This window comes from Homalodisca vitripennis, chromosome 8, assembly GCF_021130785.1.
Source record: "Homalodisca vitripennis isolate AUS2020 chromosome 8, UT_GWSS_2.1, whole genome shotgun sequence".
NCBI lineage: Eukaryota > Metazoa > Arthropoda > Insecta > Hemiptera > Cicadellidae > Homalodisca > Homalodisca vitripennis.
Genome location: NC_060214.1, coordinates 95,067,795 through 95,197,449, shown reverse-complemented (window position 1 = coordinate 95,197,449; position 129,655 = coordinate 95,067,795). Strand labels below are relative to the sequence as shown.

General features: G+C 33.7%; 1 protein-coding gene across 1 annotated transcript; it reads right to left on the bottom strand.

Moving 5' to 3' along the window:
* Positions 1–47,547: 47,547 nt before the first annotated feature.
* LOC124367771 (paxillin) lies at positions 47,548–125,765 on the bottom strand. Its single transcript, XM_046824873.1, has 8 exons — positions 125,626–125,765; positions 112,135–112,261; positions 111,523–111,610; positions 108,487–108,516; positions 58,458–58,581; positions 49,274–49,651; positions 48,370–48,600; positions 47,548–47,793 (listed from the first exon to the last, which is right to left on the bottom strand). Exons 2-8 carry the CDS (start codon positions 112,217–112,219, stop codon positions 47,695–47,697), a joined length of 1,035 nt encoding a protein of 344 aa, XP_046680829.1. The 5' UTR covers positions 112,220–112,261; positions 125,626–125,765; the 3' UTR covers positions 47,548–47,694.
* Between the last annotated feature and the right edge of the window lie 3,890 nt (positions 125,766–129,655).

Sequence of the window (129,655 nt, the reverse complement as noted above, 5' to 3'; positions counted from 1 at the left end):
TCCTCACACAGGCCATTGGTCTATTAGGATGGACAGAATAGGGCTTGAAAGGGAATTGACCTCTTAATTTAAAAAAAGAATTACACAGACATCTAAAATTGAATGACCTTGTAGAACACCTACTGAGAAAACTAAATTCTGCTTGTTCTGCGCTAACAACAATCAGCTCTGTAACAGATTTTGAAACAGTTATCCGTTTATTATGCATAGTTTACTAACATCTGAGATATAATGTGGCATTCTGAAAGAATTTAGTGAATTCCAAAATTGTTTTTATACTGCAAAACCGCATCATAAGAATTGTGTTTTTACTTAAATATCGACAGTCATGCAAATCAAATTATAAAAACAATAATATTTTGAACCTTACATCTTTTAATATTAAGTTTAAAATAAATCCAATAGTAAGCTTTCCCTTCTAAATCATATAATCCATCTTTTTTAACACAAGAAATAAAACATTACATTATCCTGTGCCATCGGCTAACACTGCATGAGCAAGGAGTGTATTATTTAAAATTAAAGTTGTACAATAAACTACTGGAAGCTAGAAAATGGTTACTCTTTGCCATTGTTTAAGAAGTAACTCAAATGCCACTTTATAAACCAGGCATATTACTTAGTTGAAGAGTATTTAAATGTATGATATGTTTTATATCAGTAAAAAGTTTCAGGTTTTATGTTATTACTTTTAGAGTAATATGAATAGTCTTTCAGCCGTGTTAGTATTGTTTGTAGCGTACCCCAACAGCGTTAAATCACATGTTTAACTTAGTATTGCAATGACATTTCCATATTTTTATGATTTTTAAAAATAAATGATCCAGCATTGGTTGGGAGAACCTGTATCTGTTAGTATTTGAGTGTTATATACGAACGCACATTTCCACAATATATTACAAACAGAACACTGTCATAAATAAACAGAATTGAATATAAAAGGAAATACACATATGGAACAATCAGCACCTATCTAATATATAATTGGTTGTAACCCATTTTATTACAATCTGAAAATGTTTTTATTTTTAGAAAACAGTTACCTATATAACACAATCTAATTTCTATGATACATGTATATTCAGTCTTCATACAATACATTGATAGGTATTTAACATTTTAATCCAACAATATTTTAAAACATACAAAATTATTGGACAATCTATTACTGTCATTAGAAGAAATTATTCTTATTTGAAGTGTAAAGTATTACTTTCAACTAGTTTAATTTATATTTGAAATTTGGAAACATTGTAACAAGAATGTTTGTAATGTTTAAATATAGTAACATTTGATGTTTTGTTTTATAAATTTAATATGACATAGATTCATCAATAATAGCAGGACCCTTAGAAAGAGAGTTGGGTCCATACTTTCATTTTGGAATGGGTTAATATTTCAAATACTTAAAAATCAAATTTTATAATGATGAAATTGTAATTAAAATTCCATAAAGTGTTTGATCTAGTTATTAATATTAAAAAATTCAATGGAGAAATAGAGCATACTCTATTTTAACATTGTTTAAATAGGGTAAGATGGGGGAATTGGGAGGTATGTTTCACAAATTTATCTGGTTTCTCTTCCTTTCTTGTTATTATTGCTAGATGTCTACTTCACTAATTGTATAGTGCAAAAAGCAGCATTTTTACAGGTCTAAAATATTTTTAGTGAGCTTTTTTCATTTATTTTATGGTCTTTTGGGTGGTAGAAAGAGAAAGTACAAGTAACTGTTTAGTGAATTTTATTGCTGACAAAAATTTTTTTTCATCCAAATATTAATGTAACAAAGTAAATATTTGAAACTTTACACATTATCTTAAATCTTCAAACAAATACTGAATCTTATGACCTAGAGACTTTAAATTCATAACACAAAGAGTAAAGTAACACTGTTTAAAAAAATAAAACCTAAACATATTTGTGTAAAGGCAAAATTTTAAATAATGGTCACAAAACATTGTAAATTTAAGAGGGATTTTGGCCCTTTAAATTTCATTTGGCAGCCAAAAATATTTTGAGCTATTCCTTTTATCAAATAAAGCATTAGGCATGTTTTTCAATGTGTTTTTTTTATTTAACTACTTAACAAAAGTAGTTTCACGTTACGGTACTAAAAGTTATAATAATTTTTTTTTAAAGTTTGTTGAAGTCGAGATACCACTTTCAGATTCATGAAATTACAAAGATGTCTAAGACTACTCCCCTCCTTTAAATGTTTAATTCTACAAAGCTGAAATAAAACTGGCACATTCTAGCAGAGTTTAGCTTTCCAATCTTATATTATAGTTAAGATAAAGTTATAAATTTGAGAAATAAAAATAAAAATAAAATAAAATTTGACCACCCAATTACCCCACCTACCCAATTCCCCCCTCTTACCCTAAATCATCTGAAACTGAAACACAAATCATACTATTACTATCTTTGAATATATTTTTTGTATAAAAAGTATTTATGTTCCTCCAACTGGTATTTATCAAGATGGTACCTATAAGACAACACAAATAACGAAGACATAAATGTCTGATTTTTAAACAGTTTTAATTTGTATATTTTTGGTTTTGATGACTGATAGTATAGAATATATAAATAGAAGTCATTTGACAGGTATTTGGTCTTCCGATCATATGTTAGTTTGGTTATTTAAACACATATGTGAAAGAAACGGCCAAATACAAAATAATTGAATCGTAAAAAGTGAGGGCTCTGTGGTGTAATGGTAGCACATTCACCCGGCAAGTGAGAGATCCGGGTTCGAGTCCCGGCGGAGCAAGTACTTTTTGCGATTCAATGTTTATTGAAATAAATTAAATTCGGCTATTGCCATTTATACAAATTTAATTAATGTAAATAGAAGTAATTTGACAGGTATTTGGTCTTCCGATCATATGTTAGTTTGGTTATTTAAACACATATGTGAAAGAAACGGCCAAATACAAAATAATTGAATCGTAAAAAGTGAGGGCTCTGTGGTGTAATGGTAGCACATTCACCCGGCAAGTGAGAGATCCGGGTTCGAGTCCCGGCGGAGCAAGTACTTTTTGCGATTCAATGTTTATTGAAATAAATAATATATATATATATATATATATATATATATATATATATATATATATATTTATATTTATATATAGAAACAGGGATAATTCAGCAGGTTTTTTTGTTATTTCTAAGATTGATGGGACCAGGAAAAATTGTAGCTCGCCCCCATCAGCATAAATGTAAGAAGTTAAATTCATATAGTTATTTAACCTAAGGGATCTATGTCTATTATTTAGAATAGTTATTACACATATTTAAATAACAATTTCATACTATGGCTGTGTGATCATCATGCTTCCTGCTTCAGATAACATGCTGTGGCCTCTCCCTCAGCCTAAGACTGCAATACCCAGGACATCTTGCCCCAGTCACTCCACCCCCTCTTTCAAATTACCCTGCTATTATTGATAAATCTATGTCATATTTATAAATCATCACATCAAATATTACTATATTTAAACATTACAAACATTCTTGTTACAATGTTTTCACATTTTAAATATGAATTAAACTAATTGAAAGTAATACTTCACACTTCAAATAAGAATAATTTTTCTAATAATGGTAGCAGGCTATCCAATAATGTTGTATGTTTTAAAATATTGTTGGATTAAAATTTTAAATTCCTATCAAAGTATTGTTTGAAGATTGAATATACATTTATTATAACATAATTTATTTTGCTTAGGTTGGGATTATAAAAAAATAAATTAGTTTGTGTTGTATAACTGTTTATTTAAAAATAAATACATTTTCTGTTTTTAATAAAATGGGTTACAACCTAATATATAATCTAATTATATATTATATATTTTGGTACTGATTGTTCCATACGTAGATTTCCGTTTATGTTCTATTCTGTTTATTTATGACAGTACTCTGTTTGTAATATATTGTGGAGATGTGCGTATTTATAATACTTTAATATTGACAGATACGGGTTCTCCCATCTAATGCTGGATTATTTATTTTTTTAAATCATCAAAAAAATTAAATGTAATTGTTTATGAAATGTTTACAATTTTATCATTACTATGTTAAACGTGTGAATCGACACTGTTGGGGTAGTATCCTACAAACAATACTAACAAGGCTGAAATACAGTTCATACTAGGTACTCTAAAAGTAACAACATAAAATCTAAATCTATTAACTGATATAAAACATATCATTCATTTAAGCGCTCTTTAACTAAGTAATATGCCTGGTTTATAAAGTGGCATTTGAGGGACTTCTTAAACAATGGCAAAGAGTAATCATTTGACAGCTTACAATAGTTTATTGTACAACTGTAATGCTGAATAATACAATCCTTGCTCATGCAGTGTTAATAGATTGCACAGGATACTGTAAAGCTTTATATCTTGTGTTAAAAGGATGGATTATATGATTTAGATGGGAAAGTTTACTGTTTATTTTATGGATTTATCTATATGGATTTATTATATGGATTTATTTGAAACTTAATATTTTAAAGATATAGATGATGGAAAGTTCAAAATGTTATTGTTTTTATTAATTGGTTTGCATGGCTGTTGATATATTTAAGTATAAACATAATTTTTATGATGCGGTTTTGCAGTACAAAAAACAATTTTGGAATTCTCTGAATTCCCTCAGAATGCCACCCTGTATCTCAGATTTGAGAAAAAATTATGAATAATAAACAGACACTGTTTCAAAATCTGTTAAAGAGCTGATTGTTTTTAGGGCAAATCAAGCTGAATAAAATTTTCTCAATAGGTGTTCTACATGTTCATTCCATTTTATATTTTTGTCTATTTCTCTTTTTTTTAGGGAGAGGCTAATTCCCTTTTAAACCTTATTCTGCCCATCCTAATGGACTACTGGCGTGTGTGAGGAACTTATAAAACTGATTAAGGGGAATAGCCCCCTAAAGTAGCAGGGGGAGAATGAGAGGGAGAGGTTACTGATAAAAAGTTGTGTGGTCATAGACAGGGTTTCAACTTGTGTTATCTCTAGATGTTCAATGTCTTAGACTACTCAATCATTGGCAGTATAACTACACAGGGGAAGTTAAAAAAAACTAATTAACTACCTCAATATCAGGAAAATTTTAATTTTGTAATGGATTGTTTGAACAAGATGAGAATTATATGACTGTTTGAATATTTTTTTATTAAGCATTAGGCCATTACTGCTGAGCTAATGACTAGCATCAGAGAAGGATCTTTTTAAGACAATTGTAAGCTCCGTTATATTCTCACTATGGACAGCTTTTTTTTTTTTTTTTCATTTAAGCCTCAGCGCCAGCTATGCCGGCTTCGAAGTGCACTGGTTTTTTTATTAAAGTACAAAGTACATGATTGGACCTCCCCGGGATTCGAACCCGTGATCTCTCGGTTAGAGAACCGAGACTATAACCATTAGTCTATGGAGGAGGACAAAATGGACAGTTAGTGTGGTGTCATCTGCAAATGATATACCAGATGAAGTTGTGTGAGGTCGTTTACATAAATTAAAAACAACAGCGGGTCCAACTGATTCCCATGATGAAAACCGTGTTTCCACAATACTTTTTGACAATTGGATTAAGTGAGTATATAAATTCAAATGATACATCACTGCCAATATTATAGGTGAATAAAAGTTCTAATGAAAGATTTTCTTTTAAGCTTCGTTGGGAATGATGTGGAAGAATTTTTTACTTGTTCGATTCCACAGGAAACATTTTCAAGGATACCTTATTATATTAACCAAAATATTTGAACTAATCTTAATTCTTAGGCTTATGTGGCCAGTGTAAAAACTAGCATTAACATTTTCCAATTCATTCTGCATCAAAACGAAGTTAACACAATTCAATTCTTGAAATATTTCAATGTCACTGTGAGAGCCATCATTAGTCAACAGATGATAAACCAAAATATTTTAAGATTGTAATTGTGTTAGTATCGCTTTGATACACTGTTAACCAGAATACTTAGAAGATAATAATGTCTGAGCTAATCAAAATCTTTACTTTTAAGGCTTTAAATTAAGGAAGGCTATTCAATCAGAAATACTGCCCATTTAGGATTATGGTACTGTATTGAGGAATCTTGCTTTACTTTGATTTTAAAGTTAGACTTGATTTAGAGTAACCTATACAATTGCCAGTTGGAGGACAGGGTTAGGGTGTATATCCTTACAATCTTAAAATAAACATTTTGTTAATTGAGTTCTGTTGTAATGAGGAAATTGCTGAAGCCCAGTCCATTGAGCTGCCTTAAAATGGTGCTGAAAGTCAAGAAAAGATAATTTAGGCAATAAAACGTGTATATCTTGAACTTGTAAAACAAAATATGTAGTGCTTTCCTTCAAATGGGATGCGGCCACATCCCCCAAACATGGTGTGTCCAGCAAAGAACATATTTGGGGAAAGTATTTTTTGAGACAGAACAATCAGTTCAATACGAGTATATTCTCAAAATAGGATAGAGGTAAAAATATTTGATCACAACAGCTGGTGGTAATGCTGGTTCTGAATGGACAGAAAAACGGTGCAAGAAAAATGTTTGTTTTGTGAAGGTAACTTTGTGTCTGAAATAGGGTGTGCCTTTGATATTATGAGTGCAGAAATTTAATGATATGAAGTTTGTTATTGAGAAAAATCAATAAGAAGCCAACTGAATACAAAATAGAAGTTGTTATTGGAGTGTTATCTTGAATTACTTCTTTTGTAACTGTTACTGACTGTTAATAACTTATTGTACTGGTACTGAAGTATTATAACAAATAAAGCTTTGTCTTTGTCTGTTGGCATGTAAGCTGTAAATCAGCTGACATTAAATAATTTGCATTTATCTTCATTCTGTTGAGTGTCTCCCTGCACATGTGGTTATTTATGTGAGATAATTTTAATTTCATTATGTATGTAATAGTTTAAATACAGTGGCGAATCCAGGCATTGCGGGGCCCTGAGCAATCGCTTTGGTAGGGCCCTACTTACCAGGGAGTCCTCCCCCAGGATTTTTGGAAAAAATTTAGCCCTAAAAATGCGTTTTTTATGGAATTTTTAAAACTAGTTAGGTATGTTTGTCCAACTTATAAAACTGGAGTTATTTGTTTACTATTATAGTAGTTTATAATGTAATAAATTAACAGCCTGAAAATTTGATCAGTTAGCACTATAGGTAGTACTCATTGACTGATTTTTTTTATACAAAATAATGCGTTTTCTGTGTATATTTTCATGATTAACGTGCTGAACCCAAAAGCAAAATGTTGACAAGATTTAACATAAAATATGACAGGTAAAAACTGTAAACTATAGCCAATAGTCAAAAGTGAGGTTGATTTTTTTTAAACACCACATTCTAATTTTAATTAGTCTTGCATTTTAAGCTAGTATGCATACCGTAACAAAGCAAAGTGGTAACTTCTTCACTAATAATTTACAAATAACACAGGACAAAGGACAAAAATAACAACAAAACATTTTTGTTGCAAAACTATAAGGTTTTATTGTACAGAACTAATATAAAGGAAGAAACACAACTGATATTATAACTGAAAAGAAAAATTACAAAACAAAATTAAATAGAACAACATGTAAAAATGTCTACTCTGTAAAGTAAAAAGTTATATGTGTTATTCGATGAAGTAGTGAAGTTACAACAAACAATCAAAGAATGTATTAAAAGATACATAGACAAATCATTTATATGTACATAGATATGTAACCTAATAACAACGATAAATTTAAATGGTTATAAAAGCTGTAATTAATTTAGTTTGTTTTCACATCTGGCCTGTACGTACAAACAATTGAATATTCTTATTCTACTATATACACTTATATTTTTTACAAATAAGCCTGCAATTATTATTTACTAACTTATTTAACGGATAAACATATGTTCACACATATGTTTACTACATAGGCACACAATCAAAACTACACAAGTCCAAATTAATTTAAGGCAATATTTGATTTGAGATCTGTAAAGCAGCCAATATGCATAAAAGTGCGCAAATTTCAAATTAGTAAATTAATTCCACTTCTAGAGTAAATTTTATTTAATCTATTGGTAAAACAGAACATTTTACTCTCTGTTTTAGACATTTTTAAATGTGTTAAAACTTTAACGTACGACTTTTCCTTCGGCTAAACTCTTCAATGACATCTTTAAAATATATTTTGGATAGCAAATCGTTTTATATGGAGAGCAGTGCCAGAGATGATAAGTGGTCCTGGGTCATTGTGTTTCTTTCTGCTGATGCTACTGTGACTGGAATTGTGGTAATTATTCTTAGAACGACATAGATATTTGGATACATGTCCTTTGGATTTTTAAGTATAATATATTTTAGAACGGAAAGTACAATAAGTAGTATGTTTCTTCATCACACACGAGTGTTAACATTATTATTTATTCATAAATGTATAGCGTCAATATCATAGTTGTCTCCATCACTTAGTGTCATTCTTAGGTCTTTACAGTTATTCATCAGTTTTTCATCACTCATACTACAAAGTTCCTTAAGGTGGTACAGGAAACCAAACTGTTTTCATAGGTTTTCAAAGCTAAAAATCTTGGTTTACAGCTTGCTTGAACTGTATCTACGATTGTTATTCTGTAGTTATCTTCAGGGTTTGTTCAGAAACTTTGTCTTCTTGTTCATCATAATCGAACATCCTTTACTTGCATCTCCTTCTTTGAGGCTTGAATGTTCCTGTAATGCCTGCTCCTTCCGTTACTTCACTTGCCGACACTAATGCAGACTAAAAACCTTGATCCCTATACTAATCCAGCCACTTGACAAATGCCTCTGTGTTTAACAGCTACGTCTAGCTACATATTTACACTTTGCCAAACTTTACTCATAGTATGGATTTTTACGAGAATGTCGTATCGTATTACGAGAGATACGACAAATTTGTAGGTTGAAATTTCGTTTTCCATAGACTGGCACTCACTTATCAAACCAAAATCTGTGCTTTTTCACATAGGGTCGAAAATGCATCACAAACATTACTGAACTGGTATCTTACTGCTTTCACAGATTCACTTCAATTTTCCCATCTAGTCTCTGAAAGTAGTCTAAGCGATATGGTTACAAGAGATTTAAAATTGCTCCAACTTTCACTAGAGCAATAATTGCTTACAATCTTTTTGAAAAATACCAAAAACATTTGTGCTTGGGAACAAGAAAAAGCAGGGTCTTCTAAAATGAGGTTTTAACTGTGGCATCCACAAGAAACAAAGAATGCCAGAGGGTTTAAGTTCAGAAGTCTTCACTGTAAGCCACTTTTTTTCCAAACATGTTGGCCCCGTTGTTGTAAACTTCACTTTTGCAGTCAGTAATGGACAGCCCCTTACAATTTGTCGATAATATATTTTGTCAACTTCTCTGCTGTAGTTTTGTCTACCACCACAAATTCTAAAAAGTGCTCCTCGATCTCTGCAGACTCTTGATTTGTTGTCCTCAAAATGATAGACTTTTGTTCAACACTAGACATATATAAAGTGCAATTAAAAGTTATGGAAAATTATTTATTTTTCTTTGTTTTACAACAATTTGATTTATGGCATATATTGCCATTACTTCGATAAGCTCATTTTTAGTTATTTTGTTCAGGTAATGGTTTCTGGATACGAATTTATCCATAACTTAATGCAAGTGTTCTAGAAACGTTGGGCCAAATTGTGCAATCAGCTTCACCATATCTAGGAAGTTTCCACTAGAGTTTTGTGAAACCAAATTCTCTTCATGGCATCGAAACAATAAATTGTGCATAACAAAAACAGCACAATCACCAGCAACCTAATACACAGGCTAACTGCAGTGGTGAACAAGCGGTTATTAAAGTAGTCGACTAGGGTAGTGACACCCCTTGCCAGCTGGAGGGTGGTAAAGTGCCCCCGGCGAAAGCCGTACTGATCACTGCGTATCTGCTGGTGGAAGTCCTCAGGGAACCTGGCCTGTATGAATCGCTCTAAAACTTTAAACAGGGTCGGTAATAGGGAAATCGGCCTGTAATTCTCAGGTTGGATCAGGTCCTTGTAAATACGAGATAGCCAGCTTCCAGGATGTCGGAAATGTCCAAGAGTGAAAGAGGAGTTTATTACCGCAGTGACCCAATGCAACGCCCATTCCGGGAGTCATTTAAGAGCTGCAGTGCCAAGATTATTGGAACCAGAAGGTTTCCGAGGACGCAACCTTAAGATGGAAGCCGCAACTTCAGTATGAGTGACGGGTGGAAGTTCGCCAACATCTTCGTCATCAGAAGCCTCTCGATCAAAAGCCTCCAGCCAGATGTTAACGATATCACTGTGTGCAGGACCTTTAACGCCAGGATTTGGTGAAAATTGCTGTTTCATTGCGTCTACAAAGGCATCAGCTTTGTCATGGGGGAGATAAACCAGACCTTGTCTACCAACAAGAGGGCGGTGTATCGGCATCTCAGGGAGCGCGCCAGACGGAATGGGAACGGCATCCCGGAAGTCCTTCCATTGCACTGCAGAATGTTCCTGTAGAAGACGTTAAACTTTAAGACTGGCGTTGAAATGCAGCCGTGTCCGCAGGAAACCGGAATTGTTGCTGTCAGTTCCTCCCGAGACGACGGTCCATCCGCACTTCTTGAAGGAATTAAGGTAATCACCGAAGATTATCAGGAACAGAGCTACCAGGTGATGTGAAATGAGCAACAGCACCCTGTGGAGAAAACACGCAATGGTCAAGTCAAGGTCGTCAACGGACGCAATGTCTGGAACGGGAAGTGGACGGTCCGCTAAATAATTATGAAACCTAGTCCATTCGTCTTTGGATGCCTGCCAGGGGGTAGACGGTAGTTATCGTGAGATTCCAGGATAAGAATCACCGGTATGTAATCTGAATCTGAAAAAGGTCAACGATGGAATCAACAATTAATGCATACAGAAGATCAGTATGCAGGGCAAAATCAAGAATGTCAGTATTGTGGAAGGGATTTTATAGAAAATTAGTTGGAGTAGCAGGAGCAGCAACAGAGACATGCGGACTCGTCGAAACATAGAAATGCAGAAGAAGACCGGCGGTGTTTGTCAGGTTGCAGCCCCAATCAACATGTTTGCTATTAAAACCGCCAGCTTAGATAGCTGGGCGGCCAGAAGGAAGAAGCTGATCAAGTTCAGCGGGAATGAAGATGCAGCAACCGTAGTGACTTCGCTAGCAAAGTTTAGGTGAACGACGTGGCGGTGCGAAACTCGACGATGAACAAGAATAACAGTGCCAACAGATGGAAAAGCACTAGGTTGAATTGGACTATCAGTACGATAAACAACATAATTTGGAATGGTAAAGGAATTTTTAGGAGAAAAGTGAGTTTCTTGGACAAAGATAATGTCAACGTCATAGTAATGAAGGAAATGAATGCGTTCTTCACCCCTATTTCTGATTGAGATGCAGTTGCACGTAATGAGACGAAACTGTCTAGATATGGTGAATGGGCATGAGAAGGTCGGAGAGATTCTGGAGTAGAAAAATAATTGTTGATAGTTCCTCCAATACTTGCCTGATGAGGTGAGTAACGGTCTGCTGAGCAGAGTCAGAAGCGGTGTCGTGGTCTTTAAAAAGGCACTATTAATCGGCGTCAGTGGTCTTCACCGGGCGAGCCGTAGAATGTCTAGGCAGTAATTCACAAGGTTGGAGCAGCATCGAAAGGTGATCCCGTGGATAACATGAATGAACGCAAAGAGTCACAGGAGAGTCACGGAGAAATCGAGGCGCAGAGTTTTGACGAAGCTGATGATGCCAGGCGGGGATTGTGAGATCATTGTGAGATGCTTCCCTCGATCAGCATCAGACCAAGTCCGGGAAGCAGTACTCCTATTAGCCGGGTTCCGGGTCTGTCGACGGCCACGCCGATTAAGTAAGGTAAGCTCGAATTCTATGAAAGTTTGGGATGCTTGTCATGTTAACAATAAACTCATCCTTCGAACAGCGGGCGGTGAAATCTCCACCAGTCAGACGATGTAGGGCAACAAAATGGATATTCCAGTCTGGAATGTGGTCAATGTAAAGCGGTGGGATCCTAGGTTGGGTAGAAGGCATCGTGTCCATCTCAGCGGACAAGGTAAGGAAGAGGTGGACAAGGAGAAAGATGAGAAAGTTCAGAGAGAGGAGCAGCAGCCTTCCTTTTCTTCGGTGAAGGGACAGATTGAGGATGGTACACAGTATCACCAATGTCCTGAGGTGCACTCATTTTTTGGAGCCAAAAATAATAATAATAATAAAACAATGTTCACGTGCGGCACAACTTAAATGGGCCCCCACGTACTAAGACAACGCGTAATCGGTATAGGGAACATACGAACAAAGAAATATAAACAGTGAATACCTAATATATTGCAAAATAACGAAGGGTATACAAGAAATAAGTAATTTTATTAAATTAATACTTTAAAACCTCAAAACATAGTGACTAATTCACAACAAAACTATCATCTGACACTCTAGTGTCGTGCTTGTTTTTATATAGTTTAGTTTTGCTCAATAAATCCTGGAGTTGCTTTGTAAAGGTTTATTACAATTTATTGAGCACATTTTCATAATTAATCTAAAAATCCAATTCAAACAGAGAAAACAAAATGATATGGTAAATATTGTTCAGTCATTAAACAACACACAAACAAATTTATATATAATGATTTTAAGGTGTGATAAATTTAATTGAAATCCTAATACTCAAAAGGCATAATTTAAATCTAATCACTGGATGAGGACATTTGTAAAATTGTTGTTTTCTGTTGAAATTTTAAATGGTGAAATAAAGCTCAAACTTCTTATAACTTACATAGATCACAATGTAAATGACTTGAAATAATTAGAGATCATATCCTATGAAGAAACTGTCAAACTGCTATGAAAACTGTATGTAAAATCTGAGAATGAATTCCATTCAAGACAAATTGTACTAGCGACCTGCCAACAAAAATCTCGAGAATCTCTTTACCAGTTCTTGCAAAAACTGAAACACTTGAGTAAAGATGGAATTTTCAACATGTCAGTGTAAGAAAATAACAATTATTTCATTCGAGATTCGTTCTTTACAGAATTGTTATCATCACAGATACGCCAAAGATTGCTTGAAACTAGTAGACGCAGTGAATCAGACTGGATATCAGAATCAGCCCAAAATCATTCAGACATTTATTTACAATAAGAACGAAATAGGTTCATCAACAGTATAGTACAATATAAAATTAAGTAACATTCAAATTCAAAAATCCTTTATTCAATAAAATGCACATTGTACAATGAATAGCGTTAACCTACAATAAAATATAATTACTAATAATTAATAATATTGAATAATAGTGAAATAATAACAAAAATTTGCATATAATAATTAAATTAATACGAGCAACAGCTGACATAACTTAAAACAAACTAATATAGTAATTAGCAAAAATTTAAAAACAAATTAAAAATTTAACATTTAACAGGTCACCAAACTGAGAAAAAAAAATAGTTTCCAAGACGTAGTTAGTTTCTAACATAAATTCTTATACAGAAAAAAGGATCTTATATCACAACATTTTCTTAAGTTTATGGCACTAAGTTTATACATAAACTACAACTTAAATAATAGCTTATAAGTAAATAAATAGACAAAGTGTATACACAAATTTTAATTATAGTTTCTTTCCCAAAAACTCTCAATGGAATATGGTGCTATTTTAATCAAAATTATTTTAGTTCTTTTTTAAAATTTAATCAAATTTTCTATCCAACAAAAACTTCCGGGGAAGGTGATTAGAGTATTTTAGTGCCTACAAATTTTATTTTTTTTTAGTATAAAATTTCAAATTATGAGGTTCTACTTGCTGTTTGTACGAGTGATATAATTATGCCTATCTGTTTCTTGGGACAACATTTATATTTACTTTAGCATATGCTACAGTTTCCAGATTGTATAATCCAAAAACAGTTGGAATGCCTTAATTCTACAAAAATATGTTTCACTGATTGGTCCTCTTTTAAAACATTATTCTAAGTGCCCTTTTTTGTTGAAGCAGTATTCTATCAAGATTTCTTTTTGTCGTTAGCGCCATACACACTAATCCCGTAGGCTAGGTGAGAATGACCATAGCATAATAAATTTGTGTTTGAGTTTTTTAAATTACTTATTTTAGACATTTGTCTTAGGGCATACAATCCAGATGACATTTTACTAACAACATAGTCAATATGTTTATCCCATGAAAGATTTTTTATCTATCATTAGGCCAAGAAATTTTGGTATGATCAACTTGTCCCAATAAAAGTGTTGTCCAAAAAAATTATTTGGTTGATCATTTTTCTCTATTTTGTTTTGTATTAAATGATATAAAATAAGTTTTACTTGAATTTATGAGAACATTTTTACTGACAAAAAAGTTTTTTATGGTTGAAAGGCAAATAAAAGATGATTCCTCAATACATTCCATGGTCTTCCTAGAGATTGTTACATTAGAGTCATCGGCATACAAGCAAATATTATTGCCCCTAGGGACCAGCCCAGGCAAAACCTTTTATGTAGCAAAGAAACAATAATGGACCTAAAATGGATCCTTGTGGTACTCCGCGTGGTATTTCTAACCTATAAGAATTAAACTTTCTCAAATATATGTATTTATCATTAAACTTCTGACTCAAGATGTTCAATTTCCACATATTGTTTACGATTAGCTAAATAGGACTTAAACCATTTTAATTATTTACTAGAAATACCCAAAATTAGTTAACGATTTTAACAACTTTTTGTGAGAAACTCTATCAAAAAGCTCTACTGGAGATCTAAGAAAATACCTACTACCTTTTCTCCTCTATCAATTGATTCAATTATTGAACTAATAAAGTCTATTCCAGCTGTTATTGTACGATAGATTTTCCTGATTGAAATCCATGTTGTTCCTTATCTAATAATCTATTCTTATCTAGATAGCTAACTAATTGCGTGTAAACTGTCTTTTCATAGATTTTTTGAGAAAATTGGGAGCAATGAGACAGGGCGGTAACATGAGGGATCATTTTACCTGCCCCTTTTTAAATATTGGTATTACTTTTGAAATTTTAAGTTCATCAGGAAAATAACCAGTAATTAAAGATGAATTAATTAGATGAGTTAAGGGTTTTATAATAGATGGTAGGACCTTTTTAATTATATTTATTGAAATATCATCGTACCCAGTGGACAGTTTATTTTGAAAAGAGTTAACTATTTTTCCTAGATCTTGCTCTGTTATTGAGCTGAATTTAAAATTTTTATTTATAGTATTGATATTACTTTCATTATAATCTTTACTTTTAACAATCTTGGGTAGTACTGATTGGTCAACTACTGAGACAAAGAATTTGTTAAACACATTGTTAACTTCAATAGGACCACTTGTTTCCTCCCCATTACTGTCAATACTTATATTTGAAATTGCATTTGAGGTCTTTTTAACTTGTGATTTTATTATACTCCATGTGACTTTTGAGCAATTTCCAGAGTTTTTAATCTTAATTGTCAAAGAAATATTTTGTCATCCCTATCCATACAAGTTTTTAGATCCTTTTTCAGATTCTTTATAACTGTCTTTAAATTTTGGTCTTTACTTTGCCTAAAACAAATTTCTAATTCAATGAATTTCATTTTTCCTAAATTTTATTTCTTCAGTCACCCAACTGTGATCATCACCTTCCTGCAGTGAGGTAAAAGAGTTTGGGAAAACAAATATTGAAGTGATAAGAAAAAATCCCTAAAAAATATATTATACTTTAGATTTTACTGGGGCTTGATGTACATCCAACCAAGATTCTTTAAACAGGTTTTGTAGAAACATGCATGTGTTATTTTGTGTAAATGTCCTAGAATATTTTTTAGTTATTTTCTTACTGTTATTTTTTATACCAAATATTTCCAAAAGTTGTGCATCATGATCAGAAATGTGTGTTATTAAACCTGTTACTTTACATCCTTTATCTTCAATATTACTTATAATGTTATCAATAGCACTCTCCGACCCTAATTGAACTCTAGTTGGGAAAATTTACTCTGTAAGTTAAGTTGTATAGTTTTAAAATGCTAATAAAATTTATGATAAAGTCTGTCTTTTTTAAACATTAATATTAAAATCTCCAGTTAAAATAATATGCTTATGTTTTTTACTTAAAAATACTACATAAAGCTTCAAATTTTAATAAGGAAACCATCCATTAAACTTGGCATTGGTGACCTGTAAATACTACCTAAAACAAAAGTGAACTTAGATACTGAAATTTCGGACAGACAGCACTCAAATTCTTTTTCAACTAATAGATTTTGTATAGCCGGCATTAGGATTCTTTTACTTGTGATGCTATCTCGTGTGAGGATCATGACACGACCGCCTATAAAAGTAGATCTAGTGTAATAGGAGCTTAAATGATACCCTGGGACGTGCAACAATGTAAGCTCAGATTCTAACATTGTATGCTCTGACAACGTTAACATATATGGATCAATTTCCATTAAGTTAAGTTTTAAAATTTCTAGCTTTGAGCTTAAATGTTGAACATTTTGGTGAAAAATTGAACATTTATTATTTTTAGTGCTATCTGGTTTATGATTAATTTTATTTACAGTGGTGGGAACAGGCTTAGGTTCTCTAAAAAAGATTTGGTTAGTGTCAACTTCAGGTGTCTGGTTAGTTTGTGTGTAGACTGTTGAGGATGAGGAGAGGGTAATAAGACAGTTGGAGTTAATATATGGGTGTGAGAGGAGTTGCTGGATGCAAGTGGTATGGTAGGGTTTGAAGATGGTACTAGGCTACTTACAGGAGATGTGTTTTGTACATGTTGAAAAAGCAATGAGATTGTTCAATTTTTTTACAAAGGAGTTGTGAGACAGTCCATTCCAGAGAGATCTTGCTGAATATTGGTTGTAGGATATGATGTTCACGGTAGCGCCAGTAGCCTCTTAGAATTTTGTCAGATTTGCGATGAGTCGGTCAGGTGCAACCAGGTTCTCTAACGCACCCCATGGCAGAGCAGACCAGCCTCTTCAAACCCTTTTCTTTGAAGTCCTTTGTTAGATGTTGAAATGCCAGGTCGTAGTCTAAGTCCGTTGGCTTCCCATTGTACTCCAAACTTTGTTATAAGACTGTACACGCTTGCCCCACCACAGGTCTTTTGGTAATGCCAGGTGATTACTTATACAGTCAGAGCGCTGTGGTCTACCAAATTCCTCTCTAAATACCACAGCCACACCCGCTGTCATATTTCTTTTGTTACCAAGGTCAGATGAAATTGGTGTGAGAAAAAGCAACAGATCACCTCAAAAGTCCTGGATTGCATTCTTCATGTTCGTCTCAACTACTGATATAGGTTTCTCTCCATTATACTTCTTATTCGGTGGTATGCATGAAGTTGTAGTGTTTGAGCCTTAGTTGTTGTTTTAGAGTGCAGTCTTATTGTGGCGTGTAGGACGATTTGACGTGCAAAGGACGTCTTTACCTTGCTTGTTAAGGTGTAAACCTCTCCTTGTAAAATCGTCTCTAGTAATTAAGTTATTTATGGGTAAAAATGAGGTTTTATGGTGATCAGCAGTTTTATAGATCTTCTTGTTTATCTCGTGGATTGTTGAGTTCAGGTAAGGTTGATCATAACGGTGAGGAATGGTAGTCAGCACAACATTTGTTGTATCACTTATTTTAGTTAGCAGTGTATTTAAGAGTAGTTCAATTTTGTCTTTCTTCTTCTGTATTTTTTATGCTATTTGAGCCACCCACTATCATAACCACATCATTTTTTCGTGTAATTGTTTCTTCAAAACAGCTTCTTCGACTTCTTTGTAAACATAAGATAGGGGTGCTCCTGGATACACATTGCCACTAACATTAGCTTCTTTGTAGCTGAAAAACTTTTTTCTAGATTCTCCACGCAACCTTTCGCATGGCTGTCCCCAAAAATTGTTAATTTTTGGATAAACCAGGCTTTTGGTGCATTTTGTTACTTTCTTTGAGTGTAGCTGATTTAGAAGTTTGTCTAACCTTTGTATTGTTTGTTATTTGTTTATCTTCTTGTGGTTTAAGGTGATTATTTGAACATGTCTCTAAAAGACAGGAAAATCTATTTGTACGCGGTACTACAGTGTGCTCAGTATTTTTTCCCATGGGAATGTTTTCCTTTGACCTCTGTCCAGATTCTTAGTTCAGAGGGGCTATTCTGGCTTACTTGTGCTGTATTGTCCTTGTTTTCTCTAGAAGTAATGAAAAAGTGAGAGTAATTGACTATTTATTCTGCACCTGTTGTTCAAAAATGTAGCTAAACTGGCCCTTTTCTGAATAGCTTCCTTCTTTGTTATGTTCATGAATTGTAAAAAACTCATGTCGGCAATGTCTTTTTCAGTCAGAAAGTTTGATATTGTCAGTTCAATAGCAAAGAGCATGAAAATTCCACAATCATAAGCATTATTTTGTTGAGGCCCTTTTATCTCTGTAACTGACAGATTGTCACAATTTCCAGAAGTATATCTTAAGATTTTAGCAGCTACTCTTGTGGCATTTTCGTGATTTTTCCTTTCAATAGAGTCATAGTGAAAAAAAACTTTTTGTCTTTTTTGCTGTACACAAGCAAAGTCCAGACGTGTGAACCTCCTTCAGATAAACTTTTTAAACTATCGTTTATTGGCATTAAAAAACTAGGACACCATTTGTTTACATCAATAGGATCCAGATATTCACTAAAAATCCTAAGCTTGCTTGACAGCTTGTACAATGAGTGGATTCAAGACATAAATAGGTTCATTTTTTTAATATCAAGTTATTTAATAAGTCAATGTATTGGTTCAATTGTTTTGTCACTTAACCAGTTGGTTCCTAAAAGTTCATTGCATGTAACTAAATTCTGTAGGTCCAATTTCTGTTTGACAAGCATGTTCTTTAGCAGAAGGACAGTCACTTTGAACATCAATATCTACAGTACTTTTATCACTATATTTAAAAGAAAATTTTACATGGATTTGAGGTTTTGGAGAAGCAGATTTTAAATTATTTATTGGGGAGCAAGAATTTTTGGGTATTTTCTTTTAAAGCTTTTCTTCTTGTCATAATTGTGTTAGTAATTTTTGTGTGTGATGGACTTACATTTTTAAAATCAGAACCACCCATTAGTACTGATATTTAAAGTAAATACCGTATTGTAAAATAATCAGAATTTCATCTGTGCTCCCACAATGCAGAACCAAACCATAATCTACAGATTTAGATCAATAATCTATTGTGTGTAGTATGGACTGCTAGGCTGTTATCTGTGTAGTAGGCCTAAAGTCTTGTTATCTCTGTCTGAAACCTGAATGCAGACAGCTGAGTTGATAACAGCTGTTTGAAGTGGAATGTCGGTGAAATCCAGATTGCCTCAGTTGAGGTAGTTATTGTTTGCATAAAGTAGTTCTAACTTTAATCCAGCTTATTACAAATTTGTAAAAATGATTATTGAAATAAAGTGACTATAAATGTTAATAAGTATAAAGCATTTTTTAAATGGGAGCATCACCGTTCACACTCAGTTTACAAACAAAAATACTAAGTTACAGCCTTTTCACCTGGTTCCAAGCCTATTCCTGTAAGTAATATTTTAATTATTAGTTTTAGTCTCTAAAAATGCTTTTAACTGTAATCTTAGTTGTAGTAATGATAAACAGAAATAAAAACCTATTGTTTACACCACTTATAAAACTTCCAACTTGTTTATAATAAGAAATTAATACTTTTGAAAAGGACACTTTGCAAACTTCAAACACAGTAGTCCAAACTTCCACTTCAACAGAAGAGGCTGCCTTTCTAGCTAATAGAAGTGAAACGGTAATGCCGTGGGAATACCAAACATCCACGTAGTGTCTGTCCTAGCACTGATGTTGACTGTGGAAGTTGTGAAATAAAGAACTATTTTTTCTATTTTTCGCTCTAAAAAAGCTTATAAACTCTCTCTGAAAGTTGTTCTTCACAACTTTCAGCTGTGAAGAACAATTCTTCAGAGTCAGGCCTGTAGGCAGCTGCTCCACATTGTTTATCTAATTACTTATAGTACAAATTAACGATACCGTTGCTGATTTATGTTAGTTGCAGGCAGTGGTCGAATTTCTATGATTTCTGTGGACTTACAATCAATTGGGCTTTTGGAGCATAACAATATAAAAATAATTAAGGTTTCTGTCTTATCCGACCTTTGTACAGATATTATTATCGGACACAAAATACTTTCTAAATAAAAAAAAAGGACAGCGCTATTTAAAAATGAGCCTTATAAATATCAATATGGTGGATGCTCTTACTTTTTCGACATGGAAGCTATGATGTTTTACTTAACGTCATCAACTCACTACCAAACACTTAAGAGATGAACGGTTAATTGACGTATATCCTCTGTGAATTAAAATACTATAAGTTTGTTATTAAGTATAATATATATATAAAATACTAAACCCTGGTAAAGTCGTAATTTACGACGCATTTCCCCCCCGCCGTGAGTACGGACTTATGCATATTACAATGTAGGTGTAATAGTGGTATAAATGGTTTTTTCACTCTTAAAAGCTAGTATATATTATGGTCATGATTCAATAATAGCACAAAATAAACATAAATCAAGAGGTTGTTTTTCAATAGAAGAGACTAAAAATGCAAAACTAGTGGCATAAAAACATCTTACATCTAATTCTGCATTACAGTTTACATTTCCTCACTTATTGATAAGAGATTACATTACTGCCCGTATACAGTACTTTCTATACTACTGAGTGCAACTGGTGCGCTGTCCAGATATGAACTGAAATCTCCTTAATAATATTTCTAAATTAGATTCAATTCTCCAATAATTTTGTTGGTTGGATTTTATATGGTTATAAAACTATTATTATTATTATTTATCTATTCACATAATTGAGTTAGCTGACAAATAAGTCTAATTATTCCGGAAATAAATTGTTTCCTCGTATGTTTTGTATTTTATATGTATTATCACAAGCTTGCATTGAAAGAGAGTGTTTATCGCTTCTTAACCATTTCCGTTTGATATGCCTGCGGTTTTTCCGATCTGTTGTATTACTTAGTATCATTATGTGACTATGTGCGGTGCGTGGCACTGGTTCGCTGGACGATTTACGTGTCGACAGAGACTAATTCCATCCAATTGTCTTTGGTACCAGGTGAGATTCACGGGTACCTCAGTGCTAGTTAGTGTAACCACCCCTACCTACACCGATGTTATAAACTGGATCACAAGGGTGAAAACTTCGGTCATCATTCGTCACTAAGGCAAAACCAAAAATGTTGTTCTGTGTAATATATTCCAACTCCGTGTGGAAGAATTGAGAAACCCAGAACTGACTACTGAAAGCTACGATAACGATGTAAGTATGTACTCGTACGATACTCAATCAAGTATGTACTCCAGAGGTAACAAGAACTGCCTACTTCGCCTTTTTTGAGTCTCACATAAGATATGGCATAGCATCATGGGGTGGAACAACTTCTGCAAATTTAGAAAGAGTCCTCATACAACAAAAGTGTGCTGTTAGATGTCTTGCGAGTCTTGGATACAGAGAAAGCTGCCGAACAGCATTTACCGAACTTAAAATTCTAACGGTGTTGGCACTGTACATACAAGAATTTATCCTGCAACACAGTCTTTATTCGTCTACAACCAAGACATCAAGATATACACCACCATAACACGAGACATGCCTCCAACTTTGTCCTACAACCTCATCACTTAGGTCTGTTCAGCAAAAAAACCAACATATGCTGGAGTGAGGTTGTTCAACCTGCTGCCAGAAGAAACTAAAGAACACACCTGTACAACAACTAAAGAACCGACTGACTGACTGGCTAATAAAGAGACCAATTTACTCAATGGATAAGTACCTACATGAACAAAGACAATATTTTTAATAATTAACCTTTATTGTAACCAAATGACGCATTACTAATCTCCAAGATTATGTAAATAAAGAACTTGTCTATTTTCTATTGTCTAAGTTCTACAGGAAACCCCTTCTTAGTAAGGGTGGTAGTAATTTATTTAGACTTCTTCAACATCATTCATAAGTTTTATGTAGTAATATGATATGTACCGTAACTGGCATTGTATTATTTTTTTTTTTTTTTCAATTTTCTTCTCCAACTTAAAATGGTTTTGCCGTCGAGGGAAAACCTTCGTCCCAACTGAAATGTGAGCTAGTATGCAACTATAGGTAAACCGCTTACAAAAATACACTGGGTGATTTTAGTTCATGCAGGGTGGGGTAAACAAACACACCTCCGCCGCTGTAATGCCGCCCTCTCCCAGTATCCTCACCAGTGGCACCACTGCTCGGCACTCGCCCGCTCGCTCTACCCCCTGACCTGACCACTACCATTTAGCGGCTAACCTCTCACCAAAACGCAAGGTCCCTGGATACTTCTATGGATACATCAGTCAATTAATGTTTAACATGTTCAATTAATATTTTACGCTTGTATAGGCCTACACACAAAAATACAATATAGTTATAGAATAGGTAAGTAGCTGCAGTGTAAAAAAATGGCGCGAGCGCGACACGACCCACACAGCTGATGTAACAGAGACGAGGAGATGCTTGTCCCACTGGAGGGGGCCCCTCCTTCGCGTGGCTACTCAGATATTTGCTTCTGCGCAGGTTTCTTTGTGAGTGGTTTATCTATAACTGCCACGTGGACGTCAACCACGATCAACGCACTCAAGGCAACTCCTAACCACAGAAATCGCGCAATTTCGACCACCTACACTTTCTACTACTTAACTGGTAGAAAATCACATTTTGGCTCTATTGTTACTTGTCTAATATCATCATTTCGGGATTTTTTTACAGTTGGTGTATAAACTCTCCGCGAAATAGTGCCTGCAAATTAATCCATGGAGCAGACCACACTAGCTGTACATAAGTTCTAGTTAAATAAACAATACCAGGTTGTTTAAATAATTTGTCCAGTTCAATACAATTATTCTTATAGGTACTAATGATACACTATTGGTTGATTAACATGAGCAAGCACTCCTTCCTCATTATTGCCCCACAGACCACGAATAACCTTACTCTATTTACATCAACAAGCCCCTGGTTACCTCATACAAACCGTTACGTCAACGTCGTCAACAAAGACTAAGTGACATTTCTACAATAGTCATAGGTAAGTATTTTGTAATAATATACAGTGTTGTATATATAAAAAAAAACACGTGCCTACCAGATATGTGAGAAATAAAAATAACAATATTACAATAACAATATATCGAATACAATGAATGATTAATCATGATTAAAATACCCTAACACTAAGTTAGTATAAAAAGTGAATAATAACTTGTTAAACTTCGTATGTATGCACAAACATAAGATAATATAGCCTACACCAATACACGTGTAACACACAGATTAATAATTAAAAAAAAACTGTTAACCTAAATATTACTCATGCACATTATTTATATAATACGTGGTTAATAGGCAATATAGGTACTTATAATGTATTGATTATGATTAAATAAAAAAAACTCAACTCCAATGCTGAGATCCGTAACCAATTCTCAATTAATTTATGCTGTCACTACTTATTCACTATATTTACACTCACTACCTCAGGCTCCCAATCTGAGGCAATTAATTGCTATATTGAGTAAGATACCAGCCTACAGATTCTGCAAACTACGCATGTGCTCTCATGCTACATGGAGCAATATTGTAGGCTACAAGTAGATCAATTATTGTACATCTTCCGAGGCTATTAGTGTATACCCAAGGTCGAGGGAAGATCCATAATCACCATGCCCATTCCACAAAGGAATACAATCACATTGAACAAGTTCCCTATTCCAAATCAAATTTTTAAATTAATGTTTAATCACCTGATAACAAAAAAGGCGTCTTTACCATTCGGTTACCAATTAAAAACAACTCAATTACTTACTTATTTGATGGATACAACATTGATCAAACTACAAACCCTCAAGGTCAATCGTCCCACATTTAAATAGAATAGGCCATTAAAACCTAATTACACAACAATTATAAAATCTTCAACATGTTCTAGATGGTTACAACTACTTACACAGTTATAACTGCAACTACTCACACAATTTCCCTCGTTATAGAGTCCATGATCCAAAAACAAGATTGCCCAGTTGTACAATAACTGCACATACAGACTCAAAACAATACCCTCTTGGCCACATTACCTCTACATTTACGCTAACTTGTAGCCTAATCAACACTGTTTACATCCAAATTAGCATGAAATTAGGTTACACTTCACATTGTTATACGCTGCAATATTCTCGTTTACTGCGCAGCTGCCATTGAACGTTCGTTTTCCGTCTGCTTCTGCCCAGGTGGACAACTCGACCTCGTCACCATTGTCTCGTGCTGCTGATGCTGCAGACTGCTATTCACCATGCTCTAGGCTTTGAACTTCTACTCCCAGCTCCACTACTTCGTCTGGTTCATCCGGCCGTAATCTGGTAATTCTTACATGAGGGGTGTCTTCTCTGACGTCTACAACATCTGACTAGTAGACGAAACAATGTGCACATACGCTGTCTCTGCCAACTTCCAATACCCACAGGATTTTCTGATTTTGAACCTGGCGTGTGTTTCAAAGCCTCATGGCAAACAAAAACTTTATCACCTGGTTCAAATTATATGGTTTCAGTCCTTTTACTATAATACTGTTACTTCGCTCATGACTCTTCTAAGTCAACCTCACGGCTAATTTAAATGCACCTTTTAATTTTTCTATAGTGAGTCACTTTGTAACGTACAATTATAGACTAGGTACGTTCACCTCCCGTCCATGCATAGGATAGAAAGAAGTGGCACCTGTGGCTACATTCTTTGTATTCCGTAATGCCATAAGAACATGTGATAAGTGTCTATCCTAAATAGCGCTATGGTTATCCACCCAATGCGGTAACAACAGCTATGACAGAATGCCGCCTTTCCAACAAACCATTGGTGGGTGTTTTGAAGGGCGTTGTTTGTAGTTTCTTTATTCCTAACAATTTACCAGTATTTAAAAAAAATACTCAAAAAAATACTCCCCATGTCAGTGAGTAATTTTAATGGTATGCCGTGGTGTGCAATTACACGAAGTACCAAAAGCATGAGCTACCGTCTCGGCTCTTTGACCTTTTAACGGCACTGTTTCTACCCATCTAGAGTGATTATCAATAAATGTTCAAATGTATTTATTCCAAGATTTGGTTTGTGGTAACGGCCGAACAATGTCCAATGCCACGTAATCCAAAGATTTATGAACAGGTTAAAAAATCTCCATAGGAGCTGTCCTCCTGTCCCTGGTTTTCTCAATGCACGAGACTGACAACTATTTACATAATTCTCTGTGTCCTTAACCAAGTTCACCCAAAAATATCGACTTTTAATAAGCTCGACAGTCCTTTGTATTTTCAAGTTACCGCTAAAAATAGCACCATGACTCTTACGCAAAATTTCTAAAACCATTATTTTTGGCACAACTAACTTGTGCCCATCTTCTGCCATACAAAAAGGCAGAAGATGGGCAACCCATCCTGATCTACAAGAAACAACGATTTAAAATTTGACTTTACCTCCTCAATTGTACTTTTACAAAATTCGTCTAACTCTCGCGTTAGACGCACTAGATCACACGATCACAACGGATCGCATACTACAAGAATTCGTGATAAGCTATTTGCTTGTAAATTCTGACATCCTTTCCTGTGTACAACTTCATAATCAAATTTGGTAAGTAAATCGCCTCCCATATAGAAATGGTCTCCAAGTTTTAACTAGATTTACCAATGCCAATAGATCACGCCAGAGCGTGACAGATATCTATCTAGACAGATGTCAATCTGGACAGATAGCGCTATAATTCTCTTCAGCTTTATTTAACGCACGAGAAAAATAAGCAATTGGGTGTTCCTTTCCATTAGTTTTTGAGATAATAAACCTCCAATTCTCGTTTTATAAGCGTCACTTATAACCATAAATGGTTGATCAAATTCAAATTGTGGATATTGCGAAACAGGTTCCGTACCTAATGCCTGTTTCAAATGTTCAAAAGCTGCCTGTTGCTCTATTTCCCCTCCAAAATCCACATCTTTTCGAGTTAACTTACTAAGAGGCTTTGCTTTATCACTGAAATCTGGAATGAATCTTCGATTACAATTTACAAGACCCAAAAACTACATACATCTCTTAATTTAGCTGGAATTGGATAATTAAGTTCTGTGTCAATACATTTAGCAACAGGTTTTACTCCAAACTTGCCTATGGTATGGCCTAAACATTCCACACTACTTCTGACAAACATACACTTTTCTGGATGCATTACCAAATTTGCTTCTTTTAATCTTTTTCAAACCTCCCGCAATCTTTGTGCATGTTCCACCATTGACCTTGTAGTAATTATTACATAATCTAAATAAATTAGTACTACAGCTCCATTCAGTACTCTGAAAACACTATCCATTACGCTGTGGCTATATGGCCGGTTACCGTCTATAGATTAGACAGACGGGCGATGAGTGGTGACGTCAACCGTGACGTAACGAAAGGGCAGCCATAACTGTCACTTTTACACCAGTGCCTTAGAAATATAAAAAAACACAATTTGTAGACTATTTTATTAATTGCATATTATGCATTGCTATACGTTAATGTAATAAAAGTGTACGCTTAAATAAATTAAAAAGAATACAAATATACAACTAACAATATTAACCATGTACCAGAATCTACACTTCGTAGTTTATTAAGATATAGTTTTGTTTCTCCCAATTTTACTGGAATGTTTCAATTAATAGTGAATAAGAGAAATCATAATTAATTATAAATAATTTTTGTCATATTAAATATGTATGTCATTTAATAGCATAAAATAACTGGAACATTTGTTTTATTTACTAATAACACTCAAATGGTTATGATTTCATTGTATATTGTATGTAAGTGGTAAGAGGGAAATTAGTCTCTCGTCTTGAGATATTTGAAAATTAATTCTTCCATTTACCAATTAAAAATAGTTTTATTATTAATCACTTAAGTATTATCGGACTTTAGCAGGACTGTAAGTTCTTATAGAAGGGATCTTGGTACAGTTTAAAGTATATAGCAAACCTCGAATCACTTGTTCTTAATTGAATATGGTCCGTATTTTCTTTATTATTGATAAAAGTTTCAACTGGTCAAAAGAACTAAACTTTCTACAACCCGCCATTTTAATAACAATGCACAGTGCTAGAGCTACTTCAAAACCTTTGGCGTCACAGTCTGTGACGTCATAGTCGTTCCCGTCCTTTGAAACCATGACCGGTGACTGGGCATATAGCCACTCCGTGTCCATTAACCTTGATAAAGTTAGTGGAGCAAACGTCAAACCAAATGGCATCCGTTTGAATTACCATAATGAGTCTGGTAGCACAAAGGCAGTCTTAGAACGATTTTCCTTGAACACATTTACCTGCATATAACCAGTAAAAAGATCTAAAGTTGAAATTAATTTGTATCCTCCTAGCGAATCCAGTTACAAAAGCGAGCGATCCGCACCATTGCAAAATTGAAGTTTAAAGAGTCGTGCAGGTCAACTTTCAAAAGGTTGCAACTCTTAACTCAGCCTAGCCTCTACATTTTGGAAACAACGTTGTATTGCATGTCTAAATGTGCCTTGACTACGGGCCGAGACATTCATTCGTACGAGACTAGAGGCAGAGACAACTACCGAACTGGGAGACACAGGACGGTGGTTTACAAACGCTTGCCTTCACAGGCAGGAGTTCATTTTATTAACAGATTGCCTAATGAATTAAGGAAAGCCTCTACGCTCAAGGCGTTAAAAAACACGTTTAAAACGCTGTTTAGCGTCAAATGCATTTTATAATGTAAAAGAGTTTCTGGAATATGACTGGGAGACCACACAATAACAAGACTGACTCTCGAAAGAAGTGGGAATTATTGGTAAGGGATGAATGTGGAATGAGTGATCAAATTTATGTCTGAATGAGAGCTCGATGTGGTGTGTATGTCCAAATTTTAACATATTTTGACGTTTGCTATACAAATGTATTTTGTCTCCGCAGTAAATAATTGACTATTGACTTTAAACACTGCCATTTACCCAAGCTTTTAACACAGTTCTTATTACTCTCTAAAAGTAACTCTTGATCCACATAACATACACAAATAACATTATCTTCATCCTTATACAATTCTGCGGCAATACCCAACCACTTCCCTTTTTCAATACTACCCCCAAGTTATGGGGATTTAAAGGTCTACACAGCACTAGTGATGCACCTGCATTCTTTACAACTTTGCTAACAACTCTGACTACACAAATATCATCAAATTCATTAATTCTCACTTGTAACTCACTTAAAACTGTTTCCACATATACTTCATCTACATTAACAAGCCTCTAACCTCCCACAGTTGGCTTCAACACACACGATACTAACATTTCGCTAAGTTCCGGAACTTCTACATCACAGGGCATGACTACTTTCCAGCCATGAGCACCAACAACCAATAATTGCCTTTCTACTTCCTCCACAGCACTCAATGGTTCCTTTGAGTTCGCGACGCTCGCAGGTTCCATTTCTAGCACACAACCGTCATTAAGATCCTTTTTCGATGGACTCAAAAGTCTGAACAGTATCAACTCTTAGGACTTGTTGTCCTCCACTAAAATCCAGTGTAACACTCAGTCCTTTAAAGCATCTACTCCCCAAATTCCATCGTAAGGAATATTCATTTCACAGATAAAGAAATTAACATTAAATTGTTCCCCATTAAAATTTACCTACACCGTTTTTTCCCATAAATAATTATACTTTCACCTGTCACTCCTACAGCCTTAACACAACATGTCTCTGTTGGTACACACACATACGCTCTTTTTCTTAACAATGAAATTCTAGTGTAACGCCCCGTCTATAAATTGTTACTGCTAGTCAAAACATATGTTAACCATGATTTCAGGATTAATATAGTATATCATTATCGGTCACATAATTATTCCATTTTATAAGAAACCCATTTTTTCAACATTAATAGTTAATCTGACCTGTCGCCAACCAAGTAATTTAAGGTTTTGAGCTCAGAAACTGGAATCTAATATTATTACAATAGAAATAGTACTAAGTTATAGAACTGGAATTGTGCAACTAGCTTCGTGCACTGCTGATACAATTTGCAAACTCCAGGGCTAACTAGCCTCTCACACAGGCCCTAGTCCTTTTTGATCGGCCACGGCCGCCGCTTGACCTGCTGAGCCGGTGGTTGTCAGTCGCGTTCAAAATTATTATAAGTAAGTAACATCTCGGTCCGTGTCCTCTCTCTATCTCACTCTAGTTAATGTAATTATTGTTAAAATCATCTTCTAAATTTAGTTTGTTTCTAAATTATTTTATATGTTATTGTAAACCATTAATTTAAAGACCGATTGTAAAATTGAGTAAAGATTCGAAATTAAACTTATTTATTCGAATTCAGTTGCCACGTGAGTAGTTCATTTACCTGAGTCAAAGCCCATGAAGAGTTCTGATAAATTAGTTAGCAGGGATTGGCGAAGTTACACCAGCATCTGAGTCTAATAAAAACATAAATACTTTTCCTTGAATTTCACCTTGAATGGTTAAACCCCTATTACCCTCCACACAAATACTAGGTAGAAAAGATTTCTTGAGCATTACAGGTCCCTCAGCAAGATGGCTTAAACTGACGGACATCTGGAGTTTTAACGCTCCAGAATTTTGCGTCCGAACCCTACAATCTTTCGCATAGAGTCCCATGCGCCTACAATTAAAACACTCTACCTGAGCTAACCTGACCGAATTAGGTGTAACATCACATTTTGGATACAATCAATTATGGGTACTGCACCTTTCCGATGTGTTGCGGCCACTGGACCACACCCTCTATTCTCCAATTCCGCTTGTACCTCTCTCAACCATTGACTACGACTTCTGTACGCATTTTGTGACTGATTTCCACGATCTCTACTAAACTCCTGAGGTTTACCATGTCTTCTACCTCAGCTAGGAAAATGACCAACACATGCTCCTCTTCCCTTCGGCACAAAATTATTCCTAATGGCTTGCCTACATTCAAATTTTACGTAACCTGGCTTATTATAGTTCCAGCACTAAACTGCAAATACCATATTGTCATCTACTACCAGCTTATTCATTTCCTTCGCTTTTACCATGGTTGCTATCTTCACTGACTCTTCCCAGTCCTTAGGAAATTTAAGCCTAGACACCTCACCATGCTTACCTAATAAACCACATAAAAATGAGGCCAGAATATGGTGCACTGCTTCCTTATTTACTACTCTTTGTTCTTCCTCCACTTCCTTACGACGAGTTGTTAATGAACCCAAGTGCCTTATTCTCTCCGTGAATTGTTTAACACTTTCACCCCTCTTTTGAACAGCACTTTGAAGATTTGTGTTATGATATTGGTCAGTTCGCTTTCCCATGAACCTGTCAGTACAGGCTCTCTTTAATTTCTTCATACTCAAGTAATGAAAACCCATTTGTATGACCTTTAAACCTTTAAAAAATCTAATTTTGTTGTGATAAAGACCTCCACATACCCCTTCATCTTGAACTGAACAATGGTAACTTTATCTATCGGCCCCTATCTACAGAACAACACAGCTTGATCTATTTGTGCAAAAAACTGATGCACCGAAGGACCTGTTCCGTCCCCTTTTAAACACACCAATTAAACGCAGCTGGACCCGTGTCCATACATCTTTCCATTTCCAACATGCGTAACCATGCAGACAACTCCTTCGTTACTAAAACTATGGAATAATAAAATGCTACTACTGCTGAACGAGTACCTAACCTAGTAAATAATTGCACTTCTAATTGTTTTGGCTATACCACCTTACTGTCTACCAACCGATCTGTCACGTCTTTATCCATAAATTTATCATTCACCCCTTTTGTAATTCTACTACCCAGATTGACTATCAGTGTTCTTCAAATAACGATAACACAAATCAATTTCTATGGGATAATTAAAATATAGCCTTTTAAATTTTCAATAAAAATACCCCATTCATAATCATACTTAATTAAAATTATATTATACTTGCCGTTATTCTAATGTGCATAGTACAATTATTAAAAGGTGCATTATGCACTCATGAGCTAGTTTGTTTATGAGTTAACCCTCTCAGCTAATAGGTTTAACATTCATCATTATTTTAAAGTAAATACATCTTTATTTCATAAATTACTATAACTGAGCAGTAATTCTCCCTTATTTCTTTCTGATGTTGCTTAGGGTAAAACATCAATAAGTTAATAGCATGCCACACTGATCTCTAATTCAATAATTTACAACTAATAACTATTTAACTGTTTAGTAACCATAGCAATAATTTAGTAAAATTCATTCAAATTCCAAAAATTACCTAACAAACGTGTGTATAAGTCAAGTTTATGTTACAATGTAGTAATAAATCTTCTTATGCCAGTTATCTGATATGCAAAATGAAAAGACAGAGTGCAAATAAAAATAATGAACCAAACATCCCAGGACTATGCTCAAACAATCAAACAATAAACATCTACACTCATCACAGTCCAACAGAAGATATGATTTAATGGTGACATCCTAGTTAACAGTCTAGCAATCATCCACCATAAGCAATATTAATCATCCATTTCCAAGCTTCACTGACAATTTCACCACCTAATATAAATATTCTAGTAGTCGCCTTCTGCAAAATTAGTTGACCTATTTGAATTTCCATTCAGAGAGCTCACCAGATACCAACATTTAATTTGACAGCCGCTAGACCAGTTTGAAGTTCATCCACTCTGAAGTTCCATTGTGGATGCTCACTAAGTTCCAAAACTCCAGTTGGCAGCTGCTGCACTATCGTTCATCCAGTCTGAAGTTCCATTGTCAATGCTCACTAAGTTCCAAAATTCCAGTTGGCAGCTGCTGCACTATCGTTCATCCAGTCTGAAGTTCCATTGTCAATGCTCACCAAGTTCCAAAATTCCAGTTGGCAGCCGCTGCACTATCGTTCATCCAGTCTGAAGTTCCATTGTCAATGCTCACTAAGTTCCAAAATTCCAGTTGGCAGCTGCTGCACTATCGTTCATCCAGTCTGAAGTTCCATTGTCAATGCTCACTAAGTTCCAAAATTCCAGTTGGCAGCTGCTGCACTATCGTTCATCCAGTCTGAAGTTCCATTGTCAATGCTCACCAAGTTCCAAAATTCCAGTTGGCAGCCGCTGCACTATTGTTCATCCAGTCTGAAGTTCCATTGTCAATGCTCACTAAGTTCCAAAATTCCAGTTGGCAGCTGCTGCACTATCGTTCATCCAGTCTGAAGTTCCATTGTCAATGCTCACCAAGTTCCAAAATTCCAGTTGGCAGCTGCTGCACTATCGTTCATCCAGTCTGAAGTTCCATTGTCAATGCTCACCAAGTTCCAAAATTCCAGTTGGCAGCTGCTGCACTATCGTTCATCCAGTCTGAAGTTCCATTGTCAATGCTCACCAAGTTCCAAAATTCCAGTTGGCAGCCGCTGCACTATTGTTCATCAGACTGAGGTGACCTTGTGGATGCTCACAAGATACCCAATACCAAACTTCCCAAATTCCTGTGGACTGCTACCACACTACTAGTAATCCAGTCTGATGTTCCACTGAGGATGCTTAACAGGTACCAAAATTTCAGTTGGCAGTCTCAACAGCTGCTGTACTACTAGTCATCCAGTCTGATGTTGCTAACCAGGCATCAAAATTTCAGTTGCCAGCCGCTGCATAATTAGTCATCCAGTCTGATGTTCCATTGTTGATGCTTACTAGCGTCCAAAATTCCAGTAGGCTGCTGCTGTATTAGTTGCATCCAATCAGCACTTCAATTTTGACCACTGAGCAATTCAACACAAGTCACTGGGGTTGCCGATTTATGGATTTCAATTTGCTGTATTTTATAGCCAGTTAGTTCTTCATAATTGTAATTTATTTTATTCTCTGAATGGTTTAATATAATGTAACAGTAAAAATCTTTCTCCAAAATATCACTTTTTGTCTAGAGTATAAAAATCATAAGACTGATTAAGAATAACCATCATCCCTCTCCCTTTTATTATCAACTCAGTGTGGTTTATACAATTATTATATATTAAACTTTATTTTTAAACGTGGCCTTTATGTAGGGCATAATTGGAAACTCACCTGCATGCTAAAAACCTCAGGCAACTCAAAATTTGGTGTTATTGTGGTAAATCATCAGAAATCCTGTTTCTCTTCAACAAATTGACTGTGGCAAACAGTCAATGCCACTATCCCGGCTGTCCTGAAATTGGCACATGGCAGATGTCCCAGTGAATGTGTTAGGCCTGGGAAATGTAAACTCCACTAGGGTTAACATCAAAAATTTTGAGCAGTAATAGTTGCCTGACCTTATAAGAACAACATAGTTTTTCATGCTTAACATCAATCATCAATGCACCAATTTGGAAGCTAGTGTCTCCTTCAAGTGAGTTGTCAAGAAACCTTAACCCATTGGCCTTGTATCACGGAACGGTTCCGTGACAGCTAGTCTGGGCTCAAAATTTATATCACGGAACCGTTCCGTGACAAGTACAAAGCCATCTAAATATTTTTTTAAACTCCTTTTTCAACCAAATGTTAGTATAAATTAGACTAATATTGTTGTAACACATAAGAAAAACTGCAATACTACAATTAATTGAAATTTAAATGAATAATAAGTTACTATAAGAATATTAGTGTACTACAAGAGAAAAAAATCAATATTCTTGGAATTTTCAGTATTTAGAAAAAAACATTTATTCTGACAAACTATGCATATATATATATATATATATATATATATATATATATATATATATATATATATATATACACATATTCTAGTATTGCTAGGTAGAGAAATACATTTCAAATAAAATAAAAGCAACAATGGGGTATTTTATTTTATATTATTTGAGTTAAAAAAATTGTTTTTAATTTAAAAAATTCCAAAACTTTTTTAGTTTGTACAGCATTATTATTTTTAAATTATGACCAAATATATCACTATCTATTTATTATTAAAGCCCATTTCATGTTAATCCAAAAAAATATAAAATATAACCAAATAACTTGAAAAATAAATTTTTTATAAACATATAACAAAACTCTTACGTTTTTAGCATTTTTAATAGGATAACTCCAGTTGAGCTGATAGTAAAAATATGTATAAGCCAATGGGTTAATAGGAAAAAAACATCTCACCAAGAAATCTTGGTAATATTGATGATAACTGAGAGAATGGTTAAATTTGCATTCAATAAATGCACAGACCAATTATCATATCCAGGACATTATTTGTGAGGTCAGTGTTCATTATTTGGACAAATCATTATCGTTATAAACTACCCTCATTTCATTACATCAAGGAAGTTCAAAACCTATGTAAGAAACTCTCCTGGCCACGGTGTAGGTCTCATATATCCTCAACTAGCAGTTATCCTCACTTTTGCACACGATTTCCTATAGAATAATAGGTACATCATGGGCAAATCCTTTTTAAATGGAATATACACCAATGAAAATAAATTACTGTAATTGGAAGATATTCCATCTCCTGATCTATTTCAGAATTATTGGACTTTAAAGTTTAAAGAAAAATGATTTTGAGGACTCGAAGTCGGAGAGTAGGACAGTTTTTATGAGTATCAATGAAATAAACAAATGTCTCTGCAACATTACACAACATTTGAATGAATAGCTCCAACAATTTCAATACGCTTTAACTATTTTAGGCCAGATTAGAGAATAATAATCCATAGATAAAGTATATATGGATATATATGAATTGGATAATGATCCATAGTAATCTTATAAACCACTTATGATGTAAAATGATGGAGCTCTATAACCATTTTTGAGTTGGAAGTAGACATGTTTTATGTACATATTATTTCAGTGTGCAAAAGTTAAAACAACACTGGTTCTTATTTTAGGTTTTGTGCATGAAGAACCATTTCTATTTCATACGCCATGGTAGAGTTTGCCTTCTTGCCACTATAAAAAATTGTTAAATGTGATAAAAATAAATTATTTATTTATATCTTAGTTTCTTAAATTCTTTATACACACACACAAACTATAAAATTGAAACAAATATTTATCAAACATAAATATAAACCGTATGATTCTCTAAGAGAATTAACTTTATTTGCATAATGTTATGTTTTAAAACAGATAATCTAGAACACTGTTATCTTAATTTGTAATGTCCCGGAGTCTAGTGATTGCAAATGTGGGTAATGCTCCTACGTTTGACATGTGGACGTGAAGGAAGGTGATACACATAACCATGATGATGGAGGGAATGGTTAAACGTATACACAGTTGGCATAAGTCTGACAAGCCTTCCCTCTCTAATCATGCTCACATCTGATTTAAAATTGGAGACCTAGAACTTGACTAAGAACAGTATAGGAGTCCGAGAAATGCATACAAGAAAAAACTAAAGATACAACTGGAATCCGATGGTAGTAACCAGAAGCGGATTAACAATACAGTACAGTTGGACAAATCTGCCGACAGTCAGACTTCTGCGATTGTGGGTGCATTTCATATCAGTTGTCCTGTCATTAGTAGGAGCAGATCCAAAGTAGTCTAGTGGAGCTCTGAACTGCCCTCTTTGAGGAACAGAGTCAGATCTTTACTCAGGAGAGCAAAACTTAACGTACTAGGGAGACTTACCATGAGGCTACTGCACAGTACAACTGCAACGTTCGTGCGGCTAAGAGATTAGCCTGGTAGAAACTCTGCACTGACATTGATAGTGTGCAGGGTTGTACAAGGCTTCAGTAGCTACTATCAAAAAATCCCATCTCACCACTTGGTGGTCTCATGGACTATGCAGTCTCGAGACATGGTATTCATAGTCCAATATGAGAGTGGATAAGGATGTTAGTTATTACCACTCTTATGCATCATCAGCACAAGGACTGCTAGAAGCTGTGTCCAGGGTGGTATCCTTTCTTCCCTTCTGTGGAACCTAGTTGTGGACAACCTGCTTGTATCTTTGAACAGCAATGGTGTCTTTGCACAGGGGTATGCAGATGACATTGTGATTCTTGTGAATGGCAAGTTCAACACAATAGTTACGGAACCGACCAATGCTGCTCTAAACAAGTCTGAAACTTATCTCAAGTACCTGGGCTAAAGGAGTAAGTCAATTAGCATTTTCACAGATAGCCAAGCAGCTTAAAAGGAGTTGGACTCTTTTGTGTTCAACTCCCAACTTGTCTGGGAATGCTATCAAGTTTTCTTCCCTTGGCAAAATCCACAATGTAATTGTTTGTTGGTCTCTGGGAGTGAAAGAGCTGATACTCTGGCCAACTTGGGCTCAATGTCCAACATGATGAAACCTTAACCGTTCTGTGGTATTTCTATGTGTAAATCCTTTGGAGCTGTCTCAAAGTGGGTTCACGCTGAACATGGGAGAAGGTGAAGACTGTATCCGGGTCTGAGAATGAGCAGAATGGTCCTACAGTTGCCCTCCCCAATGGTGGCGTCTGACCTTCTCTCCTTAAGTAGATCAGTGTCTTCTCAGGTTGTGGGTCTAATTAAGGGACATGGTCACTTGAGAAAACATTTTCATAGAGTCTGCATTCTCTGAGAGAATCCACTCTGTAGAATGTGTGACGAGAAGGAGGAAACTGCTACACCTTTGGTAGTCTGGACAAAGGTGGTGAATTTCCCCAGGACCTGATTGGTTGTTTTCGGTGATTTGTAGAACTGCTGAAAACGTTGGTTGGCCTCATGGTACACTTCTGCGGTGTGCAAAAGCCCTTGAGGGTTAAGAGCATGCCAATAGGACACTCCTTAGAAGAAGAAGAAGAAGAAGAAGAAGAAGAACAATGTAGATAGTTCTGATAAGTAAATTTGTGCTATCTATATGAATTAGGCCTATATGGTTTATTTTAGTATAGAATATTATTTATGATTTTTTATACCTGTGTATACAACATATATTGCTGAGACTTGCCAAAAGTGCACAAATTGTTATGGACTTTTCTTGTATTCATCTGAAGAGAGTGTATTTACCAAAAGTATTGAGGAACGAATAAATTATAGAAAACAATTAAAATAATTGAACACTATATTTGGAAGAACAACTTACATTAACAATAAGTATTAATATCATACAGTCCCCTAATATTAACATGAACAAAAATCATTAAATACTAAACACAAGTTATTTGTTTTTGTAATAAACCCCAACCTCCTCGATTCTTTTACAATGTTTTTGATTCTAGTAAAAATGTCTACATTAGTGTAAAAAAAACTGAACAATCAGCTGTAAGTGAGTGCAAACGTCAATACTATGAAATATAATGCCTTTAAAGTGAAGAACCACATAATGTAAAAATTAAACAATTAAAATTTTATATAAAAAAAATACATTAATGTAAACAACCTTGAGCATATCACTCAATAACTCTTGAAGCAATAAATGGCAGCATTAAAATAATCTTATCTATTACAACCCAGATTTCTAAAAATAACAAGTAATATAGAAATAGATAAAAAGAATCAGTTAAAAGAATTTACACTTCTTTCAATAAATATGAAGAAAAACAATTGAAATTTGAGTATAAATTGAAAATGTATAAAACCATAATGTTGTGTAAAGCAACTAATCAAAAATGGCACTGAAGGATCATATTAGAATAATATTTTTTAATGTTTCTAAAACTTTAATAGTTACTCCATCAATAGATGGTTAAATTTTAGCATTAAGTAATGATTTCCATTGAGTAAATGGTTTTGCACTCATAGTGAAAAAAAGTGATGTCTATCCAACATATAGATATTTAAAAAACAAAAAAATTAACATTTAAATCATTAATGGCTTATTCACTAAAACTACTCTTAAAATGTGATTGTATTTCCAACTGTACAATAATAATTCTAGATTACTCTGTCCAACTCTTATTCCTACAATTAATTAACAATAAAATACAACAATAAACACATATGTTAATGTACAAATACAAACGTAAATGTAGCAAACTGTTAAACTAGGTATATTTAAGGTCATCAGACGACCAACGTTGTCAGTATGTTACTACACAGTAGTCTTGCTATACTATTTATATATCAGTGTTCTTAATCATTGTGCACAATTATCTGATTTTATAGCCTCTGTAAAATAACAGGAGTTGGTTAGTTTATTGTATTTCACAAACTATTATTTATTACGAAACTACCTGTTAACCAAGAGTAATTAATAGTTATTTAGACTAAACATAAAGTGTTTGTTCATCTGCAGGAATAATTTTTTCAAATAGAAATTTCCTCTATTTACTTGACACAATTTACTTTAAACTTACTTTCGACAAATAATCTGTTTCCACAAGTTAAATTAATAAATTTGTACTATTAATTATCTGTGACAGACATATTATATTAAATCTACACAATTCGTCATTGTACTTTGGATTTAAATATACTTACAGTTCTATAAACCAATATATTCATAAATACATCCAATAATTTTAATTTGCAAACACTATTTTTGATATGAACAAATTTCAGGTCAGAACTTTTTTATCGTCATGATTCCGTCCAACAAATGTTTTGATAAAATCCTGCAATCTTTTCTCATTCCTTTAGTCGTTTTTTACATTTCGGGAAATAAAATTAATCTAACTTGTTGGAAGTGCACAAAGAACACCAATAATTCAATTCATGAATTTGACAGGAGTGATTGTTAAATGTTGTTCCTTACTTTACGTTCATGTAAATCAAGTTGTATGGTAGATGATGTTATATAGTCGTGTAACTAATATCAAGGTTGAGCTCAACCGAACAATTTCTCGAAGCAGGCGTGACAGTACGGCTTGTCGTTCTGTTCCTTGAACGTTCCCTTGTTCAGCTGTTTCAGGCAGAACGCGCACACAAAATGTTCTGGGTGGAATTTGCGGAACATCGCCGTAATACATCGACCTGCAACAAGTGTACATGGTGATATATGGAGAAACATACGGAGGGAGGGGAAAGTATACCAAGTAACTGGCACAAGCTTTCTTCCATTCCTCTGATTACTTAGTATAGTACAAGACATATCGTTGTAAGCCTGGATTGTGGCAAATAAACTGTTGTGCAGTGCACTTAGGCTTGAGATGTTTTATTTAAACCTCACAAAAGTATAGAAGATTAGTTTCTTGCGATAGTACACTAGTATTAACCCTCTCCCGCTCGTATTGTTTCTAGGCGCTCACGGTGCTTCTAACCTCAATTAATTCGCTCTGCCTGTCGCGCTCGGTCAAAATACATGGCGCCTCAACTTACATACATTCTGTCATTGTAATTTACTATAATTATATATATTAATTATTTTACTATATATTGGTTTAATGAAGTTGATTTTACAAGACCAGGGAGGAGGCACACGGACAGCTGGGCGTGGGGTTGTTTGTTGCGCAGTTACTTGGTGAAGGTCATTGTCTGGCTCGCCGTCACTGCCACTGCCACTGTAATCACTCCGAACTACATCATCAATGCCACCAACCACTTCACAAAGCTCTGGTACATCACTACACTCAGTTGAATCGTCGAAATCACTACTAATAATGAGATCGATTTCACTGTCACGAAGTGTATGACTACAACCCGCCATTGTTTCCCCACAACTAATATAAATAGCAAAATAATGGAATAAATCTACTGTAAAAGTAAAGTGAATGGTCTCCTGATAGCAAACAACCCGTAGTAGTACAAAATATTGCTACTTGAGAGCAGCACTTATCGGCTCTAGTCGGTAAAGCAGTGCGTGCCGATCTGTGCCGTTTAAGCTGCAGTGGCTATGTGGTGGCCGTGCCGATTCATGCCTTGCGAGCGGGAGAGGGTTAAAGAAATGTCCAAGCTTACAATGATATGCCATCTACTATCAGGTCTATGAAACTATTCTGTCCTTTTGGGTATTGTTGAGCAGTTCTATTAATATTGCTAACCACGTAAAAAATGTAACAAAAAAAAGGAGCAGCCGAGTTACTTTGGGATCATGAAGGAGACGAGAGAATCAGCCATTATCTGTAATTATTTTTAATGTAGCAAAAGAAAATTTGAGCGTGTTTTATTTTTTGGAACAAATAGTGGTAGAAAATGACATAAAAGATTCTGTTATCTTTCAAATCATTTGTCGTCAATAATGAACAAAACAAAGAACAAGACAAGATCTGACCTGTGATAGGTTTATGGCAGCCGGCACACAAGGAGCCCCTCTTGGCGTGGTAGTGAGTCTCGCAGTAAGGCAGGCCTTCGTGGTCGAAGAACGAGCCGCCGTGAAAAGGTTGCCGACAATCCTGCGGACAGTAAACGGTCACGTGTCAGGCAGAATTCGTATAAACTGTGTGTATACACAAACAGAGCAACACTGGATGTAGAGGAAAATAAAGCAGATCAAAGAAGTCAAAGTTAGGTGTCAACACTCCTCCGTAACGGCAGAAGTTAAAATAAACTTTGTAGTGGATTCAGTTACTGTACTAATAAAGTGGATGTATACATTGATGTATTTTATAAAGCTAGTTGAACTCTTTGATGTTTAGATGCTTATTATTTTTAAGAGGACGGTTATAATAGCTCGCTTGTCCTACAGGAAATAGTGTGATAGACTACTTGATGGAATGACTCTCTGAAACTAATATTTTAACGCTATAACAGCATATTTAACCAGGAGGGGAGTTGTACTTATGTTCATTCTAGGCTTTTCACCTGAAAGGATCAGAAGAACAATTCACTGATAACATTTTCAACTATTAACGCTATAAGAGAAAAGCAAATATTAAATATTTTACAAGGAGAAAACTCGGAGTATAAGTGACCTGGACAAAGAGTTCATAAAAAGCAACGTTAATATTTTATGGGAATAGGCAAAACTTAATAAATGTTGTTTTGAGGTATGTCATTTGTGGGGATTTCATTGTGCAGAGTAGAAATGTCCTAATTTAATTATATTATTATTATTAAAGTCATAGAGGGAAGAGGATTTAAATAGCTTTGTAAACCATGAACCATGTGACACAGGTTTGCGTATTAAAATATGGGGATTCAAACATAGGACCTTTAGTTTTGGTATACCCTGTACTTAAAATCAAATGTAACGTTTTTGTAGCTCTAATTCTTCTCTAATTGCTCAATCAAGATAACACACACTGTATATATCTGACAGGAAGGATCTGATTCTGATAGGTATTTCTATAATCTAATATCCATTTGAAAAATATTTTATGGTTACAATAATGACTGAAGTTTTACTTCCCATCTTTTTTCACCCAGCATCCTCACTATTTTATTTTTTAATTTCTCCTTGACATCCTTCATCCTAATCAATAACTAATAACTGTCTCTAGGTCTCCTTCCTTACATTCTCCTGTCATTTATCTCTGATAACCTATACTCTCCAACCTTTTCACATACTCAAACCGTCTCCTCAGCTACTCTTATCTTGCAACCCTCTATCGTTTATAACCCTCACTCTTCACTGGGGTTTCTTTTAGTAGCTTCGTTTATCATCCTGTATGTCTAAGTTAACTAACTACACCGAAACCCCTGCTTCATACATCACATACAGCAAGTATGTCCTACGAACCACTTTTTATACCTAAGTACCACATCACTGGATAAAAGTGAATAATATGTAGACAGGTTTTGCACCACATATGTTGTTTTGTTGCTCATTAAAGTCGAATGACAATACAAATCCAGCATTGAACTGGCACAGACTTTTATTTGGCCTACTTGGGTATAAACCATTAATCTTTACATGGTAACTTAGCTCTCTAAGTGCTCAATTATCTAGCTATTATCTTAGTTCCCTATAAATTTTAAAGCTAACTATAGTCTGGTACAGTTCTTCTTGGCTAAGTTGGCTGAGTATGAAAAAAGTGCTCAACTAACGTATTTTGTTAATAACCAACGTTAACTATTTAAATTCTTTAAAAATACTGAAAAAGTATTCTAGCCGTACTGAGTTAAAAGGTCACTTATTTTACTCATTGATGGTTATTTTTCAATGTAAAATATTCTATCAATATCATGTATAAAGTATTTTATAAACCAGTTTTTACATCCCAGCTGCAAAATAATACTGATTGAAGAAAGGTTTTAAAACATTAAAAGACTTGAGAGATCTCTTTTGAAACATAGAAGAAAATTAATGTTCACGTCACGACTAGAAAACAGATGATTCTTTGAAAAAACAAGAATTTGAATTTAAATAATTTTTCACTAGGCTTTAAAAGCCAAGTGATATCAATTGCAACAAATTCAACCTAATATAATAAAACCATACCAATATAAACAATCAACACCACTAAATGGCTGAATGCTGTCATACATTAATACGGGTAGCTTGAAAAACACGTGTTACTTAATAATGGAATTTTCAAGCAATTTTAATGGCAATACGCTTGATACAAGTAGCTAAGTTAAAAATATAACTTTCCGCAGACATAAAGATTATAAGTTCCTAGAACACAACCACTTTACCAGCTTAGACATGAGTATACAACTATTGGTTCCAAGTGATGTTTATAACCTTTTGTTCTCTCTTGCACAATGCTTCTTGGCGTTAGTGAAAACACTGTTATGTTGTGGTATCGTATTACTTGTGGCTGATCTCTTACTGTAAAGGTAGTGATTTCTTACTGACAGGTACTATAAGGTTACAGCTTTTTAAGATTTTATGAACTGTTTATATAGATAAATGTTAACATCTGCAAATGTTTATTATGTTTTGTATTTAAAAGCGAAGGTTATTTTATTAACAATATCCCAGTTCTTCCCTTTTTACTCATAAAGAATCTTTTAAATTTCAGTTTAACTATCATTAAAATTCATGTTTTACTCATAGAGAATGTTTTAAATTTGAGTTTAAGTACCATAACAGTTCTCCATGTAAACAATTACAATTGAAATACTACATTGAAACTATAACAAGTATTTAAAACATCGTATTTAAAAACACCATAGTTTTATTTCTGACATTCCCAAAAGAATTAATGTGTTTTTCCTTTTAGAGGGATATTTATTTTATAAAAATTACTGGTTGGTTTTGTTTACATCATATGATTTACCAGTAATTAATGCAATGGTGAAATTTTACAAGAAACAATGCATTTTAAAATAAACTACACTTTTAAAGTAAAACGTGCTATTTCAACTAAGCTAGAAACACTTTGATAAATAAAATGTCATGTATTTTTTAAATTCATTGTCTTAACATTTTAGTTTCTCTTAGAGTGTCTTTCATGGTTTACTTTTTGGTATGTGAAATATTAGTTAATGTATCCAAACCAGCACAAGCACCAATATTTCGACAAAATTTATTTTTACTACCTAAATCTACACATGAAGCTGATATTAGCTACAACTTTAAGTAGTAGGATTCACTAATTATTATTTTCAGAAAAAATGTGTTCACCTATTTCAATTTTTAATTGAACAAACGTACATTTATTTTTGGAAATTTTAATGATATATTCCAGATAGCTTTGATGTTCAGAGAGCAAGAATAATTGCAAGAACTAAGATTAATTGCATCCAGCCATTTTAATTTCAATTTACTTTTGATCATAAATTTGGAGAAAATATTGAGGGGGAGAAATGACCAAACATAATTCTAAAATTTTAAATACATATATGCAGAGATTCCCAAAATTAATTTCAAATGCTGCCAAGGATCATGAATTACACATGATTACATGATTTTCTCATTCATTCTAATACCTTTTTTGCATATGTATAGATAAATATTCAACATGAATGAATGAATGAATTGATTTATTCCCAAATATATGTACAATATTACAATCCAAACTGTACAATTAACTTCTAAAAATTTTAATTACATATATAATTATTTGTTGCATAAAAATGTTATGACTTTTGCAAGCACATTACGATAATGTTTCTGAATCTATGTTAACTTCCAATGAGCTTATTTAGCGGTTTAAAATAGAGAAGTGAAAACGTCTCTATAGATATTTTTTTGAAAGCAGTGATTTAGGGGGTATTTCATCAGTTTTGCCTCACGTTTTAAGCAAGAAAACATACTACACAATCTCAACAACCCCTTATGTGTTAAGAGTTTTAACACATAACAACAATGTTAAACTTCAAATACTTTTACAACCTCAGTTTTGGTCATAGAATTATGGGAAGTGTATAATTTTAAAGTTATAATTAATAGCATTCAACCAGTTTTAATAAAGCTTATTCTTCTTGAATATTCAAACAATGAAAAAAAAGCTTGAAATATTTTCTGATTAACAAAAAATAAAAAATAGAAAAGTGTTTATAACATATTAATATCATCTTTCAAACAAGGTAGAAGCTCTTATGGGTATATTGAGCTTGTTTACAAATTTATTTATTCTCCTATTTTCTTGATGCCATCACGGTTACCCATAAGACCAATGTAAAAAGTATTTGCTAATGCTCAGACTAATACCATAAAATGACATGTACCATCAATGACATGTGACATCATTCAACTCAGTTTTCCTCATATAGAAATGAAACTTCATGCACAATTTCAGATCATTTCGTTTACGAGATATCGTGCAGACAGACAGACGGAAATGACATTTTTCCAGCCTTACGAGCAATAGGCTTTGCTTGAGCTCAACCAATAAAACATCTCTTATGGAATTACAACCAAAAATAAGGGTTTACAAGTGCTTTAAGTTTAACATTGTTGTTATTTGGTTAAAATCAAGATGGCCGCCAATACAGCCAAAGAAGAAAGTGTGCTTTATACAGATTATCAGTTGTTTCAGATAAATTTAGATTTCACTTCTATTCTAGTGAGATTATATCCACACCCATTATTATTTTTCCTCCCATGAATATGGATAGGTACTTGAAATGTTTCCTTTTGGAGCCACAGGTGTCTACATTTAGTATCGAAAAAATCTTTTTTTTACTGAGCCCAAAATAACAAACAAAGCAAAATTTTATGTAGAAATATTTTTTTATTGAAAATTATATTCTAGTCATCATTTTCCAGGTTGGTTTTGAGGGTTGCAGTTAACTGTAAAAGAACATTTAATAAAATTGAAGAATCTCATTTTAATTGGAAAATGTGTCACAAGGATAAAACATAAACAAGAAAATTATTGTTATTTGATAGTTTTTACTACAAACTGTTTATTGAAAACTAACATCAATCAGTCTTCCGGTTTACACAGTGTTGCAATGTTGCTTACAAAGTTAACTTCTTGGAATATTTTGATGTTAAAACCAAAATGTTCTAGTGTAACATCTGTTGACTGAAGATAGCTCTCCACAGCATGGCTAAAATATTTCATGAAGTCGATTGTGTAAGCAATATTCTGACACGGTGTAAACCAGGAGACCTTGATGTTAGTTATGACACCGTTTGCATAAGTCTAAGAACTAAGATTTTTGGAAAACATGAATTTGGTGCTATAACCCTCTTGCCGGAAAAATAATAGATCGAGCAACAGATGGAATTTTTTTAGGATTAACCCTGGAACTGGCAGTCATATTTCCCTCACGGCAGGCCATTTTTGAGAGTGTTTTGTACCCGTACTTTAGATTTTGCCAAAAAATACATTTTTATTATAAACCTATATGAGTAATACATTATTTTTTCAGGAAACTTTGGAGATAATTATGGTATAAAAAACATTATGCATAAAAAACAATAAAAAATTATTTTTTTGAAAAGTGGTGGGACTGCAGCTGGTAAAGTGTGACAGTATGTAATAATAAAAATAAAATAGTATAATAAATATTAGAATCCGAGATAACGAATTTATTGTTCATTTAATCTAGTTTCAGAAAATATATAATGGTATCCAGGTAACCTTGAAGAAAAATTAAATATATTGTAAAATCCATAAATAGTACATGAAAGGCTAAATTTTTTACTATGGGAACGATCATTTTAAAACATTTACAAAAAATATAATTCTTACACTACATTTCTCCAAAAATATACTAAAATTTAGAGAATTAAGTGCACTATAAAACAATAAATGAATTAATAACCAATTTCTAATTTTTTTTATTTTTGAAAAGTGCTGGTACGTATCTATATTAGTTACTATGGATACAATTATTTTCAAAAATTAGAAAAATATGCAATTTTTACATTAAATGTTTCCACAATATACCAGAATTTACAAACTGAGTGTACAGCCTAAAGCAAAGCTATAAAAACCTATAAACCAACATAATAAACCATATAGGTATAGTTGGGTCACTAATTCTCAAAATGGGTTGATGAAGATGATCTTTCTGGCAAATTTTATGATGTCACTGTGACATCACTGTTGCAAGAACAGAAAAAAAATTCACTACTGAAATCAGCAATTCTTTCTGTTAGAAATGGTATATAAATAGTATTGATTTATGTACTATACGGACAGTAAACATGTGTGTATGATCGACATTATAATGATTGCCACATCCAGGGTTAACTCTAAACACCAATAGCTCCAAAAGGAAATATTTGCAGGTCCTTGTTTGAAGGATAAGCCTTTTTTGAGTTCTACAATACGCTTCCAATGTATTCAGAAACATTATGTTTAATATTGTTATTCTTTACCATTTAAACTAGCAAGAATAAGGAAGGCAATTTATTTATTTGCCTAATCAGAAAACATCAGTTTGCAACTGCTACAGTTACATACACATTTGTGTTGTGTTTACTTTATTTATGTCAATCGCTAGTTTTTAACATTAGTGTCATGTGAATTTCTATTGGCAGCACTGTACTACAGTATTGGGGTAGGTTAGGTATTACACATCCACATTACGAATTTACTTTTTTATGTTGGTCATCTTGGCGTAGGAATGTTTTCAGGTTGGCTGTATTACAGATATACTAAACATACCAATATACCGACCAACGGTAAGTTTATCACACAAACATTTCTCTCTTCGATTTATTCATTTGAATTTGTTTGATATAATACAAAAAGTATAATTTCATTACCAATATAAAGGACAACAAATGTAACAAAATGAGATATGATTAACATTGTTTATTGAGGGTTTAAATTTTATTTTTGTTACAATTTTTTCTCAAACATGAATTAAAATCAGAGAATCAAACATGTTTTTATGACCTGATCAACAATGATTAAGTTTATCTTTATAAAGAAAACAAAAGTAAAATTGTACTGATTTGGAATATTTAAATATTAATTATTTTTTATTAAGGTGTGATCAAAACAATTTTTTAAACAAAAACATTTACCAATTAATGTTTAATATTATTATGTTTATGTCATTTTTGTTTAAACTTTGCCACTGGAATGTTTAAATGAAAGAATAAAATCAGATTCTTAAAAAAATATAAATATCTTAAATTTTTAAAATTATCTGTTAAAGCTTCCTTAAAACCGACTTTATTTTCCACCACTTTACCTTTACTACTTGCTCTCACTTATCAACTAGAACAACCAGACAAAAATGTTTACTCAAACAGTAAAAATATTTATTTTTCTATAAACAATAATACAAATAATAGAAATATTTAACAATAAATGACAGAGGGTGAAGCATTTTGGTGGCGATATCTCGGGGTGGGGTGGGGGTAGAGTACAACAACAATACACATATTCAGTCTTCGTCGTCTTCATCGACGCCAACACACTTGGGGCAAACGGGCTTGCCCTCCATGGCGTAGAAGCTCTTGCCGGTGACGGGCTTCTTACAATCCTGAGAAGTATACATCGGTAAGAACATTGACTCGACGACAAGCCACAGTGCCACTCTGGGGTTAGTAACCACTCGTCACATAAGGGGGGCTTCAGTTTTACGGTTAGTAATCCTAACAATACCCACTTTACCCAAAAGCTCTAAGCATAAAAAACGTGAAAAAATTTTAACTTTTAATTTTAAGTTTGGATAGGAATATAATAATGTATTTACCAACTCAATAATTTAGCAATAGCCACTTTTGTGACATGTTGCAATGAAAACAAACTTTATATGTAATAAGAAATGCAATTCAGGTTTACTTTCAGTTTAATTGTGGCCTTTCTCATTGCTTATAAACTAAATAATCTTTTGAGTCATTTAACTTACAACGTGAGTCATTAACAAGTATGTACAGGTAGACAATTATTGTAAAAAATTATAAAACTGAATGTTCCATCCCAATTAAAATTAAAATACATTAGAAAGCCGATTCACCAAAAATGATGCATTTGTCAAATATTACAAGCTGAAATTGAAATTAACAAGCTGAACTAAACTGCGTTTTGCTGGAAAATCAATGAAAATGGTACAAACCCGGCAGACAAAGCAGTCAGCGTGCCACTGCGCGCTGAGGGCTGACACGTAGTTCTCCATGATCGGCCGGTTGCAGCCGCCGCACTTGGGTGCGAACATGTCAAAGTAGTCATCACGGCAGTATGGCTTACCCTCACGCTCGTGGAAGCCCTCCTCGCCAAACTGTTTGCCACACTGGGCGCAGAAGAAGTGCTCTGTGTGCCAAGTCTTCTCCAGAGCTGTCACACATTTCTGCGGCAAAGCCAAAATGTTACTGGGTTGATTGTTTAAACATTTTTGTTTTCAAGCCACAATTAAAGGGGTAAAATTTTATTTAGTACAATGTATCTCAAGAAATATATATATATATGTTCATGCTACTTTTATCAAGAAAATTAGAACATTAAAATGACAGTGTTGGTTGAGCTGTGGAGCACTTTAAACTTAAAGGTATGAAATAACTGAGCAAAGTTGATCTGAACAAATATTTACTAATCAAGTAGATTATGTCTTCTAGTATTTGGTTTTTTATTTTGAACTGACTAATAAATTAAGACATGAATTTATTTGAATTTTTTTGGGCAAATTTTGATTTATTGTATTAATGAGATCAGACAATAGGATACATCAAAATGGACTATAGAACACTTTACAAACAACATTTTTTAAACAATATTAGATTTAAAACTTGTTACTTTGGTGTATAAAAACATTACTTTGCTACAAACGTTATATTAAACATTCACATCTTTTTAAAGAGAAGTAAAAATATTGGAAGAGGTGTTTAATCTGCATTATCCCTCTGCAATAAAGAACATTTATGAAACGCCAAATAATTTTTGGATGATGTCCAAAAGAACTCCACTGCTCACTTGATATACTAGACACAATTCTACACAATCCACCAATCACTGGCACCACATACATCGAGGATGGGCCCGTTGCAGTAGGCGCACCGTGGGGAGAACAAGTTGTGATAATCCAGCTCGCAGTACGGGTGGCCATCACGCTCAAAGAAGTTGCGAGTGCCCAACTCCTGAGTGCAGTGAGTGCAAGTGAAATGCTCCGGGTGCCAGGTCTTGCCGAGTGCGGTGATGACCTGTCCGACGATCGGCTTGTCGCAGGCGCTGCAGCAGCCCTTCTGTGTGGTGTTCACTCCTTGTCTGCTCATGTCTGCCTGGAGACTCCCTAGCATACAATCCAACTGCGCTGCTTGCTTCTGCTTGCTGCGCGACGGCTTGGCGTACGCAGACTCGGTCACCCGGGTGGTGGTGGTCTGTGAGAAGCTGGGTGGATTTGACACCTGTCAAAGAACATAGTATTACTAACTGTAGAAATAGAACAATTTCTGTCTTTGTTTCAATATCTAACCATTTAAAACAGTACACTAGTGATAAATATAAAGCTTTTTCTTTGTTTATTAATAAAATGAACACAAACAGAATTCTTTTAAATTTATCAAATTGATTTTTAAAAAATTGTGAACAAAACACAAAATGGAACTTTTAACAAATAAACTAAAGAAAAATAAAGCGTCAATACATGTAAGCAGCGGTCGCACTAAGTACAGCAATGTTAGTGGTGTGAACGTAAGGAGACATTACGTGAACGGTGAAAGGCAGTCGGTGGCGATGTGAGATGCTAGCAGTTGGAGGCAGCCTCTAGTGGCTGACCCACCCACACCCCCTTCCTAGCCAGAAATAGACCCCCTCCAGTGTTCCCCTCCCCCTCGGCTATTTTCAGACAACCCAAGAAAGGAGACCTGGTTCCACTGGCAGAATTACAATCATCCCTGCCCCCATTTCTTAACATTGGAAAATTACGGTTTTGGCAGAATTTTTGATAAACCGGTGTCCTGTGTGGTGGGTCAGGACAGACAAGGATGATGACCACTGCTTGGCAAACTCTCCAGAGTTGTTTATGTTTGTAAACAATTCAATGTTCGTGTGTACAACAATATTTATTGGACTAATGAATTGAAACAATTTACCAGTTCAAACTACAAATAAAAACTCTCGCTCAAAACATTAAATTCTTTAACATTAAATTGTAAGTCATTACATGTTGATAAATCATGATAAGTTCTATAAAAGAATTATGCGATCCTTTAGAATGGAAAGCCATACTGAAAGCAACATTTAGTTCGTGCTTGCTACAATTGGCACTTACTACTGACAGAAATGAGCACCGGGGCACTGCTCGGTAAACAACTGAAGAACCATTAGATCAGGTCACTGATATAAACAACCAACACAAAAGAGCGAAAATAGCTTGTGTGGCACCGAAGGTGTTTATTAATAGAGCAGACTGGAGCGCAACGGATCAGCCCACATGGCCTCTCTCTTCAGCATATCAAAGCTCTCCAATCGCTCCGACAAATATCATTTAAAAAATCCAAGAATCTACACCAAACTACGTCTGAACCACTTTGAAAATTCGAAATTTGGTTCGAACAATCAGTTTCTTATTGTAAATTCACAAATTTTACAGCCTGATTGGCTAAAAATGACACAAAGTGTGCAAAAGAAATCAGAAAGAGACAAGATTGATATACTTGGCTATTCAACTGGCATTGTAACAATCGCCATCTTTGTTAGCAATCCACAGAGACAAATGAACAGATCTCAATGTGTGCTTCAATATATTTGGACCACAAAGTGGTAAATTGTTAAGCTAGTACTGGGTGCTTGTGACTGCCAAACAATAAAATTCCTTCTCTTTAGTGCCTTGAACTTGACAACACAAATAAAACGCTTAATGTGGCGTGTTAGCGTTTAAGTACCCCTTGTTCAAAAATAATAACAACAACGACTTTGAACTTCATTTAGACAAAGTTTACACAGTGTCAGTTACAAGAGAAAACACAAGTACGCTTATTTAAAACTACCAACCATAAAGATTGAAGCCAAAATAAGGTAAACACAAATAAGGAAAGATTTTATACACTGAAATGACAAACATGCAGTATTCTAATAAAAAAATATTATTATGATTAGTAATGTAGATCACACTGTTTTACCCATTTAGCATGGAGTCACTGATTTTTTTTAAAATATACATCATTACTGACTTGTTTAAAATTATAAAATCCTGGGACTGCTTGATATTGATAGCCACAACTCATGGTACATTTTCCTTTCCATGGTCAACCACACAATGTAGATTGGCCCAGCCTTTACATTATAAATTCTATATGTAATGTAGAACATGCCCGAACTAGCAAGCAATGGATCACAAATAACTAAAATTGCTGAGGCTGATAACAAAATCAAAAACCATTTGGCATATAATCAAAACTCAGAAAGGAAAACTAAAACAGAAATAAAATCAGCTGACCAAAATTAACATCAATGGACAGGATACATCAGACCCATCAGAAATAGCAGACTATCTGAATAATTTTTTCACCACAACAGCAGAAGAAACAATTATGAAAAAATGGAAACATAGACAAACAACAATCTTTACCAGCCCCCTCAACAGACCTTCCAAATCTTATACTGACACAAACTTGCAGGCAAGAAGTTTCCAAAATAATCAAATCACTGCAGGCCTAAATCCTCAGCAGGGTAACGATGATATATCCTCTAGATTGCTAAAAGATATGTGAGAATGAACTTGTGGACCCTCTGGTAGACATCACCAATAAGTCTTTTAACTCTGGTATCTTCCCTTCGGCACTAAAAATTGCTAAAGTATACCCTAAATTCAAAAAGGACTCTCCCACACAAGCAGCTAAACTACCGCCCCCATCTCATTAATACCCACTTTTTCTAAAATAATTGAGAAAAATTGTCTCGGACTAGACTCTTTTGACCACCTGGACACTCCATCAGCTTTTGACACCACATCAACATGGCTTTCTGGCTGGGAAATCGACTAACACAGCACTGATCAGCTTAGTGGAATTCCTACTTGACCAAGAAGAAGAGGGAAACACATCGACTGCCATCCTCTTAGACTACAGCAAAGCCTTCTGACTGCCTGGATCATGACTATCTCATAAGGAAATTAACAGCTCTTTGGAATACAGGGAAGTGCAAAATCATGGTTCTCCAGCTATCTAACCAACAGAAGCCAACTGGTGGAAATAACACATTCAGCAAATGGCAAATCAAAATCAATTAGATCCAAACTGAAGCCAATCACAAGAGGAGTCCCTCAAGGATCAGTGTTGGGGCCTGTTCTGTTTATCCTTTACACGAATGACTTCCCTAAGCATATGCAAGGTTACTGCAAGTCTCTAATGTACGCTGATGACACTGTACTACTTCTTGGCAGACCAAAGGCAGAACAACTGGAAGTGGACAGTTATATTGCACTAAACATGGCAGTTCAATACTGTCACAACAATGACCTTGTTGTGAATGAAAACAAAACCAAGCAACTAGTCCTGGGGAGACGAAAAAGAGCACACTGGAAGACTGCCTGAGCTGGAAGAAGCTACAGCTACCAAGTATCTTGGTGTTACTCTGGATGGACAAACTATCATGGACAGAACACATAGACTCTCTTTGCAGCAAATTAAGCACAGGGCTGTTTGTGATAAGACGAATAAAAATTTATGTGACATGACAACAGCTAAAATAGCCTACCATGCCCTTTTCGAACCACATCTACAATACGGAATTGCTGTCTGGGGTGGTACTACAGCAAGAAATCTCCAACGTGTCCTTGTCCTCCAAAAAAGAGCAATCAGAATTCTGAGCAAACTTACAATCCAGAGAATCTTGTAGAAAAAGCCTTCCAGGAGCTAAAGATCCTCACAGTACACAATTTGTACATCCTAGAGGCAATAAAACACGTATATATCAAGATGCCCGAACTAGCAAGCAATGGATCACAAACCCACCAACACAACACCAGGCATGCTCACAAACTACTGCCTACCTATACACCATCTCAGCTCTACAGAGAAGAAAACAAGCTACTCTGGGGCAAAAGATGTGGAACGCCTTGCCAGAAGAAATGAAGAAAACTGACAAGCTACTTTTTGGACAGCGCCTAAAGATTCTGGCTACAAGACCGGCCCTTCTATTCTGTAAACGAATTCTTTGACAGAACTTCTAATATGTTATAGAATTAACCATTTCCTTAACCAATCAACCGTGGATACAGTACAATGGATACATACCCAACTCCTTATCCTTCAAAAAAATTGATTATCATAAATACAAACTAGAAACAGTGAAAAGAATGACTAATTAAAAATTTCTTGTGAGTCCATACAATTATTTTTTTTAATTTGTATCGTGTAAAATTATCTGATACATCGTTTCCTACAGAGATATGTCTACTAGAACATTTCAATATATAGTGAGTGCCATATGGTAAATCTTTCGTCCATGGTAGTAGACACAAGAGATAGTTCATCCAATATTATAAATTGAGGTATGAAAAAAATGAGCACTCAGACTGCTCTCAAGTGAGAGGCTCAAGTAGCTCAGGTAGTAAATATTTGAAACGTAACAATCAAATGTTGTGTGACACAGCCCTGGTGTCAGACCACAGAACTAACAAATAATCCTCTGGGCCTCAGCACTGCTTGACTGTATGAATGATTTATGTCCTGTATAACTAATTCAATCACAGGTGGCAAGCACAAAATAAAATTATCTGTAATATGAGATATTATCTCTATGTATTAGGGCCACCTTCACATTATTCACATAATGGGTGATAATATCAATTTACTTAGTTTACTCCGATTTGCCTCAAATTTATAGAAAGACCATTTTTTATCACCATTATACTTCGCACACTCTGTACTAAGATCATGCAGCTCCACAGATCTTCAATTTTATGTCAACTGGTGTTAGAGACGAACACATTATATAAGCTCAAAGATATGCAGTAAAAGTGTAACTTTTTAAATTTTTTTAATGTTAATAACAATATCAGGCAAGTAAATGTATAGACAAATTATCAGAAAAAATAGATGACTACTATAATAATCCAGTTAGTAGTAATGAATCAGACGTAAAAAAGGGACGTATGCAACAAAAGAAAGAATTAAAATGTAATTTCAATTTTCTAGCCATACTTTTGGATCTGTGTATTATGTAGCTGAAAAAACTAATACATATTTTTGCATAATTTACATTAATATCTTCACTACAACGCGACTCAGTACTGACCTTATAACAGTGGGATTAGTAGTGATTTGTGTCCACCACAGTCTACATGTTAACTGATGCTAAAAGCTCAACAAATTTCATACTGAAAAAGATATTTTCAACAATTTCCTTTTAACTCCAATGATAAATTGGAATTCATTCTTAAAACATTTTGTATACTTCAGACTACAATTTTTCTGTGTATACAATTTCATTCTGGACATTTTGGTGTGTAATACGAGACAATAGCATAAAAAATTAGCAAAAATTATTAATTTTTTACGAACAGTATGCAATACAGCTGTTTCTGCTCCGGGGATTCTCTGTAGTTCTTAGGTCAAATGGTTTTGGTACGTTTCTCCCACCATCAATATTTTGGTCTGGGGTTCAAAGGGTTAAACTATCTTATAAAAAATACATTTCGAGTCTTTTTTTTAATTTGGAAGAACCCTATGTTAAAAAAAAAACTTGTGAACAAGACAAGATTTATGGATAGTACAAAGACTAGCAATAATAAATATTAAAAAAGTAACATAAAAAATAATAATACTTGTATAAAGGGAAATTTATTACTTTTTCATTATAACTTACTAATTGCTTACCTTTAAATTATAAAACTTTAGTTAAGTGTATCATACAAAAAAGAGTCGGTGATGTTGGGGTATTTCTGTAACATCAAGTCCCTCAATGTCAGAGGGTGTTAACGAGACACAAGTGCCAAAAAACACTAATAGCGTCCTGACAGTTGGTCCTGCCATCAGTAAGCGTCACTTTAGATTTTGCCGTCAAGCTGCCGACCAGTAAAAACCTACTGTTGTGCTAGTCGTACAGCGTATTCCAATACGCTGCAAAGGTTTTAAAAATAATTTACGACAAAACAACCAAACTATAAAAGACTGAAATAACCGACTGCTGTAGACAGTTGTGTTGGGCAATCGGTGACGATAGAAGATTGAGAGAGCAGAACAGCTGCCCCTGGCTTGAGTACGCAGTTCTGCTGCTCTGCCACTGGTGTAAATGCAAATTTCATGTTAGTTGGCATCACCACCATGGCTCGCAACCGATTTACTCTTTATTTAGCATTTTGAAATTGCACAGCTCTTTTTGTAAAAACATACACTTCTTCCATACTAACAGCATTTGCCAGATTAAGAAGATATCGGATATCAGTAAATATTTGAGGTCCAGTGATCTGAAATGAGATCTTTATTCAATGATCCGAAATGAGATCTTTAGATTCGTATTACTTGCTGCTCACTGTATAATTTGGCAGATATTACGATGCCATAAATATATTAATTGTCCATATTGAAATACGCATGAAGTTACATAAACTATATGATAATTTAGTATGTAATGAGCTAGCACAAAACATAAACACCAATACTAACTAATTGTTATGAAAATACCAATATTAATCAACAATAAAATCTTGAATGAATTAAATTACCAGTTCTATTACATATACTTTTAAATTCTTTTAGTAATTTTATGTTTCTTTGTTCTGGTAAATGTCAAGTTAATAACAAAAAATAAACATGTATTCTTTCTTAATAATTTTTTGAGGATGATGGTGTTAATGAAGAAGAGAAGAATTAAGAAAGAGAGAAAGGAGAGGGAGGGGGTTTGGATTTACTATATTGTTTTAGATTTGAAGAACTTTACTATGTCCACAGTTTATACATTTAAAAAATAATATTTCAATAGAGTGAAACTGCTAAAAATAGCTTGCTGAACTAAACAATGATAACGTTAAGGAAAATTGAAGGTTCAAAATCACAGATATAGTGCATGAAATTCTGACTGAGAGACTTAAATATTGTAAATTTTGTGTCTGATGGATACCAAACTCTTGACTGTTGAGCTCAAAACAATGTGAATGAGTACAACTCTACAGTTTATTACCCGGTGCTACAAAGGAGGTGACTAATTTTTAAACCACATAGTCACTGGTGATGAAATATGGGGTTTTCATGTCAATGTCGAACAAATAAGACGATAATGGAATGGGGGTCACATCTCATTACTGCAAAAACTGCTTGGATCGGTTATGAAGTTATGCTTGAAACGAACGTTTAGCGGAATGAATCAGCACCAGCACTCTAATGAATCCAACAATTGCCACAAATTTGGACGATTTGTTGCGATCCAACAACCGAAACACTTCACAACACAACTTTTCAATTCATTTCTCAGAATAAAATATCTCCCATTCAAGCGAGATGTTCACACAGAAAGGGTAAAAAGTTTTATTTAAATTTTTTTTTTAGACTTAAGCATCTGATTATCTTTATAATGCATTAATTTTGGCACAACATGGTTACAGTAATATGGACACAGTAACGGTTATAATTTTAATCTCACCAGAAAATAAAAGGCAATGAGAGAGAGAATAATCTTTATTCCATTAATACGCATCATTACTGGTACAAGATGCATAGGAATAGTCTAATCTTATAAAGTCTATCTTAAGGATACTAGTCTATCTTATTAAGTCAACATTTAAAATATACACATCTTTTTAAATAGAATTTTATGATATACAGTAACTTAAACAATTATATATAACATAGTCATCTGGGCTCAAAAACTTCCTGAACGGAGTACAATGCCTTATTGGTAAGGTAATCTTTTACTGCACTTTCAAATCTCTCCCTGTCAGTTATATTTTGTTATTTCCTTAGGTAGCTGATTATAATATTTTTGCCAATAAAGCTTGTTTTCATTTCATCTAATTTCAGATTGTGCCTGTCAGTTGTGATTTTGTTACGTATGTTGTAAATATGTGTAGAATTTAGAGATTCATTGGATTTTTTGTTACAAATTTTATTACTTGTATTATATACAAACTATAAATGGTAGGGATCTTAAGTTCAAAGAAAAGGTGTTTCAACGAGTCTAATCTATTCAAGTTTATCATGATTAGTTTAGCAATCTATAAATAGTTCTCTAACCCACTTTCTTTCCTATTATACCACTGCTTATAGTGCTTGTCTCAAACATCTCTCTCATGTCTTAATGAATTATTTCAAGTATTTTATCTTTTCTATTTAAAAAAACACAGAGCATATTTTACAATCAGCATGGTTTTTAACTATCTATGATTTTTATTGTTAAGGATGTTTTAAAAACCCACAAACAATTATAAGAAAGTGCAAATATGCCTGTATTGCCCCTGTGGCCATGTTTAAAATAGTATAAAAAAGTCACCTTTAGTACAGGGTCAGGATGACTAGGAAAAACCTTTTTGGGTCATATTCTAGGGGTGAAAATGAGACCTTTTCTTGCAGTAAACATGGGCCTGCAAATACTTTCAAAAGGAAGTAAAAAGCACAAAAGTTTAAGACTACAGGTGAGGTGAAGTTTTTTAGGTACTGCATCCAAACAAATAAGTATACTTAATTAATAACATCTCATTGTTGTTATTATTACTGTAGAACGACAATGTATTATTCTTTCATATGCTTCCATTCTTTGAGTCCACAAACTCAATTTCATCAATGACAGTACATTGCAACAATAATATAAAAATAAAACATTTTTCAGTATTTTTTCCAATATAAAAACATAAATTAGATTTTCTCTTCTCGACAAAAAATAGTGCAAAAAGAAAGTTGGAAATGTTATAGCCCAAATCTAATTTTGCACAAACAAATGCACCTGTAGTTAAATGTCAGCTCATTCGTTCAATTACTTTATTTGCAGTAATGCAAAACATCTTAGGATTCTGTAGTTCCAAAAGGAAGTATTTGTGGACACATAGGCAATTAAAAACTACCTTTAAATACACTGTTAAGAAGTTTTATATAAGTCAAAGAATGCTTGTATTATGCTATCACAGCAAACCCAAACCCAAACTCTCAGGAGAGTTCACTTCTGGCTGGTTCATACCTTCCAGTTGAACCTACCACTGGGTACAGCAAAAACCGATGTGTCACTTAAATCTAAAAATCACTTAAAGAAAAATACTTCAAACTCCAAACTCTGACTCACCTTGAAGTCAGAAAGGGAAGCCATGAGGTCGTCCAATTCTTTTGTGGCGGACGAGGCAGTGGGCCGCTGGCTGGTGGTTGTGGTTGTCTCCTTGATGAACACTTCTTGCACATAGTGATCCGCACTGAAACAACACAATTTTTGTTACTCTTCACTACATACACCTGTGTGAGCTAATTGCGTACAAACAGTTGAAGCAATTTGGACACAATGGTGGAAACGATCTGTTTGCAAGCCTAGCGTTTACTATTGGATTTAAGTTCTTTCTTCTACACTGATTAGGATAGAAACTGGATTGTCATAACAACAGCAATGGACACATTGGAGTCAGAAGATGGTATACTCTATCCCCAACACACCAGACACTAGGAAACATATCCTAACTAATAAGGACCAGATTTTTTGTGAAAAATCTTGTCTAGTTTAGCACGCTAAGTTCCATATGATTCAGAATAAAAATTGCTTAAACAATATTTACTGGCGATTGGAAGAGTAATTATGGAGTATGAAGATTATAGTAAAAAAAACATGTATTCTTAGCAAGTAATAAGACTTATAATTCATAAACAGCTTACTTCTATGCAAGTAATAAGCCTTATACTTCATAAACTGCTTACTTCTATGCAAGTAATAAGACTTATAAACAGCTTATTTCTATGCTAAGTAAACAGTCAAAATAATACATAATAGAGTAAAATTTAAAACATCAAATGTTCCCCATGACATGTTGATTTATTGATATTATTCGACCATATCATATAAAAGAGGAGTGAGAGTGTTTATTTTTATCCATATTTTAACGATTACCAATAAAGAATGGCCGTAATTTATTCTAAAGTAGACAAGAGCCAACTCAGAGGTACATTTAAAAAATGTCAAACTTTAAGGATTACTTTGAAAGAGGCACTCTTCCTTAATAGAAATAAAATGCCAATAGACAACAAGCAACATGAATCGCACAATAATTATATATTTTTATTTCACTTTTATTCACAGTAAGATTAGATTTATTATTAAATTTTAAAACTATTGAATAATTTCTATTGATTTCTACCACAACTGAGGATTGCTGTTGTAATAAAATATATATTAACACTTAGTAACGTTGAGCCTTTATTTCTGGCATTTCTGATATCTCCAACAGGAAATATTGTCCAATTGGGCAGAAGTTTTTAAGTGAAATGTTGGCACTTCTGACAGGTACATCAATCAATACAAATTTTGAAAAACCATCTTAGTGACTATTACTTGAGTGATCATGTGCGTAACACTTTGACAAGGTTGCATGCAAGGTAACCCCTGCAGTGAGACCCCCTTGAACAGATCTAGTTACAGGGATTTAGAAAAACTTTAACATTTTAGGTCCTTATGGTCAGATTTTCATGATTGTTTAACTACAATACTCACAATTTAACTCTGTGTCAGAGAAAAAAAAACAATTGACCTTCCAGCAATCAATTTCACTTTCCTGAGCTATCATCAATTTTTTAAATTTATCACACACATAGCATAATACAATCCTAAACACCTTTCTAAAGAAAAAATATTTATATTTCACTAATGTAAAAACCAAAATTAAGTCCCAAAATATTTTCCGCAAGACATAACCACATGATAGGCTGATGACGCATGTTATATGGATGTCAAACCGCATGTTTTATGGAGATTTAAGTCAGCGAGTCCATGGAACGTGAAACCACACTGAGAAGTTTAAAGGAGTCCTCCACCCGAGCAACCAGTGGTGGTTCAGAAGCTAATTTAGTGGTCCCAGTTAGTATTAATAAAATGACTGCTTTTTACAGCACTTTGAATAATATATTAAACTGCCGTTCTTTTGTTTTAAACAGGTCATTTGAGTGTTAAATATCAACCAGTTGATATTCACACTCATTCTAGAATTCATTTTTCATTCAAAGAGCCCTAAATTAAACAGAAAGAGTAAATAAAATACACGAGACTGAACAAACAATAAATCTGAATTCTCTGAACTTGAAAACTGTAGTAAACGCAATAATTTATTATGGTTAAAATTATATCGTTGCTGTAAGGCAAGAGAGCTATTAGTCAATTTCAAAAGCAATGGATGATTTCGTCGAGCGTAAATGCAAAATTAATTTTACAAGTGCACTAACGCGTAGTAAATTTTCGCAATTAGCTGCACGTGTGCCATTTGGCACAGGTTTGGCTGGCACTAAAAGCTTTTCTTAACTTGCCCATCACAGGTAACTCTAAGTGGTGGAGGGCATCACTGTAAACTGTCTGAACTAGCTGCTTCTTTGAAGTAAGTGTTGTGTACTACAAATGAAACAAATGGTGGTTCGAAAAGTCATGAAAGGCTTTACCAGTGTAACAGTCCAGGTCCGATAGCCAATTTGCATTGCATGAGTACACAACCTGGTTTTTCTTGAGATCACCAAGAAATTTTTACTAGAAAAGAAATCGATCGTCAGCCACGCAGCTTTTGGTAGAAATAAAAATGGGAGTATATGAAAGGGTTTGAAAATATGAAGTGGTAATTTTTCCTCTGATCATATTTTTCTTAGCTTGACACACTTACCAACCGTAAGACATGTCAATTAACGTTAAATCAGTGTCACCTAACCATGTTCAGACAGACATCTAAACAGGTGAATTATAGAGTCTACCTAATAGTCCGATGGAGGTAAAACTGTCATTGACAGTTGGTTTTACGTGTCTTAAGCTAGGAAAAATATAATCTGAGAAAAGAAATTATCGTGTCACATTTGAAATCTTTTTGATAACATATCATTTCAACCTCCACTGAAAGTAATGCAGCTGACGACAGATTTTTTTTCTTAAGAAAAAATTCCTTTACCCATTTCAAGAGAAATCAGGTTGTGTGTTTGTAAGGTGCAGATTGGTTCTCAGCTCTTACTCTAAACAATGCACCACTGACCCAATAAAACCAGCAATGGCAAGCATGCATTTTTCTGCCAGTTGTCCACGTCAAAATGTATAGAATAGTAATCGATGAGGTAAAACAAATACATACATATTTTCTTAATCAATACAATACAGTCAACATTTACATGTAAATAATTGTTAAAAAATTATGTAATATTTTTATTGTATTCAAAGTGAAAATAAATAAGAGTAAAAACAGAAATGATCAAACTAATTAAAATAGGCTTTATAATTTTTCGGGCATTGAAAATGTTTCAAAAAAGCATTTCTATGCAAAACAATAAAACTATCTTACTTTTAGAAAACTATTTTAATTTTTTAATTTTAATAACCAGGTGATCGGAAGTGGCAAATCAAAGTTTATATCATCCCTTTATATTATGTTACTACTCCACACCCCTTTATATATTTTTAGAGTGTGCATAAGTGTTAAATTCCAATAAACTATTATATCAAATTAAATTGGGAAAAAGCCAAATAATTAGATATATAATATGATCTATTTGAAATTTAATGTCCAATGGCAAAAGGTTTAATAAGAATGTCACTGTAAAAAGACTAGTACTAGTCATTTGGCAACAGTGAAATGTTTTAAATCGACTAGACTAGTCTTTTTCCACTTTTATGATTAAACACTATAGTTTTCACTATGGTTGTATAAAATTCCTTTTTGGGAATTCTAATTTTGGGACCTCATTTCCTGTAGATGAAGTTTTTTAAGGACTTCTTGCGGACCATCGGATCCTCATGAGATGTGGGAACGCAGGAACCCAATGAGATTCTTACTTTGATAAGAACATACACCAAATTATTGCACTAAGTAGCTACTGTCATAGGTATTTCTAATCCTAACTGTCGGATAGCGTTACATACTGTTGTGTAAGTATTTGATCTTTTCTTAAACTTAAAACTTGGCACAGGAACCGTAGAATGAATTTATAGTCCACACGGTTTATTATTTTTTACTGCAACACAAAATACCGTCCTTAAAACTGTTGCCAACAGTAATTTCAAACTTTAAAATCCTTTTGGAAAGGAGGTAGGTCACTCATTTCATCACCTTTTTCTATATTAAGGTGCAGTCGTCACAAGCTACATCATTTCACTTATTTAGACTGTCCAGGAGATGACAACAACAAATGTCAAACACTACATTCCCTGACAAAGTGAAATGCTCCAGACGGAGAGCCCCACAGAAGAGACTGCCCACACTACAAAAACGCATGAATTACTCCTGTCTGTTTCCTTGCAGTGTTGGCATTCTCACTATAAATTGCACAAGTTTCTGTGCCATTCTCATTCAAAGTGCATGCTTTATGTTCTCAGCTGTGACAAGCTGTTTTTACTGTTTATATACAGCCAAATATTCCATTATCTTTACAAACATACTGTCTAATTTATGTTTACAGAATTTTAACATAGCTTAATAATTAAATTTAATTATTAAATCCACTTTATACATATAATACTTTATTTCAGCACTGTTAATCTATATTTTAAACATGTTTCTCATCACAGTTCGGTTTTTAAAATTGTTAACTATTAGGACCGTGTACTTATCTTTATTACATTTTAACCTATTTTTAAGCTTAACTTGTTTTCTTTAAATCCTTGTCATTATTAAATAACATTCATGTAAACTTAATCTATTTTATAATCTTTAAAAGTGTAATTTTGTTTGAGGCCAAGAACAGGAGTTTTAGTTGGTTTAGATGTATTAAAAGATAATATTAACACCTTCACTGCTACACAAGTCATGTACCGGCTTTAGGACAGCCGGAATAGTACGTAAGTTGTGTCCATTCCAGTCAATGTGTTACGAAAATATTACCAGGCTGAAGATGTTTTATTTTACATAAACCATGACAGTACATAATTTCTGATTCTGATATTACAAGGTAAGCCACACAACGTCTTGTATAACAGACTTCGCTCCAATCCAAAATTTCAAGTCTATAGCTCATTTAATTATTGATAACTGCAGACAATCACACAGCAAGAAATTTTGACGTGACAACGTCTTAAATTAGGTTGCGGCTCGGAGTCACTCATGAAAAAGTGTAACGCCCGGTAACGTTACGATGCCCGTCCAGTGGGTCCGCCGCATGGGATAAAGCAGATAACTGTGGGTCCGCCGCACGGGATAAAGCAGATAACTATGTTTATTCGTGAAAATGTGGAGTGCTTAGATTCGTCATTTACAACAACTACAACAATAAAGGTAAATAATTGTACACTGATATTTCATTATCGTAAACTATGATTGATTGATTAATTGTTAGATTGACACAAAAGTTGAGAAACTGAGTTTATAGGTTATGTCATACTATTGACAAATGTTGATAGTGTTAAGTAAATTATTAGTTTAAATCACTCTGCAATCAATCGTAATTCAGTCGATTGAGAAGAAACAGCGCGTATTGCTAGTCAAACATTTAAAATAACAAATTATAACCTCTAACCTGTCATAACAGTGCGACCAAACAAACGAACTAAACCGACCAATCACCACGCGCGGAGTTAGAATTTAACTGTGTTTAGCAAGAATTTCAAATTCCAATTTTAGTAAATGTTTTATTCAACTTTACCATTTACAATAACAAATTTTAATTAATTTCAAATTATGTACAATGTTTTAGTAAACAAAATATATTTCTATAGTTAAAATTTGTGCAATTCTTATTTTCATTCAATTCCTTGTTCCTATTGTGCAATTTAATAATATTCATATCAATAAATATTCTACCGAGAAAAAGACGTTGTCACGTAAAATCTTCGCCCGTAAAACCGACTTTACAGGCAACCATAATTTTTTTTACATCCCCCAACAAACAGAAGAGAAATTTTGTCAGCCTACTGAGTGATAGGTTTCGATGGCGCTCAGCCGAATTCCACACATACAGCACGGAACTCATTCTTATCTATATATAGAAATGAAGTTTCATGTGAAATTTAAAGTCTACAGAAAAATCTTTTTCAGGATATATTGCAACATGATACATTCAAATTTTGTTCATTAAACTGCGTTTCACGTCAGTGTACAATAAAAGTTTAGACACTAAGTCACCATAAAATGATGTTGGATGTGTTGGGATAGTTAGGCCCACGTTAGAATCTCTTATGAGTGTGTTGAGTTTGTTTAAAAATGTATTTATTCTGCTATTTACTTATTGCCATCATAGTTACTTATAAGACTAATGTAAAAATATTTTCTAACGCTCAGCCAAATCCTGTGGAGTGACATGCACCACAATCTAACTTGTTGTGCCCTATATAAAAATGAAGCTTCATGCAAAATTTCAAGTTCATAGCTCAGTTCGTTTTCGTGACATCGTGCGGACAGAAAGACAGACAGAAATGAAATATTTCCAGCTCCATGAGTGGACAAATTCTCTAACACTCAGCTGATACATTATAATGTATTTAAGATAATAATCTTTTTCATTATCTATTTCACCATACAAAATGGCAATATTTTGACACAAGAAACACATTCCCAAATACATTCTTCTCTTCATATAAAAAAATAACAATTCTGTTAAATATAAGATCTCATCGCAGTGCTCATTCTTAGGTGCCAGAATTGCATGTCTTGTAAGGTAGGAAGCGTCAAGAGAGAATGATGAATTTTGACCATATATTTCACTGACAATATCTGAGTCTGAAATCAAGGACAAAGGCAACTCCACTAAACCGTCATCATTCATAATTGACCATTACCAATTTCGAGCAGGAAGTTAGCAAATTTACATTTATAGGCATTAGCCCTCATATTTTTGGTGAGTTTGAAAAGAGACCATTGAGTTGAAAATTTAATTGAGTTCTGTACCGTAGAAGGTCTAGATGTGTGAGATACAACTGGCAATACTTGCTGGAAATCTCCTCCTAAGGTGATGATTTAAAGAAAAACGTGAAAAATACCAAAGTTAAGTGACTCTAAATACTTGATGCCTGATCTGTAAACAAACACCTTTCATTTAAAACTAAAATGAAGGAAATCGGCCAGATAGAACTGCCACACTGACTGCCATTAGATTTTCATAAAGTCTTTTAATATATAGATTATTTATTTATTATCACAAAACTGTAATAATTAAAATAATGTTAAATGTTTGGAATTGTATTCATAATCTATAGGAAAAAACTGTATGCAATTCTCTCGCTTTATTCTTTGCTAGCAGTTCGTGAAAGAATTGCATGCAGAAAGAGACATATATTGGCTATGCAACGTAATGTACCACTTAAACAGAAATTTAAAACTTGCAAATGGTCCAAAGAGAAGCACGGAATGATTGATGACTGTTGAAAACAACAGCGCCAGAGGTGAACTATTTCTGCGTTAATGTTCGGACGCTTCCTACACAGCCCTAGCTGAAAATAGTTCATTTACCGTGGATTTGTTTAACTTTTGGCACTTTCTCAGTCTGGTGATTGACAGCAACTAAGCTTAATTGATGGGTAGTTTGCATCAATAACGGCTGAAGAGTATTTTCAGATAGCAACAAAAATAGTACACAATTACAAATTTTTGGAATTTATAGCAACAATTTGTCCTTCACTTTATCAATGGATGGTTTTTTGGATCTATTTGCTGTAAAGCTCTATTATCCAGTTTTGCCACAAATGAGATTGGCAGGTTAATTAGCGGCTCCGAGATTGAGGAAGTGGAGGAGCTGGAATTTTTCTGCGTTGAGGCAACATGTCTAAGGACACCATCCAGGAAAATGAGAATGATCTGAAAGGAAAATTTAAACCAGAAAAAGAACTGCTTTGGAGAACTTTGTATCTCGTAACAAACAAATTGGAGGTCTCCTCTCCTCCAAGGACCATGCAAGAAATAGAATTAGAGGCGTCCATAAGAATCACCATTCCTCCTTCTCTTTATGAGAAAGAGAAAAATCACATTCTTTTATTATCTCTCACTTCCCTTTGCATAATAGGGTTCTTCAGGTTCAGGTTTCCTGTGGGGTGACACAACAGTCATTAACTCGATAACTATACCTAAGGAACTCTTCCTAATTCCCAAAAGAAAGACTCTCCTATCTTAATCTGCACTGCTCACAAGTCAGAGGTTTCCTACAAAAATCATGACATTCTAAAATTCACAGTTAGTTTTAATTTTTGACTGGTAAAAACACACACATTAAACATTTTCAAAGTATGCCTAACATAGGCACGTTGAGTGACCTAAAATCATTGAACAAAGGGAATATCAACAAAACCAAATTCTTTATTGACAGCAAAAACCCACTGTAAATATCCAATACATAGATTTACAAACATAAAAAAACATTACAACCAAAATAGAAAGTATAAAGTTGTAAAGTACAAAGTATAAAGTAAAGAAGTATAACAGACCTGATATAGAAAAAAGAGAACAATAACTGCAATGAAACAAATAACTGCTAAAGAACAATACACCTTGAAATCTAGCATAAAATATTAATAGAAAAACATGAAAACCAATGAACCAACCATACAACACCACCAAAATAACAGCCATATGACAGAATAGATAAATAACTACCAATCTAACTATACAAAATAAATACAAATAAATAGCATAACTACACATATTACCAAGGTAGGAGTGATCCACACCACATGTCACGTAACACACTTTCCATGCAAACTTTCACACCTATAGCTCATTTCATTCTTGAGATGTTCTGCGGTTAGATAGACAGACATACATCATACAGAAAAGAAATGTTTACATCCCCGGCAGACTAAAAAGAAATTGTGTCAGCCTACTAAGTGCTTCAATGACGCTCTGCGAAATTCCACGGTTAGACATGCATCATCATAGAACTCATTCTTGTCTATGTAGAATTAAAGGCTTCATACAAAATTTAAGAGCCTGCATATGATCTTTGTCAAAACATCTTGCCAAATCCAACATTCACATTTTTGTACATTGAGTTAGGTTTCAGAGCAGTGTTTCAATAATTATAGTTCTGCAGAGCTAGGAAGGGTACTGCAACAAAAACTGTGCTAAAATCAGATCTTGTCCTAAACTTCTAACATTGACTTTCACTCTATTTTTTTACTGTATGAATAATCTACATGTGTTAATATGACACGTGTTAAAATCTCATTGTACTCAGATTGTTTACAAATTTATTTATTCTGCTATTTTTTCGTTGCCATCACAGTTACCCTAAGACCAATGTACAAATATTGACTAGTGTTCAGACAAAACCCATGGAGTGACAATGTACCATCATTGAATTCAGTGTTCTTAATGTATAAACAAAGCATCATGCAACATTTCAATGGGTCAGTTCGTTTTTAAGATAACATGCAGATACACAGATGGACAGAAATGACATTTTTCCAGCCCCCTGAGTTTTCGCTATTGCTCAGCCAAGAAATAACTACACATGAATAAATAGACATGAATATGTTTTGTAATTATAAACTGAAAAAAACAAATGTAAAATACTTAAAGATTGCAATGAATAAGTTAAAAAAAAACTAATTGCTGAAGACCCTAGAATACATTCTATCGGAAGATGGACAAGTTAACACCAAAGAACACTGAAAAACGATAACTAACAAATTTACACATATAATGGCATTTTGTTGCTTTGGAAAAATTTCTATTGACAAATGACTTCTAAGGTAAGAATTAATTTTCTTCCAAACAAGGTATTAAAACCTTTAACCACAAATGAATACGCCAAAAATTTCAGAGCCCGGTTTCACCCGTGTTGGTTTACAACTGAACCTTTGCAATGTGGAACATAAATTATGCCTGCAGTGGATTCTAACTGTTGCCAAATTTGTTGACAGGCCAAATGACACAGCACAGAGTTCTTGACATTTAATTTAAGTGAACTAGAGCCAATGACACAGATAAACAGCATTTTCACAAATACAGTTTGAGTTGGATTTGAACCGCTTAAATTTTACTAAATTTCTACATACCTACCTGACAAGCTACTATTCTTTATAGTTTTATAATATGAACTTTAATTAAAAAGTATTAAAACTTCTATAAAAATGGTAAATTTTACAAAAATACAAAATTGACAAAAACAACCAAGAGATGTGTGTGTCCTAGATTTTAGCTTAACGACGCTTGACTATAAAATGTACTTATCAACAGGAGTGCGCTAGTGATGGAACAAAACAAACCGACAGAAGCTGGTGGCACGGTTACAACAACAATACAACCCATGCCAAGTGGGCCAGACCCGACAGTGATAGCGGTGTAAAAAAAATGAAATTATTATGAACGAGTGGAATAATCCTGAGTGAAAAGAACTATCTTTTCAGGAACCAGGAGCTAATACCAGTCCTAATTTAAATTTCTGTTTGTGAAAATTACCACAAATAATTTTTAGTTATGCTAATTTTGCTTAATATAAAAATCCAATTCCTTAAAGAGAGTGTTTCAACTGTCACGAAAGTGATATGAACACACAATATCAACTGTTTTTTTACAGAGTGAGTTAAAAGTACGGATACACTCTGTTTAGTTTTTTATGGATAAAGATGGAGGTATGGAACTCGGGACACCTTTCTAAGAAATATAAGTGAACATTTTAGTCACTGTTACAACTTTGCCAATTTCCCCCAAAATGGGATTTGGGGCGGAGGCTCACTATTTTTAAATGTAAAGACTCATTAAGTGACATCTCATTTGAAAGGTCTTAATAAAAGAAGAAGAAGTACAAAACAGTGGAAACTAGAGCTTTCTATCTCACACACAAAGTACATAATGGCAGCTCATTGAAATTAATTAAGTTAAAAGCATGGATGGATACTGTTCAAGCTTCAATGGACTAAGATAGAAAAATGAAATTCAGGACACCCCTCTAGGAAACTAAAGTGATCCATTTGCCCAAAATGCTCTTTTTGGGGAGCAGTTTAAAATTTGTTTAATGTAAAGTTACACTAGCACTAGTAATTACAATTATGTTAAGCAATAAAGTGGCTAAAACCCCAATTTTGGGGGAAATGGGCAAAGATGTAACAGTGACTAAAAAATTCACTTCTATTTCCTAGAAAGGTGTCCCGAGTTCCATCCCTCCAGCTTTATCCATCAAAACTAAACAGAGTGTATCCATACTTTTAACTCACGTTGTATACTCGTAGTAACTACTTTTTGGCATTATTATGAAAATTATATGTGAAATAAAATTCAAACCACTGTTATTAATAATCATATTGACATGAAGTATTTTCAATTCATGAGAGTGTATGATAAGCTTAATAAGAAGATAAAAAGAATTTGATGTGGCAGACCATGGGTTTTGTCGAATGGTCACAGCCCAGTAAGAGAAGAAGATCCATAGACGATTTTGTTTTTCCTAGTAATGTTGTTTAGGTGTTACGTTTGAGATTTGGAAATAGTCAATTTGTCAGTTCTTTAGGTTTTACTTAAAATCGTCTTTGGTTTGCTACGTTCAAATGGAGCCTTTGAACAACTCTTTATCATATGGAATAAGTGACCTTGAAATAAGGACTTCAAATAAAGGTTTTGCCTCCTATCCTTACCAGCAAAGTTAATAGAGCTCCCTTGCTCACTTGTAAGACAATGCACTTATCACACTGTTCTATACACCTAAAGAATGTTACTTCAGCGTGGATGTCAAATTGGAATTTAAGAAGACGGGTGGAAAGATTTTATCTGATACCAAAGACTTGTCTGAAACACAAGTATCACTTGAAAACACTAAACCTCCTAGTGCCTTAGTACTGCTCCTCCCCTCCTTTATTGCCTTCATTATAGTTTTGTTCTTGGAAAAGTTCAGCAAGAATTTAGCCACTGGAATAAAAACAAAATGTACATAGCAAGAAAAACTAATTAGATTATGAAGATATTTAATATGAGATTAAGTATTGCTCATTAAACACCTGAGTTCTAAATTAAAACTAATCGGCAGCTTGGAAAGTGTGTGAAAGTTCTACGGCAGCCAAGAAATGTGAGTGTTACAGTTGGAACCCTATCAACTATTCCAATCTCTCATTGTCTGGCTGTTAACTGTATTTAAATCAACTTTTACTTTTCAATTCTCAATGAGAAAAATATTTCTCGTGGCACTGAGAACAGTTTTAGCAACAACAAACAAAAGTTTATATCATTCATAGCACATGTGTACTAAATTTTTCTTTTCTTACACTTAATACTCCTTTATTTCTTCCCCTTTCTTCTTTTTCTAAGGGGTGGCCTATTGTCATGCAGTTAAGTCTCAAGGGCCTTTTGCGCACCCCGGAAGTATACCATGAGACCAACCACTTTACTGTTCAGCAGTTCTACAAACCACTGAAAACAACTAATCAGATCCTCCTGGGGAAATTCACCAACCTTCTTGTCCAGATTACCAAAGATGGCACTCCCCTACTGGATTACAAAGAATTCAAAGTAAAATCTTTAACTGTTATGCTAAAAACAAGTTAGATCGCTATTATACATATATTTTTAATATTTTTGGGGAAATTTGGGGGGTGTTCTATCCCTCTCACCTCACCCTTAGTTTTCCTAACCCTCATCACTAAGTTTTCTGAACTATTCATAAATTTAACAATTTGGACATCATTTTTGTTCATAAGATTGTATAATGGAATCTTGGCGCTCAAACTTCAATAGCACACATTTTAGTAAATTTCCATAAATTTAACGTAAGGTTGAATGTAAAAAATCGCTTATAACTGCATTTGAGTTGGTTACCTCAAAAAGACAACTTTTTTTAGTAATCTCATAAAGAAACAATATTCCTCTACAACATGAATTTCACAAATTTCATGAGTTTTCATGAATTTTTTTAGGTTGTTACACTGAACCTATATAACACAAATGTGATTTTCATAAGATAAATTTCCCACGTCAGTAACTCAACACATAGAACTTGGCAAAGTGAACCACAAGTCCATTGTACCTTAATATAACAAGAATGTACAATGAACATAGTAGTGAGACAACACATAGTAGTACAAATGGCAAAGTATATTGTAAGTTTCATGAATGAAGGGAAGCTAAGGCTTTAGTTTTCACATTTAAGTGACAAAGCTCAATGCCATAAAGTTTAACCATCATATAAACAAATTATGAAATTAAGGGATATATTGCCCAAAACACAATCAGGATTTAGATAAAACCGTAGTGGTGAAATTCTTCAACAACCTGACTGATGTGAAAGACAAGAGCAAATGGAACACATTAGTTCTGTTAGATTAATCCCAGGCATTGGATTCCATCAGCTACGGCTGGCAGAAATGATTTACTGTGGATTTGGAGTGGGCCTAATTGAATTGGTTGTCATACTTAGCTTACAAAACACAAGTCAATTTTGAGTGTGAAATATCTACCACTCAATAGAGGATGAGGTGTTTCTCAAGGGGCGTGTTGGGGCATGTACTCTTTAAAATCTGTACACCTCGTTTCTAAGGTTGGATCCAGTACATATTTTAGAGGGAGGGAGAGGGGAAACTTGGTTTAGTTTACAATTATCTTCACTGTATTAGGCAACTTTAAATTTTGATACGCTAAAACACAATTTTTAGAAAGAAATATACTCATGCTCACATTTTTCTTAAAAGAGATTAAGCACACTTTTTATGAATGTCTGTTTTGTTAATAACACATGCTCATTGTAGTTTGGCAGCATAAATTATTACTGTTAATACAACATTCCTCAAAGCAGTAAAACTTTTGGAATACATTTATACTTGAAGGAGGTAGTTAAAAAAATTATTTATTTATTTTTAGATGTCACTTGAACATATGAAATTTTGTGTTACTTTTAATTAATATCATACTCTATTATTCTTTTGCTACGTTTAGAATATTGGTATTTCTGGAATTGTTACAATTAACGAAGGTCTTATTTAAAAATGGGTTGGCTTGTAGTGATGTAAAATTCCCAGGAATTTAAAATAGAGGAAATATTTCCCGGGAGTATTACTATCAATATCCCAAAAACAAAAAAAATCTTGAGAGTTAATGATTAATTAGCAACACACACACACACACACACACACATGCACGCACACACACACACACATGCACACACACACACACACACACACACACACACATATATATGTGTATGTATATGGCTAAATCAAACTCAAAAAGTGAAATATATTTTAAAATAAAATTATAGTTGGCTAAAGTTCTTGGGAATTTATAATTTTAAAAGCAAAATCGCTCAATGTAATATAATGTCAATATGATAACCGTATGATAAAACAAAACATAAACATTTATATATGTTTAAACAAAATTATTATTAATTGAATAAAAACTTCAGAAAATTCTATTTTTTACCTTGTAACAAAAAATTTTGGCATTAAATTTCATTGTAATTAATTTACCTTTATAAGCTAACTATGGTTTATGATCAACTTAATTAGCTTAATAAGCTAAAAAAAGCATAAAGAAACAGAGAATTTATTATTATTTTATTGTATTTATTATTATTAAAAATAGAGGTTTAGACATAGGATATATAATAATATTTTAGACATAGGATATTTGAACATGAGTTCCAAGGAGAAATTACTTGTTAAAAAATGGTTGGTTTTTAATAATGGTTTAGGAATTTAAATCCATTTAGTTCTATAATTCTCAGGATATTGTTCATACAGAAAATTAATGTAAGGAATGATAGCTCTTGGGTTAAAATGTATGAATTTATTTAGCTAATCAAGAGTTTTAAGGTTCTTTAACTGTTAATAAGTGTTAAAACGAAATATAAAAGTTTTCATACATTCCCAAATTTTAGGAATCTTCCGGAGCCAAAAAAATATTCCCAAGTCATATGTTCCCTGCAACTGGGAATATTCTTGGCCCACATCACTGGTGGATTGTAATAACCTAAAGAGATTGGTGGTATTATAACATTTTTACTGACTAAGAATGGTTTCAATACTCAAATCTAAATCAGTTATTTGTTCCACCTTAAAATCATTGTTTATATTATTACTTCCACCCATTATAATCTTATACGCAACATCTTTAGTCAGATCTTTTTACATCCTGTAAGACTACGTCAATTGTAGCGTTAGGTTTGAACAAAGTTATCACTCGAAAGTTCCCTCCAAGTTGGTCTTACAGTACAGGTCCACACTTAACGGCCATGACTATCTGCCAGCATCAATATACAGTGGAGATGGTAAAATGTTTTTTGAGTGATGGAAGGTCCTTGGTGCTATTCTTGATTTTATTTTTGAGTACAGATGCTTATTGCGTATCTTAAGATTCTGTAGGTAGCGTAGAAACCTCATAATAGATTCTTGATTCTATGCTGTTGTGGTTATCTGACATTTTCACAACAATGTTTTGAAAGTTTTTTAATAATCCTCTCTGGATTTTGAGAATCAACTTTTGGTAATGTTCCATTTCCTTTACTTAGTGTTATTAATCAGATGAGTAAATCAATATTTAATTATTATTTAATACATAGGCCAAAGTTGATCGCTTCTGTACCACCTCCATTTCTGTAAACTGCATGCTTCAACCTCACTTAAGCTGATTTTTTTTTTTTTTTTTTAATTACAAACCAGGAGTTTAATTGCCTGCAATAAATCAGTTCTTTGGCAATCCTTTATGCCGAAGGCTTATTGTGACCTTTCAGGGAGTCATAATTAAATCCTATTTCGTAACTTATTGTATACTAAAGCACTCCATTGAGAGCCTAATGAGTAAGATAGTTTTTCACACTCATCAATTGAAACAATTAAAATATCCAGGTTAGCAAAGTTGAGAGGTTCTAAGAAATATTTACATTGGTCGTTATTGGAACAGTTTACTGCGTGTACTGTCAGTGGGTTTAAACAATACCAAACTTGTCTTTCAACAAGCCTGTGTTTAACAAGACAATGCATCTATTAATGTGGTCATCTGATAGCCAACTGTTTCCTAAAAATTCACTCATTGTTGTTAACATAATGGAGTCAACATGTGCTTGAAGTTCTTCATCTTTCTCCCAGTGCAGCTGTCTGCCCATTTTTAGATTTAGATTTTGATAAATAATCTCGAATTAACATATTTTCCTTAGTTCCCTTAGATGGGTGTTTCCTTTAATGAGCTTGCCACCTTCTTTTGTCATGTCGTTATTGTATTTACAGGATAAAATAGCTGGATTTGTTTATAGTTTTGGTCTATCTCTATTTTTAATCATTATGTTTAATATTCATACAATAACTAATTGCACAACACTAGTTTATTTCTGAATAATTAATATTTCAAAAGAATACATTTTATATTGATTATTTAAATTGGCTACGGTGTAATTTAAAAGCTTATTACTGGAATTTAATGATTAATATGCAGCTTATATTCCAAAGTAAAATATTAGAGAGTAATCAGTTCAGATAGTCTTGTCGATCATGTGATAGTCAAGATTTTATGGTCAGTTTCCATAATACAAGTCTCAATAATACTAGAAAATCAGTTACAATTAATTCAATAGCTCAACAATCAATTACTGCTCAAAAAGAATAACAACTTGTTTGGAATATTCTACTGTCTACTATGTAGTATTCTTTAGAGCATGCTACTGCAGATTGAAATCAAAAGACTGAATTTACTTTCTTTTTTGCATAACACAATACTCATTTATTTTTATTTGTTCTTTATGTTCCATAAATAAGTTCTATTTTTAGGTAATTGATCGACTACATATTAAGTTCCATATATGTTACTTTCCACTGATAAGATCCTTCACTTTACAAATTAAAATTACAGTGTTTATTACGAAAACATGCGATTCTGTCATTGATAAAGTAAGAAAACTATTCAGTTCTATATTACTTTGAATAGTTCATTAGAAATAAAAATGGAATAGATCTGTACAAACTAATACTTAGCTCAATTTTGTTTTCTTTCACTGTAACACATTATAATTAGCATTACTCTTTATAACACAACACACATTATAACACGCAACATCTCTTGCAGTTCTTGTTCATTATGTTTTAGTAATAAAGACCTTTAAAATGATATAGTAAAAAAAGTCAAAAATTCTTTATTTACAATTTCGTTAAGAAATGTAATGATGTCAAAATTGCATAGTAGGTATTTTTCTTGATCTTCCTTTACAAAAAAAATAAAGAAAAAAGAAAGAAATAAGAATGAAGATATTTGTATTTGTATTGTATATAAATATTGGCCTAGGCTTGCATTTAAGATTAATATGACACTTCCTACAGGCTGTCCCCACAATGTAGGCATGTAATGGTTATTGCATAAAAAAGTAGTTAAGATAGGTGTATAACATTGTGCAAAGTTTATATATTTTTATCTGCTACAGATTAAAAAGGTGTTTCTAGTCATTTTATGGAGCCTATATCAAAGCAGAACTCAAATTTTGTTATTTTTGAAAATGAATTTGCAAAATTAACTTTTACTAACAGTTAATAGGGAATATTTGTATTTATAAATAATGAAAGACCAACACTCCGACCATGTATAATACTTCTTAGTTGCTGGAAACGTAGCTGATGAGAATTTCTCAATAGATAATTTTTAAATGTTCTCTGTTAAGAGAGTACTCCAGTGTTGAGAGGTGTTGATGCAGTAGAGCCGAGTCTGCGCGTGTGGGTGGACAAGAGTGCGTGGATTTGCGTGTAAGTACAAGGTCGGCCAGAAATACACTTACACATCCATTTGCCAACTGCTCCGTTCTTGTCAGTGATATTGATAACTGGGTCACGTCATCGCTCACATTGTTAGTCATTGGACAATTCTGTCAATTTCAGTAATTTTCATCAGCCTAAGAGTATTTCCAAAATAAATTGTACTCGGACAACTGTTTGCAAAATACAGTAACAAATTTGAATTTTCAGGATTGTTACATGTGAGGCAAAGATGTGACTTTGAAAATATGATCTTTCAAAGTTAATTGTGAAATGTTAACTCTTATAATTTACAAACGTCAACAGAGGCAAGAGACTTCAACAAACCTTCGAATAAATCTATTCTTTTAGAAATCTTCGGAAGCACAGATGTTTCATAACAGGAACTAAATAAAATCAGTTCTAGCATTCAATCCTCCCCTTAAACATAAAATTACCCAATTAACATTTTAATTTTTTTTAAACATTTTAAAAATTAATTTCACGAAAATTCAGTACGTATGTTGTCAACAACAATGTGATTGACAAAAAAGTTTTTATCAATTATGTTTTATTACAATTTTACAGACACCAGCAAAAACAAATAGATATTCTGTACTACTAATAGTTTATTGGGCAAGCTGGTAATATCTAAGCGAATTAAACATTTACATATTAACTACGCTCAAGCAAACATCTTAAACTATTCAAATAAACAACTGTATCAAAACACGCTAGACAAAAATTATCTCATATAATTCCTTTCAGTTGTTTTGGTAATTTTATTACTGTACTATTAACCTTTTGTCTGTATTGGTTTACAAAGTCATTACAACTGTATAAAACGTTCAAGGAGTAGCCTAAGTATCCATCTCATAACACTTTATCTGTGGAGTTTCCACACCAAAATAAGATCTCAAAACCCTGCATAATGGTAACACTGAAAGTTCTGTATTAACTTGAAATGATTTGGTTACCAATTAACTCAATAATGTATTAAACTGGAACAATGTAGAATTGAAGGACCGGACAGAATTCAACAATGTTGCTGGTTTAGTTTATGAAGCCAACCAATACAAACAAGTAAATTTATCACACGTGTTGGTAACTTACTGAAAAATGTCATACGATTAACTTTACAATATACTCTGTTTGTTTACTAATCTGTTTATTCTGTTGTGATCACAATGCAAAACACAATAATAACCATGATCTTATGAGTCATATTTTCACCCATAAGATTAATGTAAAAATAATAGAATTTTAAACTTTAGTGTCCTTTGAAATTTTGGCCCCAAAATCAATAGGACTCTTCCTTAGACAAAGAGGAATCTATGTACCAAGTTTCAAGTCTTTAGGACTTTTCTATCACAAGAGGAACCTACATACCAGGTTTCGAGTCTTTAGGACTTTTCTATCACAAGAGGAACCTACATAACAGGTTTCGAGTCTTTAGGACTTTTCTATCACAAGAGGAACCTACATACCAGGTTTCAAGTCTTTAGGACTTTTCTATCACAAGAGGAACTTACATACCAGTTTTCAAGTCTTTAGGACTTTTCTATCACAAGAGGAACCTACATACCAGGTTTCAAGTCTTTAGGACTTTTCTACCACAAGAGGAACCTACATACCAGGTTTCAAGTCTTTAGGACTTTTCTATCAAGAGTTATCACACAGACGGACAGGTGCACAGTCAGAAATTTTTGACCTTTTGACCCCAAAATCAATAGGATTCTTCCTTAGACAAAGAGGAACCTACTACCTGGTTTCAAATCTTTAGGACTTTTTTATCAATAGTTATTGTACATAGAGATAGACAGATGATGAGACAATTTAAAGAAGGATCTATCAGGTCCTTAATAAAAAAACAACCCATTTTTTACAATCCCATTTTGATGAATGCTATATGGAGCTGATTATCTCGAGCTAGCTAAAAGAGAAAGCTATCATACATTTGTCAGATGTGTTAGTGTATTCTATAGCAATATCCAGCTTATAATTAAGTCACTATAAATAAAGTAACTAGTTGAGCAAGTACGGTATTTTCTGAAACGTTTACCTGCGCGCGACGTGACCAAAGATGATCATGGCGAGATTGAAAATAACGGTGATGTAAATTTCGTGGGAAACCCAATCCGAGATTGTTTAAACGACCGCTGCGTATAGGGTTGTGATTTATATTTAATACAAAACAGGTGAACCGATAAACACAGCAAAGCGTGCTGCTGGCCAGTGGCCCAGACCAGAATACCCAAACACCAAGTTTCATGCACATTTACTGTTTCCACGCTGCACCGGTATTATTGCTGTGGTAACCGTAGACAGCAGCTATGTTACTGTAGTTGGCCAGTCCAAAGTCCACAATCCCAGACCAGAATACCTAAGCATCAAGTTTCATGGACATTTACTGTTTCCAAGCTGCACCGGTATTATTGCTGTGGTAACCATAGACAGCTACGGTACTGTAGTTGGCTAGTCCACAGTCCACTATACCAGACCAAAATACACAAGTAACATGTTTCATGCAAATTTACTGTTTCCACGCTGCACTGGTATTATTGCTCTGGTAACCGTAGACAGCTACGGTACTGTAGTTGGCTAGTCCACAGTCCACTATACCAGACCAAAATACACAAGTAACATGTTTCATGCAAATTTACTGTTTCCACGCTGCACTGGTATTATTGCTCTGGTAACCGTAGACAGCTATGTTTCTGTAGTTGGCTAGTCCACAGTCCACTATACCAGACCAAAATACACAAGTAACATGTTCCATGCAAATTTACTGTTTCCACGCTGCACTGGTATTATTGCTCTGGTAACCGTAGACAGCTACGGTACTGTAGTTGGCTAGTCCACAGTCCACTATACCAGACCAAAATACACAAGTAACATGTTTCATGCAAATTTACTGTTTCCACGCTGCACTGGTATTATTGCTCTGGTAACCGTAGACAGCTACGGTACTGTAGTTGGCTAGTCCACAGTCCACTATACCAGACCAAAATACACAAGTAACATGTTTCATGCAAATTTACTGTTTCCACGCTGCACTGGTATTATTGCTCTGGTAACCGTAGACAGCTACGGTACTGTAGTTGGCTAGTCCACAGTCCACTATACCAGACCAAAATACACAAGTAACATGTTCCATGCAAATTTACTGTTTCCACGCTGCACTGGTATTATTGCTCTGGTAACCATAGACAGCTACGGTACTGTAGTTAGCTAGTCCACAGTCCACTATACCAGACCAAAATACACAAGTAACATGTTCCATGCAAATTTACTGTTTCCACGCTGCACTGGTATTATTGCTCTGGTAACCGTAGACAGCTACGTTACTGTAGTTGGCTAGTCCACAGTCCACTATACCAGACGAAAATACACAAGTAACATGTTTCATGCAAATTTACTGTTTCCACGCTGCACTGGTATTATTGCTCTGGTAACCGTAGACAGCTATGTTACTGTAGTTGGCCAGTCCACAGTCCACTATACCAGACCAAAATACACAAGTAACATGTTTCATGCAAATTTACTGTTTCCACGCTGCACTGGTATTATTGCTCTGGTAACCGTAGACAGCTATGTTACTGTAGTTGGCCAGTCCACAGTCCACTATACCAGACCAAAATACACAAGTAACATGTTTCATGCAAATTTACTGTTTCCACGCTGCACTGGTATTATTGCTCTGGTAACCGTAGACAGCTATGTTACTGTAGTTGGCCAGTCCACAGTCCACTATACCAGACCAAAATACACAAGTAACATGTTTCATGCAAATTTACTGTTTCCACGCTGCACTGGTATTATTGCTCTGGTAACCGTAGACAGCTATGTTACTGTAGTTGGCTAGTCCACAGTCCACTATACCAGACCAAAATACACAAGTAACATGTTTCATGCAAATTTACTGTTTCCACGCTGCACTGGTATTATTGCTCTGGTAACCGTAGACAGCTATGTTACTGTAGTTGGCTAGTCCACAGTCCACTATACCAGACGAAAATACACAAGTAACATGTTTCATGCAAATTTACTGTTTCCACGCTGCACTGGTATTATTGCTCTGGTAACCGTAGACAGCTATGTTACTGTAGTTGGCCAGTCCACAGTCCACTATACCAGACCAAAATACACAAGTAACATGTTTCATGCAAATTTACTGTTTCCACGCTGCACTGGTATTATTGCTCTGGTATCCGTAGACAGCTATGTTACTGTAGTTGGCCAGTCCACAGTCCACTATACCAGACCAAAATACACAAGTAACATGTTTCATGCAAATTTACTGTTTCCACGCTGCACTGGTATTATTGCTCTGGTAACCGTAGACAGCTATGTTACTGTAGTTGGCCAGTCCACAGTCCACTATACCAGACCAAAATACACAAGTAACATGTTTCATGCAAATTTACTGTTTCCACGCTGCACTGGTATTATTGCTCTGGTAACCGTAGACAGCTACGTTACTGTAGTTGGCTAGTCCACAGTCCACTATACCAGACCAAAATACACAAGTAACATGTTTCATGCAAATTTACTGTTTCCACGCTGCACTGGTATTATTGCTCTGGTAACCGTAGACAGCTATGTTACTGTAGTTGGCTAGTCCACAGTCCACTATACCAGACCAAAATACACAAGTAACATGTTTCATGCAAATATACTGTTTCCACGCTGCACTGATATTATTGCTCTGGTAACCGTAGACAGCTATGTTACTGTAGTTGGCTAGTCCACAATCAACTTAAATAAACCCCATTCGACCAAGTATTGGAAAGTATCAGTATACAAAAGAACAAAATCTTTATACAACCTTAAACAAACACTTAAGGTAATATAAAGCTTCCATCTTCAACATTCTATACTGTTTATGAATATCCTGGCTGTTTGTTCACAATTTCTGATAACAACAATAATGTTATAAGAATAAGAATACGTTTATTGTCATAGAGCTTACACGAGCATCGACACAAGTCATGTATGAAATATAAAAACTAGCATAAGTCCAGACAAGGAAAATTAGGTACCCAAAACATGAAGTTGCCAAAACAGTCACTCCACAATTAATTTAAATTATTTTAAAATATAAATAAATAAATAACAAATTAAAACAGGTATGTAACAAATAAACAAATAACAACAACAAGTAAAACACAGCCTCAGAAATTACAATAACAGAAATATTATATAACATTGATAAATTTTCTATTACAGTTTGTATGAATAAAAAACATATGACATTAACATTTAAAATCTAATCATTAAATTAAATAGGTTATGTCTAGAAACTAACAGTTCCAGAGTAAAAAAATTCTTTCAATGAATAAAATGGATTGACTAAAAGTCAGGAATAAAATTTTAGTTTAAATTCATTAAAACTATATTTTGAGATAAGTGGTCTTACAAAGTTGTATACTTTCAAAGCGATTACTATGTGACTATTGATAGTTTTGTTTAGTCTATAAAATTCTATGGATACATTTTCTCTATTTCTGGTGTTATACATATGTCTGTCACTGTATGTCTTTAGAGGTTCAGGATGTTTGAGTATGTAGAGTACAATATCAAATATATATATATATATATAATATATATAAGTTAAATATAGTTTGAATTTTATTTGCAATAAAAATTGTTTTATAATGAGCTAATGGTTCACAACATGCAATAATTATAATGGCTCTTGTATAGTAAAAATTTCTGATATCCTACTGCAGTTTCCCCATAGAATAAGGCCATATCTGAGCACTGATTGAAAGAAAGCAAAATATGCCATTCTGAGGTAATCAGCGTGACATATACATGAGAGTGACATAATAATGAAGAGGTCATGTCTTGCTTATTTATGGTTTAATAACCAATTATCTGAAATTGGATTTTTTTTGCTCTACAGTAAAAGAACTCTTATTTAAATCATGGGTAAGGGAGTCTCTTTCGGTCCTCCAAAGTGCAGCCAATCGTTTGGCTCCTCTGCGGCTTAATAACAATACTGAACTTACCTGAGGATCGCAGCATGATAAAAACAAATCTACAACCATGGAAGAAACTCATAAAGGAGGTGTGAAATGAGGCTCTACCAATGACAGTTGAGTATTTGTTTACACAGATAGCCATGGGAGGAGATTCTTCCAGAAATAATCGACACCTGTTAGTAAGGGCAAGCTAGATTAGAATAAATGGTCTAGTTTTTATACTCCGGGGCATCAAACCTCAGGAAGTTTATAGACAAGCTGAAAGATCTGGCCACCATCCGGTAGTAATAATTTCGGGTAGCAAATGATGTTACAAATAAAACAACTATGAACATTTTACAGTAACTTATAGAAAAAGACTTGAAATTGCTAAGTAAAAAGTAAAAACTATAATAATAACCACTTTACCCCATCGTTACGACCTAGAAACAGGGTGATCCTCTTCATGATGAAAATATGTTATTTGGTAAACAGCTATATAAGAGAACTTGCAGTGAGGTAAGAACAGAGTAGTTGTCCATTGATCTTGAAGAGCTGAAAAGGTTTTCACCTTTTTACTCGACATGGCCTGCACCTTTAATTAGTCGAGGTAAAAGAAAGTTGGCTTATATGTTAATAAATTCTCTTAGTAATGCTCATTAATATCCTGATGGGGAGAATTACCAAATAATAAAACAGGTGACAAAGACGATCCTTTTAAATCAATGAAGGGAGATTGCCCCCAGATAGATGTAAATTAAATCTGACATGAAACAATTAATTAAAACAAACTTAAACAAGGATCTCTGGGCTTTTGCCCACTGCATTTTCTGGAGACCTTGATCATGAAAGAAAATATGAGTGCTGGAGTGGCAACAGTTTTTAAATATCTTAATTGGTTAAACCACCATCTCTCCAGAGTAACGATATTATCTCTAAACCCATCAAAAAATTCCAAATGAGAGGCGAACTTCTACGGTTTAGTCACAAAACCACATTATAATAGTAAACCACATATATCAGATTACAACACTGCATTCATAAATTTCACACAGATGACTTTAAAAGAAGGGGTTTTAAATAAATTAATATGCTCCCCCATGGGTTGTCAGTTCGGGATAATATTCCATTAGGACCATCTTTGCTGCCAATATAAGTGAACTTTCAGCAGACCACAGGAGTCTTCTATTTCAATCATCATACGTAATGAAAATTCCAAACCGACAACTGTGGAATGGACTATCAGTCTTCACTGACTTTGCAGAGAATCTTCGTCACAAAGTTTACTCTCTTTGGTCACAGCAAAGAAAATCCATCACTTTCTCCGAGGTTCCTAAGGTTGCATTGATGTCCGTCACCGTGGTGGTGTGTTGTGTGGAGGGGGAGTGAAAACAGTTTAGTATGGGGGGATAGTGAAGTGATAAGTGATGTTTTAGGTTCAGAAAACTCTAGTATTAGCCCTAAGCAACTGGAATCTTTTTCTACTAGCAGGACACGCCAACCTAAGAATAACTTAATGTCAAGCTTAATTAAGACTGTGGGACATAGAGAAATAAGAGCTCAAGTTTTTTAGATCTAACGGTGTTCCCACCATTAACATAATAATAACATGCATCAATTCTAACAGACATAGAAAATTAGGCACTAGTCTGTCATACATCTAAAAAATAATAATAATACAGGGAATATGTTAACAAATGACTTAATTGTCTTCCATCAAAACATTCCAACATTTGTGTAAAAAAAACATTACTAATGTAAAAAAGGGTACTGTAACTTGTAATGTTATCGAACCTCATTTATCAGATCACGCAGCAGTTTGTGCAAATTTTCTCACAACATTTTGGTGCTCCAAACGCAGGTATAAAAAAAAGGTTATTTCAACTACAACCATTAGAACGTTAACGCCATATGGCTATTAAAAATTTTAGGGAAAGTTTGACTCATGTAGACTGGTCACAGCTACAACGTTTTAACTAATGTAGATGCAGCATTTGATTATTTTTAACTTTGTCTTGACAAGCACTTTTCACTTTTAATGTGTGCTTGTCCTTTTAAAGATATTAAAATTAGGCAATAGTTGGACAATACTAAATAGGTTAAGTAGTAAATGGTATACAAAAGAATTCGGAAAATATTAGGAAAATAGTATGTTGCATTGTATGATAAGCTTAAGAACAGTAAGGGTACAGTTCACTGAACTACAATGTAAAAATGTGTACACAAGAGCAAAAAATCTGTATAGATCTGAAATTAAAAAGACAGAAAAATTATTCAATGAGAACTATATTACCAATTCAAAAAAAATAAATGTAAAGCTGCTTGGAAATAATTAATACAGAAAAAAAAGGTTGAAGAAAAAAAATCATGAAACTTTTATTGATTCTAGGTCTTTTTAATAACTTTTTTTTACACTTCACCTTCTAATATAATTAATACTTTCTGACCAGCAGAATGATAATAACCTTGCTCTTGAATATTTTTAGAAAAGTACATAAGAAATAAGGGTGTATTAAAAAATGATTTTAAATGGAAAAATATTGAAAGAAATGATGTTTTATATTGTACATCTAGTTGAGTACCTCAAAAAGTGAGGATTATTATGGTTTTTTCAATTCAATTATGAAAGACATCATTGACATAGTATTAGAGCCAGTTACTTATTTATTTAACAAGATGCTAGACCAAGGAACATTTCCTCAAGCAATTAAAAGTAACAAAAGTAGTACCAATTTTTAAAAAAGGAGATAGGACTGACCCCTCCTAGCTATCGACCAATCTCATTAGTTCCTATTCTTAGTAAAAAATTATTTGAGTTTAGGTATCAAAGAACAATTGTACAACTTTTTTGTTGTAAATAATCTTTTTTGTCCGGACCAATTTGGTTTTCTCCCATTGTTTAAACACAAGTTAAAAGCGGGGGGTTTTTGAAACTGTAACAGAACAGTTATTCTGAATTTTGAAAACAAAATGATGACCATCTACTACCTTTTTAATTGACTTAAGTAAAGCATTTGATTGTATTCCTCCACATTGACCTGCTTGTATAAAAAAAGCTACATTTTTTTTATGGCATAAAAAATAATGAATTAAGTTATTTTCATCATATTTACAAAATAGAAGGCAGATGGTTTCACAAATAAAGATGTATCTGGTTTCCAAAATGTTTTACAGGGAGTACCACAAGGCTCAGTGCTTGTGTCCTTTTTCTGTTTATAGTAGCAATAAATGATTTTTCATTTAATATGCCTTGTAGGTCTGTTCTATATGCAGATGATACAACTATTTTAAATAGCAATAAACATCTGGAAACTTTAATTTTAGAACAGGAGCAGGCAATGGGCTGAAGCTATTAAGTGGTTTGAAGCCAACCTTCTGGTGGTAAATTAATAGTAAAACAGAAAATCTAATTTTTACTCTTGATGGAAACTGTGCCTTGATGGTATGTACACAGAACCTATTAGGCTATTAGGAAATAATACATGGATAATCGGTTAAAAATTTGGGATGCACATGTAAGTTTTCTTTGTAAAAAATTAGCTAGGGTTACATACCTTATCAGGAAACTAAAGTATAGTATTAGTTAGTGAAATGTTAATCACAGCATATTATGCCTTTTTTCCATTCCCAGCTCAGATATGGTGTAACACTTTGGGGGAATAGTTACTAGTGCTAAAACTGCTTTCAATCATTTGGCAAAAGAAAGTAATCTAGAATTATTGCAAATGTTGGCAATAGAGTTTCTTGTGTCCCAATTTTTAAAAAATTTAGAATTATGACCCTTCCATCTCTGTTTCTCCCCCCCCCCACCCCCCCCCCCCCCACCCCCCCCCCCCCCCCCCCCCCCCCCCCCCCCCTCCCTAATAACCCCCCCACACTTGTCCCACTTTACTTTCAGTATCAGAGGACACAACATTAGACAGTTTTATCCCTAGCCCTAGACAAGAGATACACTCCTACTGTACAAGAAAAAAATATATGCTTGAACAGATGAATGTCTCGATTGGAGAAAAAAACCCATATGGCACTTTTATCTATATGAAGATTAAACTTTTTAATAAACTTCCTGAAAAAAAAGCATGGAATGTGTCCATTATTAGTAAGATTTAAAAGTGTTGTGAGTAATTGGCTTGTTGATAATACATTTTATTCTGTAAATGTTGACTACTTAACCTGTGATATTAGTATACTTTTAAATTTTTTTTATAGTTATGTTTTTGTTAATAGTTATATCTATGTTATTGTTATTTATTGTTTGTTGATAAACCTATTTTATTTGTACAATTTATATTTGTTGCATGTGTTTATCTATTTATTGTTTTACACTCGTATTTGTTTTTATTGTTATATATTTATTGTTTTTATTTACTATTTAATTTATTCTAAATATAAAGTTTTTAGATATGTTTTATATTTAACGAGATATGCTGCTAAAACCATTTTTATACTTTTATTTTTGATGACCAAATTGTGGCGTTATTCACATCTACCATTGTACATATAAACATTTACTTTGACTTACTACTGTTTAATCATTACACTTTGTACTTTGGGATTTTAAAGGTGTGAATAGAGTTGGCCTTTTAGATATAAGAAAAATTGACGTTGTCCATTGCATTGTCATCAAGTGCCTAAAGACAATAAAGATTTTCTTGATTCTTGATTCTTGATTCTTTGGAATCTAGAATTGACGCATTAATTATTACATTACAGGAAATAAATCCTGATGTAGTTTAGTTTCTAACAGAACACAAACTAAACGAAAATATAATAGATAAAATTAAAATACCTGGCTATTCTTGCATAAACTGGTATTGTAAGAAATTTACGTTGTCAGGGGCGGAGGGGTTTTAATACTAGTATCAGAGAATTAAGTAGTGTGAAAAAAAAAATGTCTTTTTAAGTCCTTAATGCTATAAACACTTTAAATCAAGATAAAGTTTTGAGTCATGTGCTATAGAAATTAAGATAGACCAGACAAAAATTTATTGTCGCTGGACTTTCTATAGAACACCCTCTGAGAAAATAGACATTTTTTCTTGAAAAATTAAACACATTTTTGGCAGAAATTTGTAAAATAAACAAAAATGTTTTAAATAGGGTGGGAGATTATTAATGTGGGGATGTTTTGAGGAGGGGGCAGAAAGAAAACAGACTTTTGTTAGTCTTATCAATAATGCATGGGTTTTAAATTATCACTATAAAAATTACCTACTAGAATAACAAGAAACATGTGAATCTGCTATTGATAATTTCATCACAAACCTAGACGAAAATTCTTTTTGAAGTGGAATTTTTTGATAACATGCTCTATCGGACCATGATGCACACACTTTTTAAAATAGTAAACATTAAATAATAAAAAGAGGTCATAATACAAAAAATACAGTAAATGGGCAGGAAGTATGGAAAAGATAAAATTGACTTGTTTAAAGACGACTTGGAGAAACAGACTGGACCGAACTTTACCAAAGTACTGTTTGAAGATAAGTTTCTTTATTTTTTACAACTTGCTCAAAATATTATTTTTGATTTGCATTTCCCTCTGACTAAAATTACAAAAGGAAACCAAAATAAAAATGTGGGTGGATGATCGAAATTGTTAATGAGCCATGATAAGCTTATTGACATGCATCAGCAGTATAGGAAAGATAAGAGTAATATAAATCTAAAAAAAAAATATGAAAGCACATAAAAAAATATCTCAAAAAAACAATTTTATGTAAAAAGAAAAATACATTTTTTTGATTTAAAAATAAAAAAGTCCACTAATGTTAACAAAAACAATTTGGAATATCATTAATAGTGAAAACAAAAAAATAAAAAAGAAAAGCAGCTGTCACATAAATAAACATTGTACTTAAAAAGGATGATATTCTTATAGAGGATCCATACAAAGTTGCAAATATTTTTAATAACAAATTTTTTTGAAATGGTTGATCCTCATGTTATCCCTAATCTAAGTAAAAATGATTGTTCAAAACAGAGGATTCGATACAGCAAGTAAACGTAATCCAGATTTATTTGTAATACAATTGATGATAAGACTCTACATACGTTAATAAAAAAATTGGATTCAATAAAACCTAAGTGTGTCAGCAGGGGGTATGATGACCATACCCATGAAAATTTGTTAACGGAAGCGAAATTACCCACTAATTAAACCTCCTTTTACATGTAATTAATGCATCACTCATAACTGTGAATATATCCCTTCTCAATTAAGGTTTCAAAAGTAATACCATACATAAAAAAGGGGATTGTACTGATCCTCTTAAAACTTACAGACCATTGTCTATTCAACCGTCATTATCAAAATATTTGAAAAGTGTGTGCTGATTCAATTAGTTGACTATTTTGAAAACAATAAACTACTTGACATTGATCAACATGGATACAGGAAAAATAGATCCACATTAACAGCATTAAGAAAATTATATTCGAACACATTTTAGAGAACTTAGATGAGGGGATACAACATTGTTGGCGCCTTCCTAGATTTGACCAAAGCATTTGACAGTGTTGATCATAAAATATTTACTAGAAAAATTAAAAAGCTATGGTATCATTGGTTAAAGAACTTAGCTGTATTAAGTTCCGTACTTGGAAGGCCGTACACAGTTTGTTAATGTTTAAGTATTTAAATAAAAATAATCAGCATGTTGTAGGTTAGTCTCATACAAAAAATGTGACCTACTCTGGTCCCACAGGGGTCAATATTAGGCCCTTTCCTGTTTTTGTGCTACTTGGGGGGTTTACCTACTTATCTTGTATAATATAATTGATAATAGTAAAATTTGTTTGTATATGCGGATGATATAAGCTTGTGCAATTGCCGATATGGAATTAGGGTTACAACTAACTAAAAAGAAATGTAATAACGAAATCAGTTTCATTGTTAAAAAGTTATTTTAAATAACAGAAATCTTTTACTCAAGTGATCAATAAAACTACTTTTATACAGTTTTAATTACTTGCAAAAATGTTGAATCAAACAAAAATTAATATGAAAAATCTGGATAAAGAAACTAAATTTTTAGGCTACATTTAGATAGAACACTTAATTTGGAACATTCATGTACAAAAAAATATGTAACAAATTAGGTTCAGGAATTTATGCACTAAGGAAGGCTAGCACTTTTTGTAATAAACAAACCTTGAAAAAATCAGTGTACTATGCCATGGTTCATTCACATATCGCATACGGGAATTGAAGTGTAATGGGGGAACAAGTGCTGTAAACCTGAATAAAATTTTACGTCTACAAAAGGCGGCAATTAGGGTGATTACTAAAACTCAAAAAAGATTGAGTCATGTAAGTTACATTTGTTAAATAGAGCTCGAGTTTATGACTGTATACAGCCTCTATATATATTAGACAGTATTATATGTAAAAAATAATGAGACTAAATTACCACGACAACTACATGTTCATGATTATAATACTAGGAACAAAAATAAACTTTGTAATAAAACAACATAATAAAGAAAAAATTTTAAGCAAAGCCCAACTTATATGGTAATCAAGTTTATGGGGAACCTGCCAGGTAGCATCAGGAATGAAAACAATAGTGTTCAGATTCAGAAATAAAATTAAAACAGTTTTTTAATTGATATTTTGTCATGTGTTTAAACTTGAAGAGTTTTACGCACCCAGAGCCATGTATTTTGATTTTGATTTCTGTAGTCTAGTGGAATTAATTTATAATTTGGTAAATAAAATTAATTTAAATAATATTAAACCTATTTTTTAACTATGTTAAGATTTTTTAAATAATTGACATTTAAAAGGATTGTATGTATGTACAACCTAATATAACACCACCTTAATTTATTTATTAAGAATGACGACATTCATGTACATTTTAATTGTATGCTCCTTGAATAAAGATATTATTGATTGATTGATTGATTGATCAGTGTGCACACAACACGTGAGACGTCTTAAGAGGTAAACAATCCTGGAGAGCTTAGCTGATAGGTGATCAATGTGGGGTCCCCATGTTAAATGATCATCCACACAAACACCCAACAACTTCACATTATCCAACAATTCAATATCAGAATAAATATTGTAATTTACTTGTCTCAGGCTAAAAATTATATGCTGTGTCTTGTTTTCATTCAACAAAAATCCATTGGAGTTAAACCACAATGATGCTTGTTGAATGGATTCCATTGAAATTTGTTTCAATTCATTCAGGTCATTACTACCACTACTTAAAATGGTTGTGTCGTCTGCATATAATATAGTTTTGGAATTGACTGAGAAAGGTTAAGTCATTGATAGCTACCAGAAACAAAAGTGGTCCGAGAACAGAGCCTTGAGGAACTCCATACTCAACCAAGAGCTCTCCTGACCACATAGAAAACATGTAAGTTTCGAAAGGTTTTGTATTCTTCCTTATAATCTAGTAAGTTATAATTCTTATATATACTTTAGTTTATGTCAATGAAAATATTTTAAATTATGTTGTCAATACAAACTATTACATCAATGAAAGCCATCAGTAAAGTATTAATTTCATTTTTTTTTAGAATTTTGCAAATCAGCTAACAATAAAAGTTTTTATAATTTTTATTAAATTTTTACATTAGAGCAATTTTTATCCTTAGTAAATTTGTAAGAATTGCATGTTAATAAACCAATACAATGGAGTATCAAAGGATCCAACAGAACATAATGAAACCCCACAATAGAAACATTTTAGCCCTTTTGCCGTATACTTTGCTATAAAGACAACATTGCAGGTTAAGTTGATGTTCCACCTTTTTATGACCAACCAATAAAAAAAATCACATGTGTTTTGGTAACGTACAGAAAAATGTGATATTAGTAAATTTCACAGTATACGCAGTTTGCTTACAAATTCATCGTTCATTCTGGGTTTTTCTTATTGCCATCATGGTTACCGATGATACCCATTGACCTTTAAAACAATAAATCAATAATTCTTCCCTGGACCAAAATGAATCTATGAAGCAAGTTCCATATCTCTTAAACCTTTCTATCAAGAGTTATTGCACAGAGAACATGATTTTAAGAAGCACCTAAATCATCGTAAAGTTAACAAAATTTAACAATCGAGTGAACCGAATTGAACACTGCAAGATTACCAGCTATATATAGAAATAAAAGGAGCTACGCAAGTACGAATGACTACCAGATACTCAATCACAATCTTGGTGACTCACTGACCCATCATCTGTCTATTCCACAGCAGATTTGGCAAAGGAAATGAAGTAACCTTCCAAGAAATCAGTCATAAATTAGAAATATTATTCAAACTTATCTCAGTTGAAATCATAATCGTTCCAGAAAAAGGTTGGCTCACAGCCAAATACTGTCTCCTCCGGGTATTATACGGAATACTGATCTTCGACAACAGAAAAGACTGCAATTAAAACCAATTGAGACAAAATGGATTAGAGTTTCTCATCAAAATTGATTTAATTGTAAAATTTTTATCTCACCACATTAATTTTATGACAAAAACGGTTGCTATTTATAACTGATGCTCACTGAATTGAGGTATATCTTATTTATTTCTTAATCAATCAACCATCTTTATTTACAGTAACATTAAGAAACGTATTGCCGTCAAAAATATTATACAATCAGTACAAACAATTAAGAATATGCGAGTACAAATTACAATGTTGAAATTATTTCTCTTTACTGATGTGAAGTGTCAAAGAATTCTTTCAATGAATAGAGCGGTCTTGTCTTGAGCCAGTTGTGAAGTCCTGTTGTTACTAGTTTCCCTCTGAGTGCTTTTAAAGATGTGGGCAGAGCAATGTATAACTTGCATCCAATGTAACTTGGTTTTCTTTGGAACTGGGCTGTGCGATGAGATGGAAGGGAGAAGTCGGTGGCATATCGGGTGTTGTAGGAATGGATGTTTTCACCTCTTGTATGTAAGTCCCGATCTCTTGTTTGAAGTATGACAGTTTGAATGTAGAGAGCCACAACTGTTAATATTTCAAGAGATTTGAAAGCATTCCTGCAGCTGTCTAGTGGTTGCAAGTTCCACAAAACTCGAACAGTTTTTTTCTGCAGTACTAAAATACTATTAAGATTGCTCTCAGAAGTCCCTCCCCAAACAGCTATACCATAGCGGATGTGTGATTCTACCATGGCATGGTAAGCAGTCTTTACTGCATCCAGTCCTGCTGCCCAATATATTCTTCTGACCACATATACTCCAGTGCTGATTTTTTTACAAAGGCTATTGATGTGGCTAGTCCATCTGAGACCAGTATCAAGAGACAGACCTAATAATTTTGTTTCTTCTTCGGAGGTGATTTTTGGTAAATCTAAAACAGGTTCTGCTAGTCTACTGAAGTTTTAAGTGCACTGTCTTGGATGCATTTAATGCTAGGTCATTTTGGCTGCAGTAGTTAATTAATTTGTCAAGTGTGGATAATGAGTCTTCATAAAGGTCTTGTGCTTTGTTGTTTCTCAGAAGGAGAGTAGTGTTGTCAGCATACATGATACATGATACATCTTGTGTTTCTATTTGCTTCGATGATGTCTGGCAAGTCATTAGTAAACAAAATGTACAGTACTGGCCCCAGGACTGAGCCTTGAGGTACTCCTCTTTTCATGGGCTGCGGCTCAGACATATATATGCAGTCTTTGGGCCTCTTGTGATATCTTGGGCTTCTACAATCTGTGTACGCCCTTCAAGGTAACTGGCAAACCACACACTTTCTTTACCTGTTATACCCATGGCAGCTAGTTTCTTTTACTATTAGTCCATGTCCCAGGCAATCAAAAGCCTTACTGTAGTCTATAAGAATTGCTGAGACATGTTTGCGGCAATCTAACTGATCGATGATGAATTCGACAATACAAGTAAGTGCGCTATTAGTAGATTTACCTTTCAAGAATCCATGTTGGTTTTCACTTAGAAATTGTTCATGGTTAAGGTAGGTTAATAAATGAGTCAGGACAATCTTTTCAATAATTTCAGAAAATGGAGAAATTAATGAAATTGGTCTATAGTTTTTTATTTTATTGCGTGAGCCTTTTTTATGTAAAGGGTAAATGTTTGCGATTTTTAGTGAGGCTGGAAACTGGCTGAGTGCAAAAGACTTGTTGACTATGCCAGCAATAGGAGCTGCGAGTTGCAGAGCGCAATGCTTTACTACTTTCGCTGGCATCTCAACAATTCCACAGGAGAGCTTAGGTTTTAGGGAAGCTATTGCATCTTGAGTATCTTTCTGAGTGACATGTTTAAATCTAAAAGGACCGGAATAGTTGAATGTAACTGGTTGCTGAAAATTAGGTACAGTGGGTTTAGGTTTCTGTTTTAGGGTTTCTTCAGCTACTTCAGAAAAGAATTTGTTGAAATGATTAGCTGTAAACTCAGGATCACATACAGTTTTCCCATTTAAATGAATTTTAAGTGAATTTGTCTCTGATGATTGTTTGCTGTGTCTCTCTGAATTAATAATTTGCCACAACGCTTTAGGTTTGTTTTGAGCTAGTGTTATTTGGTGTTCTGTGGCATTGCACTTGACTGTTCTTAGTCTCAGATCATAAATTTTCTTTTTCAAGGTCATATTTTCCTTATCAATTTGTGTACCACTCATTTTGTACTTGTGTAGGGCTGTTATGTATTCATTTTTGTACTCTCGATAGAAAGATGATCATAGAGTGGCCTTTTCCTAGTTTTCGATCTTGATTTTTTAATGGGGCACGTGTAGTCTAGAGCTCTTCTTCCAGTTCCATAAAAGAGATTGTACGCTTTATCTACATCTTGTTCGGAGTGAATTTCTTCCCAGTTTTCTTCGTGAAGGACAGCTTTTAAGGCGTCTAAATTTTGCTTGCAGAAGTTTCTTCTGTGAGTTTGAGTTTGTGTTGGATTTATATTTAAATTAAAATCAATTATACAGATTTGTCCAGTATGGTCAGACATCCCCGCTTCAAAAACCGTGAAATCAATGTGATTTTCTTGGATATTAGTGCTTATCATGTCAATAGACATAGCTGTGGATGTTGTGATGCAGGTTGCTGGAAGTGGGAGTCTTATAATATTTTGTGTGGATAATTCTTCATCAAGTTTTCTATTCTCTGTTGTGTCTATAAGCCTATCTATATTTATATCTCCCATTATGACTATTGATTTATCTTGAATTTGAGTTGTTTCGAGAATGTTACCAATGATTTGAACAGCTGCCTCAATTGAACCACTGGGTGGACGGTACACACCTAAAACGTTTACGACTCTGTTTCTCTTTTCTTTTATTTGCACCATGCAAGCTTCACACATAAATTGTGTGCAAAATTGTGAGATGTTAATAGCATTTGCACTGATGTTAGCTGAGTCTTTAGTGTATATAGCAACACCTCCAAGTTTATGACCTTCTCTGCTATAGTCAGTCACAAGAGTGTATCCAAGAATCCTTGTATTTCCAAGGGTTTCACTGTTCAATCCTGTTCTGTAAGTGTTAATATGGATGGCGAGGTTGTGTTTAGTGGTTTAGGCTGTCTAATTTCTTTGCTTATCCCCTTATGTTTTGATGCATCACAGTGAGTTTTGAGTTGGAGCATAATTGGTTGACTGATAAAGATTTTTGAAAGCCTTGAAAATACAGTGTTTTTTTAGTTTGGAATTTATGAATATCTTGGGATTGTACATTTTTTGCTTGCTTTCTTTCCTCAGGCGAAGTCCTAAAAAATTGTCCATCTATCCTGATTTGCTATTTTTTTCTTCACTTAAGTACGTTGGTTTTTCGTTTGGATGGCTGTCAAAGGGAAACCTAGATGCTGTTTCTACCTTACTCTCAGCAATATTTCTTACAAAAAAATCCTCATAAGTTTCCCCTTCCCATAGTAGCTTAGCAGAGCATGGAGGCTTCTTTATAGTAACGGTAATTTTTGTGGGGATTCTACTTGTTTTACAGAGGTTTGTAGCCCAAGTTTCCTCTTTAGCTGACCTATGCACTTGTGCTACAACTTGAAAATTATTGTTGGTCTCTCTTTGAGGTTGTGTTGAATTATAACATGTGCCTTGAGGTAGATGAACAGTTTGATTTTTCTTACCCCTCTCGTGTTCAAGTTCTTCCAAATTATACAAATCGCCTCACTTACTTTCTCTATATCTAAGGCTTCTTGTCGTTTAGGACTGGATTCAGCAGACTTTACAGGATACAAGTTATTTTCCTTTATCTTTTGGACTTGTAGAGAAACGCTAAAAACATTTTTTCATTTGTCAGACATAAGGTTTCCCTTTTGGAGTTTTATTAAAGTTACAGGACCTATTTGCTTTGCCAGGGTTGCCTTTGGTGATTTTCACTGACTTTGCTTTATTTATAGTACGAATTTCTGCCTCTAGATTAATGATTTTTTGTTCTAATGCTGTGTAGTTTTTCTTTAAAAGACCTACTTCAATAACTAAGGGTGTGTTTGCTGCATGGGAAGTTAAAATGGTTCAGTTTGAACCTCTGTATTTTTTGAGACTTTTTCTCCAATTAGGCTGCTTTGACTCATGAGTAGGCTATTTTTTAGAGTTAATATAATGTTTTCTTGTTCTTTGATTTTGATTTCATACTCTTCTAATAAAATTGCTTGCTTCCTATCATTTTCTTCGAAAACGTTTGGTATGTCTAGGATGTATTCTTTGTCCTTAGCTCCCTGCAGTTCTGCCTCAGCAATTTTATGTTCAAGTTGTTCGACTCTTTGTAAATAAATTTCTTCATCTTTTAAAAGATCTTCAATTTTGGCTTCCATGCTGTTTGCTTGGGCAATTAATTTGTTTTTTTTCCTTTTTCAGGATTTTATTTTCTTCTAATAACGCTGAACCTATTTTGGCTGCCATAATTAGGCTATCTTCATGGGTTCTTGAATCAGTTTCAAGTAATAAACTTTGTTCAAGTTCCTGAATAGAATTACTTAATGAGTTATTTTTGTTTTGAATTTGGAGGATTGGTAGAACTGACTCTGAACTTCAGGATTCACAGGATTGATTCCCTTCAGGGAGCCCTTGAACATGTACCCCGCTAGTTTCATTACATGCGTGAGACGTATCCTGGTTAAGTACAGACTCAGCTTCTTTAATGGCTGCGTTAAAGTTAGCGTTTTTGAAATTCTCAACTTTGAATTGTCCATATTTATTCTTATTTTCTTTATATAGACAGATGTTACATTTGTTAACTAGGGCTGTCTCTTTAATGGGACAAAAAAAGACCACATGGTACTTAGTTGAATTTTTAGTCTTCTCAACACCGCTGATTTTTGAAGACCAATGTGAATACCCACGCACTTTTGCAAAGACCAAGTCTCCAATGTTAAAGTTATCTTTAGTGTCCGTCAGTGATTGTGCCATAATATGCAGTTTCGATGGTCTAGAATTATATTATATTTTATTTATTTTAGGTTAGTTAGGTTTGTAAAAATTATTAAAAATAAACTTTTTTTAAACTGTTTTTAATATAACGTGGTTTGGCAGGTTCCAGGTGGTCAATGATTTATAAAATTCAAAATTGAAAACTGTTTTTTATGACGAGGTTTGAAATGAAATGAAATGAAAAATGACTTTATTTACAGAGGCGAAGTTAGGACTTAAAAGTCCTCTCTAACCACTTAACCTCCAAACAAAACAAACAAAGTAAAATATAATCATACCTATACACACATCATCATACATTGTAAGTGACACGTAAACTAAATCACTTTTAATAGTTACTTACATATTGGATTTAACATAATAATGTATATATACCAATTATAATTAAAATAAACCATGTCGATTAAACTCTAACAAAAATCTCTTAATGCAACAGGCAACTAATAAAACTATCCTATCCTAACAGCATTCATTCCCCATCCACGCAACTTACATACAGTTACCCCAAGTGTGACCACAAGAACCACCAACCGTCACTCCCGCCGAGCCCGCGCAGCAGAAAGGCCCTAACCTCCGCCCCAAAGCGATCGCTCTTGTCAATACTTCTGATGTTGTCTGGGAGAGCGTTCCACAATCGACATGCGGAAACAGTGAAAGATTTATTATATAAGGCTGTCCTATGAATTGGAATTGATAATAAAGATGCACCCCTACGAGTTCTACGTGCACTAATATCAGACATAAAAACGAAACTTTGGGCCAGATAACTTGGACAACCATTGTGGATTAGTGCGTGCAACAGACTAAGTAACATGAAGATCTCTAAGTTCTTTGGGATTTTAATAGGGATAATTGCTCAAAATAAGGAGATACGTGATCATCACGTCGTAAGTTGAAAATGAACCGAATACAATAATTCTGTGCACGCTGAATTTTATTAGAAAAGGTCAACAGTCATGTCATTGATCACCACGTCACAGTAATTGAAGTGAGGTAAAACTAGAGTTTTCACCAACATCACTCTAACATCCAACGGCAAGTACTGTGCAAATCGCTTGAGGCCATGTATACAGGCAAAAACCCTATTACACATTAGTGACACCTGATCAGCCCATCCCAGGCTTTTGTTGATAGTTATTCCCAGGTTTTTTACTTTTTCATTGTAAACTATTTCTTTGTTGTTCAGTATCAGTCTTGGAGCAGTATTAATGTCGATTTTAGTAATAAGCCTTTGATAGCCTATTAAAATACAGTTTAGTCTTGGTTTCATTAAGTTTCAGTCCATGTCTGCAAGTCCAGTAAGCTATTGAATCAATATCAAAGTTCATTACTTGTACACAAGTGTCCATCTCATTAGGTGAAAAGTGGCGGTAAATTTGTAAATCGTCAGCGTAAAGATGGAACTTTGAGTGTCGGATACTAGTAGTTATGTCATTAATGTAGAGTGTAAAAAGAAGTGGTCCAAGTACAGAACCCCTGAGGCACCCCTCGGATGACAGGTTTCCACTCGGAGCACCCATTGTCAGTCTTGACACGCTGCTGTCGCTCGGAGAGATATGACTCCACCCACCTGACACAACCATCAGAGAAACCATACCTCTTCAATTTGATCATAAAAGAGGGTGAAACACGCAGTCGAAGGCCTTGGAAAAATCGAATAGAGTCAAAATTGTAGCTTGTCGCTTGTCCATAGCAAGTCTTTATATCTTCAGTGATTTTTAAAAAAGGGCTGTGGCAGTACTGTGGGTGAGGGCGAAAACCCAGATTGAAATACCGACAAAATATTTTCTACTGTCAATAAAAACGGGAGAATTGTTGTGTACTATTCTTTCTAAACACTTGGATAGTGCCGGCAGTATACTAATAGGTCTTAAATCAGATGGAGCTTTAGGGGAAGAACACTTATTTAAGGGACGGATTTGAGCACGCTTCCATATATCTGGAAAAGTTGAGGACATTAAAGACTTATTAAATATTGCAGTAATAACTGGGAGGGTGACTGGCAGAGTGCTCTTAATGAACTTGATTGGAATGTTGTCGGCCCCGACTGCATTGCTAGACGTCCTCACGACCGCCCTGAACACCTCAGCCTCAGTCACCGGAGTGAAAGAAAACTGATGAACAGGTCTGTCAAGCGGAGAAGCCTCTAGCTCTATGAACATAATCACGAGCACGGGACAGATCAATGGGACGTTAGCAAAAAAGTTATTGATTATATTTGGATTTAAATGGGTTTTGTTGGTCACCATCAGGTTTGCCCACTCCCAGCTCTTTCAGTTTCGTCCACAGGGTTTTTTAGTTGATTGTTTCTGAGAAAGGGTAATTGTAGTAAAAATCTAATTTTAGAATTTCTAATTTGCTGCTGTGTCTGATTTCTCAGTCTTTTCTATAAGCTCCAATCGTGCTGATTCTTTGTTCGCTTAGCCTTGCGGAAAGCGGTGTCTCTCTGTCTTTGAAGATGGCGAATAAAGTCAGTAATCCAGGGAGCAGGCTTTTTTGTTACACGTTTGAAGACTATTGGAGCATGTTTATCAAACAATTGAAGAATTAGGGAATTAAATTGAAAAATCATATCATTCACGTCATCAGAAAATAGTATTTCATGCCAAGAAATATTGGAGGTATCGAAAATCAGAAGGTCAAGATCAATGTTTTTGTAGTTTCTGTATTTAATAAACTTTGGATTAGGTTTGGGGAGAAGAAGTTTGTAGATGCAAAATATCAAATCATGTTTTGAAAGTCCAGGGGCAGGCAGTATGTCCATGGTGCGCAATGAGGGCCGGGTCATCGACAGCAATTATGTCCAGCCAGGTGTCGGCAGCGGCAGTATGGTGAGTGGCATGAAGTGGTAGTATAGTCATGTTACAAGAAAAAAACATGTCTGATAGAAAGGTTTGATCGTAGGTAACTGGTCCAAGTAAATCAGTGTTAAAGTCTCCCATCACAATAACATGACTGCAGCAAGCCAAGAGGTTAAGAAGTTCATGTTCGAATTCAGCAAGATAGCCAAGGTTAGGAGCTCTGTAACAGACGGCAACTAAGATGTGTGATCTGTTAACACAGACATCTAGAAACATATATTCTGGGCGTCCAGCTCTGGATTGTGTCGGATGATAGAAGGATAGAAGCAGGAAGGTGAGACTTGACATACACGGCGACACCCTCCGCCACCCTTATGTAGACGGTCATTCCTGAACAAGGAGTATCCCGTCAACTCAACAGCCCTGTCACTCAAAGAAGGTTTGAGCCAAGTCTCAGAAACTAGAATTAAATCTAACTGTGAAGAGCGAAATATAGTTCTGAAATCGTCAATATGACAAAAAAAGCGATTGAGCATTAACGTGAGCTGCCTTTAGAAAATTATCGTAGGGAGAAAGTGTTCGGCAGATAATTTGTGAGAGAGGGAGAGCGCTATCTCGCCCGGGGCGGGACCATCAGCCGGGGACCCCAGCCCGACAGCGCGGGCAGCGAGCGGCAGGCGACACCGACAGACACGAAATTGTGGGTAACCCTAGCATACAACATACATTCTCACATACATCCGTAAAACATTGTAAATTTACACAAGATGCACACTTAAACTTACGGCTAATCATGACACTGACAAGGTATCGGCAAGATACTTACTTGAATAACATATTAAATTTTGAAACAAATATGCAATATGTAAACATAAAAATTTATTTCTACTTATACTAAAAAAAAAACTAAATAATAATAATCAGAACTGGTAAAATATTTGAAGAAGAATATACACATACCTACTCACATATACATAAATACACATATACATAAACACACATACGTACATGTGCACCTAAAAACTACTGATTGATATATTTATTGTATATGGAGGTTTTGGCAAGCTTCTCGTGGTTAATGGTTTATAAAAATCAAAATTAATTCTTTTTAAGCGTCAGAGTGTTTAAAACAACCAAGGCGAGAAGCAAGGCTGTCGATTGCTGACGGCTGTGTGCACAATTGAGCTGTTGTCAGTAGGACAGGTGGCTCTGGAATGTGACTGTCAGCACAGTCAGCAAGCACAGTTACCAGTTGTCACCATACGGTTTGAATTTATTCAGTGATTTTAATGTAGTCTTCTTGGTTACAGAAATATAAACTTTTGAATATACTTTTTGTGTGGATAAGCTTGTTATTATGATTTAGTAGTTAATCTTTAAGTTCTTTAAATGCTTGAGATTAGTTTACACGTCTTAAGTTCCTTGAGTTACAGTTTGTTTCTTATCATGATCTTAGTTTCTTGATTAGAATAGTTTTCTTGAAGTTTTACGGTGAAATTGACTTACAATAGCTCCACAGGTAAATTTCTGCACAGGTGAGTAAATATTTGTTGTTGAAATACACACTTATGTACACTTTTAACTGGGAGCCACTTCACTTCGACTGTAGTCAGTCAGCCATCTTGTTAGGTTTCCATCTTATAATTTGTTTAGAAGCTTTAAAGCTCCCACTGTTCTCTGGACCATCCTAATTGATCTACATGACAGCTGTATCATAAAATAATAGTTTATCATATGAAAATAATTAACTATTATTGAATTATTTTCATAATCTTAAACAAGAATTATAAGCACACAATTTGGGTTTTCTTGAAATTTATAAAGAAATTTTCCCTAAGAATGGGGAGAAGATTGTCAGCCATGGTGAAGCTATTTTTCTCAGATTATAATTTCTTAGTATGACACACTTAAACCCAACCATCAGATACATAAATAAGCGTTAAATCAGCACCAGCTAACCACCCTTTAAGTGGGGACGTCCAGTTTCCTTATCTGGTTGTCTGACATATTATTTATGTGTCGGACAGTTGATTTTAAGTTTATCAAGCTGCAAAAAATATATTCTGAGAAAAAATTAAATATTTTTGTCATATTTCATCTATTTTATATCCTGCCAATTCGACCTCAACCTTGGCTGACGAGCAATCTCATTCTTGGGGGGAAATTCCTCAATCGATTTCATGAAAAACCAGGTTGTGCACATATACTGTACATTGCTAATTGCATCTCAGCTCCAAGTCATTAAAACATACACAGAGACGTTTTGTATTGCTTTAACATATTGCCTGCAACAAACGCACTAATTCCAAGTAACCTCCAGGCACAAGACAAGAGCACTCAGTATAGACCGGCAGTGAAGGTGTTAATTATATGTCATCATGTGGTGTAAGTAACATCATACCATATATGTAACATACAACAGTACCTAAAGGGGAATATAACAAAATGTCCACCTGTCGCCAGCCTGTACCGACGACAAGTAAACAGCTTGATTTATCCACAGCAGCCAACACAGGGTTTTGGGAAAGCGCCACTTCCAAATCTGCAAGATTTATGACCCCAATTACTTACATGTCACACATATAGTTTTCTTTTGACAACAACTGGAAGACATTAATTTTATTAACTTCATTTCAATACTGGCATTCACTGGCAAAGTAAACATCAAAGCAACTGACTTTTAATTTACTACGTTGTTTACAGATTCAAGTCAAACACCAACTAACCGATGCTTTAATATTAAATGCAATTTCATTTTTACACCATACGCTTTCCTGGCACGATGCTACATGGCGCGCTGGTGCAGTTCACTAAAATGGAATTATTTGAGGCGATGATATCAATCTAGTCTCTAGTAGATGTTTGCATGTCATTCTCATTCATTTTGCTCATCAAGATTTAAATATTGATAATTTAAAAGATTGTGTCTCAATACATAAAGTAATACCTGGATTGTTCATTATATATATGAGTGGGAGGTAGTGGAAGACAACTTCAAGAAAAAGGAAATCAGTGTCTTTATTTATGGACATTGAAGGAGATTTCAACAGAGTAGCATATAAATCCACAGAGACCGCAGTGAAAAGTTTGGAGTTCCATTAAATGCCGTCAAGTGCATTGTAGCCCTCTTAAAAAGTAGTCAAGTAAGAGCAAAACTATATATATATATAGAGTGTGTGCGTGTGCACACATGCAATGAGAGAAAGTCCAACTTGAGCATGAACTATATGAGATATAAACATAATCAATCTGAATTTAATCATTTAATTCCTGAGCATGTGTATATTGTATGGTGTCAACAATGGCAATGAGAAATGGCATTTAATATGAAATCTCCAATTTTAACATCAACAATATTAGTTACAAACATAATCAATCTGAATTTAATCATTTAATTCCTGAGCATGTGTATATTGTATGGTGTCAACAATGGCAATGAGAAATACATTCAATATGAAAAATGTCCAATTTTAACATCAAAAATATTAGTTACAAACATAATCAATCTGAATCTAATCTACTAATCCCTGATTAAGGTCAGACACCACAAGAAAGTAGTAAACAGGATTTCCAATAAGAGATATAGACAAAATATATCAAAACTTATAAATATTATGACAGTTCAATTTGAACACAATAAAGACATCTAAACCCAAATGATAATATTTGGCAGTTTCGTGAAATTGCCCCCCAAATAGAAGTGCAACAGTTACCCATGAATCTCAAAATCTCATTGTTTACAAGAGCTCACTGACTCCACCGTGTGCTTGGCACTTAGGTGGGAAAAATAACAAGCACTTGGCAACACCTACCATAGAACCTGTTGGTGATTACTTAGTGCGGCACCTGAATTAGCACCAATTTTACACACCTCTCGTGCAATTATGTTAAATGAGCCGCAATAAATGATTGTGGAATAGACGAACGCCATATGGAACTCGCTCAAAATGAGTTGTTTGAGAGCACCGGACACAAATAGAACGAAGTGTATTGTGGCCGTGACATCAGTGGTCTGAACAACCATTCCACACACTTTTAGAAATGACTGTAGCCACTGCCTTCGGAAATAAATCAGTCAGTCTGAAATGTGTCTACAAATAAAGACAAAACTGGCCATGAAACTACAAAAAGAGCAGCATACATTACATACAAATATCTCTATGCATTCATGGCAAACACTGACATTTTTTATCAAATAACATTCGAATTAGTAAATAAATAACTAACCATGATAAAAGCTATTTTGTAATTAAAATTATAAGATAACATGAGATATTTCCCAACGGTTGACAAAACATCTTAATTCTGAATATTGTTGTTTACATTGTTGATACACAGACTTAGTTATTTGTATTCTATATAAATGTTTAACAATATCAACATTTTTGTAATTCAACTTTTTATTTCAAAAAAAGGGGAAATTGAAATACACAGTCTAACAGCAATATCAGTAACTGAAATCTGGGAGTTAAAAAATCAATTACATTCCCCTCCATAAACATTTAATATTTTGTTTTGTATCAGGTGAAATGCTAAAAAAATGTACCTAATAACTCAATGTAACGGGTGTTTATAAATGAATATTGATGTTTTAACACTTTGTAGTTTTTTTACATATAACTTGAATTATAATTCATACATCAAATCAAAGAGCAACTCAAACAGTTTTGTTTGTTGCAACCTGTGAGCTTGCGGACGCAAGGTTTCTTACACAATGTTTCTTCCACAATCCATTAGAAAGCGCTAGTAGCAAAAATGTGTGAACAGAAGGCTTTTTGTGTTCTGCAGTTTGTTAACACAAAAACCGAATGTGTAGTACCGTGCAACATTACTACCGCTCTCCACAGCTTAGTGGGAGGTAGTGGAAGACAACTTCAAGAAAAAGGAAATCAGTGTCTTTATTTATGGACATTGAAGGAGCTTTCAACAGAGTAGCATATAAATCCACAGAGACCGCAGTGAAAAGTTTCGAGTTCCATCAAATGCCGTCAAGTGCATTGTAGCCCTCTTAAAAAGTAGTCAAGTAAGAGAAAAACTTGGAGAGAAATCTGTCAAAATTACGCTCAGGAAAGGGTGCCCTCAAGGAGGAGTACTGTCTTCCCTTTTACGGGCATTGGTGATGGACGATCTCTGGACTAAAGCAGAAGGAAGGGGTATAAAACTACAATGTTATGCTGACAACCTAATACTTATGGCCAAGGGAAGGAATAAAGGCATGATAAAACGCCTCACTCAAGAAGCCCTCAACTTTAAGCAACTGGTCTCATAGAGAGGGTCTGAGGATTAATTCATCAAAAACAAGTATAATAACCCTCATCAGGAAAAGGAATTTTCAACTTGCTCAACCTGTTTTGGAAGATACTAGAATAAAGTATTCCGAAATGATCAAGTATCTAGGAATAATCTAAACAAAACGCTTACATGGAATCCTCATATTGAAAAAACTTTATCCATAGCAACAAAAGCTCTTCGTGCTTGCAAGACTCTTTGGATATAAATAGAAGTAAAACTCACGACCATGTGTTGGATCTAAGAATCCATAATAAAACCAATGGTCACATATGCAACCCTTGTGTGGTGGTGGAAAGTAGAACAAAATACAACAGCAAAGAGGCTACAGTCTTCAAAGGCATTACTGGGACTATGAGCTCCTGTCCAAGTCTGGCACTGGAAGGGGTACTGAGATAAATTCCTCTGAGGCAGGAGGTGAAGAAGATAGCCGCTTTAAATGCTATTAAGCTATTGAGTAGAAAGGTGAGTAAGCCTATCTTCTCAGAAAGACACATGGCAATAGTACAGGAATTTCCTGAGGCTGAAATGATAACTTACGTGTCTAAGCACATGGTAAAGAAACTCTCCTTTGAAAAACCATATCTCGTCTCCAAAGAAAATAGAGATAACTGGAATACAAAGGAGGCTTACCCTAGTAAAGTTTAAATGAAGTTTTACAATGATGGCTCACAACTAGACACTAGGGCAGTGTTTTGAATATATGGGCCAGGAGCCAAATTGACAATTCCCTTTGAGAAATATGTCACAGTCTTCCAAGCAGAAGTCATGGCAGTTGAAACATGCACCAGAAAAAGAAGTTGCAGTATGTTTACAACTTTCAGACAGTCAGGTAGCATTAAGGCACTCAACACCTACTCCTTTGACTCAGAGACAATATGGGAATGCAAGAATACTCTAATGGAACTGGCAAAAGGAACAAAGTTGCTAGGCCATAAAGACATTCCTGGGAATCACATAGCTGATGCTCTTGCTAAGATAAGGCTCTGGAAGCCATTTGGTAGGATTAGAGTCAGACCTCCTCTTACAGTAAAGCTCTAGAAAATGTTTAGTAAAGGAGGACTGGACCTGAAACTTGGAGAAATGCCTTAGGACTCAGGCAATAAAAAATATTTATCCTCCATAAAGAAAACAATGGCTAATATCCTAAGTCAAAGCAAGGAGTAAATATGACTAGTACTTTGGATGCTGACAGGACATGGTCCTGTTAGAAAACATTCAAAGAAGGTGGGCCTAAACCAGACTGATGAATGCAGACTCTGCGGAGAGGCAGAAGAATCAGTGGAACAAGTATGACTAAACTGTCCTACCATTTGCAAAACATGGCAAAAATTCATACAATCTTATCTCCTGAGGCCAAAGGACATCAGAGAACAGGAGCCCTCAAATCTCATAGGTTTCTGTAGAAGATTCAGATTCTGAGGGTCTAAAACTTGAGTGAGGTGCAAAGATCCTTTCAGGAATAAAACCCGATACTTAAACTCTTTTCTTAAAAGTAAGGTATTTCTTAAAAGGAAAGGCTGATCTCCTTTTAAGCCTTATTCTGCCCGCCCTCATGGACCACTGGCCTGTGTGAGGATCTTATCAAACAGAATAAAGGGGAGAGCCGATACAGTACAAGGTCAATAGTACTGATAAATAGTGCAACACATACAGGATTTGGTCACTGTGTGCTATCTCTAACTTAGACCCAAAGTCCAATGTCTTAGATTGCTCGGCCATTGGCACTCACAAATCCATTAGTGGCATCTATTACAGTTTGTAAAGTACAAAAAAGAATCACTTTGTCTGACCATAAAGAAACATACCAGACAATAGTGCTCGAAAATAGCATAGGGCAAACCCCAAGCAAAATTTAAGTTACTAATTACTGTAAAACAATATTTGCTTACACTTTACTAACTTTAATATCACTTTTAGTATAAAATGAAAACCAAAGTAGAGCTAAAGCGGAAACGATGAAATGAATTGCTGCAATAAAAAAACCCAAAAGCGGCAGCTGCTATAACAAAAACTGGCATTTGAAATAGAAACACATTCAAGCAGCAAGTTTTTGACTGAAAACTTCATCAGAGGGAAGTAGGAAAAGAACTAGAAGAACTTGGTCTGACAAGCTAATTCGGAAAGAATAAACCAAGTGTAAACACAAAGTCTAAATTGTCAATTTTACGATTATAAGTAAGTCAGGAATAGCTTTGAAACGTTTCAGCTGAAACGTTCAAATAAATAATGATAATTGGCTTACAAATTGACAGCGTAATTATACAAGCTGATGGTTTGCTAGTGACCATGTTTTACGACTGAGCGCCTCAGTTGTAAACTTGAAGCAGTGGAAGAGCTTCAGTTGTGTAACACGAGCTGCATATATATTTGGATCTCTCGGTGCGCTAATGACTTTAACAAATAAACACGTATGTTGAAGTAAAACTCGTTGCCAAATCTCACCAGGCCGCTGGCGGCGATCACGTCAAAAAGGATTGGAAGGCGCCCAAGTCACGGTTATTGGTGGGGCGGTCGAAACTCCCATTAAACCCAAAATACCCGAGGGAGGACAGCTGACACGATGAAGGGTGCTGTTGTACCCCGGCACTATAATCAGTTTGGCGACACTGCTCGATTTACTCAGGTACGCCAACATTAGCATTGATTTACCTATTTATAAATCATGTGCTGGCAAACTTTGGACTCATTTGCACTGTGTTCCAAATGACCAAATTAGTGTCCAAACTTGTTTTTCGTATGTTACTCTTTAATGGGGTTTTTCATGCTGATTATTTACTCAGGAGTATGGCAATTTGTTGGAGTTTACATTTACATTGGTTTTTGATATAGTATACTATGTTTATTCTCTTCTCCATTTACAGCCATAATTTACAACAGAATTTGAACATTTAAAATCTATAATTTTTGAATTTTAGCTTGAACTATACAAATGACAAAATTTAAATGTTGAATTATTAAGAAACAAATTCCAATACACAAATTAATAGCCCTAAAATGAACTCAGTTCAAACTGATAATTAGTGAAATCTTCTCTTCACATTATATTCATCAAAAACTTTTGCATTTTACTGTACATTTTTAATTGGGTCAAGTAACTACTAGTTTTAAGGTACACTTTCATAGTATTTTTGACTGTTAAAAATTGAGAAATCAAATGAACTCGTCTATATGAAACCAAATTTTATTGATCTGAAATAGACATAACTACAAACAGATGTGATACACTGAATTATTAGAGACTAGCTTAAAACAGCGAAAGACTACTACAGCTCACAAGGTTTCATTGTACATAAAACCTGGTAGATACAGATAGATCTTTTTACATGAAAACTAAAATCCAAAATAATATGGCTAAATATAATATTCAGAATATTTGACATATTTTGTTGGCTATAATATTCTCTAACCCTGTTGGATCCAATGTCAATCTGTGGGCTTGAATAGTTGATTAAACTGTAACCGCATCTTTTAAGGAGTGAAAAGGTGATCCGATTATTTTCATATTGTCTTCTTCTTAAAACCTCTTACATAATTTAAAACTACTACATTATAATCTTGTACAAACCCCTAGAGACCCATTCCTCCAAGGAGAGGGAGATTGCATCTAAAAATAATTGCCAACTTAAGTAATTGGTAAAAATACCCTTCTATCAGAATTATTGCAAAATATAGACCCTTAATTATTTACAATGAAAGCCACAAAAAGCTAGTTACAGTGTTATAATATTGCAATAGAATTACAGAGAGTGAAAAAAAGCATATTTCGGACAAATTGCCCAATTCTATGAACAGCGCATTAAAATCATATTTAATATGAAACATGAAGCTTTAAATCAAATAGAACAATGAACATATTATACAACCACAATTATAAAAACCTGGCAGGAACATTTAAACAGTAAAACAGGCAACAATAATTACACAAAGAAGCGTACATTTATGAAAAAAGAATATTAAAAACACTGTACAATTTTAACAAAAATTAGTGAACATTGAGCAGTTACACATATATCACAAATGGGAAGAAAAAAGAGAGATGTAAGAACATCTGAGAGAGAGGTGCAGATAACCATGAGTGAACCAAAGCTGAACATTTACACAGACACACAACAAATAAACTCACTCTTTCTTTGTGTCTTGAGGTGTTTTTGTTCTGGAAAAAATTACAATTTTGGAATTAGACGAGTATACTTGGTAAACTTAACAATCTGTTGACTATAAGAAGCCCCTAACTCACCAAATATTATTCTACAGGCCAAAGAAATTTTCACTAAGGTGAAAATCGATTGTCAGCCATGTCAGTTTTGGTAGAGGTCGAAATGGGGGAATATGAAAGGGATTAAAATCATGAGACAATAATCTTTTCTCAGATCATATTTTTTCAGCTTGACACACTTCAAACCAACAGCCACACACATAAATAAGTGTTAAAAGAGCGCAGCTAACTAATTAGTAAATACAGACCCTGAAAGAGATGATTTTCAGTCTCTTTATCTAGTTTTTTTTATTTAACCTTAATTTTTACGTCTGGTGATCCATTGTAAGTGTATCAAGCTAGTTAAAACATAATCTGAAAAAAAGATTTTTCTATATTTTTAACCCTTTTGATACCCTACACATTTTGACCTCCACCAAAACTAGCGTGACCAATTTCATTCCAAGGAAAAAATGCCACTATAAATTTCAAGAAAATTCAGGTTATTTGCTTATTCAGTGAAAATTGAATCTCGGCTGCTCCTGGACTTGCAATTTTACAATATGCATAATTAGAAAGTAATCAAATTGCAAAATTATAATTTTCTAATACAGTATTAAAAAGTATCACGCACAGAATGATTAGATATATTAAAAGTTATTACTGTGCAGTAAGATATGTTACGTAAATATACAAGATGATATTTCACACTTATGAGTTCACACTTATACAGGGTGACAATTAAGTCTGGTTCCAGACTTAATTGTCACCCTGTATAGATGGAAATAGGAAATTTAGGAAAAAATTCTCAGTAAATATTTGTTGGGGACTTTTGTTAAATTGTGCACATTTGGTTACAATCTTGTTGCTTTTAACAATTATTAATGCTTGTTCTAACTATTTTTAATGCAGCCTGCTTAAAGAAACAAAAAGTACTAGAAATACTGTCTCAAATCACTAAGCTTATACAATGTTGCTGTAAATGCTACTGTTGGCCCTCTGTATGATTTTTATTTTATTTAGTGTTTAGTTAATAATACATTGTTACATGTAAATTTGACTTGGCCATCTGGTGGCAAATAGACATTGTCAATACTTGCATAAGTCTACGGCAATAAACATAATTTGATTTGATTTGATTTGAGGTCACACTTTGTATTGTATTTAAAACTCTGATGGAATACCTGGAGAAGGTTAGAATGACATCCCCCGATTCAAAATCATTAAATATCAACCTCTCTTTGTGATACATAACTAGAAAAAGAATAAAAGCACAAGAACTTAAGTCCTAACTGAGAGTTTCTATCTTTATTCTTTTGCAAAACAAAAATTATCACATGTTAAAAAATTATCAATTCTAATAAAACTTTAAAATAAGGCATTGCTGTAAGGAGGCCATCTTTGGAAAAGGAACTTGTGGATGACACCCAGTTTTGATATAAGATGGTGTTTTAGTCCAATAGTGCTGTACACCAATGCTATCACAATGATAGCACAATGATAGACTTGTGAAGATATGAAAATACTAACTGAAACTCTAAGTACATACAGTTAAAAAGGTAAATGTATAATTAAAATATACTTTGTAATTTTCTGGTGAATTAAGGCTAAACTCAATAAAATAATAATTTTTACAATAAAGTTTATGAATTTTAAATGATTTATTAAAATATACTCAATATACAATACACCATAATTGACTTTTCAGGGAAAGCTGTTCTTCGCCCACTATAGAAATTTATGATATAATTGTTAAAACTTTTTTTTTTTTAACTTAAAAAGTCTTATGCAAAAGAAAAATTGGCCGTTGTATCAATACTGGACACACTATATCACAGGAAAACCTAAAACTATTAAAACAAGTTAACATTCCAAGATATTTAAATGCATGGGAGTCATATTACATTAATCAAACAAACACAGAAGATTTATTAAATCAAGAAGATGGACCAATACAAAATTCAATATTACTTAAACGAAGATTACAAAAATAACATTCAAAATTGATACAGTATAATAGCAGTAATAATTTAATTGTATTTACACACTACACCACACAGGACGAATTAATATTAAATCACATATGTTTAACTATTATTAAAAATCAAATTTACTTTTTGTATTTACTTTTGTGATGTGTCTGACGAAGATAGCCTTGCTATAGAAAGGCCTCACAAAAATAAAAGTATTAAATATTGGTTTTATGTGTTTAAATGTAAACACACCTGCACAAAAAGTACAGGACAAACAAACCCAACAACCCCCTCCCCCCTCCTTTTCCCCTTTCCTGTACTGGAAAGTGCAGGATGGGACTCTGAATCGATATTACTGTAACTGTATTTAATTAAATTTTATGAGCTTAATGTCATTGCCTTGCACATACTTGGTAAAATTGTTAAATATGAAGCCCACTAAAAAACCATTTATTTCATTAAGTATACTAAAACAGAACAATTATTTTATTTTAACCTTGGTCAATCATAGTTGAATTTATAATTTTTTAGTAGTAGAAATTATGTTTTGTAAGCGATTTAAAGCAACAAGCCAATACACAACAATAAGTGATAATTTCAGTGAATACCGTGTGTTTCTAAACATGTCTTAACAGTGTAAACCCTCATTAATAAGTCAATGTAATCTCAACATCAATTGGAACTGTATTTTTAGTTCCATCTTCAATACAATTACCTCAAAAATCAATCCCTTATGTATATTAATCAGTTGTGATGGACTGAAAAACTGAATTCGTCTGTTACACAAGGGATAAAAATCTTAAGGCCTACAGATGGAAAAGATTTATTACAAAATAAATTAGTGAGATATTTATTTTTAGCTATCTTTGTTATAAATTTATTTTTTTACTATAATTTCCAACAGAAACCGAGTTCAAAATGTAGTGGCCGATGAGATCTTCCGAGTTTTAAATCAATCATGCAGTGGCGTTAAAAAACAACCAGAACTTACTGTGGAGGAACGGCAGTGTTGAGCTCGTCCAGCAGACTGTCTACTGAGGGTCGACCGACTCCGAGGCCTCCTCCATTCATGTCCATCACTGCAACATCACACAACTCGTTTTAATGTCAGTTTATCTAGACATCCACCGTAAATTAGAAAATGTTACAAAGAGTACACAGAGAAGGCATGTTAAATCACTCTCATGACGTAACATTTGACAGTGAAACATTTGTAGATTTGAGACAGATTCTTATTCACAATGTAGTTTTAAACTTTAAACTCATGTTAAAAGTGGAGTCTCAGATGGGCGACTGACTGGTAGCTGACTCACTTTTCCCCTTAGGGTTTCAATATACGAGTAGCAGCTTTAAAAAGTGTTGGGGATTATATGTAATAGTATAATAGAAATTTGACTTACACAAAACAACAACTGCAATAATAAAAAAAAAAATTCAGACTAACGTAACGAAGAGCTAGAAATGGCTTGTATAAGTTTGTTTCTGAGCCTTAGCCTATTGTCACTATTTGCAAATAAGGGGTCTGCAATTCAAAGCATGATTGGTTTTATTATTCTAACAATTGAATTGAATTGATTTCAAGGTCTCGTTTTGAGGTACGTACCTCTGCGTTCTGAATATCTCGAGTTGCTCAGGTCCTGCAGCAGAGTGTCGAGTTCCGACAAGTTGTTGTTGAGGGAGGTGGTCATCTTGCTGCTGCTCGTCACCGCCGCCTCGTTCTGGTAAGTGGGCTGCAACAGACACCAAAACTACAGACTCTTGGCAACTAACAATCATTCATCTGCTACAATTGGATAAGCATCCTGATAAAAAATAATGTAACAATGATCTTCACATATAAATTCCACTGCTAATCTGAAAAAGACAAGAATTTGGAGAGAAAGTCAAAATGAATCTATTTTTCTAAATAATGATTGTAACAAAAAAAGGGGGGAAAGGATAATAGGATTTCAGACATTTGCCTACATGTTATTTTGACATTGCGTTATGTGTTACTAAAAGTGTAATATAAAATGTCTGAAATCCTATTACCATTTCAAATAATCCATTGTAAACAACAAATTTTAAACAAGGAAACAATGATGTATTGTTAAAAATATGTCATCTTCTTGAATTTCAGAACCACAAGTAAAATATTTAACTCACTTCTTGGTGGTATATACTGAGTGTGTGACAATAGAATAATAACAGTCAGAATGATACATATAGTATATCTAAATAAATATATATGCTAAGTAAAGGGTTAACCATTTATTGTACTAGCTAGTTTAACCAGTTACTGTACTAACTAATTTAATGTATATTACAGTAATTATTAAAATTTCTACTTATTCATCGTCGTTATCATTTTTTAAACAGTTCCAATCATCACTCACTCTACTTGGTAGAATGTCCTCCCCAACTTGTCTCCCATCTTGAGTTCCCTTCATCCACATTTTTTAGTTATCTTATCGTCCAATCTCAATAATTCCAGTATTGTCCAAAATATTTGAAATTTTAGTTAGTATTAGATCAAATTTAATGTATCCATATTTTTTAAAAAAACCATGTATTTTAATCCATCACAATTTGGTTTTAGAAAGTGAAAAAATCTAGTCATGCCATTGAAACTCTAATCCAACGGATTCTCCAATAATTTGAAAAAAAACCTTTGCTCAAGCTACTTTTTGTTACCTTAGTAAGGCATTTGATTGTATAAATCATGATGAAATTTTGCTGAAAATATCACATTAATGGTGTTAATGGACAACTTCTTAAATTAAAAAAAATCATATCTATTGAACTGAAGGCAAAAAGGTTTACACTGATGGTTTATGATCTGACAAAGTAACTGTCAAAAATGGTGTTCCACAGGGCTCTGTCCTTGGACCAATTCTTTTTCTAGTAAGTGTGAATGACTTAATATTTTCTATTTCAACCTCAACTACATATATTATATGCTGATGGTACAACTTTTATTTCCGTAAGTAACAGCATCAAATTGGTTTCAATTTAATGGTTTCCTTTTCAATTCTGATAAAATCAGAAAGAGCATTTATTTATAAGGACAATGTTAATGATTTTGTTACTTGCGTAAAATTGTTAGGCATCTTCAGTGATGAGTAGTTAAAATGGTATAGTCATGTAGATATATATAGACAACAGATTATCAAGGGTAGTTTTTCTGCTGAAGCGTTTAACATCATGTGTGACACCCAGCTAGATGTAAAAACAGCCTATTTTGCATAATTTCACAATCCGTTTTTCAATATGGCCTCATTTTATGGGGAAACTCTTCAAGAATACATTATGTGTTTTCAATTAAAAAAAGAGTGATAAATGTAATTTCAAAATTATATATATATATAAAATTTTGAAATTATATAAATATATTCAAAATTATATATATATATATATATGTAATTTCAAAATTTTATATACCGTTTATATATTGTGCAAAATATTCACTCTTACAATACCAGGCACAAAAGGAATGCTACAATTAACTATAATTGCACATTAACCAAATCCTTAAACAGTTACACTGTGTTAAGTTTAAAGATTTAAAATTATTTGAAACATCTTATTAATAAGTATGATGACAAATTATTTTTTAAAGATTTTTTTGTTCATTATTATTATTCATTTTGATCATTTCTATGCTATAGATGGTTTTTTTATAGATTTTTAACAGTTTTTCTATAGAATGATTTAAATTCTCTGTCCATTTTATAGGCTTGAAATAGATGAAATATTTTTGAGTTGTTTAGGCTAATGTTGTGGCCTGGCTTGTGACTGTGTTTTTGACTTTGTTGATAATACTTGTATTCTTGATGACAATAAAGATATATCTATTTCTATTCAGCTCTCAAGATAGTAAGCTCTAGCCTGTTCATATGTACCACATCTATCCAAAAGGTGACTATTTGGTAATAAAGAAAAACGTTGATCTACTGTATATACCAGAAAATATATGTATAAGACCATTTTCGCCAACATTAGACATAATTAGGTGCGGGTGGGTGAGTTCAAGAAATTTAAAATTACCTTTAAAATTCTGTCTTTGAATCAATCTACGTGACTTTGAAATCGTAACACACGAAGCGATTTCAGAAACCTTCATTCTGATGAAACATGAAGGGAGTAATTCTCAAATTAAATATATTTTGTAAAACTTGTTTAAACTACATCATAAAAAAAGTAATAAATTAAGTTTAAATCTGTCTGGACGACTGGATGAGACAAGGACGTTGGAGGGTAGGTGCTATTCAAGGTGTCTGCCCCAAATCCACGTTGAGCCTGGCTACGGGCCAGAATCAGAGGAAACTGTTATTTTACCTCGTATATTCCAGCAGCCATAAACAACACAACGTGTGTGGCTGTGACCACTGCGGTACAAGCTCAAGTTCCCTTAGCAACGAGTTGGTAACACAAGTTGTTACGGTGAAGAAATCGTAATTGCCTTCGCAGTCACTGGCTAGAGTTTGTTTAGTGTTCCTTTTGCGTTATTCTCAGTTCATAAATCCCTGGCATATTTTGCTAGTAGTAGGACTGTCACGATTTTCTGCGTACATATTCACGATTTGTGTACATATGTTGGCAGATTACTCAGGTGTGCAGGGAGAAGATGGATGGATAGGGCAATTATAGTTGGCTGGAAAAACTTCCATCAAAGTAATATATGCCCGGCTGATTTGAACTTATGGAAGGCGTCACATATAGTTTAAAGTAACAATTTTGTCACAACCTGTTGAATTACTATTTTCAAAAATGATTTAATAATCGATTAAAAAAATATACTCCAAAATTTAGAACTGAAATGTGTTTACAAATAACATTAGATCATTGCAATAATTAAGATATGATTTGATATGATTCTGTACCAATTTTACATATTGAATCAGATTACTAGTTCATATTTTAATCATAAAATGACAAATCTTTGTGTATTAAATACGTTTAACTTTCATAATTATATATTACAACTGTTGAAGATGGAGCTTGTATTGGCTATTCTTAATTTATTCACTACAATGAGAACACCAACCAATACTAAAAACTTTTTATTTTTGAGAGGCCTTTTCAAAATTTATATAGTATAATTCCAGTAATGATTTAATTTTATTTTATACACTTCGCCACACACAGGACAAATTAATATTAAAATCACATATGACTAACTAATATTAAAAACAAATTCACTTTTTATATTTACTTTTGTGGCTATCAAAGGCCTCACAAAAATAAAAAAATTATTAGTATTGGTTGGTGTTCTCAATGTAGTGAATAAATTATTACAACTGTGTTTATATACACAAATATTGTATTAGTTCGAACCTGATACGAAAAATTCTTAAATTTAAAATAGTAGCAACAGTCAATTTGTTTTTTTAAACACGCCTTCTTTAAAAAATAAAAAACAAACTACTGTAATGGCTACTACACAAAATTATATTTAGTTTGAACTAAACAATCAAAGAGAAGTTGATAAACAATTTCCCTGTTGTTAAAAACTTTCACTGCTAAACGAAATTACAAATCCTATTGACAAAATACTGTTTATGTGATAAAAAACCTTCACATATTTCCAAATTAACTTGAAACTAAAATAACTAATAAATAGACAAATTATTCATAGGGATGCCAGACATGAGGTTTCTAAGTATAAGTGTATGTGGCAAATATATTTGAAAGGAAGTTGATCCTGGGAAATGGATGTCTTCAATAAATATTTTGTATTATACAGATTTTATTTTTATTTCCATTCCATTCCATTATTTATTTTTATTGTTTTAATTTTGTCTCCAGGAGTTGTGTTTAGAAACTAGCAAGTTTTAAATAATAGATAATATTATGATATTGAGCATTTACCATATGGTGTATTTTGGGTTGCCTGATTTTAATTTACTACCTAATTTTCTTAATGTGCTTATAAATTGGAAGGTAACCTTTATTTGGATCAATACTTACATTATAAAATACGACCATTTGGAGTATGGCTGATGCATTATGTAGACTTAAATAGCAGTCAACATCAGCTTAGTAAATGTCATTGTGCTCTAAAGGTTATGAAGTATAACTAGTAATACTTTTGGATATAAAGCTGTACAATAAAAAAATGTCTATATCAAAACTCTATAAATCTTTCGCATGATAAAAATGAAATGCAACACTACTTGCCTTTCACTTGAATAAAGCATTCCAAAACTACTGGTTTGGCTGAATAAAATTTTTGAAAACGTCTCCAGTTTGAAAAGTATTGATAAAGTAACATTTTGAAACTGTGAGTCCAGGAATAAAAAAAAGTCCAGGAATAAAAACAATTTGCAATAACAAATATTTTATAGGACGTTGTGTAATATATTTGATGCATTCTTCTACTTAAAATGTGTATTTAACTATTGGTTGAATTAAATTGTGACGCTTCACAAAAGGTAAAAGGTATAGAAAAACATTTAACAAGTAGTATACTTGTTATTCAGTACATAAAAACTTAACGAGCTAAAATAATTTTTCTGCAATTTTGATTTAAAGAAATTATGTACAACAAAATTTGGAGACAAATCGTTTGTCTTCATAAATCAATAAAAAACAAAATAAACCTGCCACATTAGTCACAGAGGCAGAATTTACAGAAGTGAGATGTTATTTACGAATCACCGAGGCCGTTGATGTTATAAAATAATCAAACCGTCAACGGCAGCCTCTCTGTAAATCTGGGTGTTTACCTGATTCCGGCTCTTCGCTGACCTGACCTGGATAATTCTGGTGACTCTCCATAGTCCCGGAGAGGCTATTTGGGAGCTCTGACTCATGTATGTACAGTCTACTCAGGTTAAATTATTACTGCCCCTATTGCTCGCACACTTAATCACTTTAAACACTCTCGTTTTGTCAAAATATACATAACAATGTTCCTTTTTCATGAACCATTCATTTAACAAAACACCCATTTACTTCAGTCCACGATATGTTTATTCTAACCCTAGAAATTTATTACTTTTTCTATCTACTTTTACTTGACCGTTCAAGCAAGTTCCAAATTATTGCCATCATCAACTACTATAGGTTACCAAACTTCAACAGACCTTGACATTCAGTCCTCTCCAACACCTTACTTTGGCTACCCACCGTATTCTCTCTCCTAGTACTCTTTATCATATCTATCTCCTTCACGACACACACCATCATTTATGAGGATTACAAGTCCCCTTTCCTTTATATGTTGTGAACAAAATAAAAGGAAACAAAAAGTATAGAAATAAAAATAATAATGAAAAGGATTATCAATCTTAGTAATTCACTTAACTACCACATGCAGGATGTTTGTGTAGTCAGACCACCTAATCCCGCCCAGCTCTTGCAGTTACCGTATGGTTTCTCAAAATGAAGACTCAAAGTGTCTATCTGAATCTCCTAAGTATCCAAAGTGACAGACCTAAAAGTTATCAAAAATGTTGTACTCTGAAACAACCAGATTCTGTGCAAAATGAAAGAAAGATTATACTGCCTGAAACTATGTCTGTAAGAGAAAATAATTCCATGATTCCACAACATATAATTCTTATATGGAGCTACTTTTGTGGTGTACAAACCATTTAATGCAGGAATCCCATCACTACACGAGTGTCAAATTAAGTACAGGCCTATCAATGTTTCTTTTTCAAACTGATTAGGTGTATGGTATACTCTTTTTAAATTTAGAACAATTTGTGTGGTGCGACAATTCAGGATACATAAAAAAAACCATTTAGACACATATAGCATAACAATGCCTTATGCAACCACTTGTTACAGTTCCAAGTGTCTGAATATCCTTCCATAATAGACAAGTGTTCTGCAATGACTTCATATCACATCAGCATCAAGTTTTGTGATGTACATGGATGAAAAAGAAACTGGATATCTATACTTCCCCTTTCCCATGAAGCTGAATCCTGTGATGAAGTTGAATAAAAAAGGCTCAAAATGAATAAAATCCATCCCTTAGACTCCATTGAAGAAGAGTCACATTTGGACGACATTTAGCCCGTGCTTCAAAGCTTGCCTAATTCTTCCGTACTACTCGAGATGTTGAATTCAGCAGCTATGTCCTTCTTCTTGCATGATTCTTCATCGACTAACTTAATTATCTTACACTTCTCACCGATAGTCAGAGAATTATAGTTTCTTTGAGCACTCACTGTCACTCATATAAGTAAAAGCACAACCAAAGATTAAGTACAGTACCGTAGCGTGTGACTTGCAGGCAGCAGGCAGATGATTACTGACAGGTCACAACACGCTTCTTTAAGTCTACATTGTATTCCTGGGATACCAAGGTAACGAAGTTCAAGAAATAAATTTGAGTTATAGAAGTCAATTTAAAGAGATTTCGACTTAGCTGTTTCGAGTGATAGAGGTACAATTACTCTGAAATTCGACTTACAGACGTAAAATTTAGTCGTAATATTATTTTGAGCTATCCATGGTAATTTTTTCGATTTTGAAAGGATTTCTGAAGAGGATTTGTAAAAAGCTATTGAAGATTTCAACTTAAGGTTCGAGGTAATGAGGTTTGAGTGTAATTGGGAATCTATATATATAAAAATGAATGTTTGTGTGTTTGTCCTTTATAGACTCAGAAACTATTTGACCGATCATTATGAAAATTTGTATGTATATGTATTTTTCCATGTAGAAGGTTTATATGCTATGCCCATTGATGTAACTCACCACCAGGAGGCGCTGCAAAATATATAAGTTATCAAAGCGCCTGCACATTGTAAACTACAATTACGAGATAGTTGTGTATAATATAGTTGTGTAATAACCACACACTATGTGAAGGCGCTAAGTTTTTATGGATATTTGTCTTTCAAATGAATTTTTGTTTGGCCTTATAGCTTGAATATTAGACCACTTTATTATTAAGTACATGTACGTGTACAATGGCTATAAACATACACTTTTGGCAGATTTCTTGATAGTGTCAACAAGGTAAACTCTACATCAGCATTGATAATATAATTCACTTGAACCAGAAGTGCTCATACACGAGCAAAGCTTAAAAAAAGCGTGTGAAGCCGCGGGGAACAGCTAGTTGTATATAAAGATTAAATCAATTTTGATACGAAAAATTATCACAGAAAATGTTATAGTACTAAATTACAAGTTGTGTGAGTACACTAAGCTTTATAAGATCCTCCTTCTTTTCGACAATTATTATTTCACTGTCAGGTGATTTTCTAAAATGCACAATGCCATTTCAAAACCAAACAAACTGATAGTTCAACATCTTAGCTTTCGATTTTGCACTCTTTCACAAGTTTAAAAAATAAAAAGTCAAATTTCAACTTATGTAGATCCTAATACCTGAAGCCCTGTCACATCTGCATTGGTCACAACCTTCTTTCTTGCTTCCAACACTCTGTCCCTTAACTTCTTTCTAGCAAGCTGTACAATGATCATAGCCGGGCGATTTTTCAGTTCTGCTTTTTGAGGGAGTCTCTGAGCTGCTTCAATTTCCTCTTCCTTCAATGCGACCCCCAACTTGTTTGCGATTTTAATTACCATATCATCCACATTTTCTCTCCTTTTTTTATAACTTCATTCAGTTCCAAAATTTGCATTTCTTCCGTACTATTCCAGCCTTTCCAAGCACTGAGTAAGATCACAAATCTATTTATCCTTATCCACAATAATTGATCTTAGTTTCTTTAACTGTTCTCGACTACAGATAAGGTTTTCAGTTGCTCTTCAATTTTATTATACCATCACTTAAAACTGCTGACTTATTCTAATTTTATCTGTAGAACTCATTAAATTTGACAGATACATTTTCATGTTTTGAATAATTTCCAATTTTTTGTAGACACTTTCCAAAATATCAGATATTCCAAAACCCTCAGGATTTACTTATTCATTCAAGGATTCATTTGATTTGGGGGTAATTTTACTTTCTATAGAGCTTTTAAATTCTAGGCACAGCCGGCTTAATTTCTGTTCTTCAGACATTTTTTAAAAAAGTTTCTCTCAGTCCTACACTATATAAATGGAAATTTTTATTACAAAGCGAATTACATCACTTACATCAATCTTTACTTTCCAAAATACCCTCTTTACATTTGCAACAATTGATAATTAAAAAAAAAAAGAAAAAACCCAGTCCAAACCTGACAATCAGAGAAAACAAGGAAATCCACAGAGTGCGCTGGTAAGAAAAGGAGTTCTCACTCAACTACTGCTGATTGTGAAATATTTAAAAATTGATCTTAATCTTTAAGCTTATGCAGTTGGTGTCATGACTAGATTGGATAGGAAATTTGTCAAATTGTTGGCAATTTCTTGACAGTATGAACTGGAAAACTTGGATGATAGTCATTTGAAAATTGATTCGTAACCAAATTTTTTTGAGTAAAACATTTTGTACTTTTAAAATTTATAACATGCCTAGATAAGAATGCCATAAGAGTGTAAAAATAATAGATTTGGACATTGTTGTTTGTTGTATGATATTGTTACAAGGGCAAAGTAAACCTCATACAATCTGATTAGCAGTTTTTCTTTACGATAATGCCAATGGTTAGGCTGTAGTCTATCCTAAAAATTAGCATAGATGAGTGGTCCTTATTGAATTTTGTTAAAATTACTTGTGCCAAAAATTGTTGTTGCATAGAAATTTTAAATACAGTTTTATTTTAGTGGCAGATAAGTTATTCAGGTAACAATTTCTTGCAGCTTCACAAAGAAGAAAGTGCTATCTTGATAACTTATTCGTCACTAAAACAACACCGTATTTCAAATAACACTGATGTGCCCCATAGAATTGAGATCATGTCTAAGCATTGTAGTGCACTGAATTATGCACCTAATGAGACAAACAGAACATCCTATCATCTAGATTTACAACGAATGGCTTCTGAGTATCAACTAGATACCAGATGAGTGCTATTGTAGGCTAGGTGTCTCTGATGTCGAAATGATACAACACGTCGGTTCAGACAATTCGCTCTTGGAACCTCTAGCAAAGTCTATTCCATTGACTGAAGGCTCTGCTTTTGGTAGCTGAGGACAAGTATCAAATGAATTGTTCTGAACAAAATCGCTTCAGAAGAAGAACGAGCCACACACTATTCGTTCTGACGATTATTGTTAAACACATGTAGTGCAGTGCACTTATATGCGTGACCTGCACAAAGGCAGTCACCGAAGTATGCTCATTTTGTTGTGGGAGTACGTTGAGCGCTGACTAGCTATAGATAATGGTTAAGAACCATTCCTTCTATTCCGTCATTGACTCCGCTCGGAATGGGAAAATAGTGCGTAGGGACAAGACTGTTTTATCGCTTGTACTCCGTGTTTCTATCTAATTAGATCTCTTCAGGTAGGTGTGGATCACAGTTGATTTCAGTGATCTATCCTACAACATCACGGTTTTCGGATACAGAAAAATTGGGGATGGCATGAAGGTGCAAGAATTATTACCTTGAGAAAATTTTAAGTCAGGATTTTCCTCTGGTTTTAGCTTTTACTCATCTGCCTACAACCGTTTGTTTCAATGTGTCATCTATGTAACTGATTTAACAGTGGTCACTGAATGTGTATCATTAACTGTATGCACAAACAATAAACAGAGGCCCCTATTGTGTTATCACTGCGCTCAACTACGAGCAATGTGCATAACTAATTAGAGACCGGTTCATAGTTCATAACAGTTTGGCTTGTTTTACAAAAGCAACCAGGATGTCAGGTGAAGTGAAGTATGAGTTAAGCATGTAAGTAATCTTGACCTAGTGAATGTTGGCAGCAGTGGGTTGAGTTACTGGGTCACATTGTCTCAATAGTTGGCACCTCTGCTCGACTAATTACCCTACTGCACATGTACAAGCTACAGAATACTGTACGTTGTTTTGTATCCAATTCTATCTACAAAGTGTAGTTACTTGTGTGATCAATTATCCTTTCAAAGGTTTTTATGTGAAAATGGACAAACATGATTTTTGGCCAACTCTTGACAAAAATGTTGGATTCTCAGTACCATATTGCACAAACAGTTAGTACATTACAGACACAAGTTTAGGATAATATGAGCTAAAGATATTATTTGTCACAGTATAAAATGGCATCTTGTGTTAAAAAATAATGTAACAAATTACTTTTAGTTCTGTTATGTGTATAGATTTTAACATAAAACATTATGAGAAGCATACTAAAAAATAGTATTATTTAGAATTCACATTCAATATTAATGGCCATCATGTTTTCAGGATCTTTAAAATTTTATTTTAATGATTACTATTCACGTCTCATAACAAACTTTTATTTGAAATTATACGCAAGCCACATTTGTAACACTGTTAATAGACCAACTTTTCATTACTCTTCTCCTTGTTAGGTATAACTGATAGTGGAGAAAAGAAATATTTTATAAACTGTCTTGATGAGATTTAAGATTTTTTAAAGTTAAACCTTAAGCTTCTGGATTCCCTGACATACTAAGAACTCCAGAGGTGAACTCAGCCATCTTTATACTATCTCTTTAGAAATTCCAGGTAAATTATTTTATAGATTATAAATATATAAATTCAGATTTATTTTATAGAAAATTAAATAATAAAGTAAATAGTTAATACATAACAACAAATCTTAACCCGTTTTTAAATTCTACTTGACATTTTGAAATTATTGTAACATAATACAAAGTAAAACATCTATAAATGGACATTTTTATTTAAAAAGGTATGGCTAATTATTAAACTAAGTACATAGCTACAGACATGTAGATTAAAACATTACGCTATAGGCAAATTTGTATTAACAACTTTATAATGAATCTTTAATTAACAAACTATTTAGATTCATTTAATTAATTAATACAACAGTATGTGCTACTGGTATTATTTTTGTCTAATTGGCTGAGCATTAGTGAAGCTTATCACTCAAGGGGCTGGTTATTAAACATAATTGCAAATAAATTGAGAAAAAGGAGTAAAAGTTTCTAGTTATTAAAATGGAAAAAAAAAAAAAAAAAAAAAAAAAAAAAAAAAGAAAGGAAGCAGAAAAAATAGCACATTTTTCAATAAATTGTTTTTATTATTTCTGGATATTTTCCTTCAAGCTCTTATGTATATTACTTAGGTTTTATATAACTGGCCAATTGCATTGATCGTGTAGATTGGGGGAGAGGCCTCTGAAACAGAAATTGTTTACTGTGAGCACAGCTGTATCAGATGTATAGCTCTACCAAATATAGACTGACAAGAGTGGATGCTCCTGCCATCTAGCGGACTTTCAGAGAACTATCTCAGCTGTGGTCAGTTCTGGAACTAACTTCCTTGTTTTGACTTTTACAGTACCTTTACTTATATGTTCTTAGACTGATACTGATACACATTCGAAATATGTTGTTTGGGGTGTTACAGTGGCATTAATTAATAAATAGTAATTAATTAATAATAAGGTATGGCAATGTATTAGATTGTTTAGTTTTTTGTAATTCCGGAATTTTAGATTCATCACAGGATTGAAAAATATGTTTCTCACATTTAAATATCACATAAATTTGGCAACAAATTATTATAATAATTATTTACACTTTAAATTGTTTTATTCACAATGTAAAATTGCACCATATCTATCTTAGAGAAAAATTGGTACCACTGAAAATACTATTTCATCTAATTAAATATAATTACAGTACGAATACAAAATTGTTAAATTGAATATGGCAATCATCGTCCTATTTATTTATATCTCAGTTTTTTTTTTAATATATATTAATTGGGAAGACTGAATTGTTGTTGCATTTTGAATTCCATTTATATATTTTATACTTGTTAATTTATAGTCTATATTTATTTATTAGGATGTTAACCTGTTGACGTTCAGTATGTTGTAGCTGAAAAGAGTACCTTCTACAAAGTGTATTAGTACAAATATCCGTTGTTTGAATATGAATTGATTTATTTCAGTTTCTGGGCTCTTTAATTCATAATAATTTTGTCACCACAGACTATATTTTGACTTAGCATGACTATGCAAACTGCTATAATTGGACTTAGTCAATGATTGTAATATATTAATATGACAATACATATATTATTGTAATATACACTTAATAACAACATTCATTTCAATATATTTTCTTACTAAGGCTATAATATTTTTTAAATTATACCTTTATTAGCAAACTTAAAACTCAAAATTTTGTTACAAAAAGATAACAAGAAACTATCTCAAGTCACTAAATACCTGTCTTAGACTATGTAATGGTTGAAATATTCCATAGCTTATTGACAAAAACACCAAATGATTCTTCTACTTAACACTGATTGTATTTTACTCTGAAGAATTTTTAAAAACGGGAGGTGTACAGGTAAACCCTATCATCAAGGTCTGTCTGAGTAACAAGTGACAAAATGACAATAATACAATATTAACAGTTTCAACTTTAAAGTTTTGAGTACCGTATTTACATACTTTGACTTCCATGTCAAGCAAAATGAGACGAATGAAAGGAGATGTTGGTTTTTGTGTGATAATACTATATAAATGTTAATGCCACGTAGGTAATTGCTTCTTTTCTATAACAGAGTAATACCAAATTATCCTAACTGAACTAGTACTTTTCAGGTGTTATTAAATTTTAGGTATGGTACAATTTAATTTCGAATCCAAATTTCAAAATAAAGTTCTTTTCTATGGATTTCTTACACTAAAATTGGATTTTTTTAGGGTCATAGCAAGCAAGCTAATTTGAGATCTGGTATCCTTCACCATATTCCAAAACTTAATGGTTTTAATTGATTTTCAGTTCATGACTATCCCTGTACATGCTTATAATGTACTGCCTTAAACCATTACAATTAACTACTGCTGAAACTTCGCACAACTGCTGGAAATTGTACTAACACTGTATACAGAAATGACGTTTTAGATTTATTGATTCAAAAGTATAATTGTAACTTTTACAGATTTTCTTGTACCCTGATTCTGCGAAACTTGACAAGAAAGTTATTGCAAAACAAACAGTTCTAACAAAAGATTAAAAAATCGGACTTCACACTAACAGTGCCAAATTTAACATGTCAAAAGTATTACTGCATTACGAGGTACAAGATATACAAACTCTTACCGAGAGAGGTCTGGTGCTGGTGGGTGTGTGTGTGGTGCGACTGTTGACGTACTCGGTGCGGGGGTGGTGTGAGCCGTTAAGCGAACCGTACCCCGACCCACTAGGTGAGATGGTGTTCTGCAGGTCAGCCAACAGTGCATCTGCAACACACAACTATCGTCAGTCACTGACACCAACATGAGATAATGAGATAATGATTTATTTTCGATAAATATTTACAATTTAATCATAAATTACTCATTTGAAAATACTAAACCATCTTTAACCAGTTGCGATGGTTTAGCAATACATAAAAAACATAACTTAGAGTCTACCTTTACAAAATAAATAGTGCGACGAGCTCGTGCAACATCTTAACCAACACAGTATGTACACTACCTAAATCAATAAAACAACATACAAAAAACAATAGTCAGAACATAATTAGACAAAAGCAAAGCTTCACTTCTAATAAAAAAAATATGTGACATCATAAGTAACATAACAAAATGTCGTAGCTAAGATATAATCAAATTGAAATTAACAAAGTTCCACAAAAGAAAATACTAATAACAATAATGATTGAACTGTAATATTGTACTAAGTATCTGTAAAAGAATAAAGAACATATAAAATCCATAAGAAAAACTGATAACAGTCTTGTAAATTCTTAACTCTCCATTCATCATTATATTATTCTCACCACAACTGATTTGTAACAACGATATCTCCAAAATACCCCTTATTCAAAACTCGACCGACTTATTTGGAAATTATAAAAATCAACCTTAAAATCAACAAATTAATTAGATTTGGAGCCTAAATTAAACTGTAGGTTCTTAATTTTCCTTTCGACCGGGCCAGAAGCATCGTGTGGTGTGTGCACACTTTAGACACTACCGTGATCGGTAACAAGAGTCAGCAAAGTCGGTACAAAGACTTCGAATTTTCCCCCACAAGAATGAGGTTAAACCTCATGAACCTTTATACCTTTATGTTTAATTGTAGAATAGGAGATGTCTTATTTTAAAGATACTTTTTGGATATTAAGCTATACAATTTTGAGATTCTTTCAGAATAACTAATAAAAAATATGGAGAAAACTAAAAAGGGCTTTGAATGCGTATTAATTATATTTTTAAAATGAGACATTTCTCATAACTATATGACTAAAAATAAGTTGGTAAAGATGCATGAGGTTTGACATTGTTCTTATAGAATTACAATCAAGATTGCTGCCAGTATAGCTGGTACTTATTCATATTGAAAGACCAGACAATTGACTTTGCAAACAACATTACTCAGTGCATTCACATTAAAGACATTTATTTATCCTTCGGCAAGTCACATAACAAGCAATAGACATCGTCAATACTAGAAACTATTAGTTGACTAATTTGTCACAAGAGTGTTTTAAAAACTTAATTCTATTAAGCAATAGTACTCACTAGCCTATACACAATCTAGACTAAGTGTTAAAATTAAATTTAAAATATTCTTCTAGGTTGTACAGTGGATTATTTACAAGCCATTCACGTAATCTCTCTGAAAATTTACGATGGTTTAAATTTTTCCAAGACACTGGTAACTTATTGAAAAGCCTTATTCCCATGTTTTTATGGTAATTCATTGATTTTGTAAGTCTTAATCTAGGCAGCTCAATTCTTTCTTGGTTTTGTGTATTATGAGAGTGTATGGCATTTCTTTGTGTATAAAGACGCAAATTTTTCTTTATTACCATTAATACATCAAAAATATACAAATTTACAACAGTTAAAATGTTTAATTGCCACACTCGTTACATGTTCATTCATTTCATATCAATGTACGAACTCTCCTATTAAAAGTTATTTTTATGAGTGATGTTGATAAATTAAAAAAGATTTACAAATTTCACAACATTATAAATAAATGACATAATCATAAAAAAATCCAATTAAAAAAAATATTTAGTTTTATATAATACGAGAACATGAATAATTAGACAGCATTGATATCACAACTCCCAATTAGACAGGCTTATAATCCACTATTTTCATAAAAGTTGAAAACATGTTTACAAAAGATATCTTTATTTCATTTTCTAATGGAATCATAATCTGGATAAAAAATAGTATGGTTGTGGAAAGTCCTGATTTTAAACGTTTTAACTGGTTAGGTCCTCAATAAGATAGAACAGAGAAAAACATTTTTCACAAATGTATATATATATATATATATATATATATATATATATATATATATATATATATATATATATATATATATATAAAACAATATATTGTTATATTCCATAGACCTGTACGTTTTTTTTCTCATTTAAGTCTCAGTGTCAGCTATGCCAGCTTCGAAGTGCACTGGATGTTTTTTTTTTTAAGTACAAAGTACATGATTGGATCTCCCCGCGATTTGAACCCGTGATCTCTCGGTTAGAGAGCCGAGACTATAACCATTAGTCTACGGAGGAGAAATAACCTGTATGTTTAGACAACATAAACATTTTTGTACAGGGACATCACATGTACAGGGTGTCAGGGTGCCTGAGAACCATGATCGCTGAAGTTTGAAGTGCATAAAAAAAAAACAAACTGTAAGACCCCTATTATTCTTCACTTAATGCTCAAGCTGGTAACACTCATAACCCTATCAACATAACATCTTCATCAGATTAACCTAGCTTAAACACCTCCACTCAGAACTGCGTTAATCCATCTCAAGGCAGTGGTTAGCGTGCTCGAACCCTTCTCCGACTTGCAGATCCCGCTGCACTTCCGAGGAACATAAGTCCAGTTTTATCAGTGGAGACACTCTAATCGTGGCTGTAAAATATCTGATGGGGAGTGTAAACTACACTGAGGTGTGGCTATATCACAGCGGACTATGGCATTACCATAAATATCTGCGTGGTCGTACCTGAACTGACCTGCCATTACCAGCTCACTTTCACTGTGACCATTTCACTAATGCATGCATTAATTGCCTATCCATCAGTGTGTTATCACAGCGGAAGTTTACATAATCACAACCCGAAATTACTGATTATGGAGACAATTTGTAAGATTACATATTAAAATTCCAAATTCAGGATCGCAACGTGGATCCAAAAGAAGATAAAATCATGTAATCGGCACTTCCTATGGATTTTGACAGTTCAGCAAATTGTAAGATTACATATTAAAATTCCAAATTCAGGATCGCAACATGGATCCAAAAGAAGATAAAATCATGTAATCGGCACTTCCTATGGATTTTGACAGTTCAGCAAATTAAAAAAATTATTGCTAATTTTTCGTAGAGTCCTAATCTTCTCAAATTTTTACCAGAGAAAGTAATAAGAGCAAATAAAGGAACAATGGTGATGAGAATAATAAGTGTTGTGAACATAAGATGAATACACATAAACTCACCTCTACCATCCTTGCTAAGAGTCTAAAATATGATTTCAAAGACTGAAGGCATAACTGTGCTTGTACTATACCTAAATTTGAAAATTGAAGTTTGGCTTGTCAATAATCATGCGATAGAACCTCCTTCAACTGTGAATCATTCGCTATCATTTAATATACATTATAATATTGTCTGTAAATGTCTTTCTATCATTGGATGAATAGTAAAATGAATAAAAACTATGTAAAAATTACTTTAAGAAAGTTTTTACAGTAAGTAATTTGAATATTTTCGGTCAACCTCAACCCTTTAAATGTATGTATATTTTGGAAATGCATAATACAATTATTTTGTTCAGGTACAATATATTAATTTTATATGAACATTTACTAAACACGGTAAGAGTACACTGAACAAAGCGTTGTGTAACAGCCTTCACTTACTTGTGAAATCTCAAATCTATAGCTCCTGTCATTTTAAAAATGTCTTGTCTAAAGATAAACCGACAAACAATCATACAGAAATAAAAATTACTACGTTTCCCTGCAGGCAGAGGAAAAATTGTTTTAGTCAACTGGCTTTAATGATACTCAGTTAAACTCCATGGTTGGACATGCAGGATTATAGAACTGTATTTTGTCTATGTGAGTATGAAATTTCATGC

Excerpts from the sequence above, each read along its gene's own strand:
- LOC124367771 (XM_046824873.1), bottom strand. The coding sequence starts at position 112,219 with ATGACCACCTCCCTCAACAACAACTTGTCGGAACTCGACACTCTGCTG. Across the intron at positions 108,517-111,522 it reads AACACTGCCGTTCCTCCACA|AACAAAAACACCTCAAGACA; the intron begins GTAAGTTCTGGT and ends AATTTTTTCCAG. Across the intron at positions 48,601-49,273 it reads GCAACGGGCCCATCCTCGAT|AAATGTGTGACAGCTCTGGA; the intron begins GTATGTGGTGCC and ends GCTTTGCCGCAG.